The sequence below is a fragment of the Eubalaena glacialis genome, chromosome 1 (assembly GCF_028564815.1).
Source record: "Eubalaena glacialis isolate mEubGla1 chromosome 1, mEubGla1.1.hap2.+ XY, whole genome shotgun sequence".
Classification (NCBI taxonomy): domain Eukaryota; kingdom Metazoa; phylum Chordata; class Mammalia; order Artiodactyla; family Balaenidae; genus Eubalaena; species Eubalaena glacialis.
Genome location: NC_083716.1, coordinates 53,462,774 through 53,606,952, shown reverse-complemented (window position 1 = coordinate 53,606,952; position 144,179 = coordinate 53,462,774). Strand labels below are relative to the sequence as shown.

Here is a 144,179-nt window from a genome sequence, read left to right as displayed (position 1 = left end):
TGGGTACAAAGAGGTCCAAGTGTTAGAACTCTGCAGAGTAACAGAACTATAAACTCCTTTCCTGCTTTATTCTTTCAGAATATATGGCACCATTAACATATTATAAATCTATTTAGTTATATGCTTTACTACCTGTTTCCCTTTACCTAATTGTAATTAAGATCTATGAGGAAATGGATGTCTCTGCTTTATACACTTCTACACCCAGTTCCTGGATATACAGTCTTTTCTGATATATAGTAGGTGCTTGACAAATATTTCTTTGCTGACTGTATGAATGAATGAATGGATAGTATAAGGTGATGCTGGGAGGTCCCAGGGCCCCAACAAGGCAGGGTCTTGTAGACCATGTTACAGACTTGTTTTGTACCCTTAGAATGATGGGATGCTGCTGAAAGCTTATAAGTAGAGGGACAGTGGATAGTCATTACTACATTCATGTAGTTGTATATTTACTGAGCAAGTCTTCTAATGTAGATATCTTACTGGGGGTAGTGGGATTAGCATTCAAAGGCAAATAATGTTTTTTGCATCCCGGATTTTTGAGGTAACAGGTACACTGACAAGTCTGAAAAGGTAAAGTTACCCAAATAGGGATATTGTTGGAGTCACATGTGGAGAAGAGATGGAACTTGTAGACGGTAAACCCAACAGGAATGAGAGGACCCAAGGAAATTAATGAACTTAAGACAAAATCTAAGCCTTGATTGTAGCACTAATTAAACAATGTTGATAGGCAAAAAGATGATTAATTTCAAAGGGAAGCATTTTGGGAGTTAGAAATTGGAGATTCCAGAAAACGTCTTCATGAACCTGAACTACATCCTCAAAGAGCAAGCAGGGCTAAGGTGCAAACTAGCTATGTTGACATGTATGTGCAAATGTATTTTTACATACTTATATATGTGTTGCTGATTGGAAGAAAGGGAAAGAATATAGCATTTATTAAGCAACTACTACAGGCCAAGAACTCTATATACATTACCTCATTTAATCTTCAGAGCATTGTGAGAGTAGCGTGCTACATTATCTTCATTTCTAGATGGGAAGACATAGCCCAGGCAATGTTCCCAAGGTCTTGTCTAGTAAGTGACTGAACTGAAATTTACAGGCATATCTATTTGAGGGTAAAACCCATGCAGTTCCTGCCATACTTAGTGCTAGAAGGAAGAGGAGGAGTAGAGGGAAGAAGAGAAAGGGGAAAGGGAAGGAGAAAAAGGAAGGGGAACAGAAGAGGGGGAGGAGGAAGACATAGAGCAGTGGGGACACATTAGTGAGGCAAAGAAATCCTGCTGTTAGCTTGAAAGAGCCTCTAAGCAGGATTGAAAATAAAGGCAAGAAACAATAAGTAAATTTGTGTTAGGCTCTCTGTCTAGTACACAGAAATACAGAAGCTCATAACATTTCTGTTCTGGTAAATGAAACCAAAACAAAACAAAAATTCCTTTGAGCAGCAAGGAGAGATGACTACAGAAGAAACCTTCAGTTTACAGATGTCCTGAACAGAGGTGGCTGACTGATGCGTGAGTTAGAAGGTGCATGCTGCAATCGTCCCTCTGCCTTGCAAGTTCAGAACAGGCTGTAGCCCCAACATACCACACACGTAGGGTCAACAGTCACATTCCAAGATGTGTCAGGGAGGAGGACACTGGATAGTAAGCTGGTTTCCTAAAGTAAGTTCAGAATGAACATTCTGCACAGTGTGGGTGATGGTTTTAGGTAGCTTTCAAACACACAGACATTTTCTTCCTGAGAAAAAGCAGAAAAGTCTATGTGAATCCCTCTCGCCACAGTGCTACTGACCATAGACAGGACATAAACCCTGACAGGGACAATGACCTGCTGTGTAGAACTTAGACTTGCATTTCCTTAGTCTCCAGATCTCAGAAGCGATTTAGGAGAACATAGCTAAGTATTATAGAAAGGGGAATATTTTACAATTTGGGTTGCCAGATCTAACAAATAAAAAATACAATCAAATTCGAAATTCAGGCAAACACCTAATAATTTTTAAACACTGATTTTATTCCATTTTTTAAAATCTGAAATTCAAATTTATATGGGTGTCTTAGACCGCTATAAGAAAATACCATGGAAGTTTATTTCTCACAGTTTTGGAGGCTGGAAAGTCTGAGATGAAAGTCCCAGTGGTCAGGTTCTTGTGAGGTCTCTCTTCCTGGTTCACAGCCTTTTTGTGGCATCCTCACATGGCCAAGAGAGCAGAGAGAAGCAAGCTCTCTCCTGCCTCTTTCTTTAAGGGCACTAATCCCATCATGAGGGCTCCACTCTTATGAACTAATTAACTCTCAAAAGCCCTATCTCCAAATATTATCACATTGGGGATTAGGGTTTAACATGTAAATTTGAGGAGGACAAACAGTCCCTAACACTGGGCATCCTGATTTTAACTGGCAACCCCATTTATAGTATATCTGAATTTGGGGCACAGAGTGAAAACCCTCACATGGATCAATCTGGAATTGGATGGAAGATGGGAGGGTATCCTCCCATTTGGTGCCAGCAAGTGGCAAAGCCCTGTGTGGTGGATTTCAGAGAAGAGATTAAGGGGGAAAGTGGGACACATATTGAGGAGTGTAAGAGAAACAGGGACTGGAGGCTGAATCTAGGTCTTAACTGGCCAGATGGCACAATAAAACTTGACTCATCAAGATTGAGAGGGCAGGCAGAGAACAAGAAAGGGATTTTTATTTGGGTCAGGGCATTTGGGAAACAGAACCTGGGAAATGCCTGGAGGGAAATGGACAAAGAAGATGGGAGATTTTTTAAAAATAGCCTGTTATTTAGCCCTGAGGTGGCCTTGAATTTCACTAAGTTGGTTTTAACAAAAAGATCCAAATATAATTATTATAGAGGAATTTCCCTCAGGTACCCCAGGCTCAGAGTTTCCACCATCCCTAAGTGTGGGGGGACTGGAGCTAACACTAGAAAAACCCCATGTATTAATTATTCATTGTTGAAGCAGAAGGTAACTGAAATTGATTGCATTCATTTCATCTCATTACTTTTGACTCAGGTATTAAACAACTGATGCCTGGTTTTTCATTCCAGAGTTTCCAGGTACAAGGGTATCTTCTGGTATTGCCAAAGAAAGAAACCCCTAACATCTGCAACTTATAAGGCCACTGAACCAAAAATTATTTTGCCAAGCAGGTAAGGGGTTACTTTTACATAATGTGCCCAAACAAAATGTGCTCCTCTCTGATGTGTCTTTTGTGTATCTCTTGCTTCCCTGCTGTTCAGTGAGGCCCAGGAAGAGTGATTTTTTTATCTGGTTTATGCTTACTATCCAGATGACATGTGTGTCATGGAGAGAAAATAGAGCATCCTAAATTATGTTTAATGGCAGGATATTCTTTAAAGCAAAATGTACATTTGAATGACAAGAGCTCATTAAATGTTTAGATTATGATAAGGGGCAAAACCAGAATAAATACCATGACTCAGAACAATTATATGATTAACATCTTGCAAAAATAGTTTTTCTTCTACTGATACTGGCATTACTCTAATTTGACTTTAACCTGTTAGCTACAGTCTTAAAACCACTGGCAAATCACTTTTAGGAAATTCACTGATAAAACCTGCTAAAATATGTAGACATCCCCATAGCAGCAGAGGTGACATTCAGTGACAACCAAATCAGAGACTGTCTAAAGGTTTTGAAGATAAAAGCTGTCTTTAGAGTGCTCTGCTCTTACATTTCATGTCAATTTTTAAAAAAAAAATTTTAACTTGAAAATGAGTTCTAGAAGAATTTTTTTTAAAAAAAGTAAACATGGAAGGTAGGGTCTGAACAAATGTGGTAACAGAAAAGATGCCACCTCACATGCTATGGTCCAACATTTACCAGTGTAGCACACTTCACAATTTATGAAGCAAATTTAAAATGTTACCTATTTCCACTTACTTCCAAAGAAAGGTGAGAAGTTACCAGAAGAGAACAAGACTTGGGATCCAAAGTTGGAGTTTTGGCTCTAAGCTGCCCCTCCCAGCAATAGCAGCTAACATTAACTGAGCACATGTTAAGTGCCCAGGCACCTCCTGTGCATTACACATGACTTTAGTAATCTAATCCTTCTCACAGTGCCATTCAGTTAGGCACTATTATGCTCCTCACTTCAGAGGTAAGGAAACTGATCTTCAGAGAGGATATGTCACTTTCCCAAAGTCACTTTGTTAGTAAATAATGGAAACAAGGTCTCTCATCTTTTCCAGACCTTGGCTCCTTTATTGATATAATTTATATAAGAATAATAGAAATAATAATAATGGACACTTGTTGCACAGTGTTGGGGCTCAGGACAGGCCACCCCAAGATAAGCCACAATGACATATTGATTATTTTGAATTAAAGTTACTTGACAAACAACCAGTGGAAAAAAATGATTTAAAAACCACTCTGACCACCTAAAAGAATTAGAAAAATAAGAAAACTTAAGTCAGCAGAAGGAAGGAAATAAAGATCAGAGATGAAATAAATAAAAGAGATTAAAATAAAGAGAAAAAATCAATAAAACCAAGAGCTGGTTCTCTGAAAGGGTAAACAAAATAGACAAACATCTGGCCAGGCTTGCCAAGGAAAAAAGAGAACCCAAATAAACAAAATAAGAAATGAAAAAGGAGAAATAACAACTGATACCACAGAAATTAAAAAAAAGAGAGAGAATATTATGAACAATTATATGCCAGCAAATTTGACAACCTAGAAGAAATGGACAAGTTTCTAGAAACAGCCTACCAAAAGTGAATCAAGAAGAAATACATAATTTGCACAGACTAATCACTAGACATAAAATAAAATCTGTAATAGTAAAAAAAAAAAAAAAGTCCCTACAAACAAAAGTCCAGGACCAGATGCCTTCACAGGCTAATTCTACCAAACATACAAAGAACTTATACCAATCTTTCTCAAACTCTTCCAAAATATTGAAGAGGAAGAAACACTCCCAAAGGCATTCTATGAAGCCACCATCACCCTGATACCAAAAGCAAAGATACCACCAAAAAAGAAAAATTAGAGGCCAATATCTTTGATGAATATAGATGCAAAAATTCTCAACAAAATAGTAGCAAACGAAATCCAACAACACATAAAAAAGATCATACACCATGACTAAGTTGGATTCATCCCAAATTCACAAGCATGGTTCAATATACACAAGTCAATGTAATACACCACATAAACAAAAGAAAAAAACCACATGATCATCTCAGTAAATGCAGAAAAAGCAACTGATAAAATTCAACATCTATTTATGATTTAAAAAAACTCATACCAAAGTGGGTATAGAGGGAACATATCCCAACATAATAAAAGCCATTTATGACAAACCCACGGCCAACGGTGAAAAGCTGAAAGCCTTCCCACTAAAATCTGGAACAAGACAAGGATGCCTACTCTCGTCACTTCTATTCAAAATAGTATTGGAAGTCCTAGCCACAGCAATCAGACAATAAAAAGAAATAAAATATATCCAAATTGGAAGGGAAGAGGTAAAATTGTCATTATTTGCAGATGACATGACACTATATAGAGAAAACCCTAAAGACTCCATACAAAAACTACTACAACTGATAAATGAATTTAGCAAAGTAGCGGGATACAAGATTAACATATAGAAATTGGTTGCATTTCTTTATACTAGCAATGAAATATCAGAGAGAGAATGTAAAAAAACAATACTTTTAAAATCATACCAAAATGTATGAAATACTTAGGAATAAACCTGACCAAGGAGCTGAAAGACATATGCTGAGAACTATGAAACAATAAAGGAAATCACAGATGATTCAAAGAAACAGAAAGATATCCCACACTCTTGGACTGGAAGAACAAATATCGTTAAAATGTCCATACTACCTGAAGCAATCTACAGATTCAATGTGATCCCTATCAAATTACCCATGACATTTTTCACAGAACTAGAACAAATAATCCTAAGATTTATATGGAACCATAAAAGACCCAGAATTGCCAAAGCAATCCCGAGGGAAAAAACGAAGCAAAAGGCATAACCCTCCCAGACTTCAGACAATACTACAAAACTATAGTAATTAAAACAGCATGGTATTGGCACAAAAACAGACATACGAATCAATGGAACAGAATAAAGAGCCCAGAAATAAATCCACACACCTCCAATCAATTTATCTCCAACAAAGGAGGCAAGAATATACAATGAGAAAAAGACAGTCTCTTCAGCAAAGGGTGTTGGGAAAGTTGGACAGTCAAATGTAAATCAATGAAGTTAGAACACACCCTCACACCATACACAAAAATAAATTCAAAATGGCTTAAAGACTTAAACATAAGACATGAACATAAGACATGACACCATAAAACTCCTAGAAGAGAACATAGGCAAAACATTTTCTGGCATAAATCGTACCAATGTTTTCTTAGGTCAGTTTCCCAAGGCAACAGAAATAAAAGCAAAATAAACAAATGGGATCTAATCAAACTCACAAGCTTTTGCACAGCAAAGGAAACCATAAACAAAATGAAAAGACAACCTACAGAATGGGAAAAAATATTTGCAAATGATGAGAATGACAAGGGCTTAATCTCCAAAATATATAAACAGCTCATACAACGCAACAACACAAAAATAAACAACCTGATGGAAAAATGGGCAGAAGAACTAAATAGACATTTCTCCAAAGACATAGATAGCCAATAGACACATTAAAAGATGCCCAACACTGCTAATTATTAGAGAAATGCAAATCAAAACTACAATGAGGTATCACCTCACACTGGTCAGAATGGTCATCATTAAAAAGTCTTCAAATAACAAATGCTGGAGAGGGTGTGGAGAAACGGAACCTCCTACACTGTTGATGGGAATGCAAGTTGGTGCAGACACTATGGAAAACAGTATAGAAGTACCTCAAAAATCTAAAAATAGAGTTGTCATATGATCCAGGAATCCTACTCTTGGGCATATATACAGACAAAACTATAATTCAAAAAGATACATGTACCCCTATGTTCATAGCAGCACTATTCACAACAGCCAGGACGTGGAAACAGCCTAAATGTTCATTGACAGATGAGTGGATAAAGAAGATGTGGTACACATATACAATGGAATACTACTCAGCCACAAAAAAGAATGAAATAATGCCATTTGCAGCACTGTGGATGTAACTAGAGATTCTTATACTAAGTGAAGTGAGAAAGACAAATACCGTATAATATCACTTATATGTAGAATCTAAAATGTGACACAAATGAACTTATCTATGAAACAGAATCAGACTCACAGACATACAGAACCGACTTGTGGTTGCCAAGGGGGAGGTGGAGTGAGAGGCGGGATGGACTGGGAGTTTGGGGTTAGCAGATGCAAACTATAATATATGGAATGGATAGACAACAAGGTCCTACTATAGAGCACAGGGAACTACATTCAATATCCTGTGATAAACCATAATGGAAAATATTTTTTTAAATGTATATGTATATATATGTATTATATATCTAAACCACTTTGCCGTACAGCAGAAATTAACACAACATTGTAAATCTACTATCCTTCAATAAAAAATAATTAAAAACCAATCTGACACTCCTTTTTTCCCCCAATAGTGGGAAATATATCTCACATGGGAAGGTATCCTCTCTATACCAGGAGGATAGAAAGCATCCTTATCACCAGAGTTAGGGAACTCAAGGCTCAGAAAGCTATATAAACAAACTTTGTTACTTCTTCACTAGTTTGCTACCCCAAACACAAACCCCTTTGTTTAATTAAACCTTAACAAATAATTGTTTCTTTATCTAAAAATAATACGCAAACAATCTACTTTGGTCACTTCAGAGGTTCTATTTCTACAAGAACTCTGTCCTTACAAATTAAATTTGGTTTTTTTTCTCCTGTTAATCTGTCTTGTGTTGCCTTAATTAGTATAACAGCTGAAAGGACTAAGAACGGTAGCGGGAAATTTCCCCCCTCCCAGACAATAGCAATTAAAGGTTTCAATTTCTTCCAAAAGCATTAACTCTTTTGATTTTAAAACGCTCTTGAGAGGTAGGTATGATTTCTTTATTCTGAAGAAATTGAAATTGTCACTAGGTCACAAGGTAAATGACACAGCTCAAAAGCAACTGCAAGAGACTCAGACAGAAATATACATGGAATTCGGACAAATAAGAAAGTGTGCCCAGAGACCACCACTGCAGCACAACTTTCCACACCACACAGGGTTTCTGTGAGGCTCAAAGAGAATCAAAAGGAAACATCAAGGGACGTTACCAACTTGCCCTCATTGTCTTCCTTCCATTTTCTTCCACCAGTACTTCATATAACAGAATATCCCTAAAATGTATGGGACATTATTGGTACCCTTTGTCATATTTAGTGCCTATGCAGATTTTCTCGTATTTCTATATATTATAATAATTTTAGTATATGTAATTTCAGTTCACTTATGGAATTAGGGGAGGTAAAGCCATCAGAGAATGAGCACCAGCAACACTTTCGGTCACACAGTCCAACTGAAGTGGGTCTACTAAGTTGCTGTAACAGGGAGAATGGACAAGGGGAAAGATGGAGCATCTCACTAAGAAGAGGCAGGATGGAAATTTTTATGGATTTTAAGCTTGTGCTGGGTGATTCTGAAAAACGGGAAGTGAGGATCAGCTCTGAATTGGGTACATTCATGAAGGAATTTTGCACCTATACTGTGGCCTTGGGAGAAACACTGTTTTATGTTGGCTTTGCTAGGGGCCTTTTCTGTGTCTGCTACAGTGTGATTATCAACAGGGCTGATTTTTTCTTTCTCAATTCTGGATGGTTTTTACTTTTTCAGGTAAGAAGATTGTCATTCAAGTTATGTTTTTTCATGAATTCCCTTTTTTATCTGTATTTCACTGTCCAGTTGCATATATAACACTAATTCTGTATTAAGACATGAAAAATGTCTCAATCAATGTAATTAAACAGACATTTTAGAGCTGTATTCAATGCTTAAAATGTAAAAAAGCTAAGAATGAGTATAATAATTTAAATAAACTTTGATTGCTATATTTTCAGCAGACATTTCATAAGTAAAGATTGGGAAAAGAGAATCAAAAATTACAACATATTTTTTTTAAAAAGACAATAAAAAGACACTGCATAACAAAATGTGAGCTATGTAGGCCAAGTCTTCTTAGGTGGATAATCCATATGTATACATGATTTATCATTAAACAAGAAAAATAAAATTAAATAAACTAGGAATTTAATGCAAATCTTTTGTAAAACAAAACTAAACAATTTTATGAAAGTCAAAAGGGATCAATAAAGATAATGGCAGAACATAATGAGTTAGAAAATAAATATTGAGTGAAAAAATTAAAATGCCCAAGAGCAAGTTCTTTGGGAAAACCAAAAAAAAAAAAAAAAAAAAAAAAAAAATCACTTGTAAGACTAATTAAGAGAGAAGATATGATCATACAAACCTTTAACATTAAAATAAAATTCAGTTAACTAGTAAAATATGTTCTTACTACCATGGAAAATATAACAAGTATCTCAAAACACGGAAGAAAAATTTAGATCCTTAGAACTGCCTTGTATTCGAGATACTATTGTGGAAAGTTTATTTAAATTTTAGAGTTCAAGCCTATATTTAGAAATTGAAACGTTTATCATTTATATGATTTTACTTTATACACACATATATACATCTATAATACATATGTGTTGTTTTAAACAGGAATTAAACTGTATGCTTTATAACTTGCTCACTTTATGAACATGAAAAGATGTCGATTAGGTGTAAAAGCTGGATGTAAAGTATACAATGTACTTCCTATTGAAAACAATATATATGTGCATAAATAAATGTCTGTTAATATATGTAATAACAAGACAACAGTAATGGGTACTCATGCAAAGTTATGTATATTTTTTAACAAAGTATATAAAGTGGGGAAGAGGTTGGGGGAGGGGCAAGATGGCAGAAGAGTAAGACGCGGAGATCACCTTCCTCCCCACAGATACATGAGAAATACATCTACACGTGGAACTGCTCCTACAGAACACCCACTGAACGCTGGCAGAAGACGTCAGACCTCCCAAAAGGCAAGAAAATCCCCACGTACTTGGGTAGGGCAAAAGAAAAAAGAAATAACAGAGACAAAAGAATAGGGACGGGACCTGCACCAGTGGGAGGGAGCTGTGAAGGAGGAAAGGTTTCCACACACTAGGAAGCCCCTTCGTGGGCAGAGACTGCGGGTAGCAGAGGGGGGAAGCTTCGGAGCCACGGAGGAGAGCGCAGCCACATTGGTGCGGAGGGCAAAGCGGAGATTCCCGCACAGAGGAGCGGTGCCGACCAGCACTCACCAGCCCGAGAGGCTTGTCTGCTCAGCCGCCGGGGCGGGCGGGGCCTGGGAGCTGGGGCTCGGGCTTCGGTGCTAGCCGGGAGGGAGTCCGAGAAAAAGACTGCAGCTGCCAAAGAGGCAAGAGAATTTTTCTTGCCTCTTTGTTTCGCGGCGCGCAAGGAGAGGGGATTCAGAGCGCCGCCTAAACGAGCTCCAGAGACGGGCGCGAGCCGCGGCTATCAGCGCGGATCCCACAGCAACAGGGACGCAGAGGGGAAAACGGAGAGATTCCCGCACAGAGGCTCGGCGCCTAGCAGCACTCACCAGCCCGAGAGGCTTGTCTGCTCACCCGCCGGGGCGGGCGGGGGCTGGGAGCTGAGGCGTGGGCTTCGGTCGGATCCCAGGGAGAGGACTGGGGTTGGCTGCGTGAACACAGCCTGAAGGGTCTAGCGCACCACAACTAGCCGGGAGGGTGCACGAGAAAAAGTCTGCAGCTGCCGAAGAGGCGGGAGACTTTTTCTTGCCTCTTTGTTTCGCGGCGTGCAAGGAGAGGGGATTCAGAGCGCCACTTAAACGAACTCCAGAGACGGGCGCGAGCCGCGGCTATCAGCGCGGACCCCAGAGACGGGCATGAGACGCTAAGGCTGCTGCTGCCGCCACCAAACAGCCTGTGGGCGGGCACAGGTCATTCTCCACACCGCCCCTCCCGGGAGCCTGTGCAGCCCGCCACGGCCAGGCTCCCGTAATCCGGGGACAACTTCCCCGGGAGAGCGCACGGCGCGCCTCAGGCTGCTGCAACGTCACGCCGGCTTCTGCCGCCGCAGGCTCGCCCCGCCTCCTCCGTACCGCTCCCTCCCCCCGGCCTGACTGAGCCAGAGCCCCCGAATCAGCTGCTCCTTTAACCCCGTTCTGTCTGGGCGGGGAACAGACGCCCTCAGGGGACCTACATGCAGAGGCGGGTCCAAATCCAAAGCTGAACCCCGGGAGCTGTACAAACAAAGAAGAGAAAGGGAAATCTCTCCCAGCAGCCTCAGAAGCAGCGGATTAAAGCTCCACAAACAACTTGATGTGCCTGCATCTGTTGAATACCTGAATAGACAACGAATCACCCCAAATTTAGGAGATGGACTTTGGGAGCAGGATATATTAACTTTTCCCCTTTTCCTTTTTTTTGTGAGTGTAGATGTGTATGCTTCTGGGTGAGATTTTGTCTATATAGCTTTGCTCTCACCGTTAGTCCTAGGGTTAGGTCCGTCCGTTTTTTGTTTTTTTGTTTTTTTTTTTTTTTTTTGGCTTAAAAATTTTTTTTTCCCTAATAAATGTTTTCTTAATAATTTTTTCCTTAGTTTCTATTTTTAAAAAAATTTTTAATAAGTTTTTTCATATTTTTTATTTTAAAAAATTAAAAAATTTTTTTCTTAATAAATTTTTTCTAAATAATTTTTTTCTTATTTTTAGTATAAAAAATTAATAAATCTATTTTTAAAAATTAAAAAAAATTTTTTTTCTTAATAAATTTACTCTTAATAATTTTTTTTCTTATTATTTATTATAATTGCTTTATTTTATTTTATTTTATCCTCTTTTTTTCTTTCTTTCCATTTTTTCTCCCTTTTATTCTGAGCCGTGTGGATGAAAGGCTCTTGGTGCTCCAGCCAGGCATCAGGGCTGTGCCTCTGAGGTGGGAGAGCCAACTTCAGGACACTGGTCCACAAGAGACCTCCCAGCTCCACGTAATACCAGACGGCGAAAATCTCTCACAGATCTCCATCTCAACATCAAGACCCAGCTTCACTCAACGACCAGCAAGCTACAGTGCTGGACACCCTATGCCAAACAACTAGCAAGAGAGGAACACAGCCCCATCAATTAACAGAGAGGCTGCCTAAAATCATAATAAGGCCACAGACACCCCAAAACACACCACCAGACGTGGACGAACCCACCAGAAAGACAACATCCAGCCTCATCCACCAGAACACAGGCACTAGTTCCCTCCACCAGGAAACCTACACAACCCACTGAACCAACCTTAGCCACTGGGGACAGATACCAAAAACAACGGGAACTACGAACCTGCAGCCTGTGAAAAGGAGACCCCAAACACAGTAAGATAAGCAAAATGAGAAGACAGAAAAACACACAGCAGATGAAGGAGCAGGGTCAAAACACACCAGACCTAACAAATGAAGAGGAAATAGGTAGTCTACCTGAAAAAGAATTCAGAATAATGATAGTAAGGATGATCCAAAGTCTTGGAAATAGAATAGACAAAATGCAAGAAACATTTAACAAGGACGTAGAAGAACTAAAGAGGAACCAAGAAACGATGACAAGCACAATAAATGAAATTAAAAATACTCTAGATGGGATCAATAGCAGAATAACTGAGGCAGAAGAACGGATAAGTGACCTGGAAGATAAAATGGTGGAAATAACTACTGCAGACCAGAATAAAGAAAAAAGAATGAAAAGAACTGAGGACAGTCTCAGAGACCTCTGGGACAACATTAAATGCACCAACATTCGAATTATAGGGGTCCCAGAAGAAGAAGAGAAAAAGAAAGGGACTGAGAAAATATTTGAAGAGATTATAGTTGAAAACTTCCCTAATATGGGAAAGGAAATAGTTAATCAAGTCCTGGAAGCACAGAGAGTCCCATACAGGATAAATCCAAGGAGAAACACACCAAGACACATATTAATCAAACTATCAAAAATTAAATATAAAGAAAACATATTAAAAGCAGTAAGGGAAAAACAACAGATAACACACAAGGGCATCCCCATAAGGTTAACAGCTGATCTTTCAGCAGAAACGCTGCAAGCCAGAAGGGAGTGGCAGGATATACTTAAAGTGATGAAGGAGAAAAACCTACAACCAAGATTACTCTACCCAGCAAGGATCTCATTCAGATTTGATGGAGAAATTAAAACCTTTACAGACAAGCAAAAGCTGAGAGAGTTCAGCACCACCAAACCAGCTTTACAACAAATGCTAAAGGAACTTCTCTAGGCAAGAAACACAAGAGAAGGAAAACACCTACAATAACAAACCCAAAACATTTAAGAAAATGGGAATAGGAACATACATATCGATAATTACCTTAAATGTAAATGGATTAAATGCTCCCACCAAAAGACACAGACTGGCTGAATGGATACAAAAACAAGACCCATATATATGCTGTCTACAAGAGACCCACTTCAGACCTAGAGACACATACAGACTGAAAGTGAGGGGATGGAAAAAGATATTCCATGCAAATGGAAATCAAAAGAAAGCTGGAGTAGCAATTCTCATATCAGACAAAATAGACTTTAAAATAAAGACAATTACAAGAGACAAAGACGGACACTATATAATGATCAAGGGATCGATCCAAGAGGAAGGTATAACAATTGTAAATATTTATGCACCCAACATAGGAGCACCTCAATACATAAGGCAAATACTAACAGCCATAAAAGGGGAAATCGACAGTAACACAATCATAGTAGGAGACTTTAACACCCCACTTTCACCAATGGACAGATCATCCAAAATGAAAATAAATAAGGAAACACAAGCTTTAAATGATACATTAAACAAGATGGACTTAACTGATATTTATAGGACATTCCACCCCAAAACAACAGAATACACATTTTTCTCAAGTGCTCATGGAACATTCTCCAGGATAGATCATATCTTGGGTCACAAATCAAGCCTTGGTAAATTTAAAAAAATTGAAATCGTATCAAGTATCTTTTCCGACCACAACGCTATGAGACTAGATATCAATTACAGGAAAAGATCTGTAAAAAATACAAACACATGGAGGCTACACAATACACTACTTAATAACGAAGTGATCACTGAAGAAATCAAAGGGGAAATCAAAAAATACCTAGAAACAAATGACAATGGAGACACGACGATCCAAAACCTATGGGATGCAGCAAAAGCAGTTCTAAGAGGGAAGTTTATAGCAATACAAGCCTACATCAAGAAACAGGAAACATCTCGAATAAACAACCTAACCTTGCACCTAAAGCAATTAGAGAAAGAAGAACAAAAAAACCCCAAAGCTAGCAGAAGGAAAGAAATCATAAAGATCAGATCAGAAATAAATGAAAAAGAAATGAAGGAAACAATAGCAAAAATCAATGAAACTAAAAGCTGGTTCTTTGAGAAGATAAACAAAATTGATAAACCATTAGCCAGACTCATCAAGAGAAAAAAGGAGAAGACTCAAATTAATAGAATTAGAAATGAAAAAGGAGAAGTAACCACTGACACTGCAGAAATACAAACGATCATAAGAGATTACTACAAGCAACTCTATGCTAATAAAATGGACAACCTGGAAGAAATGGACAGATTCTTAGAAATGCACAACCTGCCGAGACTGAACCAGGAAGAAATAGAAAATATGAACAGACCAATCACAAGCACTGAAATTGAAACTGTGATTAAAAATCTTCCAACACACAAAAGCCCAGGACCAGATGGCTTCACAGGCGAATTCTATCAAACATTTAGAGAAGAGCTAACACCTATCCTTCTCAAACTCTTCCAAAATATTGCAGAGGGAGGAACACTCCCCAACTCATTCTACGAGGCCACCATCACCCTGATACCAAAACCAGGCAAAGATGTCACAAAGAAAGAAAACTACAGGCCAATATCACTGATGAACATAGATGCAAAAATCCTCAACAAAATACTAGCAAACAGAATCCAACAGCACATTAAAAGGATCATACACCATGATCAAGTGGGGTTTATTCCAGGAATGCAAGGATTCTTCAATATACGCAAATCAATCAACGTGATACATCATATTAACAAATTGAAGGAGAAAAACCATATGATCATCTCAATAGATGCAGAGAAAGCTTTCGACAAAATTCAACACCCATTTATGATAAAAGTCCTGCAGAAAGTAGGCATAGAGGGAACTTTCCTCAACATAATAAAGGCCGTATATGACAAACCCACAGCCAACATTGTCCTCAATGGTGAAAAACTGAAACCATTTCCACTAAGATCAGGAACAAGACAAGGTTGCCCACTCTCACCACTATTATTCAACATAGTTTTGGAAGTGTTAGCCACAGCAATCAGAGACGAAAAAGAAATAAAAGGAATCCAAATCGGAAAAGAAGAAGTAAAGCTGTCACTGTTTGCAGATGACATGATACTATACATAGAGAATCCTAAAGATGCTACCAGAAAACTACTAGAGCTAATCAATGAATTTGGTAAAGTAGCAGGATACAAAATTAATGCACAGAAATCTCTTGCATTCCTGTATACTAATGATGAAAAATCTGAAAGTGAAATTAAGAAAACACTCCCGTTTACCACTGCAACAAAAAGAATAAAATACCTAGGAATAAACCTACCTAAGGAGACAAAAGACCTGTATGCAGAAAATTATAGGACACTGATGAAAGAAATTAAAGATGATACAAATAGATGGAGAGATATACCATGTTCTTGGATTGGAAGAATAAACATTGTGAAAATGACTCTGCTACCCAAAGCAATCTACAGATTCAATGCAATCCCTATCAAACTACCACTGGCATTTTTCACAGAACTAGAACAAAAAATTTCACAATTTGTATGGAAACACAAAAGACCCCAAATAGCCAAAGCAATCTTGAGAACGAAAAATGGAGCTGGAGGAATCAGGCTCCCTGACTTCAGACTATATTACAAAGCTACAGTAATCAAGACAGTTTGGTACTGGCACAAAAACAGAAATATAGATCAATGGAACAGGATAGAAAGCCCAGAGATAAGCCCACGCACATATGGTCACCTTATCTTTGATAAAGGAGGCAAGCATATACAGTGGAGAAAAGACAGCCTCTTCCATAAGTGGTGCTGGGAAAATTGGACAGGTACATGTAAAAGTATGAAATTAGAACACTCCCTAACACCATACACAAAAATAAACTCAAAATGGATTAAAGACCTAAGTGTAAGGCCAGACACTATCAAACTCTTAGAGGAAAACATAGGCAGAACACTGTATGACATAAGTCACAGCAAGATCCTTTTTGACCCAGGTCCTAGAGAAATGGAAATAAAAACACAAATAAACAAATGGGACCTAATGAAACTTAAAAGCTTTTGCACAGCAAAGGAAACCATAAACAAGACCAAAAGACAACCCTCAGAATGGGAGAAAATATTTGCAAATGAAGCAACGGACAAAGGATTAATCTCCAAGATTTACAAGCAGCTCATGCAGCTCAATAACAAAAAAACAAACAACCCAATCCAAAAATGGGCAGAAGACCTAAATAGACATTTCTCCAAAGAAGAGATACAGATTGCCAACAGACACATGAAAGAATGCTCAACATCATTAATCATTAGAGAAATGCAAATCAAAACTACAATGAGGTATCACCTCACACCGGTCAGAATGGCCATCATCAAAAAATCTAGAAACAATAAATGCTGGAGAGGGTGTGGAGAAAAGGGAACACTCTTGCACTGTTGGTGGGAATGTAAATTGATACAGCCACTATGGAGAACAGTATGGAGGTTCCTTAAAAAACTAAAAATAGAACTACCATATGACCCAGCAATCCCACTACTGGGCATATACCCTGAGAAAACCATAATTCAGAAAGAGTCATGTACCAAAATATTCATTGCAGCTCTGTTTACAATAGCCAGGACATGGAAGCAACCTAGGTGTCCATCATCGGATGAATGGATAAAGAAGATGTGGCACATATATACAATGGAATATTACTCAGCCATAAAAAGAAATGAAATGGAGGTGTTTGTAATGAGGTGGATGGAGTTAGAGTCTGTCATACAGAGTGAAGTAAGTCAGAAAGAGAAAAACAAATACAGTATGCTAACACATATATATGGAATCTAAGGGAAAAAAAAAAAAAAGAGGTCATGAAGAACCTAGTGGCAAGATGGGAATAAAGACACAGACCTACTAGAGAATGGACTTGAGGATATGGGGAGGGGGAGGGGTGAGATGTGACAGGGTGAGAGAGTGTCATGGACATATATACACTACCAAATGTAAAATAGATAACTAGTGGGAAGCAGCCGCATAGCACAGGGAGATCAGCTCGGTGCTTTGTGACCACCTAGAGGGGTGGGATAGGGAGGGTGGGAGGGAGGGAGATGCAAGAGGGAAGAGATATGGCAACATATGTATATGTGTAACTGATTCACTTTGTTGTAAAGCAGAAGCTAGCACACCATTGTAAAGCAATTATACTTCAATAAAGATGTTTAAAAAAAAAAAAAAAACAAAGTATATAAAGTAGAGACTTCTGAAGATAATTGTTTTAATACCCTTACCTTTGGTTTCATGGTGTGGTTTTTCTCAATGGTAATAGCAAGAAGTGGATTGGATGGAGAATGAGATTGGTTTTAACATACCCACAATTTGCTTCAGAAGCAAACCATCCTTCCTTGATAGGTACAATTAGGATTTTCTCAATTCTTCTTAATATACATATGGCTTCAAAGCTGCTCTTCGCCTCACCTTTAACCAGGTAAACATTCTCCTACATAGGAATTCTACCTCTGCCTTTTGGTTCATTTTTGTTGTTTGCTTTATTTCAGTGTGTTACAGACATGACCAACGTACTGCCCTTCATTAAGAACTCAGGTAAAAACATGTATTTAATTAGATTATGAGCAAATGAAATACTGATAACTTTTCTCTGATGGAGGGAGAAGAAAAAAATGGACATCTCTACTATATTCATTTTGCAAAGAGTATTTCCATATCCTCTCCCACGACATTCTGCAACTACAGCCAAAGCTGTAAGTACAGTTATATAATCCAACCACCTTGGATAAAGTTGATTGGTCCAGCCCTGGGCATCTGATCCATGCTGAACCAATCAGATCTCACTGACAATTTAGAATTAAGACCTGCTTATAGAGGCTGGTTTGTCTCTCCTAGACAGTTAAACTAAGAAGATATTTTGGTGAAGAGAGAGACTGACTGTACGTAAATTGCAAAGAGAAACACACAGAATTAGGAGCTTAGAGAAGCTAAGAGGTCATAAAACACCAGAAAAAAAGACAGCAAATCAGGAGATGCTGTTATTCCTTTTTGTGTAGGCATTCCTCGTTTTATTGTGCTTTACAGATACTGCATTTTTGAGAAATTGATGGTTTGTAACCACCCTGCACTGAGCAAGTCTATTGGAACCATTTTTCCAAAAGCATTTCCTCCATTCATGTCTGTGTCACATTTTGGTAACTGTCACAGTATTTCAAATCCTCAGCAAAAACATTATGATACACTGAAGGCTCAGGTGATTGGTAGCATTTTTCAACAATACTTTTTAATTAAGGTATGTACTATGTTTTAGACAATGCTATTACACACTGAGGAGACTACATTATATTGTAAGCATAATTTTTACATGCACTGGGAAACAAAAAATTGCTGAAACTCACTACTGCAATATTCACTTTACTATGGTGATTTGGAACCAAACCTGCAATATAAACAAGGTATGCCTATAAACTGTGTCATTCTATTTTTGTTCCAATCCTTCCTGAGTCCTAGCTGCATTACCTATTTTTTGGTTTATAAAGGATACCACTATACTAAATCTATACAATTCCACTGAGAGTTGCAAGATGAACTCAACTTCCTCAATTGTCTCTTCCAGTGACTGGCCACTGCCCTTCTATGTTTATCTTTCTCTAAGGAAGAGAAGATGCCTTTTCTTGTTGAATACCTACTGCTCTGCACCATTTGTAGGATTACAATTTTTAAATACATTAAATTCTTTAATCACCACAATAGCCCCATTACCTACTGCCAGAATTTTACTTATTATGGGAATGAGGACTTGCAGCTAGGAAACAATAAATTGCCTAAGTCACATTTCTACCCACGGATGGAGCCAAGAATTTAGTTTAGGTGTGCTGACTACAAAGTCAGTGGAGTCTCCTTCATGAACTAATACTCTTTATTTCCTAGTCTAGTAACAATAATTATAGAAGGCTCACTACCCACATCCACATAATCACATCTCCAGCAGTACGAATCTGTGAATTTGCCTGAAATCTAGGAAACTTAGAAAATTGTGGGACTTGCTATGATTGACTGGACTTCCTGGCACATAGCTTTATCCACAAGGGCAACAAACACCTTAGGGACTAAATAACACCTAAGACACTTTAGAGCCACAAAATCATATCCTATTTGCTCTTAGGTGACACTGTGGAATCATACTTATAGATACAGACGATGCATATGCCATTTTTAGTAGCGAGATATCACACAAGACTACAGTTGACCCTTGAACACCAGGGCTTTGAAATGCTCTGGTCCATTGAAATGTGGATATTTTTCAACAAATACAGCACCTGTATTTTCATGTTACAGATCTTTACATTAACTAAAGGGGAGGGGAACGTTTGTATTAGACTGGAGATCACAGTATGTGAAATCAACAGAACGAGGGTTTGCATCCTAATTTTGTGCAAATTGTTTCAGCTTCCTGCACTTGGGTGAGTCATTTATCAATCCCTTCGTTTTTGAGGGAGAGGTAAGTAGTACCGGGATCTTTTCCTTCCTGAACGTGGCATAGGGGTGAAGGACGGACTGCATTTCTAACCCCCATGTTGTTTGAGGGTCAGCTGTAGTTCTCTCTTCCGTGATATATCACCTTTCACGCATTCTTATCGCTAGTACTGGACAACTGAAGATGTTTTCGAACTCTCTGAGTGAGAAGAACAGGGCTTTGGATAGGAGTGAGCTTTGAGGCACCTTGGGTGAAAACTGCCGCTAGACCCAAACAATTCAGACGTGAGGGCATCAGGTACAGCTGAGAAAAAGTTAGAGGGGAAAACAGCGGCCCCTGGCAACCTAAAACGCACAAAGGGCTGATTCCCAGGCCTCCATCTTGAGACAGCCGAGTGGTCTAACATGAAGGTGCCAGTCGCCCAGGGCTTGGTTCAGGCAGGTGCCCGTCACTGAAATGATACTCCTGAGTGCTAAAGGGAGACTTGGCTTCACACTACCAGGAGCTCAGCCGAGATGGAGAACCTGCTACGTGTTGGAGTCGCCTCTAAAAACGAGCTCAGAAGAAAATAATGGTGAAGCTTTTCATCACTTACTGACATAGTGCAGTCCTCCCTCGGAGCACTGGTTCCAGGAACCCGCGGGGATAGCAAAACCAGCAGATGCGCAAATCCCTTATTTAAAACGGCCTCGTACAATTACACAGTCGGCCTTAAGTATCCTCGGTTTCACATCAGCTATTTCACCAACCGAAGACCCTTGGTTATTGAATCCGCGGATGCAAAACCCGAGGATGAGAAACCCTCAGGTCCAGAGAGAGACTGGCTAAACAGAGAAGCACCGACTTAATTCCCCTTTTATTCTCCTCCATGGACAGGGTCACGGGTGGAGGGTCAGGTGGAGGTTGTCAAACTGATGAGAACCCCAATCAAAAATCCCTGCTGTTTTCCGGACAGAGGCCTGGGGAGATGGAGAAGGGGCCAAGGATAGGCATGGAAAACTACTGGGTCAGAGCGAGGAAAAGTGTTTGCCGGTTCCTTGCCCTACTCGAACCCCGTAAGGAGATCTCAGCAGTAGGCGCCTGAAGAGAACCTCTGCTCAAAAAAAGAGACCTAAGAATGAAAGTGACTGGGCTATAAATACACACATTCAAAGCATATTCCATCTTTAGGAGCCCGGTATCACATATGACTACAGGTGACCCCTGAACAACAGAGCCTTGAAATGCTCTGGTCCATTTAAATGTGGTATTTTTCAACAAATACAGCACCTGTATTTTCATTTTACAGATCTTTACATTAACTAAAGGGGAAGGGAAAGTTTGTATTAGACTGGAGATCACAGTATGTGAAATCAACAGAACGAGGGTTTGCATCCTAATATTGTGCAAATTATTTCAGCTTCCTGCACTTGGGTGAGTCATTTATCAATCCCTTCGTTTTTGAGGGAGAGGTAGCTGGACGGGGATCTTTTTCCTTCCTGAACGTGGCATAGGGGTGACGGAGGGACTGCATTTCTAACCCCCATGTTGTTTGAGGGTCAGCTGTAGTTCTATCTTCCATGATATATCACCTTTCATGCATTCTTATCGCTGGTACCGGACAATTGAAGATGTTTTCGAACTATCTCTGAGTGAGAAGAACAGGGCTTTGGATAGGAGTGAGCTTTGAGGCACCTTGGGTGAAAACTGCCGCTAGACCCAAACAATTCAGACGTGAGGGCATCAGGTGCAGCTGAGATAAAGTTGGACGGGAGAACAGCGGCCCCTGGCAACCTAAACCACGCAAAGGGCTGATTCCCAGGCCACCCCCTTCAGACGCCCGAGTGGTCTAACATGAAGGTGCCAGTCGCCCAGGGCTTGGTTCAGGCAGGGGCCCATCACTGAAAAGATACTCCTGAGTGCTAAAGGGAGACTTGGCTTCACACTACCAGGAGCTCAGCCGAGATGGAGAGCCTGCTACGTGTTGCAGTAGCCTCTAACAACGAGCTCAGATGAAAATAATGGTGAAGCTTTTCATCACTTACTGACATAGTGTAGTCCTCCCTCGGAGCACTGGTTCCAGGAACCCGCGGGGATACCAAAACCAGCAGATGCGCAAATCCCTCATTTAAAACGGCCTCGTACAATTACACAGTCGGACTTAGGTATCGTCTGTTTCACATCAGCTAATTCACCAACCGAAGACCCTTGGTTATTGAATCCGGGGATGCAAAACCCGAGGATGTTAAACCCTCAGGTCCAGAGAAAGACTGGCTAAACTATTGGCTAAACGGAGAAGCACCAATTAATTCCCCTTTTATTCTCCTCCATCGAAATGGTCACGGGTGGAGGGTCAGGTGGAGGGTGTCGAACTGATGAGAGCCCCAATCAAAAATCCGTGCTGTTTTCCAGACAGAGGCCTGGGGAGATGGAGAAGGGGCCGAGGACTAGGCATGGAAAAGTACTGGGTACTGAGTCAGAGCGAGGAAAAGTGTTTGTGGGTTCTCCTGCCCTGCTTGGACACCATAAGGAGATCACAGCAGTAGGCCACTGAAGAGAACCTCTGCTCAAAGCCTCACAAAAAGAGACCTAAGAATGAAAGTGACTGGGCTATAAATGCATACATTCAATGCTTATTCCATCTTTAGGAACCCGTTATCACATATGACTACAGGTGACCCTTGAACAACCGACCTTTGAAATGCTCTGGTCCATTTAAATGTGGACATTTTTCAACAAATACAGCACCTGTATTTTCAATTTACAGATTCTTACATTAACTAAAGGGGAGGGGAACGTTTGTATTAGACTGGAGATCACAGTATGTGAAATCAACAGAACGAGGGTTTGCATCCTAATTTTGTGCAAATTGTTTCAGCTTCCTGCACTTGGGTGAGTCATTTATCAATCCCTTCGTTTTTGAGGGAGAGGTAAGTAGTACAGGGATCTTTTCCTTCCTGAACGTGGCATAGGGGTGAAGGACGGACTGCATTTCTAACCCCCATGTTGTTTGAGGGTCAGCTGTAGTTCTCTCTTCCGTGATATATCACCTTTCACGCATTCTTATCGCTAGTACTGGACAACTGAAGATGTTTTCGAACTCTCTTTGAGTGAGAAGAACAGGGCTTGGGATAGGAGCTTTGAGGCACCTTGGGTGAAAACTGCCGCTAGACCCAATTCAGACTTGAGGGCATCAGGTACAGCTGAGAAAAAGTTAGAGGGGAAAACAGCGGCCCCTGGCAACCTAAACCACGCAAACGGCTGATTCCCAGACCACCCTCTTGAGACGCCCGAGTGGTCTAACATGAAGGTGCCAGTCGCCCAGGGCTTGGTTCAGGCAGGGGCCCATCACTGAAAAGATACTCCTGAGTGCTAAAGGGAGACTTGGCTTCACACTACCAGGAGCTCAGCCGAGATGGAGAGCCTACTACGTGTTGCAGTAGCCTCTAACAACGAGCTCAGAAGAAAATAATGGTGAAGCTTTTCATCACTTACTGACATAGTGCAGTCCTCCCTCGGAGCACTGGTTCCAGGAACCCGCGGGGATAGCAAAACCAGCAGATGCGCAAATCCCTTATTTAAAACGGCCTCGTACAATTACACAGTCGGAGTTAGGTATCCTCGGTTTCACATCAGCTAATTCACCAACCGAAGACCCTTGGTTATTGAATCCGGGGATGCAAAACCCGAGGATGTGAAACCCTCGGGTCCAGAGAGAGACTGGCTAAACTATTGGCTAAATGGAGAAGCACCAACTTAATTCCCCTTTTATTCTCCTCCATGGACAGGGTCAGGGGTGGAGGGTCAGGTGGAGGTTGTCGAACTGATGAGAGCCCCAATCAAAACTCCCTGCTGTTTTCCAGACAGAGGCCTGGGGAGATGGAGAAGGGGTCAGACTAGGTGTGGAAAAGTACTGGTTACTGAGTGTGAGTGGGGAAAAGTGTTTGCAGGTTCTCCTGACCTCCTGGTCCCCATTAAGTGATCTCAGCAGAGCCACCTGAAGAGACCCTCTGCCCAAAGCCTCTAAGAAAATCTAGGAATGAAGATGACTGGGCTATGATTCCAAATACGCAAAGAGCATGACTAGGCAGAAGTCTCTGAGTCGTTAATGTCAGGTCCAAGACTTCAGTGCATTTGGGCGCACTTTGCCTAGCATAGGAAGGCAGCTTGCCGGGTGCAGACTTTGTATTGCCTATTGTCAGGCCAGAAAAAAATCACACATAGGTTTTTAATAGGAGCTGGAGTCCTCAAACACAATGCTTTGGGCAGCCCGGGGTAAACAATCTGGGTTGGCACAAAAATGAAACTCATCTACCATCCTGTCCCAAGGAAAATTCAAACATGAGGGAAGTTGAATTTTTGACAGTCTCATATTTTGTCTTCATTATATGCACGCACTAATGTGTGCCCTTATCAAATTCTTCTTTCCTCATAGGCATTTCTGTCATGGTTTTAAGCTTTTTTAATTTTTAGCCACTGACTTTATAAAATTCACTTTTTAAATTAATCTGTATGGCTTATAATGTCCCTGATGATTCTAGTTACTGAATTTTGATGGTTGGCATAAGTAAATAAACTGTATGAGCCTCTGTTACAATTAGGCTTTTTATTAAGTTCATAGTAATTGGATTTTCATAAGGCTCAATTGGACTGCATCTGCCTTTGATGCAATATTCCCTAATGAGTGGATTGTAGAAACTATTTGCACAGTGATATAGAATTATCACCAACTAATATAGTAAGTATATTACATATTTCCTTTGTTTCTTTGGTGTCTCCCACCATTTAAGTGGGAGACAGAGTGTCTTTATTTTGTTTTAATTGCTACAGTTCTCTAGCACCTAGAATAATTTTTGGTTCTTGTAGGTGTTCCATTAATGTTTGTTGAATGAATAAATGAACAAAGTTGGTATTATATGAAATAGATTTTATTTGCTCTCAGTAAATAGCTAAACTGCCCTTTAATCAGACATCACAGGTGAAATGACAAATATGTGCTGCACATTGACCTTGTAGAGTGATGTTTGAATGCAGGAGAAACAAATTCAAATGTTTTCATTTGGCAAGGCATATATTAAGACCCATGATGATGAAAGCTTCAGACAATCAGCTATAGTGATACAGCAGCCTCTGATAGAGGACTGACCTGGGAACTCTCACTAGCCATCCTACTAATTACTACAACTCTACTAACCTGTAGCCCCTTGGGTGGAAGGCACAGCTTTTCTCACTTTAAAAGGGATACCCTAGTTTCTCAAATCATGAATATTTGTAAGAACGCATACTCAAAAGACAGCAATATTTGAAGATGATAAGGAGAAATTGTGCAAGATTATTCTTGGACTGGCCTGAATGTTGGTTGTCTCATCCAAGCTGACTCATATATTCCTATTTCCCTTTTATATTTTCAGTTCAAGGATGATGTAGCCAAAAGAACAGACCTAGCAACACCTCATTGTGATTTTATCTCATTACCCTCATGGGGGCTCTGGTCACTGTGCTTATGTCAACAGGCTTCACAGTGAATAGCTCTGAAATTTGATCTTTCAAAATTCAGTCCTATAATAGTTCCCTGTAAAAGTTGGGTATCCCTATGTCCTTTATAGTGCCAGGGTTTCTTGGAGGCTAGTTTTAGAGTTCTGGTTACTTCAAAGACGTTTCCCATTGGATTCTCTAGGTTATTGTTCCTGAAATAGTGATATACTCATTCCTGAGGGTATATGAAGACTTTCCAAGGGCAGTGTAATTTCTGGGTCTTAGGAATATGGTTATTAACATTACTAGATAATATCAAACAGAATTCAATATTTTAAGCATAGCAGACTTTAATTATATTACAAAAAACATTTTAAAATATTTTCTAAATGTTTGTTGATTATATAGATATATAATTGATTTTGATATGACTTTCAAGCTACAAATCATGATGAATTCATGATTGATTTTAATAAGTTCATATATAGATTCTTTTGGATTTTCTGTGTATACTCAATTATTTAGTCTATAAATAATGACAGTTTTATTTCTTTTCCAGTCCTTAAAAATGTTTCTTTTTCTTGTCTTATTGTACCGTCTGTTTTCCAAGAGAATGTTGATTTAAAGTGATCAGATGTGTAAAGTGTGTATTCTGCCTCACTTCTGAATTCAAAGAGAAAGTTTTCAATATTTTCAAAATTAAGGATGATTTTTTTATAGATACTTTATTATCAAATAAGGAAAGTTCTATTCCTAGTTTCCTAGTTTTCTAAGAATTCAAAGTATGAATTAATGCTGAATTTTATCAAATGCTTTTTTTGGCAACTGATGAAATTTATGCTTTATTCCCCTCCATCCTGTTAATGCAGTGAATTTTATTCTTAAATGTTAAACCAAACTTGTTTTACTGGAATCAACACTACTTTGTTGCCATATATTATCCTTTTAATAGAACTTGTATTTGGTGTGATAATAATGTTTATGTGCTGTTTACATATATTCTAGAGTGAAAGTTCATTCAATTTTCCTAAGTTGCAATGTTGAGAGGTTCTGTTGTCAAGGTTAGCCTGACTCCATAAACTAGTAAAAGAACCTTCTTCTTATTCTGTTATTTAGAAGGGATTGTGTGAGATTAGCATCATTTCTTCCTTAAAATTTATTGGTGAAATCACCTATATATGGAATATACCTTAGGATAAAATCATATTATTCAGTATCTTACTGGATACAGAAGTATTCAGATTTTATATTTCTTCTTGAGTGTGTTTGAGTACATAGCAGTAGTATGAGAGAATTTTGAGGGGTGATGGATATTTTCTGTATCCTAACTTTGGTGCTAATTATACTAATCCATGAATGTGCTAAAATTCATAGAATTGTACAACAAAAAACGACTCCAGATTATGAAGCTTTGTCAGTGAGGTTTTAGATCTTCTCTGAGAGAGAGTCATTTCTGAAACACCTTGCACATCTCTGTTTCTCTCAGATTTTCAATAGGTTTGGTTTCCCTGGGCTCTCAGCTTTGAAAGCTGCTCTTGAAATTCCTAGAATAGATCTTATTCCATTTAAAATTCTCAGTAAATGTATTTAATTCTAGGATTAAACCCCTTTCTTTCTGTTATTTGGAGGGACTCTATCATTATTATATATGGACTCCATCTTAGCCCAAACTATTTCTTATTCAGCTTTCAGAAGCTCAATCTCTAAACCACAGTTCCCAGTCCTGCTAAAAGTCTGTCCCTTTCCTGAGGTCATCCTCCTTACCTGACCATGCACCTAGGTTTACCAAAATATCTCTTTCTTTCACTACACAGGAGAAGCTTATCTTTCTTAGAAATTGAAACTCCTTCAAAGTTGCAAGTACCAAACACTAAAAGAAGACATTTTTTAAAAGTTTATGAAATTTTTACATAAAATATACTTTATTTTGGGTAAAGTAGAAAATCAAATAATGACATAGGTCATTTTAAAAATAATAGATAATTTTTGGCTGATCCCCAGACAAGATGGTGGTGTAGAAGGACCTGAGCTCACCTCCTCTCACGAAACACCAAAATCACAACTAACTGCTGAACAACCATTGAGCAAAAGGGACTGGAACCTACCAAAAAAGATATTCTACTTCCAAAGACAAAGAAGAAGCCACAATGAGACGGTAGGAGGGGCACATTTGCAATATACCCAAATTGCATACCCGCTGGGTGGGCAACCTACAAACTGGAAAATAATTATATTGCAGAGATTCTCCCACAGGAGTGAGAGCTCTGAGCCCCACATCAGGATCCCCAGTCCGGGGGTCTGGCATCAAGAAGAGAAGCCCCCAGAGCATTTGGCTCTGAAGGACAGTGGGGCTTGATCACAGGAACTCCACAGGACTAGGGGAAACAGAAACTTTTGGAGGGTGCACATAACTCTTGTGTGCACTGAGACCCAGGGGGAAAAGCTGTGACTTCATAGGAGCCTGGGCCAGACCTACCTGCTGGTCTCAGAGGGTCTCCTGGGGAGGTGGGGTGCAGCTATGGCTCTCAGCAGGGATGACACTAGGTACTGGAGAGTACTCATTAGTGTGAGCTGTCCTGGAGGCCACCATTTTGATGCCAAGACATGGCCCCACCCAACAGCCCAAAGACTCCAGTGCTGGGATGCCTCAGACCAAACAACCAAAAGGACTGGAACACAGCCCCACCCATCAGCAGACAGGCTGCTTAAAGTCTTCCTGAGCCCACAGCCACCTCTAAACACAACTCTTGACACAGCCGTGCCCACTGGAAGGACAGGACTTAGCTCCACTCACCAGTGGGTTGGCACCAGTGCCTCCCATCAGAAAGCTCACACAAACCTCTTAAGACGAGGCTCATTCACCAGGGGACAGACACCAGAAGCAAGAGGAACTATAATCTTGCAGCCTGTGGGACTGCAAACACAGAAAGTTAGACAAATGCGATGACAGAGGAATATATTCCAGATGAAGGAACATGATAAAACCCCAGAAGAACAACCAAGTGAAGTGGGGATAGGCAATCTACCTGAAAAAGAATTCACACTAATGATATTGGGTTTGCTAAAAAGTTCCTTCGGGTTTTTCCGTAAGATGCTTTGAAAAAACTCGAACGAACTTTTTGGCCAACCCAGTAGTAAACATGATCCACAATCCTGGAAAAAGAATGGAGGTGCAGACCAAGAAGATGTAAGAAATGTTTAAAACAGAGTTAGAGGTCCCTGCAGTGAGCCACAGCAACCCCTCTTCTCTGCAGGAGACCCTCCAACACTAGCAGGAATTTCCAATGATATTTCTCATTACCATGCACAAGACCTACAAATAAGCTGTGGGGCTGACAGGGTCTTGGTGCTCCGGCTGGGTGTCAGGCCTGAGCTTCTGAGGTGGGAGAGCTGAGTTCAGGACACTGGTCCACCAGAGACCTCCCAGTTCCATGTAATATCAAACAGCAAAAGCTCTCCAAGAGCTCTCCATCTCAACACTAAGACCCAGCTCCATTCAATGACCAGCACGCTACAGTGCTGGCCACCCCATGCCAAACAACTAGAAAGACAGGAACACAGCACCACCCATTAGCAGAGAGGATGCCTAAAATCATAATAAGGTCACAGACAACCTAAAACACACCACAGGACGTGGTCCTGCCCACCAGAAAGACAAGATCCAGCCTCATCCACCATAACACAGGCACCAGTCCCCTCCACCAGGAAACCTACACAACCCACTGAACCAACCTTACCCACTGGGGGCAGGCACCAAAAACAACAGGAACTACAAATCTGCAGCCTGCAAAAAGGAGACCCCAAACACAGTAACTTAAGCAAAATGAGAAGACAAAGAAATACACAGCAAATGAAGGAGCAAGGTAAAAACCCACCAGACTGAACAAATGAAGAGGAAAGAGGCAGTCTACCTGAAAAAGAATTCAGAGTAATGATAGTAAAGATGATCCAAAATCTTGGAAATAGAATGGAGAAAATACAAGAAACGATTAACAAGGACCTGAAAACACTAAAGAGCAAACAAACAATGATGAACAACACAATAAATGAAATTTAAAGTTCTCTAGAAGGAATCAATAGCAGAATAACTGAGGCAGAAGAACAGATAAGTGACCTGGAAGATAAAATGCTAGAAATAACTACCACAGAGCAGAATAAAGAAAAAAGAATGAAAAGAACTGAGGAGAGTCTCAGAGACTTCTGGGACAACATTAAATGCACCAACATTCGAATTATATGGGTCCCAGAAGAAGAAGAGAAAAGAAAAAGAGACTGAGAAAATATTTGAAGAGGTTATGGTTGAAAACTTCCCTAATATGGAAAGGAAATAGTCAATCAAGTCCAGGAAGCACAGAGAGTCTCATACAGGATAAATCCAAGGAGAAACACGCCAAGACACACATTAATCAAACTATCAAAAATCAAATACATAGAAAAAATATTAAAAGCAGCAAGGGAAAAGCAACAAATAATATACAAGGGAATCTCCTTAAGGTTAACAGCTGATCTTTCAGCAGAAACTCTGCAAGCCAGAAGGGAGTGGCAGGACATATTTAAAGTGATGAAAGGGAAAAACCTACAACCAAGATTACTCTACCCAGCAGGGATCTGATTCAGATTTGATGAGGAAATTAAGACCTTTACAAACAAGCTAAAGCTAAGAGAATTCAGCAGCACCAAACCAGCTTTACAACAAATGCTAAAGGAGCTTCTCTAAGGAGGAAGCACAAGAGAAGGAAAAGACCTACAATAACAAACCCAAAACAATTAAGAAAATGGTAATAGGAACATACATATCAATAATTACCTTAAATGTAAATGGAATAAATGCTCCAACCAAAAACAGACTGACTGAATGGATACAGAAACAAGACCCATATATACGCTGTCTAAAAGAGATCCACTTCAGACCTAGGGACACATACAGACTGAAAGTGAGGGGATGGAAATAGATATTCCATGCAAATGGACATCAAAAGAAAGCTGTAGTAGCAATTCTCATATCAGATAAAATACACTTTAAAATAAAGACTATTACAAGAGACAAAGAAGGACACTACATAATGATCAAGGGATCGATCCAAGAAGAAGATATAACAATTGTAAATATTTATGCACCCAACATAGGAGCACCTCAATACATAAGGCAAATGCTAACAGCCAAAAAAGGGAAAATTGACAGTAACACAATAATAGTAGGGGACTTTAACACCCAACTTTCACCAATGGACAGATCATCCAAAATGAAAATAAATAAGGAAACACAAGCTTTAAATGATACATTACACAAGATGGACATAATTGATATTTATAGGACATTCCATCCAAAAACAACAGAATACACTTTCTTCTCAAGTGCTCATGAAACATTCTTCAGGAGAGATCATTTCTTGGGTCACAAATCAGGCCTTGGTAAATTAAAGAAAACTGACATCGTATCAAGTATCTTTTCTGACCACAACATTATGAGACTAGATATCAATTACAAGAAAAAATCTGTGAAAAATACAAACACATGGAGACTAAAAAATACACTATTAAATAACCAAGAGATCACTGAAGAAATCATAGAGGAAATTTAAAAAAACTAGAAACAAATGGCAATGAAAACCCAACGACACAAAACCTATGGGATGCAGCAAAAGCATTTCTCAGAGGGAAGTTCATAGCAATACAACCCTACGGCAAAAAACAAGGAACATCTCAAATAAACAACCTAACCTTACACCTAAAGCAAGTAGAGAAAGAAGAACAAAAAACCCAAAGTTAGCAGAAGGAAAGAAATCATAATGATCAGATCAGAAATAAATGAAAAAGAAATGAAGGAAATGATAGCAAAGATCAATAAAACTAAAAGCTGATTCTGAGAAGATAAAAAAAATTGATAAACAATTAGCCAGACTCATCAAGAAAAATAGGGAGAAGACTCAAATCAATAGAATTAGAAATGAAAAAGGAGAAGTAACTACTGACACTGCAGAAATACAAAGGACAATGAGAGATTATATATGCCAATAAAACGGACAACCTGGAAGAAATGGACAAATTCTTAGAAAAGCACAACCTTCTGAAACTGAACCAGGAGGAAAAGAAAGTATAAACAGACCAATCACAAATACTGAAATTGAAACTCTGATTAAAAATCTTCCAACAAACAAAAGCTCAGGACCAGATGGCTTCACAGGTGAATTCTATCAAACATTTAGAGAAGAGCTAACACCTATTCTTCTCAAACTCTTCCAAAATATAGCAGAGGGAGGAACACTCCCAAATTCATTCTACGAGGCCACCATCACCCTGATACCAAAACCAGACAAAGATGTGACAAAAAAAGAAAACTACAGGCCAATATCACTGATAAATATAGATGCAAAAATCCTCAACAAAATACTAGCAAACAGAATCCAACAGCACATTAAAAGGGTCATAAACCATGATCAAGTGTGGTTTATTCCAGGAATGCAATGATTGTTCAATATATGCAAAGCAATCAATATGATAAACCATAATAAAAATTGAAGGAAAAAAATCATATGATCATCTCAATAGATGCAGAAAAAGCTTTCGACAAAATTCAACACCAATTTATGATAAAAGCCCTCCAGAAAGTAGGCATAGAGAGAACTTCCCTCAACATAATAAAGGCCATATATGATAAATCCACAGGCAACATCATTCTCAATGATGAAAAACTGAAACCATTTCCACTAAGATGAGGAACAAGACAAGGTTGCCCACTCTCACCACTATAATTCAGCATAGTTTTGGAAGTTATAGCCACAGCAATCAGAGAAGAAAAAGAAATAAAAAGAATCCAAATCTGAAAAGAAGTAGTAAAATTGTCACTGTTTGCATATGACATGATACTATACATAGAGAATCCTAAAGATGCTACCAGAAAACTACTAGAGCTAATCAATGAATTTGGTAAAGTAGCAGGATACAAAATTAATACACAGAAATCTCTTGCATTGCTATACACTAATGATGAAAAATCTGAAAGAGAATTTAAGGAAACACTCACATTTACCATTGTAACAAAAAGAATAAAATACCTAAGAATAAAACTACCTAAGGAGACAAAAGACCTGTATGCAGAAAAGTATGACACTGATGAAGCAAATTAAAGAGGATACAAACAGATGGAGAGATATACCATGTTCTTGGATTGAAAGAATCAACATTGTGAAAATGACTCTACTACCCAAAGCAGTCTACAGATTCAATGCAATCCCTATCAAATTACCAATGGCATTTTTCACAGAAGTAGAATAAAAAAATTTCACAATTTGTATGGAAACACAAAAGATGCCAAATACCCAAAGCAATCTTGAGAAAGGAAAACGGAGCTGGAGGAATCAGGCTCACAGACTTCAGACTATACTACATAGCTACAGTAATCTAGACAGTACAGTAGGGGCACAAAAACAGAAATATAGATCAGTGGAACAGGATTTAAAGCTCAAGAGATTAACCCACACACATTTGATCACCTTATTTTTGATAAAGGAGGCAAGAATACACAATGCAGTAAAGACAGACTCTTCAATAAGTGGTGCTGGGAAAACTGGACAGCTACATGTAAAAGAATGAAATTAGAGCACTCCCTAATATCATACAAAAAAATAAACTCAAAATGGATTAAAAACCTAAATGTAAGGCCAGACACTATAAAATTCTTAGAGGAAAACTTACGCAGAACACTCTATGACATAAATCACAGCAAGATCCTTTTTGACCCACCTCCTAGAGAAATGGAAATAAAAATATAAATAAACAAATGGGACCTAATGAAACTTAATAGCTTTTGCACAGCAAAGGAAAGCATAAACAAAACGAAAAGACAACCATCAGAATGGGAGAAAATATTTGCAAATGAAGCAACTGACAGAGGATTAATCTCCAAAATTTACAAGTAGCTCATGCAGCTCAATATCAAAAAGCAAACAACCCAGGCCAAAAATGGGCAGAAGACCTACATAGACATTTCTCCAAAGAAGCTATACAGATTGCCAGCAAATACATGAAAGGATGCTCAACATCATTAATCATTAGAAAAATGCAAATCAAAACTACAATGTGATATCCCCTCACACCAGTCAGAATGGCCATCTTCAAAAAAATCTACAAACATTAAATGCTGGAGAGGATGTGGAGAAAAGGGAACCCTCTTGCACTGTTGGTGGGAATGTAAATTGATACAGCCACTATGGAGAACAGTATGGAGGTTCCTTAAAAAACTAAAAATAGAACTACCATACGACCAGGCAATCCCAGTACTGGGCATATACCCTGAGAAAACCATAATTCAGAAAGAGTCATGTACCAAAATGTTCATTGCAGCTCTCTTTACAATAGCCAGGACATGGAAGCAACCTAAGTGTCCATCATCAGATGAATGGATAAAGAAGATGTGGCACATATATACAATGGAATATTACTCAGCCGTAAAAAGAAACGAAATGGAGTTATTTGTGGTGAGGTGGATGGACCTAGAGTCTGTCATACAGAGTGAAGTAAGTCAGAAAGAGAAAAACAAATACAGTATGCTAACACATATATATGGAATCTAAGGAAAAAAAAGAAAAGGTCATGAAGAACCTAGTGGCAAGACGGGAATAAAGACACAGACCTACTAGAGAATGGACTTGAAGATATGGGGAGGGGGAAGGGTAAGATGTGACAAAGTGAGAGAGTGGCATGGACATATATACACTACCAAACGTAAGATAGATAGCTAGTGGGAAGCAACCACATAGCACAGGGAGATCAGCTCGGTGCTTTGTGACCACCTAGAGGGGTGGGATAAGGAGGGTGGGAAGGAGGGAGATGCAAGAGGGAAGAGATATGGGAACATATGTATATGTATAACTGATTCACTTTGTTATAAAGCAGAAACTAACACACCATTGTAAAGCAATTATACTCCAATAAAGATGTTAGAGAAAAAAATAAATAAATAAAATAAAATAGAATTTAAAATATAATTATTTTATTAACTTTATTTTATTTAAAGACTTAAAGACAAAATAAACTTTAAAATAAAGACTGTTACAAGAGACAAAGAAGGACACTACATAATGATCAAGGGATCAATCCAAGAAGAAGATATAACAATTGTAAATATTTATGCACCGAACATAGGAGCACCTCAGTATATAGGCAAATGCTAACAGCCATAAAAGGAGAAATCGACAATAACACAGTAATAGTGGGGGAATTTAGCACCCCACTTACATCAGTGGACAGATCATCCAGACAGGAAATCAGTAAGGAAGCACAGGCCTTAAATGACACATGAGACCAGATGGACCTAATTGATATTTATAGAGCATGCCATCCAAAAGCAGCAGAATACACATTCTTCTCAAGTGCACAGAGAACATTCTCCAGTATAGATAGATTTTGAGATTAACATTTACACACTACTCTATATAGAACAGATGATCAACAAGGACCTACTGAATAGCACAGGGAATGCTACTCAATACTCTCTAATAAGCTATATGGGAAAATAATCTGAAAAAATATATATATATATATACACATACATATATACATAAAACTAAAAAAAGATGAATGAGGTATGAAAAAAATAAAAAACATCAGATGCTTGATAAAAAACATAATAATAATAGATAATTTTAAATCAAATCTAGGATCCATGAACTTCTACAACAAGAATTTTATTAAGGTTATTATGCAGGCCCATCTGTTTTAAAATATGAGACTCACATGATGAAAACATTTATAAAAATTGTAATGAGAAATCAATAGAAAACCTCACAAATTTAGTGACCCTAAGATTTTTTTACCTTTATAAAAAAGCCCTCTTACTATAATTGTCAAGCACTATTCTAGAGGGAAACAATTTAATCGGTTAGATTCTTGTCACTAGTGGAAAAAGAAAAGTTTTCGATTATAATTTGGTAGACTGAGGAGTCTACAAAGATGTGAAGAATATCTGTGTTCAATTCAGTATAAAAACAAAGAGAAAAATGCAGAGATTATCCAGGATAGCATGTAGATAGTAACACATAAATTTTCTTGATTCACCAGTTCTAGTTTTTAACTTTCCACTCAGGGAAAATTGCCCAGAGGCAGAAGCTTAATAATAATAAAAAAAAAGTTTCCCTTTTGTAATTCACAGAAAAAAATATATATATTAGCCTGGACACATATTGACTTTTATAGGATGGGAGTGCATAGTCTTATTCTCAATCTGAAATTTGCATGGATCTGCCTGCCCCATAAGAGCCCCGGGGTTTCTTTTATTAGCTATTAAAAACGGTATCTTTCCAGGCTTTACCTATTTCTTCAAACATTGTTTGAAGATCTTGACAATAAATAAAGAGTTGGTCTAAAGATGTTTTATTCAGTCATGTGGTATAGTAAAAAACATTATTTAGACTTTGTCCTTGGATCCTGGCACAGAGCTCCTAAAACCCTTGGAATCTCCTGAGGGATAGAAATATCTTTTGTTATTCATAATGAGCTCCTTTCAACCATACCTGATTTTATACTAATGAACTCACTATTGGTGGGCCCTAGATAGCACAAGATGGGGGCTGATCCCCAGAGGAACCAACCATGTTATTAGAGGTTGGAATTTTCAGCCTCATCTCTGACCTCCATTGGAGGTTGAGTTCAATCACCAACGTCAGTGATTTAATCAAGCATGCCTATGTAATGAAACCTCCAGAAAAAGACCTACAGGATGGGGTTCGGAGAGATTCTGGGCTGGTGAACATATCCAGGTGCTGTGAGGGTGGTGTACCCAGAGAGAGCATGGAAGCTTCACAACCCTAATTCTTCCCCCCATACCTTATCCTATGCATCTCTTCCATCTGGCTGTTGTATCCTTTGTAACAAGTTGTATTGTATCCTTTATATTAATCTGAATTATATTCTTTATAATAAATAGTAGTAGTAAGTAAAGTTTTTCCCTGAATTCTTTGAGTTGTTCTAGTGAATTATCAAACCGGAGGGGGGGTTGTGGGAACCCCTGAATTTGTAGTTGGCCAGGCAGAAATGTGGGTACCTTGGACACCATATTTGCAACTGATGTCTAAATCAAGGGCAGTTTTATGGGACTGAGAATTAACCAAAGGAGGCTGGGCTAACTCCGGATAATTAGTGTCAGAACTGAATTGAATTTTTGGACACCCAAGTTGGTGTTGGGGAACCAGAGAATTGGTTGGTATAAGAAGAAAATCCTCAAGTCAACAACTATTAAGTATTTCCTAAACAAATGGCTGAATAGCAATATTATTCTCTACTCTTTCCAAAGGGAAATGTTTTTATTTTTTAATTGAATGTCCATCATTCAGCTTACTTTGCCTCTGCTCAAATTTTATGATATATGTTGACATAGCAAAGGGCAAGTGATGTGACAGGTTTACTCTCAGTGGGAAGTTTGTAAAATCTCCCAACTGAACATACAGCATTTATTTTAGGTCCAATCAGATTGACTTATCAATCGATTGTTGTGAATTATTAACTGTCTCTATTGGTCTTTTTTCACCAAATCATGTATATACTCCTTGAGGTCAGGTACAGTGTTTAAATATCTTTGCCATCCACCAAGGAACTTAACATTGTCCTAGAATATAGTAGAAATCACTGCATCGTTATTAATTGACTTAGTATGGAATTTATATAATGAAAAGCACTGTCTTCTATACCGTCCTGTGTTTTGCAAAGTCTTGCATTGAGCTTAGTCCCCCAGCCCACACTGCGCTAAAACTCTTATGGTTTCATCTCCATCTTCTCAGGTCCAATTAAATGTAGAACATGTTGCTGATGCTGACTTGAGGATAAAGGGAAAACCTGATAGGCTAAGAGACCTCAATCAAGTTACTTAACCTCCTGGAAACTCAGGTTCCTTAGCTGTCACATATGGTATACCTTAATAGTATCAAATTCATGAATTCTCATTACAGTAAAATGAGAATCCAAAAATAAGACTTCTGAAATATTTGGTAGGTATTAAATAACTCTCACCATTGAGAAAATAAATCATTTTTTGTATTGATGTGGAGATGTGTTGATGGCCAGCAATATATAATTTATATAATAAATCCCCAAATGTTTTCTCTACTTATATTATATAATCATTGCTTTATTTAAATAAACAGGTATTTTCATAAATATTTAACAGCTTTAGAAAATATAAACCCCAAGATTTGTAAGTTCTTCATGGGAGTATAGAAGACAGTTTTTCTCACCATCAATATTTGGTTTTTCTCTTTTATGATTAAAACATTGGAGACGAGACATAAAAACAGATTACAATGTTGAAAGTAATGAAGTTTTCAGTGCTGTTAAATTTGGGCAGACAAAAGGGTTTTGGAAGAACAAAGATGGTAGAGAAAGAACCACCAAAGGGGTGAGGTAACTATAGTGCTTAGCATTCTAAAAACTAACTCTACACTTTTCAGACTTTAATTTCTGAAATCAAATGCATTTTGTGTAATATATCAGACACTGAGGAACAATAGTTACTTATTTGGGATTACTATGAGTGTTGAACATAAGTTCCGTGAAGACTTTCTTATGAATAGTTCCCATTTTAAACCCCAGAGATTTTTATAGGAATAAAGCCTATAAAACAATCACAGTAACTAAATATGTTGAATGCTCCATCCAAAGACCCAATTTACCTAATAGATTATTGTGTGTCCTTACACTGGATCAGATAAAAGAGCTAAGAATTTTTTTAACATGTTAGCTGGTTGAAAAAATAACAGAGAAGAATTTATGATAGAGACCATTTGTGGCTTACAAAGACTGAAATATTTACTATCTACCCCTTTACAGTAAAGTTTGCTAACCTCTATTGTAGAACATTACATGACAAAAATTTTTGAGACCTTCCACATTTGCAATATATAATTGTTTTGCCTCTAGATTTGTATATGACACTATAAATGTATCATAGTTCCAAATAAAATAAGGGAATCTTACAGCCTTAACTGCATATCATCTTAAGTAGCAAAGTTCTGATGCTCAAAAACAGCCTGACAACATTGGTCTTGCACTGGTACCTAAAGGATTAAATTTCTTTCTTCCACTAGAATTGCACCTTGAGATTTGTTCTCCTTGAGATGCATTGTACTGTATCATCTGAACCTATCACACTGCATTTATCTTTTGAAGAATATTAAGAAGTAATGACTACTGTTGTGCATGGGTTTTAGGATATGTATATTTTCAATTTTAAGATAATCACTAAATCATTTTCCAAAGTGGAATAGTTCTATAGTCTCAAAATTAAGCATAAAGTTTGTTATGTATAATAATGTCAAGGGAATTCTGTTCTATTCCTCCTTAAGGTATAAATTTGATTTTTATCAAATGCCTTTTCTATGTACATTGGAGCAGTTATATACTTTTTCACTTATTTTAAATTCTGTTAATCTATTATTGAGCTGAATTATATTAATTCATTTCTAATGTTATATAATCCTTTCATATGTGAATGAATTAAACTTGTCGTGAAACGCCAATACAAACAAACCTCTAATTCCATGGGTCTTATTATTTTATGCTATTGGTCTTAAATTTTCTTATAGGTGCTATAAGTCTCATCTGTTGGCCATGATGTTTACACATTTTTATATTATGTTAAGTAACAGAAGCATAATTGCTATTTGTATCCATGTATTAATTTGTGTCTGATTACATGTCAATGGGATGTTTCTTGAAAAAATTGGTTCATGTTTTATAATACTCATCTGTCACTACATATATCTATATTTTATTTGCTATCTTTATCTTACCTGATCTATCTACTTCAGTATGTTTCCTAAACTTAAGCTGGATATATATTTCACATGGTCACTTTAGTTATTGGTCATGTGTCCTAGTGAAATCTAAATGAAGTAAACTCTTTATAGATATTCCTAAAATAAACTAAGAGTTTATTCTGTGCATGGGGACAATTAAGTTTCATAGCAGTCCTTTGGATTAGGTTACATTATCCTTCCCATTTTACTGATATGATAGCTGAAGTTCCAATAAGCTATGCCATCAATACATCAGTTACAGCTCTGGTTCCATATTGTTGTTGCCTAGACAACAGGAATAACTGGCCCCTAGACTGCAGTTGGGGCTGCTTGTGTGTATGAAGCTGAGGGAGTCCTGATATCAGGACTCATGAGATCCAGTGAGTTGACTGGGGGGGTGGCCAGTCTTCTTCATGTGGTTAGTTTGACCTCTATCCTCCATCATGGGACACCCTGGGTGGGTGGAAAGAGAAGCAGATATTTCATACTAGACCTATTTAGGCATACTTGTTTGCTGATGGAAATGATTTAGTAGCAAAGCAGAAGCTGGTACATTGGTAGATAGATTGGGTAATTGCAGGAGCAATTGGCTTGAGCATGGGAGAGAGCTGGCCTTAGATGTGAACAGTTGAGCAGGATAGAGATTTTACCAAGTGGGTGAGTATTCCTGAGAAAAATTTATACTGGGAGTCTTAATAGTAAAGTATGGTATCCTATGTTAGAAGGAAAAAAAAAGATTATGAGGTTGATAGTATAAAATTTGTAACTCCTGATAACATTGAAACATTCTCAAAGTGGGTTACTGGATTTGGTAAACTTGGAAAATAAGAGATAGTTACTGGAGTGGCGCATACCCAAAATCTAGATTCTAGAAGTGATATATTGGTGATGACAAAGCCCGAGAAATAACTGTGGGAGAGGGTGGCTAAAGTGTGATGGAAATACAGATGATTGCAGCTGAAATGTTCAAGTATCTATAAAGCCTGATTTCAGATTGTTTCTTCTCTCAGTTGAGACTACTCCATCATTCCAATTGCTCAGGTCAGAAACCTTGGTGTTGTCATTTTCTCCTCTTTATTGCACACTACACTTCATCCCATCAATAAATCCCGTCCTTCCTATCTTTGAAGAATATCATGATTTCTACCACTTCTCTCCATCTTGGTCAAAACCACCATTATCTCTTGACTAGATTATTTCATAAGCCAAATAGTGGATTTCTCTGTTTTTGCCCTTTATCTCTTCACCTCTATTATCAACATTGTAACAAGAATAAACCTGCTAATGTAATAGTAGCAGATGCAAACTATTAAATATAGAATGGATAAACAACAAGGTTCTACTGTATAGCACAAGGAACTATATTCAATATTCTGTGATAAGCCATAATGGAAAAGAGTACTAAAAAATGTATATATGTGTATAACTGAATCACTTTGTTGTACAGCAGAAATTAACACAACATTGTAAGTCAACTATACTTCAATTTAAAAAAAGAATAAAAATAAACCTGCTAAAACAGGATCATTCAGATTATGTCATCTTGTGTTTCAACCTCTCCAATGGTTTTCCATCTAATTCAGAGAAAAAGTCAAAATTTTACTATGTGTATCAATTAGCTGTTGTCACAATAGTGTTGTATAACAAACTATGCTAAATCTCAATGGCTTAAAACTACAATACTTTATCTATGCTCATGGCTGTGGAATGATTGTTTGCGGCTTTGTGATGGTAGTCTAGGCTCAGTTGCAATTGATTCAAGCTAGAGATTGTGTCCAGTTCTGCTTCACCTACCCCTTACCTTTGGTCAATGCATGTCACATGACAAGCCAAAATCAAGGTGCAGGGAGTACAATATAACAGTATGAAGCCAAGTTAAGTGTGTCTGTTCAGATCTGCTAAAAACCAGATGCTAGAAAGGGATTAGACATGCAAGAGATTCAGTAGAAGAAGGCCAGTGAAGGACAAAGAATTGGATAGTAGTAGGCAGGAAGAATTTTCAGTGCAAAGTTGCAATGCAGGTCTGACAATTTTATAAGGAGGGGGGAAGAAAGAAAAAATGGGTAGTGTGAATATCAGATTGCAGTGCAGTTCTAAGAAAGTGTCACCTAGACCAATGTGGAATCTTTGAGCCAAAAGTCTCATGCCAGGGGGCTTGCGCTCCACAAAAATGATACTCATGCACATGCAATGCTCAGTAATTGGCTAAGAACAGCCCAGTAGAAGTACAGTCTCTGGGTGAACACAGTAATGTATCAGAGGGACCGTACTAGAAGCTCTAGTTCCAATTATGACGGCTGAAGCAGGCTTTTTTGAAGGAGATCTGAGCAGCATATTTATTTGGTTACAATGTCAGTTACATTGCCAAGTCAACAAAATCGGGGCAAGGAAGTATATCCTCCCATGGAAGTAGGGAAGAGAGTATTATTAAAAAATGATCAAATTAACAACAAGACCTAAAAGTCTACATGAATCAGGCTTCTCTTTGTCTTTGCTCTCTTTTACTACCACTTTCCTCTCATTAATTCCCCTCTAGCCACATCACTTCTTCATTTTTGCTGGAGCACACCAGACATGCTCCAATCAGAGGAACTTTGTCTAGAATACTTTTTGCTCAGATGTCTACATGACTCTCCTCTTCATTTCTTTTTGATGTTTATTCAAATGTCAATTTGTCAGCAAGGCTTTCTCTAATCACCTTTTCTAAAATCCCAATCCCCATCAGCATAAAGCATACTCCATAAATTGCTTTCAGAGTTTCTCATTTGCCCATTTCTAAATACAGGTTAGAATAGTCAAGGAAAAATGCACATAAAACATTATAAATCTAAAATTTTGGTACTACAGTCTCCTAGCTGATGTAGGCAGCAGGTAATGAAATTATTCTTAGAAAGAAGCACTATGAATAATTTAACAAGTGTTTGCCTTCAAGAAAATATTGAATTCAGGGCATTTTGCAAATAATTCAATAAGCAAGAACAAATACTACAATAGTTACTTTTTAAGGAAAATGTGCAGACACAAGGAAAAGCCGTCCCTCTTCCCCCATTGGTTCCCCCACCCACACGGGAGATAACCTAAAAATACCTTGATTATCAAGTGTGATAAAATGATTCAGGCAAGTTTCCTGCTTTTGCACAGTGAGGCAAATAAGTACTGTGATAGATAGTCTTATGTGTCAAATTTATAGGCAATAGGACCCAGTTATTTAATCAAACATTAATCTAGGTGTTGTTATAAAGATATTATGTAAATGTGGTTAACATCTGCAATCAGTTGAAGGTTATCCTTGGTAACCTGGGTAGGCCTCATCCAATCAGCTGAAAGACCTTAAGGGGAAATGTAAGGTATCCTGAGGAAGAAGAAATTCTGTCTGTGGACTGCAGACATATTACATATATATATGTAACATTATAATTTTTATACATCATTATAATATTATAATCTTATACCTTGTGGTATTATATTTGTATAACATTTCATAATATTATAGTATACATATCTCCATCCTACTGGTTCTTTTTCTCTTGTACAACCCTGACTAGTGCATGCACCAGGTAAAACCTTTAAGGTTAAAATACATATACAGTATTATATTATATATATTATATTTTACATATAATATATAACTAATAGCTCTTTACTAATTTAAACTCTAGTAATTTACATTCTCTACTTTTCAACGTCAAGAGACCATTACGAACTTTGATGGTTTGCCCTTAGCACTCTGGTCATGTAACTCCGTAAAACAGAAAGCATTCTCAGTAAAAAACAAAAACAACAAAACAATAAAACTTCCTAAAACATGCCAGACATTATACTGTACACTTTACACATGTTATCTAAAGTTAATCTTTTCAGAAAAATACTCCCATTTTACAAGGAAGTTAGTGGATGGTTATGATGCTAAGAAAAGGCACTGCAATGTATAGCAGCCATGCGGAGAAGTCATACAGATATGGATGTATATCCCAGCAGCTCCCCATATATTCCATATGTGTTTTAGACATTTTCAATTCTCTGAGACTGTTTCCTCATCTCTGAAATGGGAAAGACAAAAACTCTCTCGCTCTGGTGGTAGTCCTGAAGATTAAATTAGCATATGAGAATGCTTAGTCATGTGTCAGCCATGTCAAGGGTGTTCAACAAATATTTGCACCTTTAATGTTCTAGAAATCAAGACATCATACCTCAACCGCCATTAAGCATCCTGCCTACTCCCTTTATACCTTTTTCCATGGTGCTACAGAATATACAGAAATATCCCTGTAGCTGCATTTCATCATCAGGATAAATGGATTCTCCACTTTAAATGACAGTTCTAAGGAGTTCTGTCTACTGCTGTCTCTAGAACTGCCTTAATCTCTGCCTTTCTAAAAGTAGGTTTATAAAGAACTGATTTTTTTCTTTTTTTTTTTTTGCTTCAAGAAATTCTTTCATAATTGAGATGTTATTGGTTGTTTTGAGGATCAGTACACAGACATTTCAATTTGTACACAATTCTCAACATACGTACCAAAAATCTAAAAAATCATGTAGTTGTGATTCTTTTCTGAACAGTTATTCCAGTGACTTTCCAGCTTAAAATTTGGAGGGAAATTTTCCTTGACAGGATATCAAGTACCAATATCTTCAAATACTGATATGCTGTTACATTGTAAGTCCCACTAATTCACAGTTTAATATCATATACACTTCATACTCAAGAACTGATTCAATTCCTTTGAGATTTTGACCAAATGGTGGCAAGAAAAAAACTACAAGATCCCTGAAAAAACATTCAGCTGGATTTATATTGGGACTTCATAACAACTGAGGTTAAAACAAATGGAAACCAATCTATTAATATTGTTTTATAATAAATTACATTTCTCTTCTTTATTATCCTCCAAATGCAGTTAGATTTTACCTTTGAAATAGTTGACGATTTTTTTTTCTTTTCTTTCTTTTTCTTCTTTTTTTTTTTTTACTTTCATTCCACCAAGGGAAAGAAAAATTCCAACAATGACCAGGTTTTCACTTGTGCTCCTTTTTCCTGACAACATGAAACTATTGGATTTGCTGGTGAAAGGAGAGTACTTATGAATTGCAAAAGTGTTCTGTCTGATAAATACCTATCATTTCTGAAAAACTAAGCAATGAATAATGAAATGAATTCTGGTTTTGGAGGAAGAAGCAGATTAACATCTTGCAATATTAACCTCAGAGAAATGTGCCAGAGAGTTGAAGTGGCCAGTCCCTGCTTATTGTTCTGGCATCTTATGTGGGCAGGTGCCTGCTGTTAGTCAGAGCTTTAGGGGTTTTTATAAGAATCTCCACATTCAGCTTTCCTGCCACTCCCCCTTCCCCCACATCTACAGAAGGAATACACACTGAATCCTTGAGGTAGAGAAGCATCTTGGCATTAGTTGAGCAGAGAGCTCTGTGTAGTGTTGATCTGAGTTTTAAGCCAGGCTTCCAGGTGTGCTATCTGATTGGCTAAGTGGTATAGATGAGCATTACAAACCTCTACTTCTTCATTTGTAAAAGAAAGATAATACATGGACCTGGTACGGAGTTGCAAGAATTAAAAGGAATAATGTATGTGAGGAAATAAACAGAAGACATCACATGCTGTACAATGTTAGTTATTGTATTAGTATGATTACTATTATTTTTATGGTTGTCAATGAACTGTTTGGGGACTTGGGTTCTGGTATCAAACAGACCTGATTTCAAATTCTAGATCTAGCTCTGTATGACCTTGAACAAATTCTGTAATCTCTTCATGTTTTAGTTCCCTCATCCATATGATTGGGATAACATCACTTCTCTCATAGTGTTGCTGTGAAGATTAAGATGTAAATATAGAGTTTAATACAGTTATGGCTATTACTTAATTTAAACCCTGAAGATACACCAATGTGTTAGATATAGTTATTAGTAAAGTACCTTTGGAGAAACTGAGGCTCATAACATTTAAGAAAATCATCCAGAGTTTACAGAAGATTTTGAATCCTGTTTTCTCTCACTCTCAAACCTGAGATAGTTCTATAATAGAGCTCAAGACAATGATCTGTAGAACAAAACTGAGAGTGTTCTTGATTTCTTTCTCTTTTCTCACGCCACACTTGATCCATCATCTAATTTCTCAAGTCTATCTTCAAAATGAGTCCAGAATCTGACCACCTGATACCACCTCAGTCACACTTCCCTAAGCCAACCCATCACCATTGCTCACCTGAACCATGTAAGAAGCCTCTGAACTGGTCTCTCTGCCCCAACGACTGCCTGCAAAGCTTATTCTCATCACAGAAGCCAGACTGATCCTTCGAAAATAAGAATGAGGGAGTTCAACAATCTCTCTCATAATAAACAGCAAAGTCCTTATCATGACCTACAGAGCCCTAATGACCTGTTCCTTCTTGAGCATCTGACCTTTCTGCAACCCTGTTTCTTCATCATTCTGTTCCAGCCACACCAGATTTCTTACTGTTCCCCAAACAGACCAAGAACTCTGTGGCCTGAGGGCCTTTGCACACTATCTTACTGCTGTCTTGAAAACTTTTCCCTAGATATCAGCTTGATTGATTTCTTTGTTTCTTTCACGTACTGCTCAAATGTTACTGTACTAGAGAGGAATTCCCTGACTACTGGATATATGACACAGCACTTTCTCCCTCCCTCTCTGTCCATTACCCTCTTTATTTTCTTCCACAGTACTTAGTGTCACTTGGCCTTTCTCTGTTAGCTGAATCCTGGAAGCAAAGTCTTTGTTTAGTTAATTTCTCATCCCTAGGGCCTGCCTGTGACAGTGTCTGACACACAGTCAGCACTCATAGATATTTGTTGAAAAAAAAAAAGAATGAATGAATGAATATGATATTTACCTGATGCTCTGGGTGATTATTTAACCAGGAAAAAGGGTTGACATATTGGATTTTTCCTGATTCCCCAAAGAACCACTGGAGGGAGATTGAGGCAATAAAAATGTACACTTCTCAAGGGCATGACCAGACAGAATTCTATTCTCCTTCCAAGTAATTCAGATGTTTAATGAATGTAATTTTGTCCTTCCTGGAAACTCCCCAGAGGTATAGGAACAATGTAAGTCTGTCTCTACTAAATACTTAGCCAGTTCTGACAGCATAGCCTCATGAGTCTAATTCCCAGTTTTAGTTAAAAGAACTGCAAAGAATGAGAAATGTGATGCATAGAATTAAGGAATTTGTAATCAGTTGATTAATTTAAGGTTATTCATTCTAGGCTATAAAGAGATAAATGAAGTAGATGATGGCTGGTTGCAGTGCATTTGGTAAAGTCAAGTCAAAATAAATAACAAAGCGAGTTCTTTATTACAGTTTTTATCTACAAGAATTTTATAAGCAATGACATAGAAAAAAATTCTATCCACCAGGTGTCAATTTGAGCACATCAGATAGCAATGTTTTATCCACCAATCACAGCTTCCCTACAATTTGCTAATCTCCTGATTTGGACGCTGAAGGCTGCATTAATCCAGACTGTCAACTCAGACTCTCACTGTCAGAATATAAAATGATATATGCCCCAGGATTTCTTTAGGAGGAGAAATTGAGAAATCCCTTGTATGTGGGGCCAGTGATCTTCACAGGCACAGTTCATAAACAACACAGTATAACCAAACTAATTTATTTTTAAAGATACAAGGAAGAATTGTATTTTTAAAGCTACAAGGAATAATTTTCAACAGGAAGTAACTGTTCTGTCAAATAGTTACTTTTCTTTCCCAAAGAAATTCTTCCATCAGGAGACTCAGAAAAAGAACAAATGTGAGCTATGTCTATCCCACCCCATTTGCCATATAACTATGTTTTTTTTTTTCCAGGACTGATTTCAGCTCTGGAACCTGAAGGAACCTCAGCACTGTGTCTTCAAATGAGGAAAATATTGATTTAAAAATTTTGCCTGATTTTACCAGTAATACAGGTTTATATTGCCACACATCATGAAAATGAGCTCACAATTTTAGGGTAAGGGTTGGTAAGTCAGTCATATAAGAAGGAAAAAGAAAATAAGTAGAGGGTAAAATAAAAATCTGGTGGAAAGGAATAAAAGGTGAATGGAGAGCAAGTCCCCCACCTGCACTAAGTAGTGTGGAAAAGCTCTTAAGAATCAGCCAGAGGAGTGGGATTAATCCTGGCTTCCATTGGAATATCTGGGGGATGTTTAAAAAATATGGATACTCAGGTGTCCCCTAAAGAGATTCCCACCAAATAACCTGGGAGTAAGGCAGGCATTAGCATATTTTACAGACTTCTATGGTGATTAGGATGTACAGCCAAGATGGAGAGTCACTGCATCAAACCAGCCTAGGAAACCCAAAGAAGTTGAGTGACAGTCCAGAGTCGTAGAAAGTCAAGACTAAAACCAGTTTTCATCTCTTAATTTATGGTTCTTTCTCCCCATTCAATGCCACCATCTCTGAATCTAACCTGAGACCTTGATTAGGATTACACGGTCAAAATAAGGCAGCCATGACATTGTCATGTTCTTTACAATTTGGAAGAAAGCCCAGAAGAACAAGTATTTCTGGGTATGTCATTCAGTCATTAGAGTCCTCATTATTAAGACAGCAAACTACAGGGGTTCTAATAATACAAAGGTAAATCAACCAAAAATCTTATTCTCAGTAATTTGAGGCTGAATTATAATCATCACAAAATTGTGCCAACCACTTTCTCTAACTCCCCACAATGCCAAGACTGTATGTGCTACCTAACGGTAACTCGGTAGAGAAACACAAAATACAGGCAAATTGACATAGAGCATAATCCTATCAGGAGGTAGTCACTTTCTGTGATAGCCCTGGACTTTTACTGCCGTGGCCCTGAGCTTTATTTGAAATGAATTGTAAGTCCTCATTGGTATGCAGCTACACACTCCCAGATCTATTTGGAAAGCCAGATGATCCAAGCCACAGTCAATCTTAAAATGTTAACTCAGAAGCAAAAATGTGTTAGAAATGAATTTGATCTGCTTGAGAAGATGCAAGCATAAGATATGGTTGGGACATCAGTCAAAGGAGCAGGCAGCTCTCCCAGGACTCCCACCTATGACTTATCTTTCATTGCTAAACATATTTTTGTTTTTGTACCACAGTAACATAGGATTTCTTCCCTACACAGTCATGGTAATAGAAAGTTATTGCTATGTGATTTCCCCCCTTTATAAATGCAGTCAATTTCCAAGGTCTATCTATTCATAATAATATGTATTTATATTCATGACAATTTAGAGTATAAGGAAAAACTGCATTTTCATATTAACTAATATACAAGGTACTCAGAGGAAATTTTAATGGGAAGGTTGATGTAAGTTTTGATCTAGAGGAATAAATATTGAAACCAGCTAAAGTATTACTCATTTATCTTTAAATATTTCACAAGATTTGTTTTAACTCCTCTTTACAAATGCTGACTTCAACATTACCTTATAAATGTATTTCTGAACCCCCAAAAGAGCTGCACTGATTAGCTTGCTGTGTTTATACATGTTAAGGAAAATGTGTGTTAAGCCCGAGCCCTGTAAGAAAACAAAAATATCAGACCAGTGAATTTAGGTAGTAGTTGCCAGGAGTCTAACACCATGTGAGATATATTTGTGGTATTTTATCATGCATAAAATGCATATCTGTGCAGGCACTGTGAGTTACTTTGCATGTGTTATTCCGTATAATGTACAAGTTAGTAATATCAAACCAGTATCCTCATTTTGCAGGTAGGTGAGAAACACAAATAGAGATGTTATGACTTCAACCTAGCATGTGGAGCGGGGTCCTCATCCTCACTTATATCTGCAAAATGTAATTATTTATATCTCTAAGAGTCCTTCTGAATTTCCTGCCTATCTTAGGCCACGTACATAATAAGCATTTAATGTGTTTCATTAAATCTATATATCATCAATAGTAAGAGATGTTTGAATGTGAAAAAGAAGTATGCATCGTAGAATCAAAGAAATTCAATAATAATCACTAGTTTCCTTTCTAGGAAATAAATGCAATACCCATTTCCCATGAAAGATTTGTCCACATTCTTTGAAAGGAATTTTCAATTTTTGTACACTAATGAGTCAGATCAAATCATCCATCCGATTCTTCACTCCCTTTGCAGCAGTATTATACATTTAGACCCTTGCCCTAACCTCCTGGTGGGTCTTTCCTAACCACTTGACATTGGGCTTGTCCATGGGACTTGATTAGGTTAGCACAGGGTTCCTCGGTGTCAGCCTTAAGTTTAATTTGGGGCTGGATAATTCTTTGTTGTGGAGCGCTGATGTTTAGCAGTATCCATAGTCTCTACCCACTAGATGCCAATTGTGCCCCTGTCTCCCTACAAGTTGCAACCAAAAATGTCTCCAAATTTTGTAAAATGTCCCCTGGGCAGGGGATGAAATTGAAGGTGTTGAGAACCATTGGGTTAACAGAATGCTAGTGGATCTGACTTGAATAGAAGCTTAAAACTTGTTAGTATGAAGAGGTTTTTCTTCTTGTACTGTGGTGTTCAAGAATGAGAAGACCTTCCCCTGGTTTTCTCCCACTTCAGCCTGTTCTACCCTCACTGAGTAAAGCCCCACTCATAGCTTGAGTCAGAGCTGGCCTAGGTCAGTCAATTACATTGCTTTCATTTTCTTGGGTTTTTCCTTCCTTTGGCAAGACTATATCCTCTGGTAATTCTTTCTGAAACAAAGACTATGTTCATATTTTCATCATCAGTCTTGTAAAAATTTTAATTCTAGGTTGGATATCGTTTTTACCTAGAATTTTGAGGGTATTACATCATCATTTTCTCACTTTCAGCTTTCTAGGAAATTAGAACATAGAGACATCCAATGCCATGCAGCTTCCAAGTCCTCTGAGAAGCCTGCCTTTTCTTTCCCACTCTGGCATTTCTTGAGGACTTCTCTTCAGAGCCAGGGTGCTGAAATACCATGAAAATATGCCTTGGGGTGCTATTTTTACATTTACTTAGCTGGACAATTTGGGGGTCTAATAATCTTGAATTCTTTACTAATGGGAAATTTTCCAGTATTATTCTTTATTTTATCCCCCCCCCAGACCATTTTTCTCCTCTTTGTGGAACTCCTATTAGTTATTTATGGGACATAGTTTGCCTTTTTGCTCTAATTTACATGAGATTTTTTCCTACCTTTCAATCTTTCTATTGCGTTAAAAATTTGCATACATATATTAATTTGGAAGAACTCTTTCTTACTATTTTCTTCCTTTTTTAGTATTCTATATTTTCTTGTCTCATGGATTCGATATATTTTATCATCACTTTAGGAATAATATAAATATGATAGAAACTGTCTTTCATGTTGTAGATTTCTTTATATATTTGTTGATTCTTGGCTATTCATTCATATCTGAGTGAGGCCTTGGAAAGCGTAATGGATGCTTTATGTTTCAGTGTCTCTAAACTTTTTCTTTTGTGGTAGTCAGTGCTACCACAAAAGAAGAAGAAGCTCCCAATCTTCTGCCTGGAGATAGAAATCTTGATGTAAGTTTCTGAATCTGAGCAAGAAATTATTCTGGGGGGATGGTTTCATGATTCACTCTGATAGTTTTAACTGCATCATTTTGCTTTCAGTATATCACCTCACCTCCACCCTTAATTTCCATTGGTAGTCCCAAATCCAGGACTTATCTGATTCAATTTCTTTAAAAAAAAAAAAAGGTGTTCATTGGAACACTTATTTGATTTGGAATTGGAATTTTCTGGGTCATTTACTCTAACAAGTTATTTATAAACTGGAGTGAATATGGAGGAGGAGGGCAAAATGGCTTCAATACCACAAAGTCAGTAGAGGGGAAACCACTGAAATGGATGAGATGAGGAAGAGGAACTGAAAGTCAAAATGTTCCTTTTGTAGAATTCACACAATTTCCCAGCTCCAAATCTGAACCCAGCTTCTCAGAGCATCTGGTGACTCCAGTTCCAGAGCCTCTCTAAGATTCTACACAGGAATAGGGTTATTTCTTGTTGCCAGCCATCTCTGCAAGTAGTTAAGTTTCTGTCTCTTATCTGTCATTTAAACAGACTTTCACAAAAGAGCAATCCCACTCCTGGGCATATATCTGGACAAAACTATAATCCAAAAAGATACATGCACCCCCATGTTCATAGCATTACTCTTCACAGTAGCCAAGACATAGAAGCAACTTAAACGTCCATCAATAGATGAATGGATAAAGGTGTGGTTCATATATACAATAGAATATTAGTCACAAAAAAAGAATGAAATAATGCCATTTGCAGCAAGATGGATAGAACTAATCATACTAAGTATGAAGTAAGTCAGAAAGAGAAAGACAAATAGGATATGATATCGCTTATATGTGGAATCTAAAATATGACACAAATGAACCTATCTACGAAACATAAACAGACAGACATAGAGAAGAGACTTGTTGTTGCCAAGGGGGAGGGGGGATGGGGAAGTATGGACTGGGAGTTTGGGGTTAGCAGATTCAAACTATTATATATAGAATGGATAAAGAACAAGGTCCTACTGTATAGCACAGGGAACTATAATCAATATCCTGAGATAAACCATAATGGAAAGAATATAAAAGCTATATATATATATATAACTGAATCACTTTATTATACAGCAGAAATTAATATTGTAAATCAACTATACTTCAATTAAAAAAAGAGAGAAAGGAGCAGAGATGATTCTGTTTAATTCATCAGATTTAACTGGAAGTTGGGGACAACATTTTTATAAATGACATAAAGATACATGGCATGCCTATAATTTTTGAGGATGACACAAAGGAGGGAGAACTGTGTGACACTGAATGATCAAATCAGGGATCCATAATTTCTCAGCAGTTTGAAATAGCTGAATCTGATAAATTCAATTTAGCCAAGGTGGGTATAAATCCAGTGTGTAACTTAAAAATATCAATTGCACAAGTGCAAGATATACAGGAATGTGAAAAACTCTAGAGATTTAGGTAATTTAAAACTCACTTTGCACCACCAGTGTGCCAGCAGTGGTGAGAAGGCCAATATGATATGAAATTGCACGAGTAGAAGTTCAATTGCACTGCATATTTTTAATCACACTTGGAATATTCTGGGTGATACACTTTAATAAGGTACTGATAAACTAGAATGTGTATAGACAAGAAGGAGGACAAAATGGCTTTAGGACTTGGTATTTTTCTTTTGAAATAGTGGTTCATTTTACCCCGAAATGATGAAAGCTCATGGGGGAAGGATAGTTGCCTTCAGATATTTTAAAAACCAATACATGCAAAAGAGCAAACTCTTACTTACCACAGCAACTGATGGCAGAATTCATGGATGAAGTTAATGAAAGGCAATGTTTGGCCCATTATAAAAGAGAAAAGTTCATCAAATATAGGTTGCTGATGGATTAATAATTAAAAATGGAGGTATAATTCTCATAATAAGAAAAAAAATTGTTTCCATGTATGGTGACAGATGGTAACTAGACTTTTGGTGATGATCATTTTCCAATATATACAAATATTGAATCATTATGTTGTATCCCCAAAACTAATATAATGTTATATGTCAATTACACCTCAATGAAAAAAAGTGGAGGTACGCCATCATTACTGCGCTTGACATTAGAAGGCTATATATCAAGAGACTTTCCGATGGTGCTTACCTTATACCAATTATAAGGCTAAGTGCTTCTCAATTAGGCCATCAGGCAGGAACTTTCATTATTCACATTTTACGTTTGAGGAGAAGAGAGATTCAATAATTTACCCAAGGTCATAGAGGTAGTTAATTAGGATTAAAATTAGGACGCTTGATTCTTAGGCTTCTGCTCTTAACACCCTAAAGTGCAGAGCTCTCAGATGACTAGGAAGCTCTTCTGACTATTCTCTGCCCAGCCCAGACCATCACCAAGTCCCACCATTATCATCCCTTCTCCCTAATGCCTGAGAGCTCTGTGTGCTCAATAACTCTCTCATAGGAAACTCCTAAATGTTGCTTATTCCAACAATATCTGGAAAGATGGATAGCAAACAAACAACTATTTTGCTGGCCAGAGAGGATGGAGTAGAAAATCAGTAGCCACAGCCAGCAGCCTGGCGCCCCAGGAGTAGCCTCCAACAGGGCAAAGGGTGAGCAGAACCTCAGGTACCAGAGGAATAGAGAGATCCCCACCCATGGTAGATATGAGGACATCTGCGACCCCTACGAAGGTGAACACCTGTTCTACCACCAGCGGAGGGGGGAAAATGAGAGAGCAGGGTACAGAGAAAGATTGCATTTATTGCTAATCAAACAGAAGGGCATTAAAGCATTTAAAAATTAGAGCTTTGTTACAATTTTGATATATTCATTCTCACTGGTGAAAAAGGCCCACCAGATATATTTCTGTATATCTCAGCTTCAGTTATAGATTCAAATTCTCTCCTAGAGAGAAATATCTTGAAACAAATCAAAGGAGTGGTGTGGACGGTGCTTGTGTCCTGTTGTATTCCATAAAGTTAAGAAATGTTCACATATTTCGGGTTTGGAGTTGATCTTTCCAGGACACCAGCAGCCCTCTGAGGCAAATGCAGCCTAACTCTACTCTCTAGCCTGAGGTCCGTCTCTACCCCAGGCCAAATATTTCTGTCAAAAATGTAAGATGACCAGGTCCTTTTAAGTCTAAGCAATAATCTTTTTCTATAAGCGCTTCCAAACTTACTGAGGGGTTCTTTCTGTTCATAATGGACTACATTTATTTATTTTGTGAAATATTGATTCAGTGTATAGTATTTTTGCCATTTTTTCATGGCTAAAAAGGAGCCTTCCAAGGAGTCTACTGTGAGTTAATGTCTTTTAAAAGGTATGACATGCTTTAAAATATTTATCTAAGATTTATGTTTTTCTAAACCATATTCTGCCACTCTCAGAGACTTACATGTTTTATAAATGACTGTCTGGCTTTGTTTGGTATGAAATGGTTAAACATCCAAATCCCTGGCTTTCACAACATGAGGATAACGAAAATTATGAGTTAAGAAAGGATCATGAATTCAATGACAACTGCCTGGTGGCATGTAAGGTAGATTCTTTTCCACTGAAAGCTAGAGCAGCCCAGATGACCTTCCTGACAGCCACACAGCAGAAGAAAAGCAAAAAGTTGGTCCATCTAGTCTCTGCTGTCTCGGGAGATTGTTCTTTTCACACTGAAATAGAATATACAGTTCTTACAGGCTGCTTCATCAGCACTTATTCACTTCCTACTGGGAAAGGGCAGTGTGAGAGATACTGATAATACAGTTCCATGGGACAAAAACAGCCTCTGTTTACACACACCAATGAGGGTATGACATGCATAGAAACTTGGAGAGGCCAGCCTACCGTGTGGGAACAGTGGCATGAGAGGAGAGAGAATGCAGTCAGATAGAAAAGATCTGGGGTATCGTGTGGAAGGATTAAGCCCTATGTGGGGAGCCATTGTAGCATGCAGAACAGATAAATAGCATGCTCAGTGTTGGATCTTAGAAGCATCACTCTGGCTTTCTGAAGTCCCATGTTGCAAACTGTCAAGCCTGCATGCGATCAATTCTAAAATAGTTACTTAGTCTCAAGAGCTCCCTCAGTTAACTGCATACCAAGTAAGAATTCCATTTGACTGATATATGGGGCATTGATTCTTGATTCTGGGGTCATTATGAGTAACAGTTCTGTCACAGCCCCCAGCAGGTGTTTTTACTGTAGTCACCTCAGTGCCTCTCTTCCATTAGCAATTCAGAAGTGTTCTTAGGTCATTCAAATGTCAGTGGAAAGTGAGACTTTGAGTGGTTAAAAAAATATGGATGGCTAATTATGTGGTTTAACTTCCCCCTCCTCCCGCAAAGAAGAAACAATTTGACACTTGTCTTGTGAGGACTATTTTTCCAGAAGACAACATCAATGATCCTTCTGGGAAGTTTACTTGGCTTGATTTGACTCTAAAATATTGTATTTGCAAAAACGCTTTAGATTTTATTTCACATGCCTTATCTCATTTCTACCTTAATCCACTTATTGGTCATGTGTAATTATTATTCCTATTTTACAAAACGTGGAGACATAATACTCAGAACGATAAATTACTTTTCATTGGAGAAATATAATTAGTCAACAGAATTTGGACTGGAACTAGCTGTCTACTGACCACAGGGCTCATAATCTTTCTTCTAAATATCAGTGGCAAAAAGCAGAGTTTAAATGCCAGGTGTTTATATTCGTATGCAAAGAAATGATACTCCATGTTAACTGACAAGTGTACATGGTTCCTAGACACCAAAGTCTGTCTGTTGTTTTTCCTGGCTTAGTTTCTATTTTTTATCTGATGGAACTTTGGCAGTAGAGTGGCATAAAGACAGTGAGGTATTCAAAAGTAGGAAATAAACAGATACTTTTCCAAGGACAAGTGCATTTCTGTAATAGAAGGCAGTATACAGGAACAGAGTGAGGTATTCCATGGACTTGTCAGGCCCCTGGTGTGTTTATCTCATTCTCTCTGCTGTCTCTGAACTCAAAGTGAGGATATAAATATATTACCCTCACCAAAGTAGAAGCAGGAGGAAAATGCACAAATGAGAACAAGATAAGAGTTTGAAATATAAAATTACACATATATAATTTTATACCAAGGAACAATTTTAGGAAGCGGACAAGATGATTTTTATTTGTAAATGTGGAACATTCTGAGTGCAGAGAGACCTGTCACACATAATATATTGTGATGTGGTCTCTGAACACTTAACAGCATTCATTTTATTACCATTTTCCTCTTGAGTAGAATGACATATTAAACTGATCAATAGAAGACTTTGGCTTCCTCAAGATGTTTACAGATATTGTTGAAATTGAATAACATGAAATGTTCTTTTATTTTTCTGTTGACTGTTGCATTGTCTGACTTCTGTGGGTGTTTTAAGACTTTGCCAGTGTTTACTTCCTAGTTCTGAACATGAGTCACAAGGAGCAGGTTAATTGCTTGTAGATATGTACATTATCACAGACATTAAGAAAAGGTATGAAGTTATTCAGAAAGAGGGAAATATATGGATTCTCAGGCAAGGAAAATTATCAAAAAGATTTGCTTTTATATTTTTCTTTAACAGTGTAGGACTTGATTCAGGTGAAACCATACTGGATCCCAAACTAGAACATACACAGCAGAGCCTTTCTTAGAGGATTGAAAGTAAGAACAGGGACTTTGCTGGGTGTCTGGGATCTCACTCTGTTGCTCTTTTAGCTGGTGGTTGGAGAGGAGTGGGAAGGGAAAGAGGAAGGTAACTAATTTCTGATTGCTGTTCTAGTCTATAATTACATACCAGACACCGAGGCAAGAATTTTCTCATCTTATCTCTAATGTGTTGGTATTGTTATTGTCATTTTGCAGGAATGCCTATAATATAAATTCCCAAGGTCAGAGGCAGGTCTCAAACTCAGATCCTCTGATTACACTTTGAGTGCTGTTATTACTCAGAACTCTTTGGTTTGGAAGTGACAGAGATCCAGCTCAAAGCATTTCAGGTGAAAGGGAATTGGCTGGCTACACAAGAGATGGAAATCTGGATACAACTGGGTGGTTGGGTCTCAGAAACTTGACACACCAAGTACCTTCTCTGAGTCTCATCCCTTCTCTTTGCTTGACAGCATCAGTTGTCAATGGTATTCATCCACAGAGCAGGCAATATGGCTACTGATGACTCCTCTGTCTCACATTTTCAAGCTTCATTATTAGAGAGACTGGGATGGAAGCTCTGCCTCTCTGCAAACGTCCTGGGGAAGTTTCTGATTGGTCCCACTTAGATCATCCACAAACCAAAGAACTGTGCCTATCAGGTGAATTATTATGATTGGCCCGTCTTGCTCAGGCAGATGCCCAATAATGATAGAAAAGGCAGTGTACGCTACATGAAATAATTTGGAAGACACAGTGGCAGGGGTTAGGAGTGGAAGTTCCATCTCTGACACTACATATTATACACGTATGTGTTATGTACTTACATGGCAAGGCTGCCACTATTGGCAGCTCCTCTGATCTTAGAACAGACCAGCCTCTTGGGATGAACCCATGTCAGCTGGCTTCATTGACAATGTACCACATCCCACTAGAGTACTCTGCCCACTCGAACTGCTCAATCAAAAGTCCTTAATCACATCTTCCTTAGAATGTAAGAGAGCAGCCACAGTTATTTCCTGACTCCTAGATCACCACTGAAGTGAACAAGATAGGAGTTAAAGAGAACCTTCATTGGCATTAGCAACAAGGGAATCTTGACAGCCATGTACCAAAATTTCAAAAATGTTGACTAGGAAAGTGCAATCAGATTAAATTGAAGAACGTTCTGCAACTTTCCCTAAAGTCATAATGACAGTCTCCACCAGCTTCTCTTAAGCAACGCCAAACAAACACTTGAGACTGATGACAACACCATGCTTGCTGTACACAAGAAGACACAAGAAAAGAGCTCTAGTGCCCTTCCAGTGGAATGCCTTAAGTTTCTCCAAAAGGGAAATTCTGGAACCATGTCTGCCTTAGATAATCAAAGAATTAAGCGGATGTGAGCCCAGTAAAACCCTTATACTCTGCAGTCTAGAAGAGATGCCTGATAAACAAGGGGGCCATAAGAGGGCGAAGTGATGGTAGACTTGAGGAGGGGAGGTCCTTAAAGCAACAACTGTTTAGAATTTCTCTAGACTTGGGGTCAATGCTTATGCTACAGTAGTGGCAATAGAAAGTCTCTGGTTTCCTGGTGCTCAGAGTAGGAGGGCCAAGCAATGAGCTGGTGGTACAGGTGCATCCTCCTGGAAGACAGAGTGACAGTAGGTGAGCACTTGGCCACACTCTGCAAAGAACCAGGAACATACAACTTCCATCTTTCCAAAAAAACACAAGGAAAAGAAACTCTTCAGAAGAGAAACAGAGCTCCCTATTGGGATTATATTGTGAATTTATGTACTGCATCATTTTTTCTCCTGTAATGTGATTCAAACAAGAACATGTCAAAGTCCAATAGAATCTGCCTAAACTCCTAGCTGATTCTGTCTGTGAATTAAAATCATCCAGGATGCTTTCACGATTCCCAATGGCCAGGCCATATCACAGTCTAATTAAATCAGAATCTCGGGAGGGGAGACCCAGGCCTCTGTACTGTCTTTAAAGCACTCTTGATTCCACTGTACAGTCATGGTTGGGAACCACTGCGCTAAATAAACACAAGGTAAATAAATGTCTCCTTCTGCAAGAATAAGCAGAGCAAGAAAAACCACTAATATTTTAAAAAGCTCCTGCAAAACAAAGCTGTAGGGACTCCTGGAAGAAACAGAGAAAAAAGCTAGCAGGGGGTCCTTGATTTAAAAAAAAAAAATTAACTTTTATGTATAGCATTCTTTTGAAAAATGCATTGTTCACTCTGAAATACCTTTCTCAAGTCAATTATGGTTTTCATTCTTCTTCTGATGAATAGCAACACTGAAATATTTCAAGGTGAAATTGCCAGTTCACCAAACACATATCTTAGCAGCAGCACTATTGTCTTTATCGGAATAGTATTTTTCCAGTTATCTTAATTTCATTTGGATCTGATTATTTTAATTAAAAACGTGGAAAGAGAAGAAAATTAAAAATGAAGTTACTTGTCATAGGCAGTACAAATATAATATATAGGATAAAACTCAGAGGTAAACATTATTAAGGGTATCTAAAGAGATGAATCTTTAGCTCAGTTAGTCATTGGATGAACACAGTCAACTGTGTGAGAAATTGTGAAGAAAAATAAGTTTAAAACTTAGTTATAAGATATCTAAAATACGCCTTTGAAATTAGTGACTAAAGGTTATGGTCAGGAGAAATTTTTAAATGATATATTTGGCTCTCCAAGAACTTATAAAATGTAAGTCTATCTTCTGAAAGTATACATATTTAACTTGTGCATGTTTTCAGGAATGCATTATGTATGAAATTAAGGAACTGGGTAAAACTCAAGGAAGCAGAAAAAATAGAAGATAGCATTCCAAAGACTATTTTAGGCAACAGCACATGAATGGAGTGTAAGTAGTTTGTTTGGGAGAGAATACCAGCAAATACTGAAAGGGAGTCAGGAAGCAGGACAGGGGACAGAAGGAAGCCGTAAAGTATATAGTATCAAGCGTGCCACTACCCTGTCAACCAGAGCTTCATCCCTTTGGGCACTGTGAGCTAGCTTAGAACGCATGCCTTAGAGCCTTAGAGCTCTCTCTCCCACTTGAGGGGCAAGAGGGTGGATGTTTATCCACTAGTGAAGACTGCTGCCAGGGAGCATTCATTCTTTGGCACCTATGGCCTCTTCATAGGTGCCAAGGAATGAATGGCCATTGCACATGGAATGGAACCACCACTCCCTAAGTCAAGAGGCACATGTACCAGCAATTGGATAAGCATAGACAGAACATGAGTAGGGTTGTGACAGCATGTGCTAAAAACTGTGTTTTGAAATAAAACAGAGCAGGGGTCAGCAAGCTCTTTTTGAAATGTAACAGTAGATATTTTAAGCTCTGTGTGCCACATACGGTCACTCTCACATATTTTTCTTTTTCCTTTCTTTCTCTATTTAAAAAAGTAACAACATTCTAGCTCATATAAAAACAGGTGCTGGACCACATTTGGTCCACAGGTTGTAGACTGTAGATTCCTAAAATAGAGTATAATTTTTAAAAAATACTAAAAACCAAATTTATCAGTTAATGTGATCAAACAAAATGAGTAATAGAAACAAAGAAAACAATAGCAAAGATCAATAAAACTAAAAGCTGGTTCTTTGAGAAGATAAACAAAATTGATAAACCATTAGCCAGACTCATCGAGAAAAGGAGGGAGAGGACTCAAATCAACAAAATTAGAAATGAAAAAGAAGTTACAATTGACATCACAGAAATACAAAGCATCCTAAGAGACTACAACAAGCAACTCTGTGCCAATAAAATGGACAACCTGGAAGAAATGGACAAATTCTTAGAAAGGTATAACCTTCCAAGACTGAACCAGGAAGAAATAGAAAATATGAAGAGACCAATCACAAGTAATGAAATTGAAACTGTGATTAAAAACTTTCCAACAAACAAAAGTCCAGGACCAGATGGCTTCACAGGTGAATTATATCAAACATTTAGAGGAGAGCTAACACCCATCCTTCTCAAACTCTTCCAAAAAATTGCAGAAGGAACACTCCCAAACTCATGCTATGAGGCCACCATCAAACAGATACCAAAACCAGAGACAAATACTGCAAAAAAAGAAAATTACAGACCAATATCACTGATGAATATAGATGTAAAAATCCTCAACAACATACTAGCAAACAGAATGCAACAACACCTTGAAAGGATCATACACCATGATCAAGTGGGATTTATCCCAGGGAGGCAAGGATTCTTCAATATACCCAAATCAATCAATGTGATACACCACATTAACGAATTAAAGAATAAAAACAATATGATCATCTCAATAGATGAATAAAAACCTTTGACAAAATTCAACACCCATTTATGATTAAAAACTCTCCAGAAAGTGGGCATAAAAGGAACCTACCTCAACATAATGAAGGCCATATAAGACAAACCCACAGCCAACATCATTCTCATTGGTGAAAAACTGAAACCTTTTCCTCTAAGATAAGGAACAAGTCAAGGTTGTCCACTCTCACCACTATTATTCAACAATGTTTTGGAAGTTTTAACCACAGCAATCAGAGAAGAAAAAGAAATAAAAGGAATCCAAATTGGAAAAGAAGAAGTAAAACTGTCACTGTTTCCAGATGACATGATACTATACATAAAGAATCCTAAAGATGCTACCAGAAAACTACTAGAGCTAATCAATGAATTTGGTAAAGTAGCAGGACACAAAATTAATGCACAGAAATCTCTGGCATCCCTATATACTAACGATGAAAAATCTGACAGAGGAATTAAGGAAACACTCCCATTTACCATTGCAATGAAAAGAAAAAATACCTAAGAATAAACCTACCTGAGGAGACAAAAGATCTGCATGCAGAAAAGTATAAGACACTGATGAAAGAAATTAATGATGATACAAACAAATGGAGAGATATACCATGTTCTTGGACTGGAAGAATCAACATTGTGAAAATGACTATACTACCCAAAGCAATCTACAGATTCAATGCAATCCCTATCAAACTACCACTGGCATTTTTCACAGAACTAGAACAAAAAATTTCACAATCTGTATGGAGAAACAAAAGACCCTGAATAGCCAAAGCAGTCTTGAGGGAAAAAAAAAACGGAGTTGGAGGAATCAGACTCCCTGACTTCAGACTATACTACAAAGCTACAGTAATCAAGACAATATGGTACTGGCACAAAAACAGAAATACAGATCAATGGAATGGGATAGAAAGCTCAGAGATAAACCCATGCACCTATGGTCAATTAATCTATGACAAAGGAGGCAAGGGTATACAATGGAGAAAAGACAGTCTCTTCAATAAGTGGTGCTGGGAAAACTGGACAGCTACATGTAAAAGAATGAAATTAGAACACTCCCTAATGCCATACACAAAAATAAACTCAAAATGGATTAGAGAACTAAATGTAAGACAGGACACTATAAAACTCTTAGAGGGAAACATAGGAAGAACACTCTTTGACATAAATCACAGCAAGATCTTTTTTGATCCACCTCCTAGAGTAATGGAAATAAAAACAAAAATAAACAAATCAGACCAAATGAAACTTCAAAGCTTTTGCAAAGCAAAGGAAACCATAAACAAGACGAAAAGACAACCCTTAGAATGGGAGAAAATATTTGCAAATGAATCAACAGACAAAGGATTAATCTTCAATATATATAAACAGCTCATGCAGCTCAAAATTAAAAAAAAAACACCCAATCCAAAAATGGGCAGAAGACCTAAATAGACATTTCTCCAAAGAAGACATACAGATGGCCAAGAAGCACATGAAAAGATGCTCAACATCACTAATTATTAGAGAAATGCAAATCAAAACTACAGTGAGGTATCACCTCACACCAGTTGAATGGACATCATCAGAAAATCTACAAACAACAAATGCTGGAGAGGGTGTGGAGAAAAGGGAACCCTCTTGCACTGTTGGTGGGAATGTAAGTTGACACAGCCACTATGGAGAACAGTATGGAGGTTCCTTAAAAAACTAAAAATAGAATTACCATATGATCCAGCAATCCCACTACTGGGCATATACCCAGAGAAAACCATAATTCAAAAAGACACATGCACCCCAATGCTCACTGCAGCACTATTTACAATAGCCAGGTCATGGAAGCAACCTAAAGGCCCATCGACAGATGAATGGATAAGGAAGATTGGTACATATATACAATGGAATATTACTCAGTCATAAAAAGGAACAAAATTGGGTCATTTGTTGAGACATGGATGGATCTAGAGACTGTCATACAGAGTGAAGTAAGTCAGAAAGAGAAAAACAAATATCGTATATTAACGCATACATGTGGAACCTAGAAAAATGGTACAGATGAACCGGTTCGCAGGGCAGAAATTGAGACACAGATGTAGAGAACAAACGTATGGACAGCAAAGGGGGAAACTGGCGGGGGGGGGGGCGGTGGTGGTGGTGTGATGAATTGGGCAATTGGGATTGACATGTATTCCCTGATGTGTATGATATTGATGACTAATAAGAACCTGCTGTATAAAAAAATAAAATTAAATTAAATTTAAAAATTTTAAAAAAAGGATGTTAAAAAAAGAAACTAAAAAAAATACCTTATTGCTAAAAACTGCTAACCATCATTGAGCCTTCAGTGAGTTATGGTAGAATCATCAAAGATCAATGATCACGTATCACCTTAATAAACATAACAATAATGAAAAAGTCTGAAATACTGTGAGAAATAACCAAAATGTGACAGGGGGGCATGAAATGGGTAAACGCTGTTGGAAAAATGGCACTGACAGATTTGTTCAATGCAGAATTGCCACAGACTTTCAATTTGCAAAAAATGCACTACCTGTAAAGCACAATAACATGAAGTATGTCTATAAAGAACTCTTACAACTCAACAATAAGAAAAAAAAAATCTTATGAAAAGGCAAGAAAAATATATAAAATATATGCTATGTGGTAGATTTTCAAGAAATGTTTTGGAACTTCCTTTCAGCTCTTTTTTTCCTTTTTTATACTCTCTTTTACAAGCCCATTCTATTTCCAGTCTCATGTGCATTTACCTCTGTTTTCCTTTATTCCCATTGTATTACACATTTGCTCCTCTATATCCAGATCTGACTACGTTTGATGAAAGCTTTTTCCTCAATTTAATTCAAGTCAGTACCGGAAATCTTCAAGGAACTAATTATCAAGTTTGCACAATATTGAAGCGAACATAGCCATACAGAAAAACAAGATGATAAAACAGAATGTGTCTCCACTGTAATTGCATTTTTTCATTTCTCCTGACCTTAATTCAGCCAGGACTGCAGTTTCTCACATGCCTCCTGGGATATCAAAGTCAGCCAGCACTGAGAGAAACTGGCTATGAACCACAATGGTAGATTTATACTCCAGGGAGGTAGCCTGAAAGAAAACACTGTTTTATACAAACTTGTAGTAATTGGCCAAATCCTGCTGTTGTATTCTCTTTTGGAGGCCAGCTGGGGAGGCTCCCCTTTTCTCAGCTACCCTCTAATGAAGGTAAAGCTTTGTGATCCTACCTTTGGTAATCCAGGAAATCAGTCCATCCATTCTGGCAGACACACTGCTTTTAGAGAGGAAAAAGACAAGAATGGGCACACTGGTTGATTGTAGTCGGTGCTAGTTGATATTGAGAGGAGACTAAAAAGGAAAAACAACAAAAATACTTATACCTATTACTTTTCACTTTATAAGGTATTTCCTCACTTAAATTTTTATAAACCTCCCCTCAGGAAGGTGTCACTAGAAGAAAACAGAAATAAAGCACAAGGATGTTGCCTTTATTTGCTGAACACTTGATGGTTTAGGTTTAAAATCCTAAGGGAGGAATCTGTCAAAAAGGAATAAATTCTATTACCAGAATTATTATTGAAATGACAAAAGTTACCATGTGAATATAGTAAGATTAATGGTATTGCTATATATTAACAATAGATGATTAAAAATACAATGAAAATACCACTTTTTGAAGGCATAAGGAAACCAAAATTCTTGTTTAGAAATTAATTTAACCAAAAAAGATGAAATAGCTGTACAATGAAAACTAGAAAACATTGCCAGAGAAATTAAAGAGGACCTAAATAAATGGAAAGAGATAGCAAGATCATAGAATGGAAGACTAAACATTGTTAAGGTTCTCCCCACATTGATCTAAAGCATATGTTCTCAGCAGGGACAACATCACCCCTTAGAAAGGATGAAAATTTATTCAAAAAAATCCTCAGATATTACAATGGCTTGTCATTTTCCAAGGCTCAACCCTACCTGATAGACTCTTATTCTTTATTATTTAATGTATCTTTCTTGAGAGGATTTAAATAGAATTTATTTTTTCTCCTTGAAGTTGGTGGGGGGAAGGGTGAAACAATTTTTAAGAAGATTGAGAAATAGTGGTCTAAAATTCAAGACAATTCCAATCAAAACTCCAGCAGGCCTTTATTAAATTGACAAGATAACTCTAAAATTTACATGGAAATTCAAAGGCCTTAGCAAAGTGAAAAAAGATTTGGAAAAGAAGAAACTTAGAGGACTCAAGACAGAGTATATTGGGTTAAGGGTTAAAAAAACATAGGCTAACACATTAGAGAAATAAATTTGCACATATAAGGTTAATTGATTTTTTTTGACAAAGCTTCCAAAGTAGTTCAATGAGGAAAGGATAGTTTTGGGGTTTTTTTAATGGCACTGAAACTACTAGACATTCGTATGAAAAAAAATTGACCTGTACATCATACTATACACAATAATTAATGTGAGACTTACAATATAAATAAACATAAAAGCTGAAACAATGAAAATTCTAGATAAAAACATTGGTGAATATTTTTGCGAACCTGGAGTGGGTAACAATTTCTTGGATGTTTAGTACAAAAAGTACTAAACATCAAATAAAAAGCCAATGAATTAAACATCATTAAAATTAAATAGTCTCTTCAAAAGACACCAGTAAGAAAATAAAAAGACAAGGCACAGACTTGGAGAAAATATTCTCAATACATACATCTGACATACATCCACCATCATACTGGCTGACAGATGTGTATGTTTGTGAGGTCTGTGTGTCTGTGTGTGAACATGTATGTGTCTGTGTATAAAGCACTTCTGTAACATAAGAATAGAGAAAATAATCCAATATCCAATTAAAATAGGGGAAACACTGAACAGACACTTCACAAATAATGTTCTCCAAAAGGCACATGGTAAGATGTTCAGAGAATTAGTCATCAAATAAATGTAAAACAAACCACAATGTGATACCACACACACCCACTAGAATGGCTACTCCATTCCAATTGTTGGCAAATTTGTGAAGCAACTGATATGCTCATGCATTACTGGTTGGAATGTAAAATGGTACAAACGTTTTGAAATACAGTTGGTTTCTTATAAAGTTTAACATATGCTTACTATATAATCCAACAATTTCACTTTTAGGAATTTTCCCAAAAGAAAACACATTCATGAAAAGACGTGTATAAGAATGTCCACATTTTATTGATATCTTCTCAAAGTTGAAATCTTTTGATGTGTCCATGAACAAGAGAATGGATTAAAAATAATATAGTATGTTTATAGAATGGAATACTATTTAGCAATGAAAGAAAACAAATGACTAATACATGAAACAGCATTATGTTGAGTGAAAGAACTTTTAAACTTAAGAGTACACACTGCATAATTCTCTTTATACGACATTCAAGAACAAGGAAAAACTATGGTGATAAAGATCAGAACAATGGTTGCCTCTGGGAGATGGGATTGACAGAAAAAAGGGATGAGGGAACTTTTTGAGATGATGAACTGGTGGTTACAGGGATGCATAGATTTGAAACAACTTATTGAAATGTACATTTACAATCTGTGTATTTTATTTTATGTAAATTACACTTCAATTAAAAAATAAAACATTAGGAAAAAATGACAGAAGTACAACCTATAAATCAAAATCCATTGGAAAGATATATCAAAACAAAACAAAACAGAGACAAATGGATGAGGCTAAAGCATAAGATTTAGGGAGGTACACTTGTATGATAAAACTAAAACAATGCAAGGAAGTGATTACTAAAACTTAAGAGAATATTTGTTTATGGGGAATATGAGAGGTATTGCTGAGAACAAGACATTTTGAGGGGCTTCTGGTATGGCTGACAATATTTTTTTACCTGATTGGTCAAGTGCTAATAAAGATGTTAGCCTCATAATAATCAATTAACTGTACATGCATTCTATAGCAGTTTTCTGTATCTGTATTTTAGTTTACAACAAGTGAGGATAAATAAATAAGTTTAAAAATAAATCAAAGCAATATGTTTTATATAACATGTTTGAAGAAGACTCCAAGAGTACGAGATTTAAATGAGACTTGAAGGATAAAAAGGAGCTGGTCTTGTGAAGAATATGGAAAGATAGGGATAAACGCATGTGGGAAAACTGAAACCAGGTCACTGTGACTGCAGCAGGATAAACTTGGGGAACAGTGTCACAAATTTAAGCATGAGCCACAGCATGCAAGATTATAGATTAAAATGAGTATGAGTTTTATTCTACATGAATTAAGATATTATAAAGAGTCAAAGTGGTAGAGGAAACACTTTTCATTTGACATTTATAAGAGAATTGACTGTGGTTTTTGTGTAGGCATTTTATTAAAGGACAAGAAGAATGGAAATAGGGAGAAAGGATGATAACAATGTAGATTAGGTTAGAGACACAGTAATTGGACTTGGGAGGTGACTTCAGAGACAGGGAGAAGTGAATGTGTTCAAGGTATTAGGCTAAGTGGGTCACAAGAAGTGAAAAGCTAATAATTCTGGTTGCTTTCCACCAAGATTAACTGAGTAGGTAAGAATCTCATATATGTGTTGAAATGGTAGTAGATTAATGTAGGAAAACATCTGGGAAAGGAAAAGTTCACAACTAATTTTAGGGGTCAAAACTCAACACTCCTACCAAAAACCTGAAAGCTTATGTCCACTTCCTGCTACCCCATTCCACACTGTGGCAAGAGTTCATCTGCTTATCTATTAATCCTCACTTCCCAGACTAACTTTTGTTCCAACCACTCTATCATTGTCCTATCCCCTTGCCACCCACACTAACATCCGTCCCTTTAGAATACACTTTTTTTCCCTGAATGGAAGACCCTTTCCTAACATATGCACATGGTTAAATTTGTATCTGTCCGCCAAGGCCCACCTCAAATTTTATTATTTTCTTGGAAGCTTATTGGGAGAGTTCCTATGTGTAGGAGGTGCCTGTCCTGTGTCTATGTACTTCTCTATTATAGTTTTAGCATACTGTGTTTATTGATTTTTTTTCTGTATACCCCATTAAGATGAAAGTCCATTGAAGACAAGGATGATAGCATTGGTTCATCTTTCTATCTTTATTCTTAACACAACGCATAAGTAGAAGCCAATATTGAATAAACATTTATTAAATGGCTGTTTTGGAAGAAGTTCAACCAATTCACGCTTTTGCAAAAATTGAGTAAACCTACGTGCTTAAAGCTACCTATGATGATAATACGTAACAATCAATTCACTAAATATATATTGATCAACTGTCATGTGCCAGAGTTAAATATTAGGACTAGAAAAAGTAATAATAAATGGTGCTCTGCTTAATATACTTCCAGTATAGTTGGAGGAAGACATTTGAACAGGAAATTAAAATCAAATGTGGTAAATGTCAAATGTAGTTAAAACAAAGTGATATAAGAATGGACATGAAGGAGAAAAGTACTCTGCTCAGTAGGGATTCCCTTAAAAACTCACCTTTGATCTGGCCTGTGAATATGGAGTAGTCATTTTCTTGAAATTGTATTTTTTAAAAATTCAATCCATCAACTGAATTTCTCTCAGTACCTTCAGGTTTTGTAACATGTGGTCACTGTTTTGGCCTTTTGCACACCTCATTTAGACACACTGTGAGTCAGGAGAGGCTTGTTGGAGCCACTAGCCCGCCTACACTCACTCACTCCCCTCCTATTTGTTGCAGAGAAAGTTACCTGGATGAGAAGAACCCTCAGTGTGCTTCAGCCTTGAATGGTCACTGGCTGCAGGAACTTGGGCATGTCATTGCTCTTTGAGGGTCCCCATTTTCTTCATCTGTAAAATGACAGGAGTGGACTAAATTTCTACTACCTCTTTTCCACAACAAGCTCCAGTAAGATGGTGCATTTCAAGAAATATAGATCAATATTTATTAGAAGAAATTAGTTTAGAAAAAAGTACAAAGTTATAAATAGGACTTCTAGTTTCATTCCACATGTAAGAAGGTTGGAAGTCACCACTCCATCTTAATAACAAGTAAAAAGCTGAACAGACTGAAAAGTCAACTCTTCTTGGATCCATAAGAGAGGGGAGTCACAGGTCAAACTACCGTGCAGAACGAGGGGAAAAGGGACCATTTTGAAATACACCAGAGAACACTGTTATTCTTAAGAAAGCCTGCCCTTGGGGGAAACTAGTTAACCAGAACCTAAAATGCTAGGGAATTATCAGAATCTAACTTACCCTAGGAAAGGCAATACCCAACTCCAACCCAATCTAGCTATCCTGTCCCATTTAAAGTGGGAAAAGTAACCTGAGAATCACTTGTGAAATTCACAGTCTAGAGGCATAGGCCCACTAAAAGACCGAGACCTAATCATAGGACTGTAGAACACTTCCCCTCCCCACATAACTTGCCACCATATTACTAAAGGCCTATTTATAACAGTTCTTTTTACCTGGTACAACACAACATGTCTGGCTATCAAGAAAAAATTACAAGGCATACCAAAAGCCAAAACCACAGTTTGAAGGGACAGAGCAAGCATTAGAACCAGACATAGCAGGGACAGTGGAATTATCAGATTAGGAATTTAAAACAACTGGGATTAATAATACTAAGGGCTATAATGGATAAAACAGATGGCCTGCAATAGACAGATAGACATGTAAGCAGAGAGATGGAAATCCTAAGAAAGAAATAAAAAGAAATGCTAAAGATAAATAAACACTGTAATAAAAATGAAGAATTCTTTTGATGGCTTTATTAGTAGACTAGACATGGCTGAGGAAAGACTCTCTGAACTAGAGGTATACTCAAAAACTGAAAAGCAATGAGAACAAAGACTGACTATTCAAGGACTGTGGGACAACTACAAAAGGTATAATATATACATAATGGAAATAACAGAAGGAGAAGAAAGAGAGAAAAGAAGAGAAAAAATATTTGAAACAATAATGACTAAGAATTTTATCGAGTTAATGCCAGGTACCAAACCACAAATCCAGGAAGCTCAGAGAACTAAGCAAGAAATATGCCCCAAAAAATCTATACCTAGGCATACAGTTTTCAAACTACAGAAAATCAAAGACAAAGGGAAAACTCCGAAGGAAGGCAGAGGAAAAAAACGCCTTCCTATAAAGGAAGATAAGAATTATATCTGACTTCTCCTCAGAAACCATGCAATCAAGAAGAGAGTGGAGGGAAATATTTAAAGTGTTCAAAGAGAAAACTCACCAACCTAGAATTCTATACCCCACAAAATTACCCTTAAAAAGTGAAGGAAAAATAAAGACTTTCTCAGAAAAACAAAAAGTGAGGGAATTTGTTGCCAGTAGACCTGTTTTGCAAGACATATTAAAAGAAGTTCTTTAGAAAGAAGGTAGATAATATAGGTCAGAAATTTGTATCTACTCAAAGAATGGAAGAGTACTGAAGAAGAAATAAGATAAAATAAAAAACTTTTTTCTTCTTATTAATGATCTAACTGATAACAGTTTATTTAAAATAATACCAACAGTATATTAGATTATGTATGCTTATGTATATATCAGATATATACATATATTACACACACACACACACACACACACACACCTCTCTACTCAGTTCCAACCCCTCCAGCCATGGTCATGGACCAGTCTAGCCTCCTTTGGGATCTGGCTGGAGACACATCCATCTATGCCTCTAAAACCAGGCCTGCAGACTTCAAATGTGTCTATGGAACTTGAAACATCCCTGAGGGCTTGGTTCTATCTCCTCTCAGCCATGGTCCAGGGCCAGTTTTGCTCACCCAGAGACCCATCCAATGATGTGGCAGAACCTCACTGAGACTTGGCGGGAACCACACCAGCCACACACCTGGTAATAGACACACTGTGGGCCAACTGAGTACCTAACTGTGGACCCAGAAGCAGACCATTGTCCCAGTGCCACCCTACTGAACAAGGTACTGGAGGCAGTTCCACTGCCTGACTTCAAGACTTATTGTATAACTACAGCAATGAAGACAGTGTGGTATTGGGGAAAGGATAGACAGATAGACCAATGGAACAGAATAGAGATCCCAGAAACAGAACCCCCATAAATTCAGTCAACTGATCTTTGACCAAGGAGCAAAGACAATGCAATGGAGCAAAGATGGTCTCTTCAACAAATAGTGCTGGACTAACTGGACATCCACATACAAAAAAATGAATCTAGACAGACATACACCCTTCATAAAAATGACCCAAATTGAATCATAGACCTAAATGTAAACAATAAAACCCCTAGACGATAGCATAGGAGAAAACCTAGATGACCTTGGGTATGGTGATGCCTTTTTAGATATAACACTAAAGACATAAACTATGAAAGAAATAATTGAGAAGCTCAGCTTCATTACAATTAAAATTTCTGCTCTGGGAAAGACAATATCAAGAGAACGAGAAGACAAGCCACAAACTGGGAGAACATATTTTCAAAAGACACTTCTGGTGAAGGACTGTTACCCAAAATATGCAAAGGACTCTTAAAACTCAACAACATAGTTATATAGAAATTATGCTTACTTTTATGATTAAAAAAATCAATAGAGGATAACCATGTAATAAAATTCACCAAGAAAAGTTGGATACAGGCGATAGGGTAGCAATAATTTTCCTTCCTTTTTGAAATTACCAGAATTACTTGTAAAGTGTTATACCACATAGTATAAAAATAAAAATTTTAAATACTGTAGTTTTCATTCCACTTTAATATTTTATAAATCAATTTCTTTTCATTGGCTTATTATACTAACATTTTAAAAGGAGATAATATAAAGATCCTTCCCCTCAATTTGTTAACAAGAATGGTGGGACAGGAGGATGTACTGCTGCAGCCATCCTGCTCATGTATAACAAGATAAACAAGCCCAGTCAGAAACTGCACCCCTCCAGTCTGAAATCTCTTCCTAGTAGGAAAGCCTTTCTACCAATTTGAATGTATATTCAGTTTTTGAACGGGGCTCAGCAGTGTCAGCCTGAGTGTGATAATGACATACTTGCAGGTCTTAATCTTCAGAGCCTGCCTTAGCCTGCTCTTGCCTTCACCCTAGAGGATTTCCTCTACATCCTTCCCAGATGTGTATCACAATACCCTGGACTCTAATATGTAGTGAATGCTCCTACACATTCATTTATATACAGCTTGCTTACAGAAAAACTTGCTGAGACATTTTGAAATGGAAACTGAGAAGAGAAAAACAAGCAGGAAATTTCCCTATAAATGTAGACTCTGAAGCCTAAAGGGAATTGTATTTCCACTTGTAAAGCAGAAAAAAATTGGCCAGCTCAAGGCAGGCATAAGAGGTGTTTTCCCAGCTTAGAGGAGTTGGGAGGTACAATGGGTTCATAAAAACAGAAAAAACTAAAACTTTCTACACTCCACTCCTTCAGCCAGGTAAAGTGCTGGCTTTCTCTTCTTGCCCCTTCCCAGTTTTAGCAGAACTCGAGCGTGAACGCACAAAAGTACACTGACAGCAGGAATCACGAGACCACAGCTGTTGGGTGCTGAGATGTGCTCCATGGGCAGGGTATGCTCCCCTGGTGCTTAAGTGTGGCCACCACCAGTGATCACAGCAATGGATACTGGATTTTGTACTTTGTTACAACAGCTCCAGAACTGGTTCTAGTCATTGCCTTCAAATTGTGGTGCTCTATGCTAGTGAATAGTCTCTTGACCAATTTGTGGGTTTTCCTGTAGGCACTGCTTTTCTGACCTTTATCTTGGGAAAGGAAATGAGACAGAGAGAGCTGAAATGTCCCCTTGCACCGCCCAGGACTTCAACACACCTTCTTCTTGACCACACATTAGCCTCTCCTTTCCGACTTCATCTTCACACCATCACCAGTTTCCTAGCCTCCCACAGTGCCATGTGAGATACATAAGTAGGTTCTTCTTCCCCTTTCCCTGCATGTATTAAGTAGGTACATATCATGTGTCTGGCATTGTTCTAGGAGCATGGAATAAATAAACAAAGTCCCTATCCTCAGTGAGCTTATATTGTAATGAAGAAGATAAGCAAATGAAAAGACATAAGAAGTGACAGAGGTACCAGACACAGCTTTACTCTAACTTAAAGGGTTCAGTATATATATGCAACGTTCTATTCCAGAAATCTGTTCTTGAATTTTAATCTTTATTAAAAATGGTACATCAAGCTCAATCCTCTGGGTGTAAGACCAAGGTCAACGATCATTTATTTCCAAATCCAGTGATATTCATCATCATCTAAACAAGGTTAAGTTTTTGAGATATAAATTTTTGTTCTTCACTAGGTTTTTAAAAATAGTGCAAGAAAGCAAATAAATTATCCTAATAATGGCACCAACACAACTGTACAAAGATGTTGGTACTGCCAGAGTTGATAAAAAAGAATACCTCTGCAAAATGGATCGTGGTGTTAGTTAGACCACTCTTATAGGAAAGTGTGAATCTGGCCCCTAGAAGTACAGTTTAAGGGTGACAATCAATGTGCTGAAAGTATACAAGACCAGAAAATCCTAACAGGGTTTGGTATCTGTAAGAACAGCTCATACTTTATTATTATATTATTTCTTTGAAATTGAGAATTCTAGAGCATTTATCTTTCAAAATGAAATTTAAAACTATTTATTTCTTGAAAAGAAACCTGATATAGTTTTCACAGATAAGTTTTATGAGAATATATATCTTAAATTATGTTTTCTAAATTTACATCTTTTTATTGTATGTGAGTCAGTAATTTGTTTTCTTCATATAGTTGCTATAATTTTCTTTTAGAATTTATTCTTATTTACTTAAGTGTTACCACTGATTACTGCTATACGTAGAAAGATAGTTGTTTTGTGTTCTTTATTCATAAGCTGACACCTTAAATTTCTGATTGTAATTAATAATTTGTGTCAGTTTAAGCTCTTAGGTTTCCATGGTAGAGTCATATGATCTGCAAATAATAATTAATTTCCCAGCCTTTTCCAATTATATGCTTCCATTTTCTCATATTTTGAAAATTGAATTGCTTACAATTTCCAGAAAACTCTTAAAGAGTGGTTTACATATGACATTGTTACAGACCTGATTTAATGGGAATGTTTCAAGAATTAAAATGATGATTATAGTATTTATGACTGTTGTTTTTATTATTATTATGGTTTAAAAGTGACATCATCTTAAAGAAGTATCATTCTAGTCTTAGTATTACTAGCAGCACAGATATTTTACTTTCTATTTCGTTAAATATTTCTTCATTGTAAAATTGGATAAACACATTTTAGATCCATTAAAATACTTTTAGATATTACCAGATTTTTAACTTCAACCATCCATGTATTTCCTATTTATTGCATAAACACTACCTTATAGTGTTTTGCTGTTTTATTATAAAAACCTTTGGCTCACTTTTATATAAACATTTAACCTCTGAAATAATGAGAAATGTGTTATAATTGTCTATTTTGTATTATCTTTACCTTTATTAAAGTGGTATTTTAGTTCCTTTAGATTCTTTTTATGTAATCTGTAATGTCTTTTGAAGTATTGGAATCTTTCTTCTTCAAAGTTATAAGCAATTTTTGTCTGAATTTACTCTTTGGACTGGACAGTTTTAAAAAAATTATCCTGTTTCGAAAACTTTAAAAATTACTCTTATGGACTCCTGGTAAATTTGAAAAAAAAATATGAGCTGATTATTCAACCTTCTCTCTCTAAACATATAATACTTCTCGATAAATATAACAAAGTGTCTTGGTATACATAGCAGCATTAAGAATTAAAAGGTGGAAATGCCCAAGCATTATAAATGAAGAAGAATCTCAGAATTAAGGCAAATACTGTAAGCTGAAGACAGAATGGCTCTTAGGTTTATACATTTTGAAGCTGCAGAAGCTATGGCTGGAGATTTGCAAAGTAAAATTAAATAAAATTAGACAATTAGCAATATTAAAATAAAGAATAAATTCGTTTTTCAAAGACAAATGTAACATTTCAGAAAGAAAATGACCAAATATCAGGTTATCAATGAAATCTAACCAATTTCAAAGAATCAACACTATCCCGACTACATTTTTTATTACAATAAAATAAGTTAGAAATCTTCAATTAAATAACAATCTAAACTCTACATAGTGAGAAAATAAATAAAGGATACCTTAATTATTCCATGGTTTAAGAAGAAAGTGTAACAGAAGTTATAAAGGTTCCATTCTAAACAGGAACAAAAGTAATATATGCTAAAACCATGTGGTTTGCAGCTGAAGTAATACATAAAAATTGCAGCATTAAATTCAGTTAATAGTAAGAAAAAATGAAATAGTATAGCATTTGAAACAATCAACTAAGTAAATCAAAAAAGAGTTACATTCCTTACCTACCTTTTCCCCACTTCAAACTGTAGAAAGAAAATAATATGGAAAAGAGTGGACTTGTAATGAAAAAATTTTTTAGATCATAAAAAATTTTAAAAGATAGAAGTGACACACAAAACTAAAAACAGGTTTGTGGAAAAAGACTGAAAATAAAGAAACATAGTAAGACTGAAGAAACAGGATTGAAACAAAGAAAATACTGTGAATGAAAATGGGATCCAAAACTAAGTAGAGTGAACATTATATAGAATTTGAAATGTAAATGTGTTTGAAAATTGACTGAACAGAATACGTTTTAGGAGAACATAACATAAATTGAATTAAAGTAATAAAAATGCAAAAAAATTATTTTACTACTTATTTTGTTTTCAAAAATCCTTTCCTATTCTCCTGTAAGCCAATGTGCATGTGGATGCATGCACGCACACACACACACACACACACACACACACACACACAGAAGGATGCCATTACATTAAGATAATATTTCACTGTATTTAATAAATTAAATTGCTTCGACAGTAGAAAATTTAGCAAATTGTCCAATTCATTTCATAAGCTGGTAAAACTGATATCAGAAAATTTTAAGGATTGTAAAATAAATGGATATTTTAATTATAACAGAATGAGATGAAAAATTCTAGATAAAATATTAACAAATGAAATTTAGTAGTGTATTAAAGTATTATGATCAAGTTGAATTCATAACAGAAGTAGAAGAATGGTACAATACCAGAAAATATTGATGTCATTCACTTCATTAAGATTTAAGGGAAATAAATATGATAACCACAGAAGGAGAAGAGGATGTTAAGATACAAAAAAAATTACTGTATGGGACAAATAGATGTTCACACACAAAATAATTAATTTGGTCCCCTCTCTCACACCATACACAAAAATTGACTCAAAGTGCATCATGAACCTAAATGTAAGAGTAAAGCTATAAAACTTTCAGAAGAAAATACAAGAGTAAATCACAACCATTCATTAGATAATATCTTAGGTATAACACCAAAAGCATAAGTTAAAAGATTGAAAATTGGACTTAATCAAAACTGAAAATATTTGTGCTTCAAAGAATACCATCAACAAGGGGAAAAGACAACCCACAGAATGGGGAAATTATTTGTAAATCATATATCTAATGAGATAATTATATCCATAATATATTTAGTTTTAAAAAATATTATAACTCAATAGTTTTTAAAAGGCCAGTAATCAATTTAAAAATGGGCAAAGGATTTCAATAGGCATTTCTCCAAAGAAGATTTTAAAATAACAAATAAGCACATGAATAGATACCCAATATGACTGAGTATGAGGTGTCACTGGAGAAAAAACAAAATAAGATACCATATCACAAACAGTAGGATGGCTATAATCAAAAAGACGGACAATAGCAAGTTTTGACAAGGATTGGGAGAAATTACAACCCTTATACACTGTTGGTGGGAATGTAAAATGGTGCAGCCCTTTGGAAAACAATTTAGCCATTCCTCAAAATGTTAAACATAGAGTTACCATATGACCTACCAATTCCACTCCTAAGTCTCCACTCAAGAGAAATGGAGATATATCTCCACATAAAAACTCATACACAAATGTCCATCAATGGATGAATTAATGAATACACAACATGTGGCATGTCCACATAGTGAAATTTATTTGCTAATAACAGAGAATGAAGTCCTAATACATGCTACGACATGGATGAATAGCAAAAACAGTAAGTGTTATGATAGGGGAAAGAAGCCAGTCACAAAATACCATGCATTTGTGATACTATTTATATGAAATGTCTAGAACAGACAAATTTGTAGAAACAGAAAGTATATTAGTGGTTGCTTAGAGCTGAGTGGGAATTGTGTGGGTGGGAGAGCAAAAGCTTGTTTAATTTAAACAAATTAAAATGTTCGTTAATGGGTATCAGATAAAAATGATCTAAAATGATTATGGTGATGGTTACACTATTCTGTGAATATATTCAAAAGCATTAAACATCACTTTAAGTGAGTGAACTTTATGGCATGTAAATTATATCTCAATAAAGATGTTTATTTTTTAATTAAGATCTATTTTGAGAAATTTGTTTCATAAAGATAGTACTTACTAATAATTCTTGTTATATGACAGTGAAAATGACCATCAATTGTATTTGTATTTGACCTAACTGCTAGTTACCTTTGTTACAATAATAAATTAACATAATTAAAGAAGGCCAAGATTGGAGAGATATATATATATATATATATATATATATATATATGGGCAATTCCTCATCCTGATAATGTATATCTTGCAAAACATTGCAAATCTCCTTCTAACTGGCAAAAAGGACATCAATGGAGGAATAGATAACTGTGTTATATCCATAAAGTGAATAAACCTAACAAATAATTAAAATAGAACTATTGTATTAACTTGAATTAATCTCAAAAACATAAGATTTAATGGAAAAGGGAAGTTATACAAATTATGTAAGTCAATACACAGACACAGGCATGTTATTTATGGATAAAAAATATATAGCTATAGTTTAAAACTTGGACCAAAATTATACAAAACAAGTACACAACAGTGTTTGCTTTTAAGGAAAAGAGGAACCAAAAAGAATAATGAAGCTTCAGATATATCTGCATATTCTATTTATTTAATTAAAAAAATTTAAGCTACAAAAATAAAAAAGCCAACATTAATCAATTTCTGCAGTGGATACCATGGGTATATATTATTACCTGTAATTTACTGTGGTTTAAAATTTACAAATAAATTTCTGGGTGATTTTAATATTATTAAAATGTCCTTACAGATTGCTAAGTTATATTTTTTAAAGAATAATGTTATTTAAAATTATTAAATTTATTTACCAATGGCATTTTTCACAGAATTAAAACAAAAAAATGTTTACAATTTGTATGGAAACCCAAAAGACTCCGAATAGCCAAAGCAATCTTGAGAAAGAAAAACGGAGCTGGAGGAATCAGACTCCCTGACTTCAGACTATACTACAAAGCTACAGTCATCAAAACAGCATGGTACTGTCACAAAAATAGAAATATAGATCAAAGGAACAGGATAGAAAGTCCAGAGATAAACCCACACACAACTATCATCAACTAATCTATGACAAAAGAGTCAAGAATATACAATGGAGAAAAGACAGTCTCTTCAATAAGTGATGCTGGGAAAATTGGACAGCTATATGTAAAAGAATGAAATTAGAACACTCACTAACACCATACACAAAAATAAACTCAAAGTGAATTAAAGATCTAAACGTAAGGTCGAATACTGTAAAACTCTTTGAAGAAAACATAGGCAGAACACTCTCTGACATAAATCACAGCAAGATCTTTTTTGACCCACCTCCTAGAGTAATGAAAATAAAAACAAAAATAAACAAATGGGACTTAATTAAACTCAAAAGCTTTTGCACAGCAAAGGAAACCATAATCAGAACGAAAACACAACCCACAGAATGGGAGAAAATATTTTCAAACAAAGCATTTGATAAGGGATTAATCTCCAAAATATACAAAGAGCTCATACAGCTCAATAACAAAAAAACAAACAACCAAATCAAAAAATGGGCAAAAGATCTAAATAGACATTTCTCCAAAGAAGACATACAGATGGCCAAAAAGCACATGAAAAGATGCTCAACATCACTAATTATCAGAGAAATGCAAATCAAAACTACAATGAAGTATCGCTGCCTACTCGTCAGAATGGCCTTCATAAAAAAATCTACAAATAATAAATGCTGGAGAGGTTGTGAAGAAAAGGGGACCCTCCTACACTGTTGGTGGGAATGTAAATTGGTACAGCCAGTATGGAGAATAGTATGGAGGTTCCTTAAAAAACTAAAAACAGAGCTACCATGTGATTCAGTAATCCCACTCCTGGGCATATATCCAGAGAAAACCATAAATCAAAAAGATACATGCACCCCAATGTTCATTGCAGCACTATTTACAATAGCCAGGACATGGAAGCAACCTAAATGTCCATCAACAGAGGAATGCGTAAAGAAGATGTGATACATATATACAATGGAATATTACTCAGCTGTAAAAAAGAACGAAATAATGCCATTTGCAGCAACATGGATGGACCTAGAGATTGTCATACTGAGTGAGGTAAGTCAGATAGAGTACAAATATCGTATGATATCCCTTATATGTGGAATCTAAAAAAATGGTACAAATGAACTGATTTACAAAACAGAAATAGAATCACAGATGTAGGAAACAATCTTATGGTTACCAGGGGGGAAGGGGGAGAGGGATAAATGGGAGATTGGGATGGACGTATATACACTACTATATATAAAGTAGATAACTAATATATAACTATTCCCTGTATAGCACAGGGAACTCTACACAATACACTGTGATGACCTATATGGGAAAAGAATCTAAAAAAGATTAGATATATGTATATGTATACCTGACTCACTTGCTGTACAGCAGAAAGTAACACAACATTGTAAATCAACTATACCCCAATAAGTTTTGAAAAATTATTAAATTTATAAAGGTTTACTAAACAATACTATTAATCTAAGTGTCTGTGTGTATCTATTTCCTCTTATAAACATAAAATATATTTTTTATTTTAGCTTTATCACAGTAAGCTGCAAAGATACTCAGAAATTATGGAATATTTACCACCAGGCACATTGATGACACAACTTTGTTAAAACATGTGAAATTAAGTACATAACACCCATTAAAGATATTTTTTTTCATGGCTATTACCTTGCCAAGTTTTCTACTTTTTCCTGAGAAAATGTTGGCACATAATATATTTCAAATTTACTTAGTTTTCTAATATTATTTGCACTTAATTCTAATCTTGATTAAAATACATCTTCCATGTAAGTAATATTTTTTTCAGTTCTGTACCCAAAGGATTCACAAAAGAACCTAAAGCAGATGTAAGGTTCAGAAACCTTAACAAATATCTGTTGAACTAATGAATGAATACATGGAATTTTAGAAGCAATTTCTTTCTTGATACTATGTATTATTATTAGTATTTCATGGAATTAAGCTGTTCAATGTGGAGTTCTATCTACTGCATTGAAGTCACGCTTATCTTTGCTCCTTACCCTTCGTATTAATATTGTTCTTTTAGGATGTTCTCTACTTACTTCCCCAATCTCTGCTGCTTTGTTCAGAGGAGGAAATACCTGAGCCCTGGGTCTATCCCATCATATCATTTTGCCCCAACAGCACTACTTGAGGCAAAAACATTTTGATGCTTCTGGCATATGCAGGCTTTTTTAAAAAAATGATATAATGCAAGAAAGCATTTTAATAGCACTTAGCTTATAGTAAGCAATTAATGAAAGCTTGTTGTTATTACTTTATTAATTGCTTGAGTGAGGATCAGGGAGGGAGGGAGAAAGATATTTCATATAGTTCAGGTTTCTTCTAACAGGGAACTCAATACATTATTTTAAAGTAGCATCTCATAATATTGGTTATGTGTCTGTTTAAGTTTAAAATCTCTACGATTTTATTCATTTTTAAAATGTAGATAATGGAATCCCTATTTCATATTCTGGATCAGAGAATTCTGGATTAAATACATGTAGGTACACTATTGTGAACTTTCCACAATATTGGGAGGAAAACCTTACGCCCTACTCTTATTTTATGGAGGATGGAACTCGTTCCTAAGTATCTTAGGATTTAGGAATAATATAAGTAATCTGTATTTATACAGAAATTTAGTGTTTAAACAATGCCAACATGTATTTAATCTCTGATCAAATAGATAAAATATAGAGGAGGACATAAACCTAGATCTCCTGGCACCTTCCATTACATCTCACTGGCTCCAAATCTATTTGCTTCTTTCATTCTCAAAAGAATCTAAAATGATTCTCTAGATTCTAGAAAGACTCAGGCTATATTGTTCCTACTGTTTTGTATTTGCCTCCTAAAGTAGTGTATTGTGGATCCTTATTAAGTAAATTAGTGGCAAAATAGAATTTTTCAAAGACTGTTGGTTAGGTTTAACATTTAAATCCTTTTAAAATGCAACTCTGTGTGCTGAAAAACATTGCTGAAACATCAGCAGCTCAGCTAGAAGTTCCTAGGGAAGAGATTCTATAGAATATACTCAGATATGTGCAACCACATCCAATTCTACTGCTGCCCAACTGCTGTGTGTTGAAAATAAAATTTCAGTGTGCTACTAAAAAATCTTCAAAAATAAAGATATTCTGCATATGTTGGGTATATTGGCTTCAGTCAAATCATCTAAAAAAGTCCAGATTATTGCTGAGTCTTGTTGTCAAAGTCTTTTAAAATTCGTTATATAAAATTATCTAAATATCTGAAGTAAATGGAATTAAACTATATGCCAAGAAAGGGAAGAGGTTTGATTACTCATTTTTATGACTCATCTACCCAAATGCCTACATAGTGCTTAGATTCCTTTACATCTTCCCTTTTATCTCCACACCCAAGATATCTGTCTGTCTGTCTATCTATCTATCTAGAGAAGGTTTATGATGCAGTACAAAACAAAAGGTGATTGAAGGTAAAATCCCTTCCTGCCTATTGTTCTATTAAATGTGAGTTCTTGAATGAAATTACATAAGCGCAGGGAGGTGGTGGGAGATAGAAGCATTGAGGTGAAAAGTCAGGCTAACCCTCATGGGAAAAGAGAAATCCTGTGGTCCTTGCACAGGAGGTATCAGAGGTCCACAAATGGCAGGGAGGTGCACACACTCCTGCACGGGCCAAAGAAGGGTACAGCTGCATGTGCACCCAGGGAGAAAACAGCAGTCAGAGCAACATAAGAGCCACAGAGTGCTGTGCTCATAATTCTTCTTATTAATTATTTAAGCATAGAATCCTTGTGTGTGTCCAAGAGACTTAAAAAAAAAAAATCAATCATTCATGTTAAGCCAAGCCTAACAACAGTTGCAAATAATTATTTAAAAAGTGAATTTAGGGTTCGATTATCTGTGGGAAAGAGAAATGATTAGTAGAAAAGGAATAGAGATTGTGCAATGCAGTCACAGAAAAGACACAGAAAACTGGCTGAAAGCCCAGCCAAAGTTAGAGACTTGAGCTCAGGTGTGTGTCAAGAGGGCTGATTGAGTCAGATAGGCGTTATCTTGCTGAAGTCTAATGGGCCATGGTGGAACATTCATGGCAGAGTATGTTCATGGTGAAGTAAGACTCCAAATCCCTGTGTGCATGGACAATCTCCAGATATGGGCTCTGCTAAAAATGTTAAATTAAGTTTTCCCAACCTCTTTTTCCACATCGAGCATACAATGTACTTTGAGTTTTTGAACTATAGAGTGCCTAGGAGGTAGGTCAAAAAAGAAAAAGAAAATCAATACAATAAAATATTAAAATTGTGAGGTCAAAAGAATCTCTCAAAGAATCATTTTACCCGTATCCTATCCAAATTCCCTTGCCAAAATCATCTCACACTTTGAATTCTTTGAAAGCCTGTCTGCCTCACTGGGTGGGCTGTTTTTCTTGACCTCCTCGGGGGCTACATTTGATAAGGAAGGCAGTGTTGGTATCCTGGAATCAACTTAAGAGAAGCTTAAAAAAACTCTGAAGGCATTTCTCTTTTCAGCTCTAAAAATACTCTCCATTAAACCTGTACAATTTTCCAAATCATGTTGCCTTTCTCCCTTCTTCCCTGTCAAAGCTACCCTTTATCAGTAAAATCACTTGCTTGGGAACTGGCAGCTGAAAACTAGAAATGCAAGATTCTAAGCCCATTAATGCTACAGCAGCCAGACGTTTAATAAATATCTGTCATTTTAACTTTGTTCTGTGGTTCTCAACATGTCAGACTTATGGAAAAAATGGTGGAATGGAATTTTTAACATAGACAAGTATGATGTATAGTACAGATATTGTGGGAGTACAGTACACCTGGTTTGATGTCGCCTGTAAAATTCCAGTTAATTTTGTAAAGTCTGACCTAAAATATATCTTAGTCAAACATTACTACCAACATAGCATCAGGAGTGCACCATTTCATGCTGGAAAGGGTGTGGTGAAAAGGGAACCTTCCTGCAGTGTTGGTGGGAATGTAAATTGATACAACCTCTATGGAAAACAGTATGGAGGTTCCTTAAAATACTAAAAATAGAACTACCATATGAATCAGCAATCCCACTACTGGGCATATACCCTGAGAAAACCATAATTCAAAAAGAGACATGTACCACAATGTTCATTGCAGCACTACTTACAATAACCAGGATATGGAACCTACCTAAATGTCTGACAGATGAATGGATAAAGATGTGGCACATATATACAATGGAATATTACTCAGCCATAAAAAGAAACGAAACTGAGTTATTTGTAATGAGGTGGATGGACCTAGAGTCTGTCATATAGAGTGAAGTAAGTCAGAAAGAGAAAAACAAATACCGTATGCTAATGCATATATATGGAATCTAAAAAAAAAAAAATGATACTGATGAAACTAGTTGCAGGGCAGGAATAAAGAGGTAGACATAGGGAATGGACTTGAAGACATGGGGTGGGAGGGAGAAGCTGGGGCGAAGTGAGAGTAGCATCGACATATATACACTACCAAATGAAAAATAGTTGGCTGGTGGGAAGCAGCAGCATAGCACAGGGAGATCAACTTGGTGCTTTGCAATGACCTAGAGGGGTGGGACAGGGAGGATGGGAGGAAGACTCAAGAGGGAGGGGATATGGGGACATATGTATGCATATGGCTGATTCACTTTGTTATACAACAGAAACTAACACAGTATTGTGAAGCAATCATACGACAATAAAGATTTATTAAAAAAAAAAAAAAAGTGCACCATTTCATGTAGAACTTGAAAACATAAAGACTGATTTTTCACTTTGGTCTGTACCTCTTTATTTTTAATAAGAAGATGCCAACATTTATTAATTGTGAATTTTTAAAATGTTGAATAAAAATGAAGAACAAACTTTTAAAAGAAAGAAAAATAAAAATAATTTGTCTATTGCCTAAGGAAACAGTGTGAATGTTTCAAATTACTTTAAAAATCATTAAATACATGAATTCTGAACAATTAAAAAGTTAGTGTATGTTATTATATGTAAGAAATTAGCATATGATGAATTGCAAAATATAAAGCTGTCAAAATGTAGCTGGTTTCACCTTTCTGAAAAGCTATTTAGGAATACTTAATAACTAAAACACGTTTGTACTCGTTAGTCCACTATTTTCACCATCAAAAACCTTATATAAGGAAATAATCAGAGAGGCTCATAGAGATCTAACATTCAATAATAATGTTTATAATAACAAAACATTTATAAATATTTTTAAAATTTCAAGTGAAAAGAGTATGATTATATTTTGTAAACATATAATCATACGTACATATACTAAACACTGGAAGTGTACAAAAGGTTAAGGGTGCTCATTGCTAGGTGGTGAAATTGGTTGTTAATTTTATTCTTCATATTTTGTAGTATTTAAAAAATTACTTTTAATAGCTAAACAAAATCTGTAATCAGAAAACAATGCAAAACAAAAAATATACCTTATAGGTGATGAAAAGGCATTTGACTGAGCTTTGAAGATAATTTTCTATTTCTTAATTGAGTAACCAATTATACTTGGTTATTTGTTTCTGTTATGATGATAATTTTTATGATTTATATGTATTACTTAAAGTGTTTGAATCAATTTATAATATTTGGGAAAAAAGTCATTTCATGAAAGTCATCACTCTAAGAGTAAATCTCTTGCAAAAACAGAAAAAAGGGTATTACTAAAATTAATATATTAAGTATTACTTTTTAAATATTAAATATTATTTAAAATTATAGTTAATAATACTGTATTGCATATTACAATTGCTAAAGGAGTAGATGTTAAAAGTCCTCATAACAAGAAAAAAAATTTCATTTGGTAACTATGTAGGGTGTTGGATGTTAACTAGACTTATTATGGTGGTCACTTTGCAATATATATAAATAATGAATCATTGTGTTGTACACCTGAAACTATATACCTCAATAAAAAAATTAAAAATTAAAAAAATTGTAAATGACATAATCTCTCAAGCCAAAAACAAGTTATGAAAAACAAACAAGAACGGTTATTCTCTTCACTAACATTTCACACTGATCAGGAATCAATCACCATATAAAGCTGAAAAATGTAAAAATTGAAAAGTATACATACTGAAAAAGATAAAGGAAATTTTTCATTACCAAAGATGCTATGAATATACATTTAGGAAATTCGAGAGAATCAGTCAAAAAATTCTTACAAAGGAAAACCAGTAAGAAAACTTAATAAATCGGTTGGTTAAAATTTTAAGAGGCCATAACATTGATGACCTTTCTGAGTTCATAATTTTTAAATTTGGTTCAGGATCTAAATAACAAAATGACATTTTTCAACTGGGTAATAGAGTTCTTAAATCTCATTTAATCTATACATCTCCTCTCCAATACATTTCATACTCTTGAAATTTTTAAAAAACTCTGTAGAGATTGTAAACTGCTTATATCATCAAAGTGTTATTTAATATGTTCCTCTGAATCTTTGTTTCCTCTAAATAAATAGTTGGGCCTGGAGGTTTAACCTGACTCAGTTTTGATACTTTTGAGAGAGTAAAAATACCTCATATTTACAGGTAGTGTTGTATTCTTCCATCAAGGCATACATAAGGTCTAGTTATCTCTCTTTTTGGAATACCAACAAGCATTGAAAAACAATGCTTATGTCCACTAATAATTCATTGAGTGTGGCAAAATAAGCCAGTTTTATTATTCTTTTCTTCATGTATTACCTGGAGTGCTTCTATAAATAAAAACTTTCCCCCAATTTCTATTTATCCACTGGTATATTTTTAATAGAAAAAGTAAACAAATATTTTATACTTTCCCATTAATTTACCTGTTTTCAAAAAAATAATTTAGTTCACTAGCATCCTCTCAAATTGACCAATTTATTTTCTTTCACTTACATACGATAACATTACTTTTACAAACTCTAATGGATTGAGTGCATAGTTCTTTTTTTTTTAAATTCACATCTTTATTGGAGTATAATTGCTTTACAATGGTGTGTTAGTTTCTGCTGTATAAAATGAATCAGCTATACATATACATATATCCCATTATCTCCTCCCTCTTGCGTCTTCCTCCCACCCTCCCTATCCCACCCTTCTAGGTGGTCACAAAGCACAGAGCTGATCTCCCTGTTCTATGCAGCTGCTTCCCACTAGCTATCTATTTTACATTTGGTAGTGTACATATATCCATGCCACTCTATCACTTCATCCCAGCTTAAACTTCTCCATGCCCATGTCCTCAAGTTCATTCTCTACGTCTGTCTTTATTCCTGTCCTGCCCCTAAGTTCTTCAGAACCATTTTTTTTTTTTTTTTTTTTTTAGATTCCATATATATGTGTTAGCATACAGTATTTGTTTTTGGCTTTCTGACTTACTTCACTCTGTATGACAGTCTCTAGGTCCATCCACCTCACTACAAATAATTCAGTTTCATTTCTTTTTATGGCTGAGTAATATTCCATTGTATATATGTGCCACATCTTCTTTATCCATTCATCTGTTGATGGACACTTAGGTTGCTTCCATGTCCTGGCTATTGTAATAGAGCTGCAATGAACACTGTGGTACATGACTCTTTTTGAGTTCTGGTTTTCTCAAGGTATATGCCCAGTAGTGGGATTGCTGGGTCGTATGGTAGTTCTATTTTTAGTTTTTTAAGGAGCCTCCATACTGTTCTCCATAGTGGTTGTATCAATTTACATTCCCACCAACAGTGCAAGAGGGTTCCCTTTTGTCCACACCCTCTCCAGCATTTATTGTTTGTAGATTTTTTGATGATGGCCATTCTGACTGCTGTGAGGTGATACCCCATTGTAGTTTTGATTTGCATTTCTCTAATGATTAGTGATGTTGAGCATCCTTTCATGTGTTTGTTGGCAATCTGTATATCTTCTTTGGAGAAATGTCTATTTCGGTCTTCTGCCCATTTTTGGATTGGGTTGTTGGTTTTTTGGATATTGTGCTGCATGAGCTGCTTGTATATTTTGGAGATTAATCCTTTATCAGTTGCTTTGTTTGCAAATATTTTCTCCCATTCTGAGAGTTGTCTTTTTGTCTTGTTTATGGTTTCCTTTGCTGTGCAAAAGCTTATAAGTTCCATTAGGTCCCATTTGCTTATTTATGTTTTTATTTCCCTTTCACTAGGAGGTGGGTCAAAAAGGATCTTGCTGTGATTTATGTCATAGAGTGTTCTGCCTGTATTTTCCTCTAAGAGTTTTATAGTGTCTGACCTTACCTTTGGGTCTTTAATCCATTGTGAGTTTATTTTTATGTATGGTGTTAGGGAGTGTTCTACTTTCATTCTTTTATTTGTAGCTGTCCAGTTTGCCCAGCACCACTTATTGAAGAGGCTGTCTTTTCTCCATTGTATACTCTTGCCTCCTTCATCAAAGATAAGGTGACCATATGTGCATGGGTTTATCTCTGGGATTTCTATCCTGTTCCATTGATTTATATTTCTGTTTTTGTGCCAGTACCATACTGTCTTGATTACTGTAGCTTTGTAGTATAGTGTGAAGTCTGGGAAGCTGATTCCTCCAGCTCCGTTTTTCATTCTCAAGATTGCTTTGGCTATTTGGGGTGTTTTGTGTTTCCATACAAATTGTGAAATTTTTTGTTCTAGTTCTGTGAAAAATTCCATTGGAAGTTTGATAGGGATTGCATTGAATCTGTAGATTGCTTTGGGTAGTAGAGTCATTTTCACAATGTTGATTCTTCCAATCCAAGAACATGGTATGTCTCTCCATTTGTTTGTACCATCTTTAATTTCTTTCAACAGTGTCATAGTTTTCTGCATACAGGTCTTTTGTCTCCTTAGAGAGGTTTATTCCTAGGTATTTTATTCTTTTTGTTGCAACGGTAAATGGGAATGTTTCCTTAATTTCTCTTTCAGATTTTTCATCACTAGTGTATAGGAATGCAAGAGATTTCTGTGCATTAACTTTGTATCCTGCTACTTTACCAGATTCATTGATTAGCTCTAGTAGTTTTCTGGTAGCACCTTTAGGATTCTCTATGTATAGTATCATGTCATCTACAAACAGTGACAGTTTTACTTCTTCTTTTCCGATTTGGAATCCTTTTATTTCTTTTTCTTCTCTGATTGCTGTGGCTAAAACTTCCAAAACTATGTTGAATAATAGTGGTGAGAGTGGGCAACCTTGTCTTTTTCCTGATTTTTGTGGAAATGGTTTCAGTTTTTCACCATTGAGAACGATGTTGGCTGTGGGTTTGTCATATATAGCCTTTATTATGTTGAGTTAAATTCCCTCTGTGCCCACTTTCTGGAGGGTTTTTATCATAAATCGATGTTGAATTTTGTCAAAAGCTTTTTCTGCATCTATTGAGATGTTCATATGGTTTTTATGCTTCAATTTGTTCATATGGTGTATCACATTGATTGATTTGCATATATTGAAGTTTCTTACATTCCTGGGATAAACCCAACTTGAACATGGTGTATGATCCTTTTAATATGCTGTTGGATTCTGTTTGCTAGTATTTTGTTGAGGATTTTTGCATCTATGTTCATCAGTGATAATGGCCTGTAATTTTCTTTTTTTGTGACATCTTTGCCTGGTTTTGGTATCAGGGTGATTGTGGCCTCGTAGAATGAGTTTGGGAGTGTTCCTCCCTCTGCTTTATTTTGGAAGAGTTTGAGAAGAATAGGTGTTAGTTCTTCTCTAAATGTTTGATATAATTTCCCTGTAAGCCATCTGGTCCTGGGTTTTTCTTTGTTGGAAGATCTTTAATCACAGTTTCAATTTCAGTGTTTGTGATTGGTCTTTCATATTTTCTATTTCTTCCTGGTTTAGTCTTGGAAGGTGGTGCTTTTCTAAGAATTTGACCATTTCTTCCAGGTTGTCCATTTTATTGGCATAGAGTTGCTTGTAGTAATCTCTCATGATCCTTTGTATTTCTGCTGTGTCAGCTGTTACTTCTCCTTTTTCATTTCTAATTCTGTTGATTTGCGTCTTCTCCCTTTTTTCTTGATGAGTCTGGCTAATGGTATATCAATTTTATTTATCTTCTCAAAGAACCAGCTTTTAGTTTTATTGATCTTTGATATCATTTCTTTCATTTCTTTTTCATTCATTTCTGATTTGATCTTTATGATTTCTTTCTTTCTGCTAACTTTGGATTTTTTTGTTCTTCTTTGTCTAATTGCTTTAGGTGTAAGGTTAGGTTGTTTATTTGAGATATTTCTTGTTTATTGAGGTAGGATTCTATTGCTATAAACTTCCCTCTTAGAACTGCTTTTCTGCATCCCATAGGTTTTGGGTCGTCATGTTTTCATTGTAATTTGTTTCTAGGCATTTTTTGATTTCTTCAGTGATCTCTTGGTTATTTAGTAGCGTATTGTTTAGCCTTTATGTGTTTGTATTTTTTACAGATTTTTTTCCTGTAACTGATATCTAGTCTCATAGTGTTGTGGTTGGAAAAGATACTTGATACAATTTCAATTTTCTTAAATTTACCAAGGCTTGATTTGTGACCCAAGATATGATCTATCCTGGAGAATGTTCCATGAGCACTTGAGAAAAATGTGTATTCTGTTGTTTTTGGATGGAATGTCGTATAAATATCAGTTAAGTCCATCTTGTATAATGTATCATTTAAAGCTTGTGTTTCCTTATTTACTTTCATTTTAGATGATCTGTCCATTGGTGAAAGTGGGGTGTTAAAGTCCCCTACTATGATTGTGTTACTGTTGATTTCCCTTTTTTTGGCTGTTAGCATTTGCCTTATGTATTGAGGTGCTCCTATGTTAGGTGCATAAATATTTACAATTTTCTATCTTCTTGGATTGATCCCTTGATCATTATGTAGTATCCTTCTTTTTGTCTTGTAATAGTGTTTATTTTAAAGTCTATTTTGTCTGAGATGAGAATTGCTACCCCAGCTTTCTTTTGATTTCCATTTGCATGGAATATCTTTTTCCATTCCCTCACGTTCAGGCTGTATGTGTCCACAGGTCTGAAGTGGGTCTCTTTTAGGCAGCATATATGGTTCTTGTTTTTGTATCCATTCAGCCAGTCTATGTCTTTTGGTTGGAGCATTTAATCCATTTACATTTAAGGTCGTTATCGATATGTATGTTCCTATTACGATTTTCTTAATTGTTTTGGGTTTGTTATTGTAGGTCTTTTCCTTCTCTTGTGTTTCCTGCCTAGAGAAGTTTATTTAGCATTTGTTGTAAAGCTGGTTTGGTGGTGCTGAATACTCTTAGCTTTTGCTTGTCTTTAAAGGTTTTAATTTCTCCGTCAAATCTGAATGAGGTCCTTACTGGGTAGAGTAATCTTGGTTGTAGGTTTTTCCCTTTCATCACTTTAACTACGTCCTGCCATTTACTTCTGGCTTGCAGAAGTTCTGCTGAAAGATCAGCTGTTAACCATATGGGGATTCCCTTGTATGTCATTTGTTGCTTTTCCCTTGCTGCTTTTAATATTTTTTCTTTGCATTTAATTTTTGATAGTTTGATTAATATGTGCCTTGGAGTGTTTCTCCATGGATTTATCCTTTATGGGACTCTCTGTGCTTCCTGGACTTCATTGATTATTTCCTTTCCCATATTAGGGAAGTTTTCACCTATAATCTCTTCAAATATTTTCTCACTCCCTTTTTTTCTCTTCTTCTTCTGGGACCCCTATAATTCGAATGTTGGTGCATTTAATATCTCAGAGGTCTGTGAGACTGTCCTCAATTCTTTTCATTCTTTTTTCTTTATTCTGCTCTGCAGTAGTTATTTCCACTATCTTATCTTCCAGGTCACTTATCCGTTCTTCTGCCTCAGTTATTTTGCTATTGATTCCATCTAGAGAATTTTAAGTTTCATTTATTGTGTTGTTCATCATTGTTTGTTTGCTCTTTAGTTCTTCCAGGTCTTTGTTAAATGTTTCTTCTATTTTCTCCATTCTATTTCCAAGATTTTGGATCATCTTTACTATCATTAGTCTTAATTCTTTTTCAGGTAGACTACCTATTTCCTCTTCATTTGTTTGGCCCGGTGGGTTTTTGTGTTGCTCCTTCATCTGCTGTGTATTTCTCTTTCTTCTCATTTTGCTTAACTTACTGTTTTTGGGGTCTCCTTTTCGCAGGCTGCAGGTTCGTAGTTCCTGTTGTTTTTGGTGTCTGCCCCCAGTCAGTAAGGTTGGTTCAGTGGGTTGTGTAGGCTTCCTGGTGGAGGGGACTGATCCCTGTGTTCTGGTGGATGAGGCTGGATCTTGTCTTTCTGGTGGGCAGGACCGTGTCTGATGCTGTGTTTTGGGGCTTCTGTGACCTTATTATGATTTTAGTCAGACTCTCTGCTAATGGGTGGGGTTGTGTTCCTGTCTTGGTGGCTGTTTGGCATAGGGTGTCCAGCACTGTAGCTTGCTGGTTGTTGAGTGGAGTTGGGTCTTAACGTTGAGATGGAGATCTGTGGGAAAGCTTTCACCGTTTGATATTATGTGGGGCCAGGAAGTCTCTGGTGGACCAATGTCCTGAACTCGGTTCTCCCACCTCAGAGGCTCAGGCCTGACACCTTGCCGAAGCACCAAGACCCTATCAACCACATGGCTGAGAAGAAGAGGGAGAATCAAAAAAAAAAAAAAGAAAGAAAGAAAGGAAGGAAGGAAGGAAGGAAGGAAAAAAGGAAGGAAGGAAGGAAGGAAGAAAGAAAGAAAGAAAGAAAGAAAGAAAGAAAGAAAGAAAGAAAGAAAGAAAGAAAGAAAGAAAGAAGAAAGAAAGAAAGAAAAGAAAAGAAAAGAAAAGTTCTTAAAATAAAAAAATATATTATTAAAAATTAAAAATTTTAAAGTAATAAAAAAAAGAAAGAAGAGAGCAACCAAACCAAAAAAATAAACAAATCCACCAAAGAGAAGGTGCTAATAACTGTACTAAAACAAACAAATAAACAAGCAAAAAACAGGCAGAGAGAACCGTAGGACAAATTGTAAAAGCAAAGCTATACAGACAAAATGACACAAAGAAGCATACACATACACACTCACAAAAAGAGAAAAAGGAAAAATATATATATTAAAAAAAAGGAAGAGAGCAACCAAATCAATAAACAAATCTACCAATGATAATAACCTCTAAATACTCAACGAAGATAAACATTAAATCCGAAACAAATTAATTGCAGAAAACAAACCCCAAGTCTACAGTTGCTCCCAAAGTCCACCTCCTCAATTTGGGGATGATTCATTGTCTATTCAGGTATTCCACTAATGCAGGGTACATCAAGTTGATCATGGAGATTTAATCTGCGGCTCCTTAGGCTGCAGGGAGAAATTCCCCTTTCTCTTCTTTATTCGCACAGCCTCTGCTGTTCAGCTTTGGATTTGGCCCTGCCTCTGCTTGTAGGTCGCCTGAGGGCATCTTTTTCCCACCCAGACAGGACAGGGTTAAAGTACCAGCTGATTATGGGGCTCTGGCTCACTCAGGCACAGGGGAGGGATGGGTATGGAATGCAGGGCAAGCCTGAGGTGGCAGAGACCAGCGTTTCTGCAACAGCCTGAGGCATGGCATGTGTTCTCACGGGGAAGTTGTCCCTGGATCACGGGACCTTGGCAGTGGCAGGCTGCACAGACTCCCGGGAGGGGAGGTGTGGATAGTGACCTGTGCTTGCACACAGGCTTCTTGTTGGCTGTAGCAGCAGCCTTACTGTCTCATGCCCATCTCTGGTGTCCGCACTGATATCCACAGCTCGCGCCCATCTCTGGAGCTTGTTTAGGTGGTGCTCTGAATCCCCTCTCCTTGAGCACCCTGAAACAATGATCTCTTGCCTCTTATGCAGGTCCAGACTTTTTCCTGGACTCCCTCCTGGCTAGCTGTGGCACACTAGCCCCCTTCAGGCTGTCTTCACGCAGCCAACCCCCGTCCTCTCCCTGGGACCTGACCTCCAAAGCCTGAGCCCCAGCTCCCAGCCCCTACCCACCCCAGCAGGTGAGCAGACAAGCCTCTCAGGCTGGTCAGTGCTGGTCGGCACTGATCCTCTGTGCGGGAATCTCTCCACTTTGCCCTCTGCACCCCTGTTGCTGCACTCTCCTCTGTGGCTCCAAAGCTTCCCCCCGCCCATTCCTCATATCCACCAGTGAACGGGCTTCCTAGTGTGTGGAAGCCTTTCCTCCTTCACAGCTCCCTCTCAGAGGGGCAGGTCCCATCCCTATTCTTTTGTCTCTGTTTTTTCTATTTTCTTTTGCCCTACCCAGGTATGTGGGGTGTTTCTTGCCTTTTGGGAAGTCTGAGGACTTCTGCCAGCATTCAGTAGGTGTTCTGTAGGAGGTGTTCCACATGTAGATGTATTTTTGATGTATTTGTGAGGAGGAAGATGATCTCCACGTCTTACTCCTCCACCAACTTGAAGGTTCCCCCCATAATTCTTAATATGAGTTAATAGTTAAATTTTGATTTCATGTCCTGTTTTTTTTTTAATTTTAATGTATTGCATTTAATTGTCCACTATTATTTATTGAACCAAAGTATAACTTTATAAAAGCTTCATCAAAATAGATTATGAAATATATCAATGTTGAATATTTTCAAAAGTTTTCAAGATTTAATTACTAAAAATAATGTTGAGATGAAAATGATTTATCCCAACTCTCTTTGGTCATTTTTCATGATTTTTTAAAGAATAAATTAGAGAAGAGTTTGTTTCTGAATCAAATAGTACAAGCAATCTATGACAAATCCAGTATAAAAAAAAACACATTTCCCTTAAGAAAGCATTTACCACTTTAAATTCTTAGCCATAGGGCTCAGGAATTCCATGTTTCCCAGTACCATGATCAATATATTATTGCTAATTATTGTAAAGTGACATGTATGAAAAATCATGTCAGATAGTTAATACAAACTTTGATTACTCAACTAGCTAACTTTTTCTCAGCCTTAGGATCTCAACTTTTATTTCTCTTCTTCCCTGAGATGTATGAACACTCAAGACAAATAATGTACATATTCCAGTTATTACTAGAGAAAGTTTAAATTTTAAAGTTACAATTCTGTATCTAATTCCAACGTGTGGGATTCTGTTTTCCCACATCTCCAAGCAAGTCTCTGACACCAGCACTACATCCTGCAATTCAACTCAATTCTCATACTATGTACAGAGAGATAGCATCAGATTTCACAGTCTAAGGACTCAGTTCCACAAGACTGCCCTCCACTTCAGATACCAATCATAAGTCTAGGTTGCCCTACCTGCACTTCTGACCATCTGGCTATAAACCAGAATTTCCTACAGCCCCCTTCTTCGGTTTGATTAATTTGCTAGAGCAGCTCACAGAACTCAGAAAACCAGTTTACTCACTAGATTACTAGTTTATTACAAAGGGTGTTAAAGAATAATGACTCAACAGCCAGATGAAGATATTTATAGATCAAGGTATAAGGAAAGGGTGCAGAACTTCTCCGAGGGCCTCTCTCCCTGTACCTCTATGTGTCCACCAACACTGAAGTTCTCAGAAGCCTGCCATTTGGGGTTTATTACATAGCCACGATTGATTAAATCATGGGCCACTGGTGACTGAACTCAACTCCAGCCCCTCTCCCCTCCCAAAAGGTGGGGGTGGGAGGAGGGTGGAACTTAAAGTTCCAACTCTCTAAGCACATGGTTGGCTCCACTGGCAACCTGCCTCCATCCTTAGGTGCTTTGCAAAATCACCTCATTAAATTAACAAAAGACACCTTTATTGCTCTTTTCACAGGACATCCAAGGGCTTTAGAAGCTTTGTGCCTGAACTAAGGATGAAGAACAAATATATATATCCTATTATAAATCGCAATACTACATTAGCCAAGAATGTCTTTATGACACATTGTTACATGGCTTTTTTCAGTAATGTGCTGTGCTTCTTCATGAGTTTTGCCAATGGAAAGGTAGCTATGGAGGAACCATGCCCAGATCAGATACAGGTGGAGATGCAAAAATAATAGAATGTTATTAATCAGAGTGGAAAAAACTAGTTGGGCTAAAACATTAGGTGTTTAATTTTCTAAAGTGTATAAAGGGTATGTGTCTTTCCCTAAATTTCTGTCTGCATACATCTCGTAATATAAAGTTCTTCTTGCATGGCTCACTACAGTTTTGTTCATGATAATGCCAGGCACTGGATAAAATCCACTGGTGTTGACACAAAGTGCTCAGTGCCGGAATATAGATAAAAGCTAGGGCAGATTGTCTCTTTCTACATATTCTAAACCCCTTGTAAGTAGTCATTCTCTAGCACATTCGATCAGTTATTGTCCCAGTAGAGAGCAGATGACAGAGTCAAATTAGATACTTAAAGAGTGTCTAATAAAAAGCCTGTTAGCAGAGGTGTAATGGAGTTTAAGGGAAACTAAGAAGAAATGGTGCAATATCCCAGGGCTCATGACAGCAGAGACCTACTAACAACATTTCCTAAACCTGAGGAGGTTTCCTTTTCTCAGTAATATGAATTAATAATTCTGAAACTAATTTCTATGTATCCTAGAATTGGACAAATACATAAATATATACTAAGGATAGCGGCAACCAGATTTCTGAGGGTTGGAGAAGGGAATTATATGGAAATGAGAAGACCAGAATTCTATGGTATTGGATTAAATTTGGAGTTATCAATATAAACTGATAGACCTTCCATAAGTCTGCCTGCTGAGAGACCTAGAAGCAGCACCAAAACAGCGATGAGTATACCTTGAACACTGAACAACTAGGAGGAACTAGACCTCCATGGAGAAATGGCTGATTCCAGGGCTGAGGCACTAAAAGTACAAGAAGAATTTTGAATGTTGTGTTGAGCCTCAAAGTAAGAAAATACTCAAAGAATGGTGGGACATGTCAAAAAGACATGAAGCCTCGAGGGCTTGAAAGACCCTCAACAGCCAAGATTCTGACAATCTGACTTGAAAATAAATATGATAGTAGCAGATTATAACCTCACTGGAAAAAATAAAATGTTTGAGTCCATACTGATAAATAAATGGGAAAGAAGGAAAAGGAAGAAATGACTACCATAAACTGAAGAAAGCCACACAGCAGGAACTGTGGCCTTTGGCACAGAGATGCAGTTCACCAGTGGTTACCCAGAAGGGAGAACGCTGGAAGGCAAAGAATTGTCTATCAGCCCTCTCTTCCACCCCTCTCTAGTCTCCTGCGGGTGTCTCCCATTGATGGATCCTTACCAGAAGCTAGAGGTCATGGCAGCACATTGATGTAATCTATGCAGGTCAGATTCCTGGAAAATAGAAAACAGGATGACAAGATGGTTTGTGGACCTGCAGGAGCAAAAAGAAATGATCCAGCAAACTCTTTTTGACATGGTTGCCACAGAGGTTTTTCCAAAATAGACATTTAGTCATTTTTCTTTTCTTTTATTAAACAATTATTGCCAAAAAGACAGAACTTCATGAAAGTCAAAACTCTTCACAACTTGGTCCCAACCTTTTTTAGCTTTTCCCCACCACTGTCTTGCTCTATCTCATAAACCAAACTCCAATCTTATCAGACTATGTGATGTTTTTGAAGCCACTCACTCGTAGCACTGTGGCTTTACCTACCTTTGTTTTCCCTTGCTTGGAGCACTCTTTTCTCACTTATTTAACACAAAATTTTCTACAAATTCTGAAAGGTCTGCATCAAATATAACCTCATTTCTCTTCTTCCCAACCACCATTAGGCAAGTGAAGTTTTACTCCACTTTTATTAGGCAGAGGTAACTGATGAGAGATTTGTGCTTCAATAATACTGCAAAACCAATTATCAACACATACCATGTAATATATCTTTTAATCTCTTTCCCAGGTGAACTGAGATCTTTGTATTTTGGCCATGTTCCTGATACAGAATTCAGGCACTCTATAAATACTTATTGAGATGAATATATGATGACTCAAATTATATAGAAATCTGATTTTCACACTATACTTCATGAAACCCTATATTCAGTTACAATGTTTGAAGAGTCAATTCCTCAGATCACTACCATCATCACCACAAAGCTAATTCAACCAAACCAGCAGATCTTATGTTTATTTAATATGTAATATTTTTTTGAACAAAAAATTCCACTGCTAAAACATATTGGAAAAGTACTAAGACATCACAGAACATTTTAAGAATATCTTGCATTTATATAACTGACATTGAAAATTACATATACATTTGGCCCTTGTATCCACAGTTGGTTGAATCTGTGGTTATGGAACCCACAGATATGGAGGGTGGATACCCAAGTATGATTTTATATATATATATATATAAAATATATATATATATATATATATATATATATATACACACACACACACACATACAGATATATATATTTATATTATTTTCTATATAATGAATAATATATATAAAATGACTGGGTTTTTATGTCTTCCTTTTATAAATAAAGAAATGAAGAAGCAAAAAAGTTAAACAACTTGCTCAAGGTCATATATCTTGCAATGAGGCAGGACAGAATGTTCATGATGGATAGGATTTTCTTTAAAGGAGTTTATGAAAACAAAGGAGGAAATGCCAGTAAAGAGACAGGTTCTCTTAATAATGGCTATAATTCCCTGTGCTGTACAATATATTCTTTCTGTTCTATACATAGTAGTTTATATCTCTTAATTCCATACCCTTATCTTGCCCCCCACCGCCTGTCCTTATCCCAACTGATATCCACTCATTTTGAGGCAGGAGATAGATGGGCTCCAAGCTAGGCATTTACAACTGGCCTCCTGTTCACACTTCCTGGGGTGAGAAGATGGGCTCCAGGCCAGACATTCATTACCAGTCCCCTGTTTATATTTCCTGAAGCAAGAGACAAGCGGGCTCCAGGATTACATATTTATGACTGGACACTTGTCTATATTTCGAGATCTGCACCTCGATATAAAAACCAGCAACAGAAATAGGGTAAATAACCAGATATTGGACATTTTTATGGCAGGGACAGAGTGGGACTAAACCTTGTTAAAAGATCAAGAGGTCATACATTTCCCATCCTTGGGATAAGGGAAACATTGCACATGCGCAGAAAGGCTCCTTGGCGGTCAAAAGGAGGGGGCACCACCCCATAAGATGTGATGCTAAGGCCGTCCCATAGGCCTCTGGGCTGTAATCCATCTTGGAAAAAAGTTGCGCACGCATGTTGGGGAAGGTCCTAAGGCAGGTCAGGTGTGGAAAAAGAAACCAGATAATTGGCCAAAGGTAAACAAAAACCCGGAAGAACTGCCCTATATAAGTGACTTAACGGCCTCTTTACTGCATGCCTCCTCATTAGGGAGGATGCCCACACCCTTTCTCTCCGGCTGTGCATCTCTGCCTTGCTTCTATCTTAACTAAACAAACTGTTTCTCTGTGTACTCTCCCACTTGTTGTGCTATGTCTCTGATAATAAACTTTGTACCTGTTTTTACAGTTTTGCCTCCGTGAGAAATGCATTTTTCACTGGGGACGAGAGCCAGGGGGTGTGGTGGCCAGGATTCCTGGTTTTCATCCAGGCTACCCAGGTTCAAGTCCTGCACAGGGAATGAAGATCTTGTTTCACGCCACCACTCACAGCTGCCTCTCTGAGATCAGTTTGTTTTCTATATCTGTGAGTCTGTTTCTGTTTTGCTATATACATTCTATTGTTTTATTTTTTAGATTCCACATATAAGTGATAACATACAGTATTTGTCTCTCTCTGTCTGACTTATATAATCATTATTTTGTAATAACGTTAAATGGAGTATAATCTATAAAAATACTGAATTACTATGTTGAACACCCAAAGCTAATATAATGCTGTAAATCAACTATACTTAAAAAAAAATTTACACAGGAAAAAAAAAAAAGAGAGAGAGACAGTCTCTCCTGGCAAAGGTCTTGGGAAAAAGCCAAACCTCCTGAATTTAAAATTGGAATGTCTACATCAAACCCCCTCTTCACACTAGAGAAGCATCAGCAAAAATTGCCAATTCTGCCTGTGAAAAGGGAGGACAATCTTCTCTTGACATGGCTTCTTTCCTTCTTTCAGGTTGAGTAAATGATCCTTTTCTGTACAAGGAATGTCATCATGTTAGCCTAAGGAGATTAATGCAAGTCCTAAATGAGAGTGATATGCTTCTTCATCATTGACCAGGTCTGGCTGGGGAAATGAATTGCTGCCAATTTTTTGCACAAGAGAAATTGTTGCTCTTACTAGAATTACTCAATTGAATCAGAGATTTGCTCTCATTAACTCCTCAGTGATTGCTACTATGAGAAGTGTTTGATTTTTGGCAACTTTTGTTGTAGGAAACAAAATCTCAAACTCGTTCCAAGAGGAAGGAATTTAATTACAAATACCCATATGAAAGATGTGACTCTCTTGGACATTCAAGAACAGAAACATTGCAGGAGGAATTTGAACACCTGGTAGGAGAGTCTAGACATGGGGTAGCTCTACAGGCACCTCAGTAGCCGAAGGAGTCACAGGGTTTCTGTTGAAGTAACTGGCCATGAACAAGAACACAGTTACACTTTGCATGTCTGTTTCTTTCCAGTCTGCTAATCACTCACATGTTTTTAATATTTCTTAAATTAAATTCTCTAGACCTGCTGGTTTAGAGTTGTACTACTTAAAATTTAATATGAATATGGATCATCTGGGAATCTTGGTAAAATGCAGATTGATTCAGGAGGTCTTGGATAGAGCCTGAGATTTTGCATTTCTAATTAATTACCTGGTGATGCCAAAGATGCTTGTTCACAGATCATGGTTTGGGTGCAAGGTAGAGAATCTTACCAAGTCAGGCAATAAGTGTACTAGGCCAGTTTAAGGGCTTGACTGCCCTTAGGTCATGTGCCTATGATTTGTCCAGTCACTTGGGACCAGGGTTTGGGGATAATTTCCTCATTGTATCAAATATACAGGGACTGCGAGAGGGGAAGTTCACCAAGGAAGGGACTGGGATTAGGCTGACACTCGAAATTATGCCTCCGATAAGCAGTTACTTTCCACTGAGTATTGATTTTAGTTCAGTAACTTTACCTACTGGTGAGTATCATCATAGAAGATCAAAAGAGAGTCAGACACTCAGAGCCTCCTTACTCACCATATTACTTCTTGCTTTAACTTTAAGATATGAAGAAGTGACCTCATTTTCCCATAGCCTACTTACAGCGGGGAGAATTGTACTCACTAGGAATTTTGCTAAAAACGTATCTCTCTTAAAAGCAACAACCTTGGTAATTGGCATGTATTATCAAAAGCTGTGGTCTCATAGATTTTTTCTGCATGTTGTGGAAAAATCTAGAAACTGGGATTTTTAATGCAAATTCTCTATCCTGAAAATGGAGTGATCATCCTAGAATACACCCTTCATCCAATCACTGTCATTGATGATTCACCTCCAGAATAAAGACCAAGGTCTTCTGCTCTTCGGGGTTCTTCAGAATCTGATCTCAATTTATCTTTCTGTGTCATCTCCTACCACTCTGCCACATGTCATACCCTGTGTCATCCCTATGTCATAATCAATTATTACCTACCTCAGAGGACATCTGAGACTCTGTGATTTTACTGCAGCTCTTTTTACCTAAAATGTGATTCCTTGTATATTTGCAATTCATATCTCTGCTCATCTTCTGATCATTCCACTCACAATTAGTTATATTATTTTCTTTGTTCCAACAGCCATCAGTAGGTACCCTAAAATAGCACTTAGTACAGTATATTTGTTTATGCATGTCTACTATGAAAATTATTTTAAATATTGTATCTTCATAGATGAGCAATATTTTATTGAATGAATGAAGAGAATGAAGGAATCAGCTGGTCTTCAGAAGGAGAGTTGGAGATGCAGTGGTTAGGGGCATCTGGGGAGGTGAAAATGGGGGAAAAGACAAGCAAATAACAAGGTAAGCCATAGACAAGACACACACTACACACCCAGTGAATGGACTCATACAGGTATTTCTGCCATTTGCTTCTCGCTTGACTCTATGATGGGACTGTTCGTTTTCAGCAAGTTAGAATGATTTTTAAATCCTGAATTCACAGCTGCTAGAATATTTACTTCTCCTAAATGAAACCACTCTTTTCATAATTCAGGATTCTGGTGCTACAGCAGCCGCTGAATTGAAAGTCAACACCAAAAGGTGACCCATGGAAATGGCAGGGAAAGTAAATCAAATATCAAATAAAGCCAATTCCTTCACTCTCCCCAGCTGATTACTGTTCTTTAGAAGATAAATATTTAATCCATCCTAGAGCTATGGAATCCAGGGGCTCTTATTACTGAACAGCTTTATAGCAACAGGTTAGATGTGTTCATCTTAGCACTTTATAACTTTGCCTGGAAAACATTTATACTCATGAGGTCATTTGGCTAAGCTTTATTGGCTTATATTTATCCCAGAGAAAAGAAATTTATTTTTCTTTGCAGAAGTAGCTCAGTGCTTTCCTGTTTTCTCATGCCATCCTTGATTTTAAGTGATTACAGTTTTAACCGTCTGATCCAGAGATTTTATATCTTATGTTTCCCTTTTGCTCCAGAGGGCATGATGTGAATGCATTTACTATGTAACATGTAGTCTATTATTATAAAGAATGGTTTACTTTAGTCAGCTCAAAGAAATGCTAATAGACACTATGAGTTAATAGCAGGAAGAGAGAGAGAGAGAAAGAGAGAGAGAGAGAGAGAGAGATGTGTGTTGTGTTTCCATTTGGATGGTTTGTCTTTATTTCAGTAGACCAATCTCCTCTCCCCTGCAAAAATAGAAGAAAAGACAGAGAAAGTCACGGGAAGAGGAGAAGTGCCAGAGGGGAAAATACACTAGTCCACACTGGGGGCAGAGCAGCTATAGCCAGCCTACTTCTCCTCTTATCTCTCTGGTGGGTCGTGGCAGCCTTTTCAAGCTTAAACTCCACGGTGATGTTAGAGGCAACGTTTCTAAAGGCCATGGAAATGCTTGATAGCCACTTAAGTCAAACATATTGAGAGACCTCAGTGGCACTTTGCACACCACCATCTTCCACTGTATGTAGTCCTTTTGGCCCTGGGAACTATGCATGTACAGCAGCAAGTATTGGGCTGGCCAAAAAGTTTGTTCGGGTTTGTCCATAAGCTGTTACAAGAACCCGAACGAACTTTTTGGCCAACCCAATATTTGTGTCGTTTTTGTTTAGCTCACACTGGCAGCTGTTTGCATCCAGGACCTTGCACATCTCCCAGTAGACTCCATGTGCTTGTGATCTTCATACTCCATGTAAAGTAGAGTGGGCACCACTTAGCCACTCGAAATTCTTTTATCATTGCTTCTGCTGCCCACCAGGTGAAGTGTGAGAGTCTCCACTAGTTCTTCTGGCTCTGACTGTTGCCAGAGGGAGAGGCTGGGGTCTTCCCACAGGGCAAATTCTGCTGGTTGTGTATATGTCAGAGCTGTTCAGCTTGGAAGGAATTTCCTGTCTGGGGCTCCACCATTGTGGGAAGCCACAGGGACATGCTGACGGGGCTGTGCCGAGGCACCTTGCCATTGCTGTCTGTGAGGCAGCACCCAGAGGCTTGGTTGGGCTGCACCAAGGCTGTCATGGGTTTCTAGTGCAGGCGGGGCAAAGGCTGGGTCAATCGCAGAAGCCAGTGGAGGCCCCAGAACTTAGCCTGGTCAGGCTCTTTTCTTTCTGGCGGAAGCTGGCCCTCTCCAAAAATGGGGAATTCCTGTTTTGATTTCTGCTGGTGGAGAGGTCGCTCTTTGTGTAGGGAACAGGAGTTATTTTCTTCTTTTCCAAGACAATCAGAGAGGTGGCAGGCAAGTTGACTGTGCTGCTAGCATTTTGTTCTGGTTCCTGGCCATCTGAAGGCTGCTGATTTTCTGCACTGTTACTCTGAGTATTCTGAGAATTAGAGATGGAAATGGCAGGACCAGCATTATTGCTGACACCCCACTGGTTGGGGTTGGCAGAGACTATTCTGTACCTTGTGAGATGGAAAAGGATTGCTGCTGTTGGTCAGATTAGATAAAGGCTGGGGCCTCAGGGCGATAGTATAGTCCTCCAATTCTGTGCTCTTGTGTCCCAGGAGCTGATGGGTGGCCATCACCTTGAACTTCTAGCCCATCAATGAGTACTTGATCTCTTCTTGTGTGTAACCTATTGACACCATCAACTCTGGGGGTCTTTGTAGTCAGAGAGTAGTTCCACATAAGGCTTTAGTTCATCTTTATGACCCAAATTTATCCATGCATCTTTCATAATTTGATCAAAAGTGCCTCTCTTGCTGGGAGTGCTTCTCTTGGTGGAACTGAGAATGAGAAATTTCTTGAGCAGGTTTTCACATTCCATGGACAAGTAGAAGGGAATATGGTATATTTCACTCAGTAACTTCTCTCATGGCTCCTTGAGATCAGAAGGCAGGGATCAGATGACCCCTGCATATAGGATGACTCTCAGCCTCCACACCTCCCACATGGGTCTATCTTAAATTTTCCCCTGGAGTAGTTCTGGGGCAGCAAAATTACTGCCACAGAAGTTATGTAGCTGGTTGCCAAAGGTGAATTTGTTGCTGAAGCCAGAGTTTACAATCTTTATGTTCATGTCAGCATCCGAGAGCAGGTTTTCTGCCTTTCAGTCTCTATAAACAACCCACTTCTGTTGGCAGCACTGCACAACAGATACTTTCTGGTGGAATTTTCTTCAAGCCTCTTTTCCTTTCATGTGCCATGAGCCACTAGGTAATCAAACACATCTCTTCCACTAGCATATTCCATGATGAGGTAGAGTGTTTTCTCAGTCTTGAGATTAAATAGCTTTTCCTCTCTTGGTGAAAATAAACCCTGAATTTTCTGAAGTTTAATACTGAGATTCATACTCACTGTCAATTCACTCTCAGAAATACATAACTTGAAGTTATATAAAAACAGAGCCTAGAAATTTCAATATTTATCTTGAGGTGACAGATTTATAATCCACTTAAGAAAGTGCTTAATTCCCCTCTAGTTAATTGTATCCAATAGTTTTTAGGGGATTTGCGAGGTAAACAAACAATCACCATTGGTGGTAGTGTAAACTGGTGTAAATATCTTTCAGTGGGGATTTCACAGTATCTATGAAATTAAAACATGCATGTGCTTTTAACTTACAGTTCCATTTTTATAAATCTATTATACTTACATGGACACATATGGTAATGCTTATATGGACACAAAGATATGTGTGCAGGGATGATCACAGCAGCATTATTTATAATAACGAAAAATATTTATAATGATGAAGAACATGAGCTAAGATGAATGTCCATCCATAGAGAGATGACAAATTATCTATGGTACATTCATACTTTGCTTAATGGATTCCTATCATTTTGCTCATCCAGATAACTTTTATCCTTGTGATATTTGTTTAGAGATGTGGAGAGACCATTATTGAAACCCCACCCAATTCCTATATATCATGCTGCTCTATTCTATAAGTCTTTGAATATACAATATGGTCTGTTTCACTGCTTAGTCAAAGTGTATTAGGCCAACAATTACCCAATGTTCCAGACTTGGGTAATTGAACAAAGATGTGACAGTCATAATTCCCCAGACTTCTACATACAGTTGATTGAGCCAGAGATGGATACCTAACCCAAGCTGAATCAGTTAAAGTCATGCCATAGATTTTTTTGAAGTGGAACTAAAAAAGAGAACCTGGGAATTTTTTGGTAGCCTCATTCCCCTTCCTGTAGAAATTATTAGCTTTGCAATGAGAGAGACAATCCAGCTGACAATATGCAAGAATCTGAGTTTAGAGAAGAGTGTACAAAATTTTGGTTTCAGGAAATATTGAGGCCCAACTCCACCTTCTGATACTATAGTTTAATTATTTAATCCTTCTTTGCAATTCATGAACCAATAATTTTTGTTTTGATGTTATATTGGTGAGTAAAAAGGCACATTTCATAATAACATGAATAATTTGGTGTAAGTTTTATAAACGTTACACCTTATTTGTATATGAATCTAAAAATCATCATATAAGACACAGAGCAAAGTGTTGACAGTGATTTACCCTTGTAGTGGGCAACAAGAGAGGGAAACACTTTTGTTTTTACATTGTATACTTTTATACTGACTAGCATTTTAACAATTAACTCTATTAGTTTTATAGTTGAAAAATAATTTAAAAATCCCATCAACTAAAAACTTCGAGGAAGAGTATATGAAGAAAAACAAACAAGTGTCTTGCACCACTCACTCTCGAATATTCTGATGCCGAGGGCACCTGCATTCACTGGTTTCACAGTGAAGCCAGTAGAGAATCGTAATTGATTGTGATAGAAAGCCAAAGTTGCGGAGTGATTTCCCAACTTACAAATGCCTAGTTTATGAACATCTGGCAGGTAAAGAGAAAGCTACTAGCCCAGGCTAACTTGCCAGGAGACAGCATAGCAGAGTGAGAAATGCTTCAGCTTTGCATTTTGAATTGTGACCCTCTGTTTACTAGCTAACCAAGTGAGTTATTTAGCCTTTCTGCACCTCTGTTCCTCAACAATAAAATGTGCTAACAGTGATTCTTAACTCATAAGATTGCTATGAAGTTTAGCAGAAATAGTGCATGACAAAGCCTGGCACATACAATGCACTCTCTCTATGCAAATGTTAGCCATCTGTGTTGTAGAAGGCAGCATGTCCTCTAGGTGCTCAAGATTTCACTCCATCTCTGTATTTTTTCTCTAATGCAAAGCTTGGTATCTGTTACCAGGTACAGACAGCAAATCCCTTGGAATAACGATTTTCCTGTCATGGTGACAAATTTCGACATGTTAGAATCAATTCCTTCAGAATTAATTCTTGTCCCACATATCTGCACATCATTTGATTGGAGTAGAGCTACACTTACGTTTATTAAGTTCATCACAATAAAAGCAGAGAGCTTGTTTTATTTCATCTATGCCATTTCAAAAGTTCTAAGATTCATGTTTTTTTTCACATAGTACAAATTCCTGAAGCCTGATATCCCTTCGAAACAATGAAGTGTTTCAACATGCACCATCCAGGCAGCAGGCCAGGAGCTACTTGGGTGGTAGGGTGTTACTGCCTGAAATGGGCAGGCTTGGCCATAGCCATCCATTGTATCATGGCTCTATGTATGATTTACATTGCTAGTATTAGATGCGTTGAGTTTAGTTGCCTTTTAAAATGTCCTCAAAAATAATACACTATGACTAAGCAGTGAAACAGACCATATTGTATATTCAAAGACTTATAGAATAGAGCAGCATGATATATATTAGAACTCTATATCTAAATACATCTAAAATAAAATTTCTAGGGCTTCCCTGGTGGTGCAGTGGTTAAGAATCTGCCTGCCAATGCCAGGGAACCGGGTTTGAGCCCTGGTCCAGGAAGATCCCACATGCCGTGGAGCAACTAAGCCCATGCTCCACAACTACTGAGCCTGCACTCTAGAGCCCATGAGCCACAACTACTGAGCCCACATGCCACAGCAACTGAAGCCCACGCGCCTAGAGCCCGTGCTCCACAACAAGAGAAGCCACCGCAATGAGAATCCCACACACTGTAGCAAAGAGTAGCCCCTGCTCGCCGCAACTAGAGAAAGCCCTCTCACAGTAATGAAGACACAACACAGCCAAAAACGAAAAAATAAATAAATAAATTTATATTAAAAAAATAAATAAAATTTCTACATCAGAAAGTATTGTGTTGGAAGTTGACTATACTTTATCTTCCTTTGCTGTTCATAAAATAATAACACTATGATAGATTTTAACTTAAATTCAAATAAATATACTAATCCACATCAAGAAATATGTGGGCTTCGTCACTCTCGGGGTTTCCCACTTTACTCTAGCCCATTGTCCTCCAGTGCAGTATCTACTGACTACAGGCTATATGCCAGGCCTATTGATGGGTACTGTTTCTCTTCCACCAGGGGTCAAAGCTTTTCCTACCGCATTCTATCCAAAACAAAGACCTTTCTCGGACAATCATTTGCAGTGGCTGTACTTTCACTTCTAATCCCTATACTGTTGCTGCCATTATGAGCAAACAGATTCAGTGATTGAGCCAGAGTCTGCTTTTGATACAGAGGCCTTCACAAGTGGACCCTGCCACTGAGACAGTTGATTCTTGATGAAAAATACATTTACTTGTAGAAAGGATGCAACTTATTATGAACTGTAAAGTTCATTTAGTTCTCAGATATCTATTAAACTCACAATGTAGATGCAGTGCTAATGTCAAATCTCTAATATTTGAGATAATATCAGTTTGGACACATATGGTCAAAGAAAGCACATAGGAAAGAACTGAACAGTACTGCCCCTGGCTTCTGTCACTGAGAAAAGGAGAACACACAGGACCACTCAGAATTGCCATAGAATTTTGGTTGTACTAAGAATACAGATATGAGAGTCAGGAAATTTGGGTCATCAAGGAGGAAAGTGGGAGTTTTCAGGGAGAAACAGAGATTTTCTTATTGGAAAACCCATTATAATTGGAGAGGAAGCCAACAATTTCCAAGAGATAAATCTTAAAGATGCATGAAGCTCCTAGGAGATTCAACAGTGGCTCTGTCTTCCATACACAGAACTTTCCCAACTCAAAAAGCTCCCTGTGTATCTTTAACTCAGGGATCACTTTTAGCAGTGGGAGACATTCACATTATGAAAGTAGGTGCGTGGGGATGAGACACAGTGAAGGCACCACAGCCTTAAGCCACCATCTCATGTGTATTCGTTGATGTCATCTCTTTGAAGAAACTGTCATATGGGAACATTTGCTATTTAAAATGTTCCTTTTTTATTTCTGCCCCACTCTAACTTTTTCCCCAGTGTTGTTTAGTTGAATTTCCACAGTTAAATGCAACTACACTATAATCCAATTAAGGCCGTATTTCTGAATCAGAACTCTCAGGATATCACGGGAAGGTTCACTGCATACCTTAATACCCTGGTAATTTTATTCCCTGCCACATTGGGAATTAATGAGGTATTTATGGAGAAAACATTAGAATGTGCTATGCATGGTATTGAGTTTTTGAGGAAATATGATTTAAGTTTCAAAGAACTTATAACCAGGCTTTGTAACTGATGCTTTTTTAAAGTGAGTTCTAACTGGGTAAGAACAGTACACTCGAGGAAGCTCCCGTTAGCCTACCGTCTTCACATTCAGATACATCTGAAAATGGATTCAAATTCTTGAATTTCTTATGTTTAGGTCAGGCCCTTGCTCTCACACTAAAATTTTGTCTTTCCTTCTTCCTATTTTTCCTATCACCCAACACCTAACAGAAAACTTTTGGAATATCTTTGACCATGCATGTAATAGATTTTCAAATTTTATTTGTTGATTAAACAAATAAATGCATGAGCAAGTGAATGCATGAGTGAATAAACAATGAATCAAAAAGTTGATTTTCTGACTTAATTTAAAATCTACTCTTAGTTCTAAGCATTGATGAGCAGAGTTCTAATGACACCATTGTGGTCGATAGGTGAAATCTTTCTCCCTTCATCTCTGAGATGCACAGTTACACCCTCCCCCTCAAGCTTCTAGGACCCTCCTTTTTTAAAGCTCTGTCTCCAGGAAATTGACGAATCAAGCCACTCTCCTGATTCGCTGGTCCTTCCACCTTGTTTCACTGGCTTTTGGATAAACATGACTTAGCAGCTTTCCCTACAAAAAGAAGACTTGTTGAATGACTAAATCTGACTAAATCAATATCTTCTCGCTCCTACTCTCTTTCCTTTTTTGCTTTCCACACCCCTTATCCTTCATCTTTCTCCTAATTCCTCAATATGGTGCCTCATCCTGCTTCTGACTTTTCAACTATAACCTCATTATTTGCTTACTGATTAAATCCTGCACTTCCTCAGCAACTTCTTCCTGAATTCTGTGGATGTCTTTTAGATCCTCCTAAACCTCTTCACCACATTTCAAAGTCTACTTCTGTATATATACTGTGTTACAAATGAACTTGAACTTATGCCGTGAAAGAACAGTAAAGCTTTGCCATTCGTTTCACTGCTTGTTTTTATTCCACTGTTTTCACTTCGCTGGTGTAATGCCCAACTCTCAAGGGGAGGTCACTGCCATGGGAAAACCACTGGGCAGGTAATGTCCAACTCACACCAACTGGTCTCTGTACCTGAAGCCTAAAGTGTACATTCAGGGCATTAATTATATTCACAGGGTGCAACCAACCTCATTACAGGAAGTAACTGCTAAATGGGTACAGGGTTTCCATTTAGCATGAAAAAGAAGTTCTGAAGCTAGATAACAGTGAATGTGTTTTAGGCAAAAGTTTGTCTTGAAAAAGAGTAAGGTAAAGTGGGAGTGGAGAGGCTTGAGATCTAATCCCGCACTTCCAAGAGTGAGATCTGCCCTTGTGTTTAAGACACCTCTCAAGGCTTAATTTCACACTCTATAAAATGAGATAATAATATCAAAACTATAGGCTTGTGATGATAAAACCAAATTATGTATGTGTGCATGTGTGTGTCACATCATAAAATAGGACATTTAATATGTATCAGTGTATTTCAACTACTGGTCTCTGTACCTGAAACCCTGTATCCATTTAGCAGTTACTTCCCATAATGAGGTTGGTTGCACACTGTGAATATAATTAATACCCGGAATGTACACTTCAAAATGAATAAAATGGTAAATTATCTGTTATTTGTATTTTACCACAATAAAAAACCACACAGACACACACACACACACACACACACACACATACACGTTTATAATCTTCCTCTTCCCAATGTTTTTCATAACTCCCTTTACTTAAAAGTTATGTCAATAATTACAGAGTCCAGGATAAAACAGCTAAGCTGGTTTTATTAAGTTAAAATATTGTGTACTATTTTCTTTTTATTATTTCCTTTTTTGCTTTACCTAGTTAAATATAGATTTTATGGCAGAGGGACAGAGATAGTATTATCACTTATCAAAAACTGCACTTCACAGGGGGACTACAACTTTAAAACACTAAAGATTTCACTATAGGAATGTGGTTTCTCAGAGAGAAATGCACAATTTGCACAAAGAATTTCCTGGTATTTTATTTTGTCTGTTGGGTATAAAATGAATCTTGGGGTTTTCACTTGAGTTTCCACTTGACAAGCCCTTGACAGGACATTGATGACTTCCAAATCTCTTTTCCAGCCCACACCTCCCTCCTGAGCACTAGACCATATATCCAGCTGTCTACTGGACATCACCTTGATACTCCTCAGACACTTTAAACTTAACTTGTCCAAGGCTGTAGTCATTATTTTGCACTCTCAGACCTGCTGCTGCTTCTGTATTTTTGATTTTGCTGAAAGATATAACTATCCACTAAGATGTCCAAACAAGATGTCTAGGCATCATTCCCAAATTTTCCTCTCTCACCTACGTCTTATCAATCATCACATTCTTTAGAGTCTATCATAGTATCTCTCAAGGTCTATTACAAAGGCTCTGCCTATGTACACCTACACACCCATGCACATGCAAAGCCTTCTATTTTGATTGCTTAGTATGACACATTCAGCTATCCATTTGCCACAGTAAATTGATTTCTGTAGTCACAGAATCTCAGCCAAAAGAAAACTTGGGAAAATAAATCAACAGAAGATAAAGAAAAATGCATCATTTACCTGGAGCCTTTACTACAAATTTTAATTCTCTGATTTTTTGTTCTTGTGACCTCAATGCACGTTTAAACGATGAGGAATATTTCATAATGATAAAATGGTCAATTCAAGAAGAAGACATAAAAAATTATATCCTTTATATCACATGAATCAAAAATTAAAGTGATTAAAAATAGGCAATTGTGTCATCATTTTTGAAGATTTAACACTTCTCTCTTTCCATTGATAGAACTAGATAAAATATCAGCAAAGACATAGATGACAAAAGACATATGAAAACAGAAGCTAAGAAAAAACTTTATGGCACAAAGTGGAAAGATGTAGAATTTTCTTTTTGGGCTAAAATTTTCTTTTTGGGCAGGCAACATGATTTTTTATATAGAGAAACCTAAGAAACTGACAAAACAATTATTTGAATAAGTGAATTTAATAATGTCAGAGAACTCAAGGTTCATTTACAAAAATAAATATCTGTGCTTATATATTACCTGTGAAGAAATGGAAAATCAAACTAAAAATTTCATTCTCTTTATATCACCAACCATCTAAACTAAGAGATGTATTTAACAAAAGATATGTGAAGATATGTAGTTGCAGTGTACTGAAAGCTACAAATACTACTGAGAAATAATAACGAACTAAGTAATGAAAAGATATACTGCTTGGAAGTCAATATTGTAAGATAATGATTGTCCCCAAATTAGTCTACAGGCATTATGTAATTTCATGCTATATTTATAACAAGCTTTTACTGTAGCATTTGGTTAGCTAATTCTAAAATTAATACAGATATGAAAATGACATACATAGATCTACAAATCCAAGAAATTCAATGAATTCTAATATAATAAACTCAGAGATTCATATCAAGATACATTATAATCAAAGTAGCTAAAGCCAAAGACAAGAAAGAATCTTAAAAGCAGCAAGGGAAAAAGAAGCAACTTATCAAGCACAAGAGATGCTCAGTAAGGTTAACAGCCAATTTCATCAGAAACCATGGAGGCAGGAAGGCAGTATGATGACATAAAATGTTGAAAGAAAAAAACTGTCAAGAAATAGTTCTATATCTGGAAAATTTGTCCTTCAAAAATGAAGGAGAAATTAAAACATTTTAGGCAAACAAACAAACAAACAAACCCTGAGGGTGTTTATTAACCTGCCCTATAGGAAATCCTAAAGGGAGTCCTTCAGATTCTAAAGAAAGGACACTAGATAGTAATCTGAAGCCAGATGAAGAAATATAAATTGACAGTAAAGGTAAATACATGGGCAATATAAAAGCCAATATCACTGTATTTTTTGTAACTCCAGTTTTTATTTTTCACACAAGTGCATAAAAATAAATATAAATCTATGTTTGGGGAATATAATGTATAAAAGGGCCATTATCCAAAGAAGATATAAAAATGCACAATAATCACAAGAAATGATACTAAACATCAATAGTTTTTAGGAAGATGCAAATCAAAACCACAATGAGATATCACTTCATACCTACTAAGATATCCATAATTTAAAAAAATAAAAAACAACAAGTGTTGGTGAGGATGTACAGAAATTGGAACACTTGTACATTGCCAATGGGAATGTAACATGCTAGGTCAGCTGTGGAAAAGAATTTGGCAGAGAGCTAAATATGGAATTACCATATGGCCCATGGTTCTTGGCAATTTCATGACAGTGTTCTGAGACCTTCACATTCTGGAACTCATTTCTGCTTAATGATATAAATTATCTATTACTTTAAAGTAATGTATGTTTATTTTCTTTTAGTAATAAGTTTTTGATTTTTCCTATGTTTGGCAAATCTACAGAGAAGAAAAGTCAAATCCCATGGAGTTGAAATGAAGGAATAGCCAAATACTAAGAATCATCTGTTAAGTGATCAGGTGGTGAAGCCTGGGCTGTAAAGGTCTATGAACAGACACTCACAGTCTATTATTCCATCAGACCTTTTCCTCTCCATCGTAAAGACTAATTTAAGCCATTATCATCTCATGCCTGGAATGTTGCCAACATACTTCTGTTCTCCCTACTGTCTGGTTCACCTCCCTCCATTCTATCTTTAATATTGCATCAAAAAGTATCTTTCTGAAAAATAACTCTGATCATGTCACTTCCTTGTGTCATACCTATTCATATCTCTCCTGAAATAAGACTAACACTCAGGGTTTTAGCATGACAGTAAAAGCCTTCTATGACCTGATCCATCACAGAATTATCTACATAGTTGGTGCTTAGTAAATAAAAACTTACTCAATGGATGATCAGTGGTTTCTACCAAGGAAATTAAAAGAAAAAGCAAGCATAATGGTGGGAATAAATTCCTTTACTTCAGACATATTTTCTGAGCATCATCTCTGTGAAGGAGATTGAGAGGGGAAAGGAGAAGATTTTCAAACCTCAAATATGTGCTTTTTCTGCCATATCTCTTGCCGCAACCTTTAGGAATTTGAGAATCTATCAGGGAACACAAGGCTTGTACAAAAACTGCCATGTGCTTGGGACTTGATAAATGTGCTAAGGCAATTCAGTAGGAGAAGATTCCATTTTCCCCTTGGGGACTCAGAGAAGGCTACAAATATTTGATCTGGGCCTTGATGAAGGAGTAGGGCAGGTGGGAAGAGACAGATCTCCAGACCCTGGGGCATCTCAGGTGTGTGAATTTCAGGGAAGAGGCACATGTTGTCACGCTGCTTGACTCTAGTGCAGGGCATGTGAGACTTAGCAACGAGCATGAGTAGTACGTTGGAACACTAGTATGGCTGGCTTTGGAGGGTTTAATTGCTAGTAAGAGAAATTATAAGTGGAGCTTTCTCGATGAATACCCTTGAATCCCCAGCTAATTTTCCACAAAGCCTGAACCCTGGCTGCTTTCCCTCCTAACCTGCCCTCCCTACCTGTAATTCATTCAGACTCACTCTCTGCTCCTGCAACCCAGCAGGACCCTGTGGGGCTCCTGAGCACAAAAGCCTTTCTGTGTCCCCCACTTCTTGATTACAGGAAATAGGTTTCATTCATCCTCCAGGACCTTCCATGAGTTCCAATGAACAGGTTCAAACAGTTGCTACTTAGGGAAGGGAGGGGGATGCAGAGACAAGAGAGGAACAGTCAAAAGAAACAATAGTGCATACTTGGGGCAGGGTCCCGGTTCCTGCTCAAGGGATATACCTAACAATATCTTTAAGCTGTTTTGCAGATACAGAAAGCCCCACCAGGTGGGAGAAGTTAACTGTATCCCGCCCACAAGCACGTAGAGCTCAGGCCACTAGTTGGAACCAGAAGGTTGATGATGCTGACTCCCACTTACCTCAACACCGACCAGTCAGGAGAATGTCCACGAGCTGATCACGCCCTCTTCAAACCATTACTATAAAACTCTTCACTACCCCCTCCAGGTTGGGACATCTTCTCCAGTTTTGAGGGCATTAGCCTGTTGTGGCCTCCTTTGCCTGGCAAAGCAATAAAGCTATTCTTTTCTACTTTACCCAAAACTCCATCTTTGAGATTTAATTCCATGTCGGGGAACAGCGGCTGGATTCAGCTTCACTCCCTCTCCATGCTTCTGCCCTCCAACCCCATGACAGCAGGCTTTAGTCAGCTTCTTGTTACCAGAGGATACTGATTTCCAAAACCATTCTTCATGTTGCTTTATACTTCCCTAAGCCTGGGTTTTCTCCCCAGCAGGCTAGGAAACAGAAAAAAGGAACACCAGCCTAAAAAAAGATCTGCATTCTAATAATGGCTCTTGTACATACGTGACCCTGGGCAGATTACTTAACGTTTCTGAGCCATCTGTAAAATGGTGATAACAATTCTTATCTTAAAGAGATGCCATGAGGGTAAAATAAAATGTTTAAGCCTTTAGTTCTTAGATGTTTCACAGAGTGTTAGTTGTCCTCCCACTGCAGTCTCCAGGATCAATCAGGTCAAATTTTGCGGCCTTACTTCCCCCCCTCGCTTCAGCCCTCAATTAGGGCAGCTTAATGAATTCTCTGCTGCGATCATTACTAACTCACCTTGTTTCTTGCTCAGAGCCCAAAAGACAGAATTATACAGCAAGGCTTAAAGGCTCCTTTTTAAACTTAAACTAGGCTCACTGGGGAGGCTAAAAGCTAAAGATTTGACCTGTTCTGGCATTTGAGCTGATTTGTATTAGAGCTGCCTTTGTAACAACTGGAGGGGAAAGAAGAATGCTCTAATCAGTCTAAGCCTAGAGGAAAAGTCATTGCAAATTTATGGAGACAAAAACAGGTGTGTGAAATGGTGTGTAAAGGAGCTCGCCACAATCTCCCAGGACATGGTTCCTGAATGGGAGCCCTCATGCTAGAAAAAAGATTAGGAGTATCTTGGCAAGCTTGTGTCACAGGAAGTGCAATATTTATTCAGCACACAGATAGCCAGTGGATGCACTGACAATTGCAATCCAGGCTCTCTGATTAGATTCTGGCTGGAGTGTTATTTAGAGACTTAATCATATAATGCCCAGTGGCACCAAGTACGCATGTGGATCTGATTGAAATCTTTGCTCCCGCTGGCTTCAGGGTGCAGATAACTGACGGTGGCCGGAAGAAGAGCATCCGCTTACTTGAATCAGGAAAAGTTGACAACTCCCGGCTTCCGAGATGCAAACTACAAAGAGCATATCCCTGCATCCAAGTGTAGAAAAGCTCTTGGACCCCGACTATCTCATCATTTCTTTGTAGCAACTGGGGGTGGATTTGCCTGAGCCTAAGATGATACCACTCTCTCCTACCAAGATTTGTTCAGCTACCTTTGAATCCAACTATTTCATAGACTCAGACTATTAGAGATGAAGGAATGAGTCTAATTATCCCATTTCAGAGATGAGGAAAATGAGACCCAAAGAGGGTGTAGCTTATCAAGATCACAGAGATAGTTATTAAAAAAAACAGTGTGAGAAGATAGGTCTCCTGATTCCCAGTGTTACTCTTTTAATGGTATTTACCACAATACAGTAGATAATAATGTTAAATTTATTTATTTTTCTTCCTTCAAAACAGGCAGTAGGACTATTTGCCTATTTTCTCTAAAGTGCTAAGCTATGTGTGCAGAAGCTATATTGTCATTTTCTAAATGTTGCCTGTACTTTAAAATTACAATCCCTTAATAGTCAGTTAGTACCATGTTCTTTATAACTTAACTTCAATAGAGTTAATAAGAAAAAAAGGACATGAGAGGGCTTTGATATTTACTGAGGAAATAAGCATAGGACTCTGTTACAAACACACCTTAACTCATAAAATGGTTAAGAAGAGACCTAGAATTATGACTAAAGTCCAAGCATAATAAAATATATAAAAATCCACTTGAATTATTTTTCAAGCAATTAGAATTTAAAGTCTTTGGTTACATCCCTAATCTTCTATTTCCATACTATATTCAAAACTTTCAAAAATTGAGTGGCTCTTATGGGTCTATTTTAATGAATCTTTGGCCAGATAACTCTGAAATCCTTCCTTGTACTTTCATCAAAATGCTTCTGACTTGCCCAAGCTTATTTTTTCTCAAATTATTTTTAGCATAGTCAAAGAAAAATCCAATAGTTTTGAATATGCTTAGGTATGAAGAACTTTAGGTATTAAAATCCCCAGATGGCTTCAGAGGTGGGTAAAAGATTGGGAGCAGGGTGAGGGGGATAGAGGGCAGCAGCATTATCATCTTCCTTGACATGTGACTCCTGTGTGTTGAGCATGTGTCTGTGTGTCTGATTAGCTAACAGTCTATTTAACTTCTCTCTGCCTACTTCACTATTATATCTCTATCTAACAAGAAACTGTGAACAGAGAAAGAAGTGGCCAACTTCCTGTAGTCTGGTCTATCCACGGTTCCAAGGAAGAAAATTCCCAAATACCAGACACCTGCCCTTGTTGTGAATGCAATATAGTGACTACTTTTAGACCACTGATTGCCAGCTGCTGTGCTCCTGGCTCAATTGCTTCCACAAGACAAGCTGTTGAAGCAGATATTAATGTGTATTTCAAACCAGCTGGATATATAAGACAATAGTCCTGTTTATGAGCAGTCCTGGTCTTATAGTGTTCTCACCCTTCCATCTTGCCCCACCCATTATTAGAAGCAAAAAGCTGCTCCATAGTGGTTCAGCTTTTCCAAAGACGTAATGTCATACTTGTTTACATATCCCCTCCTAATGTTGCTACATCAGAACTGGAAGCTTATTTCTCCTGGATTTTAGCACATGGCAATTAGAAATCAACATACTTTGTAGTTCTGTGAGGCATATTTTTGCTTAAAAATAACTTTCATAACTTTTGTATAAGTATGCTTCATGTCTTTCATGGTGTCTGGCAAGTGTTTATGTGCTCATTCATTGAATGAAGACCTGCTATGGGCTCACATTTCCACTTGCTAAGTTGAGGCCATTATAGCAGAATTCAATAACTTTCCTCTAAGAAAATTATATTGTTTTGCAACTTCTGATTAAATAACACCAGTCTGTCTTTCCATTATGTGTTCTTTCTGCACATTCTCACATAGTGACTTTTAAGTCATTATCTCCAGCCAAAACTTGTCTTCATCTGATGACTGTGTATCAAGTTGCCTGCTATACATCTCTGCCTAAAGAACCCAAGGTATCCCAAAACTAATATGTCCAAAGGTGAACCTGTCACCTTATACCTTCTCCCTCTCCATTATACACACATACAAATACACACACCCTCAACTGATCCACCTCCAGCGCTTTCCATCTCAGAATATGCCACCATAATCCATCTAGCCAAACAAGTTGGAAAGCAGCAAGCTTGCATCGTCTCTTTCTCACTCTCAAAATCTAGTGAAGCCTTTTCTCTCATTGGCCCCAGTCTCTATTCCTCCAGGACAGAGTTTGACTTCTCCTTAGTTGATGCCTACCTCTTTAGACATTTCCCCTTTAAATGAATTTCATTTTCTTGAGCATATTATATTCTAGCACATCTCTCTTCCCTTCCATAAATGTTTTCTTTCCACCTCGAAAGTGTTGCCTTATGAACTTAGGTCGTTAAAATTTAACTCAAATGTCATGTTCTCTATGAGACATTTCATCTTCAGTTTTCCTGTGTTTCTTGCCAGTGTCTCTCTTGTAGCATTTCATGCATTGTACAGCAATGACTCATTAATCCTTCTTTCTCTTGCATGCATTGCAAGAGGTGGTATGATGCCCCTTTCTTTTCCATTTCCCCAGCACCTAACATGTTTATAATAAGTATTCAGTAAATATTTACTCATAATCAATTGAACAAATGATTTAAGGTAAGAACAAATCCCTTGGAAGAACAGGTCTAGCGGGTGATCACTGGGGCAAGGAATATGGAACCATCTTCTTAGGATGACAGCTCAGACAGACTGAAGGGCAGAGGTAATCGGAAAAAATATCCTTCAGAGGATCACTCAGTCCTGCGGTCACCTAATAAGTGGTAGGTCTGCCATACTTAAATGAGAGTTGGCTCCATGATTCTATTAAAGAAAGAAAAGGTATTTGACACCAAAATGTGGACTAAAATACCGTATACTGGTAGGTAATTAACACATTGTATCAAATATGTGTTTAACCTATCACATGAAGGGATGGTTTGAAGATAAGCATGCCTTTGCTCCAGGGCCTCTGGTTAAAAAGCTAAATCATGGATTCCCCAATGGCCTCATTCCTCTTATCATACCATCATAGTGATATTCATGAATTAATATAAATTCTCTGAAATGTATCTCTATTTTAAAATGTTTCACTTTATTTCCCTTAAGTGTAATGTGTAATTCTTTCAAGTTTCAAAGCTGTGGGTTAGGAAGAGTGCCTACTAGTTCTATCATTCTGGGGTTGGGTGAATTAGTTACCATTCACCTCATCCATATAATTATAATTTTATGACTTACATCATATGGCCTTTCCAATTAAATGCTGGGCCAGTAGTTTCTCAATTTTATCCCTGAGTACCTTCCTAATTCTTGGGTGGATACTAGCTCACCTCCTCTAGTAATATTTCTATAATTTTTCTATTAGTTAGATCCAGAATACCTGGAATGCTACCTTCAGGTAGACTAGTAATATTTTTTTTTAAATGAGGGTGAAAATCTGACATAATAAAGATGGGAGTCATTCATTTAATCCCTGCTTATTCTTTTATTATCCTTGAGCAGTTTTTTGTTGTTATTTTTGTTTGCTTAAATTATGGCTTCATGTGTTCTGTAATTTTTGTTTTCATCTAATGAATAGGTTGTTTAAATGGCCTGCATTTTTGGAGGAAGAAATTGAGGCAAAGGGAATAAGGATGTTTAATAAGGATGAAAATGTTGACTCCTTGACTTTGCTATTTAGTTCATTTCTACCGTGTGCAAGGAACTGTGCAAAATTTTGGATATGAAGTGGTAAACAAATAGACATGGGCCCTTCCCTCTTGAAAAAAAAAACACAATAGTAAAAATGCATATAAGTATGTAACCGTTAATTATAATAAGTATAATGAAAAAGCAGGGTAATTCTTCGCACCAAAGAATTAAGTGTATCTGCTTGAGACTAGGTAATCCAGAAAAGCCTCTTTGAAGAAACGACATGAATTTGGAGATATGCATTAGAATGACAAAGGAAAAAAATAGGAAGGAAGGTTTTCCAGTCTGGGAACCCCATGGAAAAAGACCATGGACTGGGACAATTCTTGATCCAGCCAAGTTACAGAGAAGAATTCAATATGGGTGAAGCCTCATGACAGAAGAAGGAAGAGGCATGAAATGAGATGAGATAAAATTAAAAAGGTAGGTTGCAGCCAGAAATGCTTTTTAAGGCATCTTATAAGTGCAAGGAAATGTTCATGAAGGATTTAAATATGAGAATGGCATGATTAAATCCATGTTTTAAAAGATCAGTTCAGATGCTGTATAGACTGATGGGTTGGTAAGTAAGGGTAGGAAAAAAAAAAAAGACTAGTAAAAAGACTACTGAAGTAACTAGGAAATAAATGAGAGTAGCCTGGACAAAAAATGCTACAGGAGTGATGATGATGAGGCAAATTACTCAGCTGTATAAAATGGATAATAAAAGTACCCACCTCATTAGATCAAAAAGATTTTATGAAATTGTGCCTTTAAAAGCTCAAAGGACAGTTCTGGCACACAGAAAACTTAACGCATGTTTATTACTATCACTACAGCTATTATGGCTACTACTCCTATTTGGAGTTACTTGGTTTGGTTTTAGGGTGGTGTTTGGATGGCAGTGAGGGAGAGAAGTTAGTTTGGTGTATTATAATTTATTGGTTTAGAAGGAAATTTGATAGGCAGAATTATGGTGTTCTGTCTTAGGGGGTGGTATTTAGAATGATGATAGGTGATGTTTAATGGGTATTGAAGAGGAGAAACAGTTGACTTTTTAAAAAAATCTAATGATTAACTGACTCAGGGACTAATGCAGACTCACTATCTTTTTTTCTTTACCTCTCTTCCCTCCAAGAAGTTTCTTCAGTATTTCTAAGCCTTGAAGCCTCATTCTCCAAGCCTAGTACAAATATCATGATAATTCTCTACTGATGTTAGTACCATCCTTTCCATGGAAATTGTCCTACAATCTCTTGGGATGTCAGAGCTAAAAGGAAACTTGGGGGTAATTTGTCTTAATTCTGTTGGTTACAAATGTAGAGGCAGACTCTGAGAGAGGGAAATGCTGTCACTCTTCAGAGGAACCAGATCGTGCGTTACAAATACCATGGACTGGGTATCAGAGTGAATTAAGTTCAAGCTCTGTATCTGTCATTACCACGTTGAAACAAATTGCTTAACCTTCTGAAGCTCGAGTTCCTCATTGTAAAGGAAGATCCTAATAGCTGTCCTGCCTCGCTAGAGAATGGCCATGAAGAATGAATAAAATAATGCACATAAAAACATTTCATGAACTACAAAGTGCATTTGTTATCAATCCTTTGCTATGTTTACAATCACCAAACAGATGGGTGTATTGATTCAATTGTTTGCCTGGAGGTAGTTAGCGTAGCTTGTGGCTATGGAGCTCAAAAACTCCTGAGGTAAATTTATTGGGAGGCTATGTTCTAAGTCCATGTGTAACTTACATAAGTAAGCTGAAAAACTTCAAGCACATATTTCATGGATTCTTAAGATGTTTAAACCTCAGTATCACCTTGGACTATATACTATCATTATTTACATTTTACTATTTAAAAAATAGGCCCAGTTTAAGTAACCAGAGTGATTAGTAAAAGAAATATAAGGTCCCAGAGCCACTAGGCAGCAGAGTCTGATTTTAAACCTTGATCTGCTTTGTTCAGAAAGCCATAAAATTTTAACTACTAATAGGGAGGCTATACCACAGTCACAGGATAAACTGACATTGTTTCTGCAAAAAAGAATCCTTAAATTGACCAAACTTGATTAGGAAACCAAAGGCACATTTTTGTTCTCCAGCATGTGTTGAAATGAGGCTGATACAATATTGCAATTGAGCAATTGGGTGTAAAAATCACTGGTAAAAACACAGGGCAGATGGCAATTAATTACCACAGGGCCCTGCTCTATTAAGCAGTGAAAGATTGACAAACAAACTGCGATAAGACTGAACCAGGAAACGACAACATACATGGGAAACTGCCCTCTGCTGGTCCAGGCAGTGCCCTGTCCTTGTTAAACAGGGACGTTATTCAAAGATGCAAATGAGATATTTTGAGCACTTTTATATTCATGACTTTATGACTCTGAGATGGCTGGGAGTTTTAATTTTGTGGTTAGCCCACCTTCTGTTTCTTTATTAAAACCTTAGTTCTGATTAATCAAAAATGCTCTTTACAGTCAGGTCACATAGATTTCATAAAAAAGGATGCACTAGTTCACCCTGGATTTGGTGTGAGATTTATCTTTTAAAGATGCACCCTGATTTATATGTGTGCTCACAAGTGTGGCAGTGAATTAAAATATGATAGTAAGTGGGAAAGTTTCATGGCTTTCTGAATGTGGTCATAAATAAGGAAGTTCATGACCAAGTTGCTCTGTGTAATAGCCATGTCTCTCCTCACCCATAGGCGTATTGGGGTCACTCTATTGGTGGAAACCGTGGTAAACCAGCATTGGGCTTGCATAACCTCACAAAATTGGCATCAAAAATCCACAATCCAGGGCTTCCCTGGTGGCGCAGTGGTTGAGAATCCGCCTGCCAATGCAGGGGACACGGGTTCGAGCCCTGGTCCGGGAAGATCCCACATGCCGCGGAGCAACTAGGCCCGTGAGCCACAATTACTAAGCCTGCGCGTCTGGAGCCTGTGCTCCGCAACAAGAGAGGCCGCGATAGTGAGAGGCCCGTGCACTGCGATGAAGGGTGGCCCCCACTTAGCGCAACTAGAGAAAGCCCTCGCACAGAAACGAAGACCCAACACAGCCATAAATAAATAAATAAATAAAATTAAAAAAAAAAAAAATCCTAATGTGATTTATTTAAAAAAAAAAACAGAATTTCTTTATGAGATAAACTTCACTGTCAAGATGCCAGAAGACTCTCTTAAGGAAGAGACTTCTGTAATTACAGAAAACAGCAAAGCAGAGGAGACTAACATTTCTCAGGAACCGTGTCTCTGTTTACCATGTATCTCTGGGCAATTTCTTGACCTGTCTGAGCCTTAAGGAGTTATGGGCATAACACCTATCTCACTGGATTCTTTTGAGAATTAAACTTCATACGTAATATGCCTAGCACATAGTGGACATCACAAAATGTTAGTTCAACTCTCCTTCTTGAGCAAACTTAGCTGGCACTATTACTCCGAGCAGTTTGGTCTGACTCCCCCCCCCCCCCCCCCAAATTTTGCATGCATACCAAAGACAACATAATTGTACATTTTTGGTGATTAGAAATCTCTTTAGTTTTGTGTCAATTTTAGCCAAGTTTTGTGTTTCCCTGTGATGAAGCAAGGGAAAACAGTTGCTAGCCAAGGACCTGTAAGAGTATGATTGTGATGCTGAGCCATGGAATCCAAGCCGTGTGAGTGAACCTATGAGCAGTCCTGTGGAAAGTGGAGCAGTGAAAGGAGTGGTAGTTATGAAGTTAAAGAGGCGTTTATAGGAAGCACTGCAGCCAGGGAGCTAGAAGGCGGGGGTTTTAGGGCAGAGATTCTAGCTTAGAAGGATATGATCACAGGCTCTCTGGCTGAGATAGGCTGAAAAAGGAGGATATTGCTGATGGTCCTGCAATAAAGTTCCAGATTTCTAGAATGACTGTGCATCTGTACTTGGAATTCATTCTGATGAGGATTATGGTTAGGACTGAGAGGAAGCTGTGAGCTATGTGATCATGTGTTAAAAAAAATGAGAAGGAACAATCAGGTGATTGATTCAGGTGTGTCACTCTCTTCATCTGTTCATACCTAACAGATGAAGAGAGTGACACAGTCAGAGATGTGAGCCACAAAGAAACAAAGCTATTTATGAGGCAGGAAGAGGGATGCTTTGGAAGCGGCATAGGAAAGTCACAAATCACCTCTGTGCTGTCTTTTTCTTCAAAAGTTTTTGGAATACCTTTTCCACCTGCCTAAAGTTCTACTCTTCCTTCAAGCGCAAATCAAATCCCCATTTCTCATAGAGTCTTCCTTTTCTACTTTAGCCTACTCTGGTTTCACTTTCCTGACTCTTTAAGATGTTTATTTTCTGTAACACCTGTTTTGCAACTGGATGGTATAAAGCTCACATAAAGCTCAGTTCCTGTCTGGGTAATTCCCATTTAATTTTGTCTCCCCAAATAGGCTGCCAGCTTCATGATGATGGCAATATTAGTTTCCTGTCCATTTATATCTCACAGTTCTTAGCACAGTTTAAAGCATATTTGTGAGATCACAAATACAATACAATTACATTACCAAACTGTTTTTCTTAGGAAAGACCACCTTTAATTTTGAATGTGATCTGCATGACCCACACTACTAGTTTGGAGTATAAAGTATAAAGATGATTCAGTTAACCATCTGAGGCCCTACTCTTCTAAAGTTGTAGACAATTCAAGAGCTGTGATATCTTCTTCTTGCATCTTAAGTTGCCCTTCACAATTTGTCCTAAAACCCAGCAAAGCAAAACCTCAGTTGGCAAAGTTTGAAAAAAAAAATTAAACCCTTTGATTTTCTTCAGTTGTAAAATCTAAAATTCTAAAATTCTGGAACCAACCTTGATATTCTGATTCTAAAGGAAAGGGGGATAAAAGTCTAATAAACCAAGTGATACAATATGAGGTCTTTATTCTCCTCTCTTGTTTCTCAAGGGAATCTTAGATGACTAAAGATGACTATGCTGGCATATGTAAAACAAGTTTTTCCTTGTTTAACATAAAGCAAGGAACGCTCCTAGAACAGAGCATGCAATAGGAGTAGCAGCTGATTCCCCTCTGGCTTTCTCTCCTTCCCAAGTACCCTCCCTATTACTCTTTGTATCTGATAAGATTTTTGGTCAAGGGAATGTACATAAAAAGCCTGGTCTTCAAATGTTGCCTTGTGTGTGAAACTACATTTAAAATACCCTTTAATTAGCATTTGAAAATCATTCTCTGTAATCCATCATATCAACAGGCTAAACGTGATTATATCAATAAATGCTGAAAAAGCATTTGACAAAATCCAACACTCATTCACGATAAAAACTCTCAGCAAACTGGGAATAGAGGGAGACTTCCTTAAATTGATAAGGAATATATACAAAACCCTACAGGTAATATACTTAATGACGAGGAATTAGATACTATACCCCTAAGATGAGGAGCAAGACAAGGATGTACTCTCTAATGAGTGCTATTCAACATCATGCTGAAAGTCCTAACTAGTACAGTAAGAAAAGACAGGAAAGGAAAAGCATAAAGATTGGGAAGGAAGAAATAAAACTTTCCTTGTTCACAGATGGCATAATTGCCCATGTAGAAAATCCCAAAGAAAAAGAAAAATGCTCCGGAAACCAATATGTGATTATAGCAAGTTTGCAGGATATGTGTTACTATACAAACATCAATTGCTTTCCTATATGCCAGCAATGAACAATTGGAATTTGAAAGTGAAAACACAATACCATTTATATCAGTACCAAAAATTAAATACTTAAGTATAAATCTAACAAAATATGTATAGGATCTATATGAGGAAAACAATAATACTCTAAATTTTACAAATCAAAGGAGATCTAAATAAGTGCAGAGATAGTCCATGTTCGTAGATAGGAAGACTCAATATTGTTAAGATGTCAGTTCCTCCGAACTTGGTCTATAAATACAACTCAATCCCAATCAAAATCCCAGCAAATTATTTTGTGGATATTGCCAAACTTATTCTAAAGTTTATATTTAAAGGCAAAAGACCAAGAGTAGCCAATAAAATACTGAAGAACAAAGTCAAAGGACTAATGTTATTCAATTCCAAGACTTACTGTGAAGCTATAGTAATCAAGGCAGTGTCACAATGGTGAAAGAGCAGTCAAATAGATCAATGAAACAGAATAGAGAGCCCAGAAATAGACCCACAGAAATATAATCAACTGATCTTTGACAAAGATGTAAAGGCAATTCAACAGAGAAAGGATAGTTTTTCAACAAATAGTGCTGGAACAACTGAACATCCACATACAAATAAATGAATCTAGACACAAACCTTACACCTTTTACAAAAATTAACTCCAACTTGATCATACACCTAATGTAAAACACAAACCTTTTAGAAGATAACATAAGAGAATATCTGGGTGACCTTGGGATTGGCAATGAGTTTTTAAATACAACACCAAAAACATAATCCATGAGAGAAACAATTGATAAGTTGGACTTCATTACAATTAAAAAATTCTACTTTACACAAAACTCACCTCAGGGAAACAAAAGACAAAACATAGAGTGGTAAAAAAATTTACAAAACACATATCTGATAAAAGACTTAACCAAACTCAACAATGAGAATACAAATGACCCAATAAAAAATGGGCAAAAAATCTGTACACCTCACCAAGGAAGATATACAGATGGAAAATAAGCATATGAAAAGATTCTAGGCACAATATGTCATTAGGGAATTACAAATTAAAACAACAATGAGATACCACTATATACGTATTAGACTGGTGAAAATTCAAAACTGACAACACCAAATGTTGTAAAGGATGTAGAACGACAGGAACTGTAATTCATTGCCAGTGGGAATGTGAAATGGCACAGTCATCTTGGAAGACATTTTGGCAGTTTTTACAAAGCTACACATGGGCTTACTACATGATCTAGTAATCATTCTCCTAGGTATTGCCCATATGAATTGAAAACTTATGTCCACACCAAAACCTTACCTGAATATTTATAGCAGTTTCATTCATAATTGCCAAGAACTAGAAGCAACAAAGATGTCCTTCACTAGCTGAATTCATAAACAAAATGAGGTGCATCCACACAATGTGATATTATTTAACAATAAAAATAAATGAGCTGGACTTCCCTGGTGGTCCAGTGGTAAAGAATCTGCCTTACAATGCAGGGGACTCGGGTTAGATCCCTGGTCAGGGAACTAAGATCCCACATGCCGTGGGGCAACTAAGCCCACCTGCTACAGCTCCTGACCTTGTGCACCTCAACTAGAGAGCCTGTGAGCCACAACTGCAGAGCCCACGTGCCCTGGAGCCCGGGCACCACAACTAGAGAAGAGAAAACCCACGGCTACAACCAGAGAGAAGCCCGCGTGCACATTGAAGAGACCGCGTGCCGCAACTAAGACCTGACACAGCCGAAAGAAATGAGCTATCAACCCATGAAATCTTAAATCTTAAATGCATATTACTAAATGAAAGAAGGCAGTCTGAAAATGTTGCATTCTGTATAATTCTAACTATAAGACATTCTGGAAAAGACAAACTATAGAGATATGAAAGATCAGTGGTCACCAAGGGTTGGGTGGGTCCAGGAGACATGTATAGGCAGAGCACAGATTTTTAGGGCAGTAAAACCTCTGTATGATACTGTACTAGTGAATGTGTGACATTATGTATTTGTCAAACCCATAGAAATATACAACACAAAAAATGAATTTTAATGTAAAGTATGAATTTTAGTTAATAATAATGTATTATTATTGGTTCATCAATTGTAACAAATGTACTGCACTAATGGAGATGACAGTAATAGGGAAAACTGGGGGAGTAAGTAATTGGGAGAGAGAGTATATGGGAACTCTATACTGCCTGCTCAATTTTTCTGTAAACCTAATACTGCTGTAAAATGAAGCCTATTTTTAAAAAAGTCTTATCTCAAGTGATATTCTGAAAATCTCTGACAAATAAGGTTTATAGTATCATACTACAGATGGCAATACTGAACTGAAGCTCAAATATTAGTCAGTAATAGAAGAAGGAAGTGAACTTCCAACTTGTACTGAAGTACCCATTTGAGCTACAATGTCTCAGAGAGGGTCATCCAATAAAGGAAGAAAGCCTAGTGGTATATGGACAAGCACATTCTGGGATTCTAGAACTGTTCTGTCCAATACTGTAACTACTAGTCACATCTTTATGGCCTGTCCTATGTTGGTACCAGATTACAGAGGTTAGAGAGATCTCTTTGGAATATAGTTGTAAGGAAGAAACTTATGAAAAGAGACACAAGAACATAGATGAAAGACACTAGCTACAAAGTTTTGAAAGATTAAGTGCATTTATAACTTTCCCATTAGCAATTTCTATTATCCCTCTAACTGCAGCGTTTCTGAGTTTTGAAAATAACTTGAATTATATTCTGCCATGGTACTTGTAAAAGATGCATATTTCTGAGTCCTAGATGAAGACCAACAGAGTTTCATTTTCTGGGAGCAGATTCTAGGAACCTGTTGTCTTAAGTTCCTCAAGTGATTCTTGCATACAGTTTAAAAATGTCACCTTTAGCTGGAGAAAAAAACTTAAAAACTGTACATTTGTTTTCAAGGTCATTTTGGTGATGGGAGGGTGCCCATACACCAAAGGGTGTAACAGATGATAATAGCCTTAATGAGATAAAGAATTCCTGGATCCCTAGGACCTGCCATAGTCAAAGAGAATGTTCCTGTTTGTGGTTGAGGGAATGAGTGTGCATTTATGAAAAAAAATGAAGTGAAAAGGGGCAAAAGCCTTTGGAACTATATGATAATACATTCCATTGGGTTACCCAACATTTCTTTATAATGTGTTATTTTTCACATTGACGTCTACACTCAGCATAATGTAGAGGGGAAAAAACTGTTTTAATTACTGTTCTGTCTCTTCAAATTCAGGTAATAATGGCCCAATCATTTAACATCACTAAATGTCGACTACAAATATAAAATCCATATGAAATGAGCTTCCCTACCTCACTGGGTTAGACTATTGAGTTCAGGTCAGGTAACTGGTGAAATACCATATTAAGAAGTTGCAGAGAGACACCTGAACAAAAGCCTTCATGATAGTTTCAGTGCCAAAATGATGCCTTGGGTTGGGAAAAGGCAGAGAACAGCAGGATTTGAAAAAGGATGAAGAGTAAATTTTCAGCTTTCCCTACACCCTTTCATACTGGCATCTATCGCTTTGTTGGTGACTTCTTATTTAATAGCCAAATTACAGGGAATCGAATTATGTCTCTAATTACCTCAGACTTAATAATGCAATCAAATCATCTGCTTCCATTCCTAATTATCATTTGTTTCTAAGGGAATAACTCTACTGTGTCACAATGCCTTCAGTACAGTGGGGTAAATGAAGCCTGGAGAAGGCATCCTACAAAGCTGCTTTTCTTTCCACTCTTTCCATGGGTCTGGAGCTCTCTAAGAAGAATTCAATAGAAAGCATCTATTCAGCACTTCTCACTCGCAAAAAAATGTGAATTTCATCTAAATGACCCATGAAGCTGTTTTACATTAACTGCTCTCTTGTGTAGAATCTTTTGGAGGATCCATTATGGGACCATTACATAGCAATTATTTCTAGTCAGGTGTAAATAATAACTTCTTGTCCACTTTAAGGAGCTATTATGAACCTCATTTAATCCCCCTCACCAACTTCAGATGTCACCCCAGCCCTTCAACATGCGTGTTACCTGGAAGAGTTAGTGCCTCAACCCCTGGATACCTTGTATTGATAAAATCTTAGAGGACCCAGGACTGTCTTTGGAGGAGGAAAGAAATGGTGTTCTTAGATAGGAGCCTGCTAGACTTTGCTTGCTCATTGGGGGTCAGATGACATTCTCAAATATTTTTCATATGTACTAGCATCTATCTTCCCGGGGGCTCATGGTTGACATTGAGTATTTTCCATGGCACTTTTTCTCACCGGGATAAGGTGTGTCCTCAGAATCCTCAAGACTGTACTCTATTCAGCCACTAATAGCCAATCAAAATCGGCATGAGGTGAAATCTTTTACTATTTTGAATTGTGGAAATCTCATAGGCTTTCGAATGAGGAAATCTTTTGCAAATAATGGTTTTGAGCACCTATATAACTATTCTTATTTCTAAGATGGGATGATAATACCGACAATACAAGGTTTTTGTGAGGAGTTGATGAGTGTGTGTAGGTGAGTGCATCCGTGCATGCAGCCACACACACACACACACACACCCCATATGCCCACACAGAAACAGACTCACACATGTAGAACCAAGTGTAACAGTAGGCAGGCACTCGGATGTTATTTCATTTTCACTATACATATCAGCAGAACTATCTGCCGCCCATATGGTCATTGGGAAAGATTCAGAGGCCAGCCAATGGCCTAACTTGTCCTTTAAAAGTTTCTAATATACTCAATAAAATCAGGCCCTGGTGTTAGTCACTGTGACAATTACCAAACATAATCTTACATTTTAAGATATCACCTGTTCTATTTATGGATAAAGAAGCAATGCTAATTTTTAAATAAATGCTTCCTTGGTAAGTGACTCAGTTCTCAGGGCCTAAAGAAGAGGAAAAGTAACATAGTAGATAAAACCCAGGCTTTATAGAAGAGCCATTTATACAACACCATGAGAAAATGAGACCAATTCAGAATGTGGGAAATTCAAAGCAACTAGCCTGAATGCTTCAAAAAGTCAACATTGTGAGAAAAGAAAAAAGATGGAGAACTTGTTCTAAGGAGACACACAAGTCTAAGGTAATTTGTGAACCTTGACTGAATCTTGATTTTTAAAAAAACAGCTATAAAATATATACTTTTGAGGGCAATTGGGAAAATCTGGGTATGTTCTAGATATCAGCTGATGTGATATAGTCTTAAATTCTCAGTTTTAATCCTGGCATCATCATTATATGCAGGAGAACACCCTCTTATTTAGAGGTGAAATGTCATTATGTCTGAAACACATTATTCAGCAGAATTACACAAAACAAGTCCCCTTAGGTATATGGATGTTCACTGTATGATCCTTTCAACTTTCCTATGTATTTGAAATTTCTCAAAAATAACAAATGGAAAAAACTATATTGGAGTTATACTGCTCCAGTTTGAATGCTGGATTCACATCTTCTCATGTACATGGCCTTGGCCAAATGACTTCACCATTTTGTGCCCTGACTCATCATCTGTAAAGTAGAAATAATAATAGTGCTTTCCTCAATTAATTATAGTAAATGTCAGTGATCAAACACATGTGTAGTTCTTAGAACAGTGCCTGACACACAGCAAGGACTCAGGAAACGTAAGCTCTTACCACAGCATGGAGAACTGCAGGATGTTCTGATCTAGAGTGGAGAAGCAGACACATTGTGAATGCCATGGCTTCCCCTGTCTCCCTACCTGTCCACCCTGAATTCCAAGCAATTATGGCATCCACCACAAACAATCTACATTCTTCAAAATTTGCAAGTAATGCCTTAGTTAAATTCGATTCCAACTCTTCTCTTTATAAAAGGCCCTCCCTCATCCACATGAGACTGTTCAAATCTCAGCACCATGATTACTGAGGTTAGCAACAATCTCCCCAGCCCCACACTGGCAGTTAGGTTGCCTGTTCCTGTACTGCTCTGGTTTTCTATGTCCTCTTTGCTTTTTACTCCTGGAGTTTTCCATTTCATTGGGAATTTTTACTGTAAGCCACTAAGTTTTGAGGTGATATGTTAGCAGCAATACATAACTAGAATACATATAAGATAATATGTAGTGTTTGATTCTCTCTCTCTCTCTCTCTGTATATATATAAATAGATAGATATAATATATAATAGATATACATACACATATATAATTAATTATATAATTAATATATACATACACATATATCATTAATGACAAAAATAAAGTGACAGAAATAATTAATATGGAATAAAGAATAATTAATGTGGAAGAAGCTAAGGGAGTGGATACTTTAGGAGGGGGGGCTAGTAATTAGGAAGGGTCTTAGAGGGGCCTCTGAAGTATGGTAATATTCTCTTTCTACACCTGATTGATGACAACACAACTGCATTTATTTTTTGCCAATTCATTAGCAGTAAACTTATGATTTGTATATGCTACACTAAAATAAAAATGTTAAAAGGAAAAAATGAAATAAAAAAATCTATAGTGCCACTGATAAATTAGTGAGGCCAAAACACCTGCAAATGATTTAAATGATGACATATAATTTAGAGTTGATCCAAGTCCAGAATTAATGAGATTATGGTGGAGGGTGATATCACTCAGTGATTCATAGCCATCCACTTCCAGACTCTTGAGTGACAAGAAGAGGAAGTCTGCCACTTCCCTAGTTGCAGGTACAGACAAGGAGGAACATTACCTATATTCTGTTTTACTCACTCTTTCATCTGTTCACAATTGCAGATTTTCACCAAGCACGAAAAAACAGGTATCTATTGTATCTGTCTCCTTCCACTAACTACCAAACTCCATTCAGGCAGCTCTTCAGTAGGTGAGTTAAAATTTTATGACTTTTCTTGCTAAATATCATTGGCATTTTTTATGTCTCTTTAACATAATATTTCATTGTTAGCTTATAGTATTTGTTTTTTGCACTATAGAAGAAAAATATAATTCATATTTGATATTTTTCAGTGCATTTGTAACACCATGCAAAAGTGCACATTAATGAATTCATTTGTTATTGAATAATTAGGTAATTATTTTCTAAATATTTTATATTGTGCATGTATGTTTCACAAATTGTCAAATGAATGTGTTGAAGTGTTTTGGTGGTATCTGGGAAAAAATTTTAATAGTGTTACAGTGCATTACTCTTTTTCTCACTTAAAATAATGAAATATAGTTTACTTTCAAAAATTTAACATATGACATATTTTAGTAATGGATTTAGTTTGTATAACAATGGGGACCTCTGAATAAAAAATCTCCTGTAATCAGTAAGAAAGGGACTGTCTAACCAATAGAAAAATGGGAAATTTACGTGTTCATAAATATGCAACTCACAAAAAGTATATTGGTAGATTGTATTATAGGTAAGACAATGCATCCCTAAAATTCCTGCACCCTAATCTCCAGAAGCTGTAATATGTTACCTTACATGGCAAAAGGGACTTTGCAGATGCCTTGCCCAAAGTCATGGGAAGTTTGCATCCATGACTATTCAATGCAAGAGTACAAAGTCCCAGCCCACTTGACCTAATTCAGAATAATTCTGAAAGGACATCACAGCTACAGAGCTTCCTATGGGTTGTGCTGAGGACTTTGTTAAGAGTACAGTGAAAAATAACCTTTAAAATTGTATGAAAATAAATAATTTTTTTTTAAAGTATATTACAGCTCATCCTCTATCTCTATCCAAGCTTGCATCCTTTCCCTCCTCTCCACAGGTATTGAACTCAGGGACATTCCTAAATCAACATCCTGTATGTTAATCTCTATCACAGGATTTTCTTCCTGGGAAACCAAATCTGCAACAGCTGGCATGAGTGATGTGTGTGCACAACTGGAAAAGAAATCGAATGAAAGCCACATCTGTGTTGGTAGAGACAAGACCGAGGGGAACAGCAGTAGAAAACACTGAGGGTCTCTGTAGATTCAGAAAGAATAAACCTGAAATGAACCTGAGAGCCCAAGCACATCAGAGAGTGCTATCACAGAAAATGGCATAATGAGAACCTCTAAAAATGTACTCCCCAAATTATTAGAATCAACTTTTTCAGAACTCTGGAAATTGACCAAAGGTTTGCAGCAACTGGGGGAGCATTTATGCAAGAAAAAGAGCTGAATCTCAGTAAGAACAGTGATCTTGGCACCACTTTATCTGGTCACATCCTCCACTCCCCAGCTCAGCAGCAACCCTGCAAAAGCCTTACACTCTCAGTCGGGTTAACCATGAGGCTCTGCATAAGTGGGAAGTAAGGACTAATGAAGAGTTTCCAACTGCCACACTGAAGCTGTGCCCCAACATGCGTATAGGACCTCTTGGCAAAGAGAAAGACTTGTGAGTGCTACAGGTTTAAGGAAATCTCTCTCCAATCATTAGTTGAGCACTAAGCTAACCAAACACAGACTTCAGTGGCCATACCTGACAAATACAGATTTTAAAGAATTCGTTAATAAAAGGTGTTAAAGGTAACAACATCAACTACAGCAAGCAAATATAACACCCTGGGGAGGAGGAATATCTGACGTTTAGAGTTGCAATTATGTTATTTAAAATTTCCATTTGCTTTGTTTTTTCAATAACAACAACAAAAATGAGACATGCAAGAAAACAAGAAAGTATTGCCCATGAACCAGACAAAAAAAAATCAATAAAACTTTCCCTCTGGAAAGCCCAGACACTGCACTTATTAGACAAAGAGTTACTCGGGTATTTAGATATGTTCAAAGAGCTAAAGGAAATGATATTTAAAGAACTAATGAAAAGTATGAGAATGATGTCTCACCAAATAGAGAAAGCAATGAAGTGAGAGAAATTAAAGGAGGAGGAGGAGCAGGAGCAGGAGGAGGAGAAGGAGAAGAAGGAAAAGGGAACAAGGAGGAAGAAGAAGAAAAAAATAGAAATTCTGGAGTTGAAAAGAACAATAACTGAAAATAAGAGCTCACTAGAGGGACTTGTTATGAGTTAAATTTTTCCCTCCAAAAAAGACATGTGGTACTGGAATAAGGATAGACATATAAATCAATGCAATGGAAATAACAGCCCAGAAATAAACCCAAAGAATTATGCTAATTGATTTTCAACAATGGTGCCAAAAACCATTCAATGGGGAAAAAAAATAGTCTTTTCAAAAATGAGACAACAGGATATACACATTCAAAAAAGATGAACACCAACTTCATGCCATACAAAAATTACTCAAAATGGATCAAAGACCAGTATATAAGAAATAAGTCTCAAAAAATCTTAGAAGATATCATAGGGGTAAATATTTTTGACCTGGGATTAGGCGGGGATATCTTAAACCACAACTAACCAAAAGACAAAAGAGACAAATTAGAATTCATAAAAATTAAAAACTTTTGTGTATCAAGGACACTATCAAGAAATTGAAGACAGTCCACATAATGAGAGAAAATATTTGCAGAATATATAAAGAACTCTTACAACACAACAAAAAGACAATCCAACTATAAAAATGGGCAAAGAATTTGAATAGACATTTCTCCAAAGAAGATATTCAAATGGCCAGTCATCACATGATAAGATGCTCAACATGATTAGCCAGTAGAGAAACAGAATTCAAAACTGCAGTGAAATACACTTTCACACTCATTTTAGTGGCTATAATAAAAAAGTGAAGATCAAATGTTGAGGAGGATTTGGAGAAACTGAAACTTTCACACACTGATAGTGGGAATCTAAAATGGTACCGCATTGTGGAAAATACTTAGTTCCACAAAAAGTTAAACATAGGGCTTCCCCGGTGGTGCAGTGGTTGAGAATCTGCCTGCTAATGCAGGGGACACGGGTTCAAGCCCTGGTCTGGGAAGATCCCACATGCCATGGAGCAACTAGGCCCGTGAGCCACAACTACTGAGCCTGCACGTCTGGAGCCTGTGCTCTGCAACAAGAGAGGCCATGATAGTGAGAGGCCCACGCACCGCGATGAAGAGTGGCCCCTGCTTGCTGCAACTAGAGAAAGCCCTAGCACAGAAACGAAGACCCAACATAGCAATCAATCAATCAATAAATAAATCTTTAAAAAAAAAAAAAGTTAAACATAAACTTACCATATAGTCAAGATTATTGAAAATATTTATCTAACAAAACTTGTCTATAATGTTCATAGCATAATACACTCATAATGACCAAAAGATGGAAACAACACAAATGTCCATCAATGGATGAACAAAATGTAGTATATCTACACAATGGAATATAATTCTGCCATAAAAAAGGAACTGTGTTAACGAATGCTACAACATGCTAAGTGAAAGACTCTAGTCTCAAAGACCACATACATGATTCCATATGTATGAAATACCCAGGGTAGGTGAGCCAATGGAGATAATAAATATATTAGTAGGTGTCAGGGAGAGTGGGGATAAGGAGTGGCTGCTAACAGGTATGTGGATTCTTTCTCAGTTGCTGAAAATGTTCTGGAATTAGATAGTTATGATGGTTGCACAACTCTGTGAATATGTTAAAAACCACTGAATTATACACTTTAAAATGGTGACTTTTTTGGTGTGTGAATTATATCTCTATTTAGAAAAAAGAATATAAGGCAGTGTTTATAAATTATCAGAATGACATGAGTTGTAGACCTCAGGTGACATGTAGACTTCCTTTGAACTATGATGGTAGATTTGGAAGAATTTTAGGATTTCCTATTCTATCTCCATGGATTTGTGGATTATTAATTCTAAGTCTGCTTCAAATTGATTGAATAAAGATAGGGTGGAAATAAGATCCAGTAACACTTACTCTTTCTGTTTCTCCTGTAACTTGGAATCAGCTCAGGAATGGGAATAGCATTCATTTAGCAGCTATTATGTGAAAGTTGTCATCATACACACACAAAGATGTATAATGCAGGGGAAAACACTTTCCTGGCCTAGGTCCTTTTAAATTTCTGTGTTTCTACTTTCCTTGCATGTTGTTACTGTTGCTATTGTTTTATTTGTTTGTTTATTTCCCAACATTCTGTTTGGCTTGTCTGTTTCTGTACTTTTCAGTTCCAGAAAACAGATAGAATTGTGGTTTTTACACGTATGATGGATAAATATAACTCAATTTTTGTTTTATAGAAGAAACTTATGCCTTTTTCACTGGTAAGAGTTGACCTGAGAAGTTACTAAAAGAATAAAGACAGGTAACACCATAAAATAATACACTTCAATTCTTAATAGCTTTTCAAATAAGTTACCAGATAGAGAAGAAAGTAAATAACTATAGGCTAAGAGAAGGTTGGATTGAATGAAAAACTAGAGAAACAATAGATTCAAGGAGAGAGAGTTTCTCTGAGGCATAGAGGAGGGTTTTCAGAGTTCCAGAAAGTTAATATCTGGAGTGTCAATAACTTACCACAAAAGAAAAAAGGAAAAGGAAATGAAAGACCAAAATCCCTTCATAATATTAACCTTATGTCACAAGTCACTGTTCAAAAGAGTAGAAGACTTCAGACATTTATGATGAGGACTTAAAATCAATATAACTTCAACTGTTAACTTGTGCTATAGATACCATATTACAGGGTAATATAGTTCAGATATTTAGTAAACTTTGAAAACAAAAACTGTTTAGTGCTAAATGCTCCTCAGTAAACATTGAGCTTAAACATAAGACATCTAAATGCAAAGTGACCACATTAAAGAATCAACTTCTAAGTGATAAAGGAATTACACTTTACCATTACAAAATACAAAAATTACAAAATAACCACTCAAGAGGATACTGACATTTAGTTAGGCAACTAAAGATGAATGTACTAAATAAATTCCCAAGCCTAAGGGTCAGACTTAGAAATATGGATATACCACTTACCAACTAAAATTGAAAAGGTATTATAGAAAATTCTGAGCTCAATAGGTAGGTTTATCCACCTGTGAAAGACATACCTAAGCAGCAGCAGATACAGTATTTCCCAGGTGAGAGAATGGTAGTTGAGTTTCTTGTATAGAGATGCCCAGTCAAGCCCTCAGTGCCTCAAAATCAGTGGCAGAGAAAAGTCTTCCACTATTACAGCCACACTTTTGGGGGTTGACACAGAGGCTTGGAAGCTATGACCAACAAAAATGAGGTCCTGAAGTTAACCACATATCCACTGCCTGCATATTCTCCAATATAGGCTTCAAAACCCTCGCTTGAGGATCAATTAGTAGAGGTAAACTATTAATCATTTATAGCTTATCATTATGTCTCAATACATGGGTCTTAATACATGGTAAAATTTTATCATTTACATCTTACAGTTCCCTTTAAAACTTGAAATAAAAAATTAGTCTCTCAAAACTAAAGGGGAGCTTGAAGACTGTCCACACTAGCCCCATATAAGATGTGACTTCCTTCTAGGATATTATGATCAACCATAAAAATACACCATTCCTCCTGCATCTCTAAACAAATGATAGGTGGGAATTTAAGTCATCATCAAGCTTTGTGATTGCCTCATGATTAATAATGGCACTATGCAATCATCAAATTGTACATACATGGAATTTGCACATGGAAGGAATAATGCAGATGGAAACATTTTAAAGATATGTATGGTGAAAGATTAGAATGCATTAAAACTGCAAGATCGGAGAGTCATTCTAAAGGTTATACCAATACAAATTAATGGCTTAACATTCATTCTGGTAAAGAAGTGACTGTCATATTATATTTAGTGCAAAACTGAATCTAATAAGGTAGATCCTTAAGTTAGTGCTCTCTGATGTTCTTCAGTGATCTGTTTACTAGATTCTAATAAGAGAAACAACAAATGAATGAGACATGTGGGGGAGGCCATAATGTTGGCAAATATCTCTGAAGTACTAGACTACACGAAGTAGTTAAAAGTACTTTAAGGAATGGTAATATAGTTTATATTCAATTTATTTCATTTCCCTACAAAGCCCTGAGGAACATACTCCATTTGTTGCACAAAAGCCAATTACAGTAATGGGCTTTTCATAAGAGTTTCCAGCTTTCAGAATTAGTTCTTACTACTTAACAGTACATTTTCAGATGGCTGTGAGGCTAATCATTTCTAATTCTTCAGTAACTATGTCTATAGGATTGGCATAAAAATGACACCATGCTCTTAGTATTCAGTGTAGACCAACATAAACAAACGAACAGAAGAGGAGAATAAAAAGAATTTGGTTTATCATAAAGACAGAATTGCAAAAATAATTTCATGGTAACGAGATCCCCTGGCAAGAATATAAGTTGTTCAAATACTTTTATCACATTCCCATTAGAAAAACAACTCTACTTCATAGCTAGTTTACACAGTCAAGAAAACATGGTCCAATGATAACTTCTTAGCTCTGAGGCTCCCTTTTCATTTCTTTAAATGAAACTCACTTAGAAGTGCCTTATGTTACATGAGGTTGCCCTGGTTGAAAAGGGGTGGAGAGGTTTCTAATGTCTGCCCCTAGGTCTTGCGCTCTCATCCTGGGATCTGCTACTTATTAGCTCTGTTCCCTTGGGCAAGTTATTCTCTTTTCTGTCTTGAGTTTTCTTGTCTGTAAAAAGGGCAATCTCCCCTTTCTCATAAGGTTGTTGAACAGATGGAACTATTCAATGTGGAAAAGTCACCCAATGTATGTTCACTAGATGTCCCTTTCTTTTCCTTAAGTCTGGGCCCCTGAAGCCCTAGATAAAGAAGATATTTTATTTTCTGGGGCCAATGATTTCTTGTCCTGGTCTTTGGGCCACACTCTGCTATTACGATCTGATCAGATGAGGTATTTCAGACACTTCTTTGGCCCTTGGGGTTTTCTTAAGTCTCCCAGTATTTCTCAGTGGGGGCACTATGGGCATTTGAGGTGGGAAAATTAATTGTGTAGGGCTGACCCAAAGACACTGGGTGCTTGCATCTCTAAATGTTTTCCATTAAATGCCAAAAACAAATCAGTCATCGTAACAACCCAAATGAAAAAATCAACAAAATGCACCTAAACCTTTCTGATCACCCATAGTTTCTTCTATAAAGGACTACTAGACACTTCAAAATCCTGCAAGAGCCCTTCCCACTTTATCTGTGACCTTATACAGTTGAATGAAATGTATTTACTAGCCAGTTTTGATAGGCTAGATTCAACTTCAGGTTTATTTAAGATAAAACTCATCTTCTTCACCTACTATTATAAACCAGATTTGGTCCAGGTTAACTAAAAGGTGAACTTGTGGCAGCATCAACTCTTCAGGCTAATGATATTTAGTTAGTTCTGATAATTTAAAAAAAAAAAAAATTTTAAAAGTCACATGATCCGCATCTGGGAAAAACCTGTAAATTCCACTCTGTTCTGCAGGATGTAATCCACTTGTAAACTGGAAACTTCAAAATCAGAAACAGAATCTCCACCATCCACAGATCCCTTTGGACAGACTGTCAAGTTTACCCAATCAGCTTTTTTGACTAGAGTATAACCACAACCCCTTTTAACTATAGTGACAAATTTCACCCTCTCCCAATCCCAAATAACCCAGCACATCATTCTATTTAAGGGATATCCACATTTTTTTGCACTGAGTTTCTCAATCCCTACAGCTAGAAGTTGAGATAAAGTCAGTTTTTGGCTCTTCAGATTGAGTAATTTGTGATTTCCTTTAACAGTTTCCTCCTCTACCCTAAAGGTGATTCCTGTGTCTTTTTGTTTCAAAGTCCAAGTGGCCTATTTTGCTATTGGCTAATTTTCCATTTCTGATCTTGAACCACTTCTACTTCTCAGCTGATTGGCAGAGCAGATGACTGAGAAGCTTCTCTGAAAGCAGTAAATAAACACAATTTACTGACTCAGCATTGCTATCTCCACTTGTTGTCTCTGAATACATACCCACCCAATCCCCCAAGTGCTTGGTATTCCTGAGTTGAACTCATCATATTAGGATAACCACATGCCTGTACATACATTGTCAATCACAACAGAAATTTTCACCTATAAGGTGTGGATAGTTGGTGTGTGGAAACTTTATTGTGCCTGCACTTGACAAAGGAAGCTGCCTCTCTCCCTAGTTACCCCAAATCAGAAGACTGTGCAGTCACACTTTGGAAAAGCTGCTGAGTCATAGTCCAACAGCTTGGGGCAGTCACTAAGCAACTGTCGGAGGGAATCCAAGTGCTTTCTCTTTGTTGTACTGGCGGCAGTGGCTGCTCTCTGATTTGGCTTCTGGTAACAAACAAGAGCCACCACTGAGAGCTTTTCAACAGATCTCCCAACCTCCACAAATGAGTCCCTGCAGGCTCAAGTAGGATGAGGTCCTTCAGTCCCTGACCGAGACAGACAGAAAATGAGGAAACCCTATGGCTGACATGCTGGTCCAGCAATCCATGAACCTGGATAATGGCATCTGCCTCCTCCGTCACCTGGCTGCCACATCCCAAGGAAAAAGCAGGGGACTGTTATTAATTGATACAGCCACTATGGAGAACAGTATGGAGGTTCCTTAAAAAACTAAAAATAGAACTATCATACGACCCAGAAATCCCACTAGTGGGCATATACCCTGAGAAGACCATAATTCAAAAAGAGTCATGTACCAAAATGTTCATTGCAGCTCTCTTTACAATAGCCAGGACATGGAAGCAACCTAAGTGTCCATCATCGGATGAATGGATAAAGAAGATGTGGCACATATATACAATGGAATATTACTCAGCTATAAAAAGAAACGAAATGGAGTTATTTGTAGTGAGGTGGATGGAGTTAGAGTCTGTCATACAGAGTGAAGTAAGTCAGAAAGAGAAAAACAAATACAGTATGCTAACACATATATATGGAATCTAAGGGAAAAAAAATAGGTCATGAAGAACCTAGTGGTAAGACGGGAATAAAGACACAGACCTCCTAGAGAATGGACTTGAGGATATGGTGAGGGGGAAGGGTAAGATGTGACAAAGTGAGAGAGTGGCATGGACATATATACACTACCAAACGTAAAATAGATAGCTAGTGGGAAGCAACCGCATAGCACAGGGAGATCAGCTCTGTGTTTTGTGACCACCTAGAGAGGTGGGATAGGGAGGGTGGGAGGGAGGGAGATGCAAGAGGGAAGAGATATGGGAACATATGTATATGTATAACTGATTTACTTTGTTGTAAAGCAGAAACTAACACACCATTGTAAAGCAATTATACTCCAATAAAGATGTTAAAAAAAATAAAGAAATAAAAAATAAAAAAAGACAAAGGAACATGAACAGGCAAAAACAAAAACAAAAACCTAACACATGGAATATAATGTTACATAATCCCTAACATGAGTTGTGACAGGGACACTTACAAATTTCCCTCTCCATTGGGATTCATGATCATTTAAATACTGTTAATAATGGTGTTCACGAAGAGAAATTTTGTGCATTTTTGCCCCAGCCATAGAAGGGAAAAATATCAACATGCCTCCTATCATTTTCCACTTTTTTATGTTCTATAGGCCTAAATGAATCTTCCATTTGCTTCAATTTTGTTTATTCTTCTGGATAGGGTTTTTTTTGTTTATGCTGGGGGGAAAAACAATTCTTCAGACTACTGCACAAGGACACAAAAACGCCTAATCCTACACACAGTCAGTATGAAAGGGCACACAGACAAGTTTTTTATAAGACAGAAACAGAGAAATCCACATACTAAATAACGCGTCCACAATGACTATAACACATCCCTTAGGGGATAAGCATGTATTTGTAGGAAGCAAAACAAAGCTTTCCATAGAGAAACCACTTTCACGAGATGATTAGGTGGACCTGCAATGAAGAAAATACATTATCATTTCTTCATTGCAGTGAAGAAGACATAGAAAATGTCCAAAAGATGGACAAGTTCAGACTTGCACTAAGTTTTCACTGAAATACTTACAAGCATAAAAATAAAAACGTAAACATAAAAATACCCTATCTGGGTATTTATTTATTTTTTCTTTGTTTATTTTTTAAACCTGGGGAATTTTATGTTAATCCATTTGAAAGGTAGCAAATAAAACAAATCCCATGATCCACAGGAAAAATGTAACTCAGTATTGTCCTTTCGATTATTTAAATAACTGCTCCTCTCATCCAATAAGCCTGCCATACAAAATGTGGGTTCTTGTCTCACACTAGCAGGTCCTTGCTGAGGGAGGTTGAGTGGGTATTACTGACACTAGTGTATTGATACAAAGCCAAGGATCAGAGAGAGGCAGTAATTTGGTGTTTCTCTCACAGTCCATCACTCCTATTGTTCTGGATGTGCAGGCAATAGCAATAGAGCTGATGCCCTTGTGGCTCATGTAAAATGACTGTTCAGAGTGTAATAAGGGTCAGTAGAGTTAGCACCTGACCATCCAGATCCCATTTGATCTCAGCTCTCCAGGTTCCCTGTGCTGTTCACCCTCCCGAGGTTTCTTGGACCAGAGTACCCCCCAGCAAGAATACCAAACTCCCAACTCCTAATCTATTGCCTTCATTTTCCGGGCTCTTCAACTAGCTTAACCACACCCCACTTTTAGCATAAATCACTGTCAAACTAGTAAATGGTAATGTTCCTTTGAGCCCACTCTCACCTCTGTACCTGTCAAACGTATAGTGTCCCCCTTGGCAGCCCTGATGGGGCATATCCCAGCCATGCACTCTAATCTTGAACAAGTACTGTACAGAGAGGTGTGTGATAACGCACATCTGGACATAAACTACTGACCTTATATTTAGAGAGATTCTGGATTATATTTCTAGCAGGAGGAAGAATGTTCATTAAATCATCAACAGCCTCAGTCTTGTTTCCCCCTTGTTAGCAAGAGATTGTATATGAAAACAGAAAGAAAGAAATTATATATATTTATCTATATATACACAATATTTTTACTATACTTGAGTTTTTCCACCTTTATTCCTATTCCAAGACTTGGTATTGTGCATGAGAAACAAATATAGCTTGAAAAAGCTACTCTAGTTTTCTCATAGACCTTATGAATTCCTGTGTGCAAATAACACAGGATTTGCCCAGTAGAGGCTTTGCCCAGCAGACTTTATAAAAACACTATTTAATGTTCAAATGGATCAGAAATAGGTTGTGTTTTTCTCATATTATTCCTAGAGAATTTTTCATAATTGTCCAAAATCTGATCACTTGTAATTTAAAATTTATATAAAATTGAGTCAATGTTGGAAATGAACTGACTTTGAAATTCAAAATTTACATTCAATTTTTTAATTAGGGAAAAACTGAAGAGCCAGCTTGTAAAGTTGACATAGTTTTTATTTATTTACTCTTTCAATGATTTATAGACTATTTTAAGAAAATATTTTAATTTATCACTGTGACATTTTACAAAAATACACAGAGAAGGAAAATGTTAATTGTGTATATAGTATAAAGTTTTACTATCATTACCAAATTTTAAAGGACTAAATTGAAAGGAAAAACAAATCATTATCTTTCAGCTTAATGGACAGTTTCCAGGACATAGCATGTATTTAAAAACAGTTTTTAAAACTCACCTAAAGTAGGCTATGTGTGTGTGCACACATATGCAGGTGTGTCTCCCTGCTGGCTACATTTCTTCAGAAACAACATTTTCCTGGAACACTCCCTCAAGCAACTACTGGAAATTAACCCCATAAACTAATTATTCTCACTCATAAAAGATGTTTTTTCTAAAACTCAGCAGAAAAGGTAGCTCTATTGTTAATTGCTACTAACTTCACAATTCAGTTAACTTTGACCTCCTCCATAATTCCCCGAATTTTATCTCATTAGCTCTAATTATGTTGCCGTATACAGTGCTACCCACTTCCACCAACTTGTTGTTTGTATCAACCTAGAGCTTTGGATTGGTAACAGGTACCTCTTTCAGTTAACCCTTAGGCAAGCATTCATTTTGATGATACTAAGTGTTGCTCATAATTCATTTCCTACTGAATTGGCTAATGCCTTATTTTTTTCTTAATCCATGGACACCAAAATGATAAAGGTGTTATTTTCTACACGTATCTTTGTTAAATAATTCAGTATTAGCTTCCTTATTCTAAAATAGGGAAAATAGTACTATCCTGCAGGCTTTTTTATTTTAATTGGATGTGATAATACAAATGAAAGAACTCTGTAAACTATATACCCCCGCCACAAACAATGCAAAATATTGTTATTATCATTACGATTATTCTTGATATATGTATAAAAGATCTGGTTCCTCAAGTGTCAAAAACATCTATCAATCTCTAATTTCAAGAAAAGCCACTCCAGTGAGGCTGTCCAAAGTCATATGAACAGAGAATTGAGCTGAATAAGTAAGTGTGCAGTTATTACAACCTGAAACTTTGGTCTAATCCTCAATACCATCTGTTAACACTCAAGAACATAGTTCTTCCCCAGCAGCCTAAAAGAATACTTAAGCACTTATCCCAGTATTCCTTTATACTGCTTGGGCTAAGGATGGGACTCATACTACATGATTTCAAGAAAATATAAGCAGCAGTAATCAAGACTGTGTTGTATTAGAGAAAAGATAATGAAACAGAAGAAAATCTCCTGAGAAATCTTAC

At 37.2% G+C, this 144,179-nt stretch overlaps 1 pseudogene; it reads right to left on the bottom strand.

Moving 5' to 3' along the window:
* Nucleotides 1–101,783: 101,783 nt before the first annotated feature.
* Nucleotides 101,784–103,849, bottom strand: LOC133091197 (serine/threonine-protein kinase MARK2-like; annotated as a pseudogene).
* Nucleotides 103,850–144,179: the final 40,330 nt, after the last annotated feature.